General features: G+C 44.3%; 1 protein-coding gene across 1 annotated transcript; it reads left to right on the top strand.

Moving 5' to 3' along the window:
* Nucleotides 1-65,753: 65,753 nt before the first annotated feature.
* Nucleotides 65,754-133,537, top strand: PPP1R1B (protein phosphatase 1 regulatory inhibitor subunit 1B). Its single transcript, XM_061588902.1, has 9 exons — nucleotides 65,754-66,053; nucleotides 72,202-72,262; nucleotides 76,400-76,422; nucleotides 87,074-87,149; nucleotides 117,732-117,902; nucleotides 120,779-120,841; nucleotides 125,197-125,268; nucleotides 128,312-128,455; nucleotides 130,016-133,537. Exons 1-9 carry the CDS (start codon nucleotides 65,973-65,975, stop codon nucleotides 130,117-130,119), a joined length of 795 nt encoding a protein of 264 aa, XP_061444886.1. The 5' UTR covers nucleotides 65,754-65,972; the 3' UTR covers nucleotides 130,120-133,537.
* The last annotated feature ends 10,642 nt before the right edge of the window (nucleotides 133,538-144,179 follow it).

Genomic DNA, 144,179 nt, shown 5'->3' with positions numbered 1-144,179 from the left:
GAGTTAGAGTCCAACAGCATCTGGAAAGCCATGGGTTCCCCTTCCCTTGACTAGATGGGCCCTTGGTCAGACCCAGGAGGGCTCTTCTTAGACTCTGCACACAGGGGATGGGGGAAAATATCTGACAAAATCGAATCTGGTACCAGATCCCGACTGAATTCGATAGTTCGCTAACCCTTCAAAGCAGCACTGATCTCTTGCGGCAGGCTGTGGCTGTAATCGGCATGGATTTTGTGGCTGCGAATGCAATTTGCAATAATTTCCCCTCCCCCGAAATCCTCCCCCTATTTTACGTAATTTTTTTCGTAATTAAGATGTCATGTCAACCACAGGAATTCCATTTGTCAATTATATATTATGAAAAAAAAATATCGCAATATAATGCAAATGAAATTGGCTATATATGTCCTCAATGTTAATTGTCAAATTATCCTGCAATGTGATGTTTTTCAAACAAGATATCTCAGAGCATTCTGAATCTCTTGTGTGGGAAACATGATGATGAGACTGACCCACGCTACCCGCCTCGTCCCGCCCCACCCCTCTTTCGTTGCTGCTGTCCTGAGCTAACCAAGGGTTGTCTTGCTCTCGCTCTCTCTGTGATAAATGTGTGTGTGTGTGTGTCACTGTGTGACTAAAAAAACCCAAAAAACATGTGGAACACTGAACTGATCATTCATTCACAGCAGCTACCTAAAAATTACGCAATGTTTTTCTCCGCCGCCAAAAAACTACGTGGAATGCTGTCATTTACATAAGTATCTACAAAAACAATTGTGTAATTTTTGCAGTCCCCCCCCCAAAAAAACACATGCGGATTGAATCACCCAAAAACGCGTGCAGCAGATCAAATCGGCAAGCTCCAGAGAAAGCAGAAAGAAAAAAAGGACGGACCAGTAAAGAAACCACGGACTATCAAAATGCTTGGGGATCGGCACCATGCAGCGAACCCCATCCCTACCACACACCAAGGCCTTACCCATGTGCCCCAAGGCAAAAAGGATCCCTTCTATAGGTGGCAAAATGGTGGAACAGAGGCCAGGTTCTCAAGCGTTTGAAAATCCAGATCCTTAGTACGCTTCCAACAGAAGGATGAGGAGTGCACTCCCTATTTGCAGCAGTCAAGAGGACAGGAGGTTAAAGGCGGCCCTTGGCTGCCTGTTCCCCAGTTCAGATCTGGAACAGAGCCCCTGAACTGACTTTTGGGGACTGGAGGCTAAAGCACAGCAGGCAGAAGATAGTGCTTTTATTGACTAAGTCAAGGTGGTTGGGCTAACTAGGTTTCTGGTACTTATACCACGCTTGGCCAACCCAGAGGCTTCATACTGCCTGCCAGTAGCCAATGCATGTCCCTATTCCCATGTGTGCCTATTGAGAACAGATAGTTAAATGGGGTATATGCTTTTTGCAATAAAAAATAGAATTTGTAAGTATGGAAATAAGGCATATCTCTGAATGAATGAACTGGACTGCCTTCAAGTCGATCCTGACTTATGGCGACCCTATGAATAGGGTTTTCATGGTAAGCGGTATTCAGAGGGGGTTTACCATTGCCTCCCTCTGAGGCTAGTCCACCCCAGCTGTCCAGGACCTGCTCAGCTTGCCACAGCTGCACAAGCCCACCCCTTCCTTATCCGCAGCTGCCAGCTGGGGGGCAACTGGGCTCCTTGGGACTATGCAGCTTGCCCACAGCTGCACAGGTGGCAGGGCACGTAACCCCTGCGCCACTCCCTGTGGGTGTGATCTTTAGCTGGCCCTTTACACCCAGGAGACACGAACGGGGATTTGAACTCACAGACTCTGGACTCCTGGCCAGGCTCTCCTCTCCACTGTGCTATACCAGCTGTTAGGCATATCTCTGCTATATCTAATTTATTGTCATGCTACTAGCTACTGAGGCCCCACCTCTTGACTGCAGGAAATCCCACCACTGGTTTTGCAGATGCTGTTCACGCATTTTCAAGACTTTTCAACCTTAAGGGCTAGGGGCTTAGCCCTTTAAAACAAAACTGAAAATTAATATTCTCAGGGTGTTGCCTTCTGTGCCCCCTTCCAGTTTCCCACTCCTGAATGGCATGATTGCAATCAGAGAACACCAGAAATAATAGTAGCAGGCAGAGGATGGGATGGCTGTATGAGTGTGGAGACTTATTGCAATTACCACTGGGGGGTATACATACCATAGCCACCAGGTCAGCCTTCATGAACACTCAGTATCATATGGGTGTTAATACCAGGGGTGGATATAGCAGCAATTGCCTGCATATATGAGGACTGTTTCCTTACCACTGCCAGTAACAGAACTGTTAGCATGCAAAGCACTCTGGCGGTCTCATTCATCTGTTTATGGGATTTAAAATCAAAACCAAAACCATCCAAAGTTAAATTCTTTAAGTCGGCAGTTATTGCCAGCCTGCCAGTGGAGTAAACGTTAAGCATTCCCAAAGGAGGTACGGAAGAGGCAAATGAAAATGGGGTCCGGCACCTTTAAGGTGTCACTGCTACGATGATTCCAGGCCTGGGTTGGAAAACAGCTTGCGTTATCCCATTACACATAGCTTAGCTACGAAAGGGAAGCGTAATGCATGACAATAAGGTTGGATCTCAGCAAAGTTGGAGCCATGCCATCGGAAAGAAACACATGAATAAAAGGGAGCCTTTTTTCCAGCGGAAAAGGGTTGGTGGAGTTGGGGGGTGGGGAGTGGAGAGATTTTTGCAACATAGACAGCTTTGATCTAGCACATACACAAGTTTGCAGAGAGGGGAGGGTTGTGCAAAGCAAGTGCTCTTACAAAGTGTAAATCCACTTCTCCCTTCCTGGTACCACACACCTAACCCCTTTTCTTTTCTTCTAGCCGAGGCCTTTCTATCTGTCTCCCTGTGCGTGTCTCTCTCTCTCTCTTTCTCCCCTGCCTGCCGCGCGAGGCTGTTTAAAGTTCATTTGCACACCCCTTTCCAGTCCAGTTCACACCAACATCTGACAAGCCCAAGTTTCTCATTTTCAGAGTAATCACTCCACTGCGCTAATTGCACATGCAAATATGCAAATTCGTATTAATTAATTACTATACTAATTAGTTCTGTGGTATTTGCGAGTAATAAATCATTCGATGGGAGCGGGGAAGCTGGAGACTTGCCCCATTTACACTTCGCATAAAATTTTAATAGGCGCTTGGGCTGATCCAGGACAACGGCGGCATCTTAAAGGGACAGAGGCCTTCTTCAGGGGTGGGCACCACCGATATAGATTAGACATAGATATTTGTTGATTTGGTCTTTTTTTAAAAAAAAAAAAAGCTAGCAAAGGATTCTAGTGAAAGACACACAAATGACAGATGGGCCATGAGACAAGTTGTCGGTTTGCAACTGTCGGTAAGGCAGAAGGAGCTGAGCATGTTTAACCTGAAGGACAAGAATACAGCACCTCTCAAATACCACCTAAGAACTGCCATGCTAGATCAAATGAAGGGTCCATCTTCTAGCTCAACATATTTGAATGGAATGAAGTTTCATTCAGCTATCACGGCTCGTGTCCATGCACAGACCAATTCTCCTTTAAATTGTCTTCTTTTTAAAAGCTATCCCAGTTAGAAGTGAGTCCTCCTGCCCTAATGTTATCCCATCTGATACTTTTGGCATTAGAATGACCAGTGGCAACTCCCACTGCAGAGACTATCTAGACCAGGGATAGCCAATGTGGTTGCCCTCCAGATGCTCAGCCACGGCCAAGATGCTCAATATTCAGCAATAATGGGAGTTGAACAACATTAGGAGGGCACCACGATGGCTGCTTGTGGTCTTGACTCTGTGCTGTTGAGTCCTGCAAAACTTGGTCCACCTTTCTGTCTGTCCCATTTCCACCTGGCATGGCAGGGCAGGGCAAAGCCCTGAGTGACTCCAGTTACAAAGGCTGTTGTTACTACTGCTTCTGGGGGTGCCTAGAGAGTATCTTGCTGGCTGGTCCCTGTTCCTCTGTCTGGCTTACATCCATCTGGCCAGGGGTGGGTGTGCTTGACTGCTTCTAGCTACAAAGGCTGCAGCTGTTGAAGGTGCTTAGAATGCTTCTCATATGTTTAGGATGTTTTTAATGTGAATTTCTTTTTTTGTTAGCTTGCGAATGTGGCTTTAAAATACTATATGAAATGTGTTGATATAAATATTTATATAAAATAGTTTTCAAAAATTGTACCTATATATTGATGATTTATGACTGTTCTTGTGAGCAGCTTTGAGCATCATTTTGAAAAGTGTCATATAAATAAACTTGATGATAATATACCTTGGTGGTGGTGCCGTTGGTGATGACCTATGACAGGGCCTTTTCTCTGGTGGCTCCCTGTTTGTGGAATGCCCTCCCCAGTGAGGTGCCACTGTTTCCATCTTTATTGACTTTTAGGAGGAATTTGAAAACATTCTTGTTTATCCACACATTTAATGGCTGAAAGAAACTGTTCCTGGCAACCTGGAGATCACTAGATGGAAGAATGTTTTTTTTTATCTGCAACTGTTTTTAGAATATTTTAATTGCAGCTGTTTTTAGAATGTTCTAACTATTTTTAGAATGTTTTTAATTGTTTTTAGTATGCTTTTTATTGTGTTGTAAATGTGTTTGCCGCCATGGGTTCCTTTTCGAGGAAGGGTGAGATATAATATATATATTGCATATATATATACATATGTGGCTTGCTCCACAGAGATGCAAGGGTGGGACAATCCCCCTGTAATTCCATAAAGAATCACAACCAGTGATGACTTTAGATTTAGTGACAGAAGTATTGGCTGCATGTCACTCTTAATTCTGTGGTAGGCCATCATCACAACTATGGCAAGGAATTCCAGGAGACAAGAAAATGCACAAATGCATTGCATGAAGTGCTTCCTTTTCTTTGTCCTGAAACGACTAGCAAGCTGTTTCATTGGATGTCACACTCTCGTCTCACTGCCATCCTAGAGTCAAACTCAATGGCAGCCTAAGAATAGTTCTTATACTCTACTGTACTGTACTCTACCCTGCTAACAACAGTTGCTGATGTGCGTAAATCTGGATCAGGACTGTGGCATGTGGGAAGGTGGGAGTTAGCCCCTCCTTCCCTTGCTGTGGTCCTAACAAAGACAGAGCCTTCTCCCATGACTGAAATTTGCTTCCAGAGAGAAGCTTCCAATTACCTCCTTTTCTCACATCCACCAACTTCCATCCTGCTTCCAATTACCTCCTTTTCTCACATCCACCAACTTCCATCCTCTGCTAGCTGCTTTGGCAAATTCTACTGGAGGAGACCCACACATGTGTACACAAAGCACTTGGTGGTTGCCTAGCACCTATTGCATTCCATCCTCAGCCCAGGTGTTGTAGCAAAACTGTGGGGTTTCTCACCTAGTCACAATCACATCTGAAACCCCCGCCAGCTACTTTCCCCAGTTCAAGAGAGGACATGGAAGGAGAACTTGACAGTTGCTTAGCAGCCATTCATACTACCCCACAACATGGAAGTCATGGAGGCACTCTCCATGCCAGGGCTCAGGGAATACGGTCGACACCTTTCCCCACAGCTGCCAAGATCTTTAGCAGTTCCATTTCGGGGTGGGGGAGCCCACTGGTAGTTGCCTGGCAGCTTGTGCATTTGCCTTTTGCCTAACTTGAGGCCGCTGCCAGAGTGTGTTATTTCTGGGCGGGATTCACATACTGACCAGTCAAGGTTGCGCAATTTAAGCTGATGTGGCATTCTTGTGCAACAAACCTGCCCTCCCCCATTGGACTTTTTGCAATAAGAAAAGTGACAGGAAAATGCACTGGAAAGTGTGGGATAACAATTGCTTGACACAACATCATGCAATCTCCCTGTAAAGAAATCAGAATGAATCTGCTATATTAGAAAATTGTTTGTCTATTCGCTGTGTATTTGGACACCTTTTAAGACAGTGGTTCCCAAACTTTCCCCCCCAGGGACCACTTCAAAATTGCTGAGGATCCAGGTGGACCACTGGATGATTTTTCTGCCTGTGGTATCAAATGTGATGCTCTGTGCTAGATGCTGTGTGATTTTTAATTGCATTTTTAATTTCTTCTAGTATTTCTTGTATTTTGTATTCGATTGCACTACAGTTTGAATTCCATAGGCATGCCACAAACCACCTGAATGAAGCTCACAGACCACTTGTGGTCCACAGACCATAGTTTGGAAACCCCTGTCTTAAGACATTGTAACCAAATTTCACATGATAGTTCCGAAGATCAAGCAGCAGGTTTTTGACTATGTTTGGATACAATTGGACACCATTTCGCATCAGGATGGCAGACTGAACCTTTCAAAACTGCACTGAGTTGTTTCTTAGAATGACCGAGCAAAACTGACACCATGTAACCTCAGCACAAACTTTGATTTGCAAACAAATCAAGATGAATGCTCAATAAAGAGATAATGTGGAAGCAACCTCAGAAGCTGTAGTGGAATTGTGTATATGTTTTGGCTACTGACAATGCTCCTGCTGGGTTGGTTTGGCTTCTCTCAAGACTCATCTCGCCTCCCCATCTCTCTCTCTCTCTCTCTCTCTCTCTCTCTCTTGCACGCATGCACGCACACACGAACACACACACCACTCAGTCCAGCCCTGGAGCCCAGCAGCTGCTCATGCAACAATGACACAAGATTTAATTGTGAAAACCAAGGTCTCAACAGGCACTATGGATTTCTTTCTCATTATAAAATCTGATGTGAGAAATTAAGGTATGTATTCACTTTAAGTTGAAGATTCCACCGAGGCATTTCCTTTCAAAATTGAAGCAACTGGTCCTTATATATTTGCTGTTGTGTATGTCCATTTTTCCATTTCAGCATCTGATGATGTGGACTGTAGTCTATAAAAGCTCATGCAAAGGTCAAGTCTTTTTTAATAAATAAATAAACAGGTTTAGGCAAACAAAGATTTGAATGGCACAAGATGTAGAGGAAGGCTCCTAGGAGATGATGTGTCCTTGGTTGCATGATGGGAATTTCCTGAAAAGGCTGTGCCTGTACATCCAGTAAGTGTTAGCAGAATTAGCTCCCTAACTGCTGCTGGTGAAGAGTCTCATAAGAACATTCAGACCGCCTTCTGGACTGACCTACAGTCAGTTTAGCTCACCATTCTGTCTCTTCTTCACAGCAGTCGGCTGGATGAGTATAGATTTACACTGATGGGAAACCTGTGGCCATCTAGATATTTGTTTGACTCCAGCTTTCATCAGCCCAGTCAGCTTTGCCAAAGGTCAGGGATGCTGGGAGCTTTTATTTAATTATTTTATATATGAATTTACAAGCCACTTCCCAGCCAATGTTTCCAAAGCAGAGTGGTATAAATATATCAGAAAACAGAGTGCATAATAGAAATAAAACTATCTACAGCATTTTTTAAAAAACCAAATCTTAAAAATGTCAGATTACACAAATTCAGTATGCATGATAACATGGCTAAGTCACACCTCAGCGAAGGGCCTCTTTGAAAGCTACATTTACAGTAGCTGCCTGAAAAGCAAAAATACTAGGCACTTGTCTAATTTCAACAGGAACTGATTCTTGTTGAAGTTGTAGTCCAACAACATCGGAAGGGCCCTCATTCCTGCTATTAGAAGCTCACTAGCGGCTCACAGCCTTCCTCTGTTGGTTGTTACCACTGTCCAGAACTCTAGAGGAATTCTGCCTCTGAATAAGGTTCCACATACAGTAGTTGTTACAACTAGCAGCCATTGACCAGATTTCATTTCTTTGAATATACCAGACAAATGCAGTGGTCCTTGGGCTGCTGAACTATGGAGGCAGTCAGCAGAGGATGAGTTCAATAGAGCCAGTCCTCCTTCGGTCCTTGGATTCAGTGGTTTTCTGCAGTGCTCCTGCAAAACTGGGCATCTTGACTAGAGACTCTGTAGATGTTCAGATCTCTGCCACAAGGTGGCATCTGGTTAGACCTTCAGGATCCTGTTGGTCTTCTGAATTGCTTCTGTTATCTGTGCTAGCTTCTTGGTTAGCCCTAAGTAGTCTTCCTGCTACTTGAGTCATTGAGGTCATTCTCCATGTTCTTGGTAGGGGTGTGTGGGGAGGGCATGGGGAGGGGTTGGATCCGTTGCTTCTGTGCACTGATTGCTAGTTTGTTTCCAGGCCCAGTTCAAGGTACTCATGTTAGTGTTTCAAGTCCTAAACGACTTAGGTCCCAGATATCTGAGAGACCGCTTCCTTCCCTACTGACCCTCTCAGGTGTTGAGATGAGCAGAGGGAGCCCTTTTCATAGTTCCACCATCCTCGGAAGTTCAGGGGGTTGGCCCGGAAGAGGGCATTCTCTGTGGAATCCCCTACGCTGTGGAATTCCCTCCCCACTGAGGTGCATCTGGCAACTTCATGGTACAACTTTCGGTGAATGCTGAAGACGCATCTCTTTACCCTGGTCTTCAACACCTGAGATGTATATTTTTAGGATGCACTGTATTTTCTGTTATGTTATTTAGGTTGTTTTAAACTCTTTTTAATTATGTGCTTTAAAACGGTTGTAACCTGCGCTAGGACCTTTGGGTGAAGGGCAGATGATGATGATACTTTTACTTGTAGTTGTTGGAGGCTAAGGCTAACCATAATGGCTGTGTAGTGCATATTACTTTCAGTATCGGAGGTGGAGCACAAGTAGGAAAGCTGCCTGCAGGCTTCCCAGTGGCATGAGGCTGGCCGCTTCAAAAACAGGATACCAGCAGGGCTTTTCTTGCGTTCTTATGGACTGGAACACTTTAGTTTCTGCCTCATATGGTGAGAGTCAGCTGTACATAGCCCCTTGCTGCATTAGGCTCCTTATACATCCAACACATGAGACAATCTCACGTACCCAGTGATTGCACCAGCCATTAATCTTGGGTTTGTAACTTTGACTACTTGTACTGATGCTGCTACAATTTTGTATTTATTGCTTCAACTGATTTTTAGCACTGGCTGCCTTGGAGCTTGTGATAGTCCATTTTTCTACTACACAAGAAAAAGGCAGGTGTCCCACTACTGGGTATCCACAGGAGATTGTGGCTAGGCCTCAACTTTCCATGGTCTGAAGTTGTGGCGGTGACATATCGCCCCTTGCTTCCATCCCACTTTGGGGGATTCTGCAGGCTCTTAATTGTCCTAAGTGTGGATTAATTAACTAGCAATAAATACAAAGCCATGAATTATTGGTGGAGAGGGGCAGGGAAGCATAGGAGAGTTTAGGTTAATGCACATTTTGTAGTTAGAGACTGACCTCCAGGTGCCCATTATAAATGTCCAAATTTGTGGTTCTCCCCTGACATGTATAGTTGAATACATCAGAGCATTGAGGTGTCCTCTAGGACAGGGAGAGTCAACATGGCACCCTCCAGGCACTGCTGGACTCTAATCCCCCTCAGCCCCAGCCAGCATGGCCAACAGTAAGGGATGAATATTCCACGATGGTTACTCCTTCTCTAGGAGACGGCACTTATCTCAGCTGATACTCACATTCTGCATAGCAGCTGGACTTGCAGCATAGTATCTTGATTCCCAGGATCTTGATTCCCAAGGCTCTTGGAGCATATGCCGCCTCATCTGAAACAACTACTTTGGTTCCCAGTCTGTTTCTGAGCATAATCCAAAGTGCTGGTTTTACTTTTTAAAACCTTAAAAGGCTTGCAATGTTGGGACCTACAGCATCTCCTCCTGCTCCATGAACCTGCACAAGACATTAGAAGGCCCTCTCCCAAGTTCCCAATCAGCAGAGACGGCCTTTTCAGTTGTGGTGCCCCACATGGTGGCAAATATTTGCTTGCTCCATTACTCACTATCCAAAAACTTGTGTATGTCACATGAACAACATGATGATGGTATCTTCTGCTCAGGAGTCATTTCCATCAGGCTTTTTCTCTCTCTCAGCAACAGCCTTTCCATCAGGCTACAGCAAGGGAGAAAAGGGAAGCAGGACCACTCCATCGGCTCAGCTGAGACACAAGCCACCTTTGCCTGCTCCAAGGCACTTTGGGATCTTTTCCAGCTGAAGAGCAGGGTAAAAATTATTTAAATAAATAAATAAACAGAATGGCATATGTTAAGTCACGGCTTGGTATTGACTACATAATCACAGCACTGGGAGGGAGGAGAGAATAATTTAATTCAGGTTGCCAGTGTGATGTCTGCAGATGCCACTGTGCCCACCACTACCTCCTATGGTGCCTGTAAAAAGTCTCAGTAAATATCCCTTCAAAAACCTGCAATGCATGAGAGACTGTTTGCTCTTCCTGTTTGCACTGGCCCAGCATCTCATTTGACAGCCCTCTTCAACTTACTCATGCTTCATTGGATGCCACGATTGGTCACCCTCCTTCTCACCTGTTCTGAGTAGAAGAGAAGTACAGTACAACAAGCTTTTCTCTGTGAGTGAGTGCAGTGGTGACCGATGTAGGTGCCTTTTCCCCACTGGACTAATGTTGTGGTCCTCTTTTTCTGTTCGTTTAGATGTGGCAGCCATTATCTGTGATGCCATGGCCCCACGTCAGCCATTTTGCCAAAATTTTGTCAAACACTTTCTCAAAATTTCAGATCTGCCCACTGGCCCAAAAAGGTTGATGTCCCTTAACTTCATTTAATGCATGTAATTCATTTCTATGGAATAATGACACAGTTGTTGCGGGTATCTCTATGGAGGGTTGATTTGTGGAAGTAGGAGTGGGCACCCTGGCAATAGTAAAGCACAAACAACACGTGCAGAGACACTGAGTGTGATCAGGAATGCACCTTTAATTCCCAGTCTCCTCCCCTAGCAACCCAAGACTTACCCAGCCCAACCCAACTCAATCCACACCTCTTCCACACACACCCAATGTACTTCCCAGGAGGTAGGCGCACTTCAAGCCAAAAGAAGGTGTGGGCCACTCCTGTCAAGGGCACTATGCAGGATCTCCCTCTGCACGCAGAGGGTTCCCCAAGTCTTTCCACAAAGAAGGGCCCCTAACAGCGGAGAAAGGGGCAAGAAAGAACATACCTTTACACGCACCATATTCTCACCATATACAATCTGGAGAACTATGGGAAATGTAGTTCTAAACCCTGGAAATGCAGTTCAAAACCAACACCGCCTCCAAATAACCTGGGACAATTGTTTTGCAATAAAATGCCATTTCATCAAGGGGCAGCACTGATCTCCTAGACAATAGAAATAGATTTGCACTCTCCAAAATGGTACTCATTGCACCCAAACACAAACCTCACAAAAACAGAACCTCACCCCCTTTTCTTTTCTTTCTACACACGGGTGCATTTATAAATGATACCCCCCTGCAGTCTGAAATGGTATAACCTAAAATTCTACAAATTTATTCTCCAGGCCTGAGTTAGCTGAGGAGCTGTCTGAATAAACCCAATATATGCTATCTTGCTGGTTCTCAAAGTATCTCTGAACTGTGATTTGACAGATTTTAAATGCTTTTCTGATTCTTTGTATTATTTTATGTTCTCTCTTAAGCTTATCTGTATGATACCTGAGTATCCCAACATGTATCTGGTCCATTCACACATTACATTTTAGCTGTAGAGTTAAAAAATCTTTGGTGAGGAGTTTGTGCATCAACTCTTTGAGCAGCATACATGATGTTTCCCAGCCAGACCCTGCCCTTGTACATTGACCATCTTCAGATCTGTACCTGAGCTCATGTACTCTGAGAACACGGCAAGGGCTGGCCTTACCATTAGGCTGAGTGAAGGTGGCTGCTTCAAGGAGTGCCACTTTCGCCAGCCTGGTGCCTTCCCAGTGTTGCTGGACTACAGCTCCCACCAGCCCCAGCCAGCACGTGTTGTAGTCCAACATATGTTGAAGTGCTCCTCAGGCAGCAAAATGTATTGGGCCAGCCCTGCAATGGGACATCTGCTTTAGGGTGGCCACTTATGCATTGCCAAAAAAAGAGGAGATGCATGATCAAAAGAGAGGGTGCAGATTTGCATAAAAAAATCATATGCTAATTTAGATGCAAACTTAGAAATAATTATGATAATTTAAGTAGAGATTCAGTACCTCTCACTGTAGTGGGGATGGCTGTGAACAGGTGATCTGCTGAATCGGCTGCCCTGATGCTAAGTGTTGATGGGCAGCTTCAAGCCTTCCCCTCGCCCTCTCTTCTTTTATTGTTCAATTGGACTTGGACCAGACAGCCCTTCAAACAGAGGACTCTGAAGGAGTCACAGGACTGTGTAATGTAGGACATAAAGTACAGATTTTTTTTTAAATGGAGGAGCATTCAATCATGTGAATCTTCCCCCCCCGCCACAATCTGAAGTGGTACAGACCAGACATTGTTTGGCCACCTCAGTGAAAACTAGACCCATGGCCCAGTGAGGCTGTAAACCCATTGGGAATTTGTTCTTGGCGAGCCCCATTAAAATGAATGGGAACTGACAAGAGCACTGTGCATGCATTCAACTTCTGACATGGCAGGAAACCACCCTAAATGTGAAAGAACAATCGCACACTGAAAATTCAAACATCTTCAGTTAACAGCACTAGGGATGGAAGGATGTGTCAGCTTCAGTTCTCTGTTTCTCATTTTTCCAATCTTAAATTTGGTTTTCCAGGTTTCTGCACCAAATTGCGATTTTTTTTAAAAAATCCTCATGAAAATTCTTCAGCATCTTGGTGCACCTAATACACACACTTTTGCACACATTTTAGTGCACCTATTGTACACACTTTTGCACACAGTTTGGACTAATGTACACACTTTTGCCAGCAATTTCTCATAATGCATTTTTGTATGTTATTTTCATGAATATACTCATTTATACACATTTTCCTCTGATATATGCATTTTTTGTAAACATTGGTTGGTTGGAAACTGCATCACAAAATTTGGATAAGTGCAAATTTCAAAGGTTAATTGTGCTTCAGTTCTCATATTGTTCAGAAAGTGTGAATTTGATAAATTTGGCTTTAAATGCAACTGAGTCAAATTTCACCCCCATCCCTAATTGGCACTGGGTATATGTTGCCCAGGATTTATTCTGAGACCTGTTTTGCATGTTAACACTAAGCCATGGCTTAGCATTATGTGCACAAGCCTACAGCTTTTACATGTGTCCCCACCCCCTACAAGGAGGTGACCAGAAGCACCCACTTCCATTTTCCACTAACCCTACAGCAGTTTGTTGCTATGTCCTAAACGGGAATGGCAGTTAGTGCTAACTATGGTTTAGCTAAACAAGCCAGGTTAAAACTAATTAATTAGAAACTGTGGCTAGTTGAGAATGGAAACAAATGCTTCCAATCCCCTCCATAGTGAAGAAGAAGGGGGGCACCTACAAACTTGAGGTTTCTCATTACATGTGAACCAGCTCCTTGGCATCTCTCAAATATGGCTTTATTGCCAAACCTCAGTCCCAGAGGGTTATCTGACAACATAATAGGGAGTGCCTCTGAGCATGTGAAGTGTACCTTTTCTTGACCAATAAGGATCCACAACCAGCCCCTTGCTCATATGGAGTTGGAAGGAGAGTTCCAGAACAGAGAGGGTGTCTCTCTGGGACAATTTAGAGCCCAGCTCCTTCTTAACCACTTCTTATTTTGGAAATCAAGCACCACAGGCATTGTCTTTGTGAACAGCTTAAATGAATTTTTAAAAGCAAGAGGGGCCAGTCAAGGTCTGCCGCTTGCATTCCATCCCATCTCTCTGAAAAATCCTCCATTTTTGAAAGCAGGTGATTCGATTCTGGGGGAAGATGTTCTGCAACCATAACTAGAGGTGGGAGGGGGAGGGGAGTGAGAGAAAGCCACATGTGTGCCCAAGAAAGAAGCCTAGTTTTTAAAAAGGCAGCTCAATTAATCTGTTCCCATCCAAGCTCCCAGAGTGCCCTTCTTCTGAGCTAAGGGGTAGTGGAATTGGCAGCTGTTCGCTATTTATTAACCAGTCATGGTTAAATTGGTTTATAAATTAACAGATGTTTTAACTTTAGTCTTTCTTCGGGGACTGGAGGCTGCAAACTGGTTGGTGATTGTAAGTCAAGCATCAGGTTGGGACGGCAGGAGGAGAAGGCTGCAGGAAGGGGGGCAAGGGCTGCCCTGGCTCCTTTCCGCAAGCCCCAGCTCACCGGGAGAGCCGTCCACCGCCAGCAGGTCTGTGCTGTGGTGACTCTGCTCTGTGTAGACAGCCTGGACATGAATCATCATTAGCTTCTACCTTGCCTTTCACATCTTCATCAGCTGGCATGGCAGAGTGGGGGGAAAGAGTGCTTGGTTTGGTAACCGGGAGGTCCATGTCCAAATTTTTGCACAACCAGAAAGCTTCACCGCTGGTCTTGCATACTTTCAGGACACTTCCAGGTTGTCGTTATTTTTTCAGGTAGGATTCAATCACATACTGGCAAATTCAGACAACCGCAGAATGATAGTTGATTGGGAGGTGTCTTGTGCAACAAAGTTGCTTCCCCCAAAGACTGGACTTTCTGTGATAAGGAAAGAGATGGGAAAATGCACTGGAAAGTGTAGAATCACGCTTGCTTTGATGCAACATCATCTAACCGCCCCACAAACAAGTCAGAATGCATCAGTACAAGCAGTTGTGTAGTGGCAAATTCAGAAGTGCAGGGTCCCTTCATAATAATCACAGCCACACCGCCTTCACAGATTATTCAACTTCCTAAAATTGTAGAATAATCTGACCAGGTTTGGATACTGCTTTCTGCTTCTCTATCATTTTCACCATTTGACTTTCTCACTGACAGAGATATTGTCTGAATTACTTAATTCAGTGACTACAGGTTTATCTACTTGCTATGTGAGTCTTCTCAGTAGCTGACTTACCTCGTTTTATTCTGATTGGCTCCAATCAGCAGGAAAGGACAAGAAAGCACATTAGAAGATTCTTCTCAGTGACTAACACACTTGCCTTTCATGCAGATTGGCTGATAGGACGCTGGAGACATAGGGACCCTGCTAGGCCCCGACTCCCCAAAAAGTAAAGGGTCTAAGACCTCCCCGAGACCCCGGACGACTACACCCCTGAGTACAAGATCCCTTATTGGTTCCTGAACAGGCAAAGGATGTCAAGGATGGGAAGTACAGCCAGGTCTTGGCCGACAGCAATAGCAGAGTGGCAAATTCAGAAGTGCAGGATCCCTTCATGATAGTCACACCATGCCCTCTCTCAGCCATGCCCTTCACAGCCACACCCCCTTTCCTTTGCTCTCCATGTTGCCCCCAAGTCAACACTCCGCTACATCTCTAAGAGCCAATCAGCATGAATGGGGAGGCTGTGTTAGCTACTGTGAAGAGTCTTCTCAGTGTCTGACTCATCTCCTTCCACACTGGTTGACTTCCATCAGCAGAAAAGAACAAGAACTCAGTGGCTAACATGCTCCCATTTCATGATGATTGGCTCATACATAGGGACCTGGCTATGGCTCTGCTCCCCAAAATCTAAGGAGTCTATGACACACACACCCTGTGATCCCAGACAACAACACCCTTGGCCGACAGGCTGAACAAACTTCAGGAGAACCTGAAGACATTTAATTTCCTCACAAAGAAATCAGGATGAATGCTCAATAACCAGGGCATCTGGAACCACCCTAGATAGAGGTCAATTCTGTATTAGTCATGCCCAATGATGCTGTCAAGGTAGGGCTTTGGGGCAGATATCCATGGACCCACTCAGCAGAATGAGCAGGAGGGCCCTCAAAACACAGCAGGGCTGGGTTATCACATTTTGAAGTAAGGCTGCAATCCATACTTCTGAGCAGATAAGAATGCAGGAAGCTGCCTTATATGGAGTCAGATCACTGTATATCACCTTAGCTCCCAAGATCTATCTTGAGCCCTCCCTTGGCAGGACCCACCATTCTTTCTGGATTTTCCTCTGCAATTATGGTTCTGCAATGACTCCTCCAACCTAGTTCCTCTACCTGGCCCCACTCAGGAGGCCAGTGTTTTGGAAGTCAAGAATTATCATCAGATGTGAGTCTCCCTCTGCTGGCAAAATGCCACCTGGTCCTCCCCCCCAACACTAGCACCCCCTCAACATCTGTGCCCTTACCAGCAACAGCAGGCAGGTCACAGCAGGAGCTCTCCAATCTAGGCATTGTGCTTGCAGCTGCCCACCATGTTAAATTTCCCACAATGCACTAATGTAGCATCGCCCCAGAGCATTGTGGAAATTTAGAATGGTGAAAGGGTTACAGCCACTTGCCACTAGCTAAACCCAAATTTGGTGGGAGTATGGATGGGAGCCTAATCTCATAGCAGGGATCAGTACCAAGGGGTCCTGCTGGAGTGCTAAACCCCTGGCAGCTGACACAGGCCTGCTTCTCACCCTTACTCTCAGTATCTCCAGAAATGGCCAAATTTGGTATATTATCGGGTTGTATTCAATGCTAGTCTTACTCAGAATAGATCATTGAAATGAATGGACACCTTAGGTCCATTCATTTCAGTGGGTCTTCTCTGAGTACAACTGTGTTGATGACAACACATTGTCTATTTTTCTTTCATTTGTTCATCGATGCAATCACACACACGCACACTTCCTAGCACATTTCTGACTTAAACTGGGAGGTAAGCAGTGCCCAGTGGTCCCACATCCACCTTTACTCTGCACAGCACTCTGCCCTGAAACAAAAAATAGATTCTATTCCAAAGTAACCTGAGTTATCCAAAGAAAATCTGAATGCTGTAACTTGTACAAATTATGCCCATCAAGCTAATTGGCACAATGTGGCTTATTATTCACCATTTTGTCTGCTTTTCCAGGGCATAAAGAGGAGCAACGCTAGGCACATGGGACTTGATGACGCCTCGCCTCCTCGGTCACCAGAGATCTTGCTCTGCCACTTTTGAATTTTCCTTCCCTGCCTCCAGTTGGCTTTGGAGGTCTCACCAATCATGTACATTCTCCACATGCACGATTCACTGCCCCACTGACATTCCTTCTCCCCTTAGATAGAACCACTGAACACCCACATCTTGTCCCTGTCCCTAACCAGTATAAAACAGTGGGTAAAGTTCAACAAATGTCTGAATTGTCTGTCTGGTGAAAAAACCTCCTTCTAGCTCTGTAGGGGAGACTAGCACTTGAGAAGACATTGTGTGTGTGTTGATTCAGTGGCTCACAGGAAAACAAAGAACTTGTGGGTGTAGAGGAACTACAAAGAAAGTGTTGACAGGAGTGTTGTGATGTGGGTCCAGCAGTGGAGACTTGTGGCTCCGATGTCAGTGAGGCAGTGAATCCGCTCTGGGATTTAGTCCAAACTTTCAAGGAGCTGAAAGCACTTTGGACAGCTCCTTCAAAGTTCAGACTAAACCTTGGAGTGGATTCACTGCCCCATTGACATGGGAGCCAGCAGTTTCCACTGGGGTCCAGCCTAGTTAACACAGCATAGCATCTCAAGTGATACTATGCGAGTAACTGCTGAGCAACTTTCACTGAATATAATCTATATTTTAAAACACTGACTACTAAGCTTGTGTGTGGGGGGGGGTAATGCCTTTGGCAAGCCAATGATTGACTGGACTTCCCTTATAACACAGAAGAATGGGCCAGGTGCAAATGTAGGTGGCATCTTTAAGACCTCCAGTGCCTAGTTATTCTTCTTGTCTAAGGCACCAAAGTTTGAACTTCAGAGTGTGCCTTAGAAGAGACATCCAATACTCTTCTGCAACAACATACGGCAAAAGAAGGTCAGTCTCTCCCCTTTTCCCAAATGTTGGCTAGTTTTGGCCAACACCCCATTCCTCTTTTGTCTCAACTCTGTTGCCCTCCCCACCACACTTCATGATGCCTGACATAAATTCATTTTAGATCATAAGTTCCCTGCTGACCTATCTGCTCAGGCATCCTTGCTTCCAATAGCGATCAGCTAGATGTCTCATGGAAGGTTACAAGCAAAACCTGATGGCCCTTTCCCCAGTGACTGGTATTTGGAGGTATACTGCCTCTGAGCTTGGAGGTTCTAGCAGCCATGGAAGGATATCTCTCTGTAAAATTGTCTCATCCCTTTCTAAAGCCTTCTGTACTGCCTTCAACTCGATTCCGACTTATGGTGACCCTATGAATGGGGTTTTCATGAGGCCGAGAGGCAGTGTCTGGCCCAAGGTCACCCAGTGAGCTTCATGGCTGTGTGTGGATTGGAACCAAGTGGCAATCACCATTTCTTGTGGCAAGGAGTTCCACAAGCTTTTTATGAATGAAGAAGTGCCTTGTTTTGTATCCCATCATTAGTGCTGGCCCAAGACATTTTGGTGCCTGGAGTCTAAATGCCCCTTTCCTATTAGATCCAACACTTGAAAAAGTCTTGATGCACCATTCAGACAGCAATTGCTGACTTCATCTATGCCACCCAGGTGCCACCTGGGGGAGGTCACTTCATTTTGTGGTATAATGGTCTTTATCAGGGAAGTCTGGGTTCAAATCCCTGTCACAATGCTTACTAGGTGACCTTGGGCTAGTCAGTATGTCTGAGTCAAACCTACCTCACAGAGCTGTTGTGAGGATAAAAGGGGGTAACCATTTACACAGTTCTGAGCTCCTTAGATAAAAAAGGTGGGATGAAGAGATAATTAATTATAATTACTTTGTCTGTGGTGAACCTTCTCCATTTCTCCACGTTAGTGAGAGACAGTGAAAAACCTTTCTCTACCCCGTTTGTCCAAAGCATGCATACAGCCCTCCATATCACATCCTTCACAAGGCAATATTTTGCATGTCTATTCAGAAGTAAGCGCCACTAAATTCAGTAATGCTTACTCCTAGGTAAGTGTGCATAACAATGCTGGTTGCTTACTAGTTCCCTGTTCCTTATTTGCATGCTCAAAACACAACTCAGTCAGAAAATGTTTTTTTTTAAGTCCCTGAGCCCCAAAGCTTATTTATAAACTTTTTAAAGTTTTCTGACTGAGCTGCATTTCAGACTTTTGTGGAAATAAGGTGCTGGGAACTAGTCACCAACGTCAGAGTTGTATATGCATGCAGGGTTGCAGCCGGGCAGAACAGTTTGATGTGGACGGTGCGGAGGGAGATCCCATGGCAGAGCTACTGCCTGCAGCGCTAGGGCAAGAGGAGAGGGCAGTTACTTTCCCTTAAGATGATCAATGGCTTCTAGCCACAGTGGCGATGTTCGCCCACCAATGTCTGAGGCACTATGCCTAGTTGCAGGGAATCACAAGTGCAGAGAGTGTGGTTGTGCTCAGGTCCTGCTTATGGGCTTCCCGTGGCCGCTGTGAGAAGAGGATGCTGGGCTAGATGGGCCTTTGACCTGATCCAGCAGGGCTTTTCCTATTTTCTTATAGGTTGCCTTTTTTGACCTCCCACCACCACAGCTTTCTTTCTCTCCTCCCATTACAGTGAATGGGAGTACAGTACAGTAAACTACATCCAGTGGAGGCTGGTCCATTGGGGCTAGTGGGGCACTGCCCCATCAACCTCAGTCTGCCCTCAGCCAACTTCCACCTGCCTGCCTTCTCACTTGCATCCAGCCTAGGGGGTGGCACTGCCTGCCAGCTTCCTCCTCCTTACTCTCAGTCTTGCCCTTGTGGAACTCAGCAGGGAGGAGGATGGGGACAAAACTAGAATTAATTCATTTTGCCTGTCATTGGATCTGGCTCCACCTACTGTCGGCCTCACTGCCTTCCGCCCCACCAGTCCCAATGGGCACCAGCCACCACTGACTACACCAGCTCCAGAGCTGGCAGAATTGAGGGCTACTTTTGGGGAGCATGTTGGAGAAACAAGGGGGTCCTGCAGATGCTCAGCCACCCACAACACATCCCTGACATACCCTTCAGAATAGTCTGTCCCTCCACCCTGACCACCAGCAGAACACCACTGGTGGCACACCTATACCAGTGGACCTTTCAATGGCATGTTAGTGGAGGCCTCCAGCAACCTAAGTGCCATCCATCTCATAGACCTCCCTCTGTAGCAGCAAAACAGCACTTTCTCCCACACCCAGTGTCCCTTCAGCTGGCCTTGATCCAGTTTTTAATTCCTGATCATGTCTACGCAGAAGTAAGTCTAGTTAGCTCAATGGGTTTACTCCCAGGTAAGTAAGGTTAGGACTGCAGTCACTTTTTTTCTACACTAAAAAGCCCTGGACACTTTAACATTGCCTTATAGGGATTGTTCTCCAACCTCTTGATCAGGGATAGGCAATGTGTTGCCCTCCAGATGATGTGGACTCCCATTCCCTTCAGCCCCAGCAGGCATAGTTAATGGTCAGAGAGGATAAGAGATGTAATCCAGCAACATCCAGAGGGGCACCATGTTGGCTACTCTGTGACTGCACTTCTTTAGCACTGTTTGGATGGTCCCTTGCGTCTCAGTCTTCACTGACCCTCGCAGGGAGTTTCCCAAGGTGTTTTGCTCTGAACTAGTAAAGGTGAACTCACCTTGTTTAAGTAACTTCAAGGAAAAGATGAATGCTTTTGTGCCATTCTAAAGAAGACCAACCAGACACACACACAAATAAATAAATAAATCCAACAAATTTGGAACTGCTAGATCAGATTCCAGAGCGGCAGGGAGGTAAGTCAGCCTTAAAATGAGGCGGTCAACCTCTCAAGCTGGTAGAGTTGGCAGCAACAGAGAGAGATTTTTCAGTCTGCCTTTTGGAGCCTTTTTTTAGCAATTCCACACACACGCATACTCAAGTACTCGCTTTACATGCAATGCTGTTGAGGGATTTGTGAAATCGGCAGATGGGGTAAAAGCCCACTGGGGTGCCATTTAATCCATCCCCCTTGGCAAAGGCAGAAGCTTTTCCTTCCCGTGTCCCCAATTCCCACATTTAGATTCATCGGAACTGAAGCCAGAAGAGACCCTCTGGGACCAGTCAACCCAAACCTCAAGTTATGGTGCAGAGAAAGCCAAGAGGAAATGATTTGTTTGGGGTTTTGTTTTATGTTTTGTTTTGTTGGTTTTTTTTTTTTTTTAAATCACCATTCCTGTGCCAGGGCTGTTCCTCTTCTGTAATTCCATGAGTCCAGGATCCCGTGTGGAATTTGATGTCTGGAACAGATTTGGATTCCTGAAATGCTTGTTTTTCCTTTTTTAAAAAGAAACCAAGTTTCTAGCCCTTATATAGTTAGGCTTGATTTTTAAAAAATAATAAATTCTACCCTTTCCTAAAGATAAGAGGTAAAGAGTTTTAGAATGGAGCCAAAAGATTGCATGCCATTCTGTCAGGCCAACAAAATTGATTTGCATTATGCACATGGTGATTTTAATGGTCTGGGTTGGCCATCTCAGCTAGGAGCTGCAACTTGGCATGTCACTGCTATCCTGCCTTAAGGAGGTTTATGCTAATGTGTTGAAATGCACATTGACTTTGACTCTTTGAGGAACAATATAGACAACCTGATTGCTGCATGCACAGTGCAATCTTTGATGGGTTCTGAAGGAACTACAGCCAGTCATGTGGATAACCCTATACCAGCCACCGAAAGCCAGATCACAGTATTTCCAAAAGCTGTTTGAGCTCAGATTTTGGTGAGCCTCCAAAGGTCACAAAACAGGCAAGCAACAGGAAATATACAGTTAGCATCTGGCTAAGTCTCCAGAAGTCAGTTGGGGGCGTGTGTCTCCTTTTACATATGAAATGCTTGGTGCCCCCTATCTCTCTCTCTCTCTCTCTCTCCCTGCCCCCCCATGTTTCATACCTCCATCAATTTTAGGCCTAAATTAGTGCTCCTGACCCCATCACCCTCTTTGTTTGATCCCATCGGATCCCACCTCTTCCCCAGAAACCAGGAATCCTGGCTGACATCTTCTCCTGTCCTGAGTCAACCAACTAGTCCTGACCATCTTTCTTCCTGTCTGAGGAATAAAATCCAGACATCCAGTCTTGAATGGGAAAGGGACTTCCCCACAACCCACCTATCCTTCTGTTGCTTCAGACACCTCTTTGCCACCCCATTCACGAGTCAGGCCATGTGAATCCTGTTATTCGTATTGCCTTTGCAAAAGCCCATGTTTGGAACTCTATGTGAGAACAATGGATAGAGGAGAGTGATGCGGGGCAGAGAAAAAGCAGGTGGGAAAGGGGTTAAATGCCCCTCCCCTCCCTGCCACTTCGTTGATCCTGGCTGCCCCTTCATAAGCATCTTCTTTTCTTTTTCTTTTTCTTAATTTAATAAAGGGGTTGTTTGGGCAATGGTACCTAGATGTGCATTTAAGGTCTAGTTAGGCCCTCTAGAAACGAGCTGGTTCCTCTCAGGATCCTTGGCACACTGTAACTCTCAGGCTTTGTCTGAGGCTCCAGGCCTCCCTCGCCTCTCTCTTGTGTCTCTCTGCAGTAGGTTCCTTTCTCTGAGCTGTGCTGAAAAGAGAGAGCTGATTGTGCGGGGTGAAGGGAAGAGGTCAACGCCGCAGCTGACTCCATCTTGGGTTCTTGGCCGCTGTTCAAACCTGTCTGGCAGTGGCACAGGGGACTTGGCATATGGGTGGCAAAGCAGGTCGCTCCTGCAAGGAGGAGGAGGGCCTGGCGCCATTGCCCCGTGCCCACGACACGTGCCAGGTCTTTCCCTTGGCTCACGTCCCAGGTCCTGTCTGCCACTGATGGGCCCAGGATCGGCTGCAAGCAACCAGGGGCGAAATTGGGGGGGGGGAGCAGAGGGAAGAGAGCTGCAAAACACACAATTCAGCCATGCCAGACAGTTTCTGCGCGACAGCATTGTCATCAGGGTTTCATACGATAGTCCTTCAAGATCCATTTTTTAAGGTTCCAAAATGTTTAAGAGAACACTCAAAATGGCATGTGGTTCTGACATCATTATTTAACAAGCTTTCTTTAAAAAAACACAAAAAGCCCTGCAATACAAATTTCGACAGTTCAGATTAATGGAAAAATGACATTTTAAAAAATAAAATAAAATTGGATGCTTTGGAATTGGCTGCATGTTTCCAAAGAGCAATGACATTTTCCACAGTATTTCAGGCATTTGGAAACGACGCCCTGCAACGAGGGTTTAAAATGAAAGGAGGACAGCTTCAAAAACTGCAGTTTTGTTTGCAGTGGGGATTTTGGGTGACTTTGAAAAAAAGTAGCTGCACCATTTCCAAAGCAAAATGATATTTTATTGAAAATATTATACTCTACCTTTTACTTCTTAAAATGAGCTCTCAAAAAGCTCATTTAATGAGCTTTAATAAAAGAGAAAGAAAACCCTTGACAATAAAGCAAAAAATACACATCAGTACAAAAGGATATCATAAATGCATTGGGCTGGTGGGGATCGAGGAAGAACCCCATACATGACAGTAAAGCCAATCCAGCAAAGGAAAATTACACACAAAAAGCCCATATAAATAAAATTATAACAGACAGTTTTCTACCATTTCACAGTGAACTAGCATGAAGAGGTTCCCTTGGCAGAGAGTTCCGTAGGGAAGATGTTGACTTTACTGAACAGATACTCTCTTTTAGGCAGCTGACTAATTTCAAACAGTGGATGTATGCAGAGCAAAATGCTGGCAGTATTTCAATGCCTCCAAAAATATCATTTTTTTAAAAAACCCTTATTTTTGGATGTTTTGAAATAACTCAGACATTTTGATCAAAAGACAATATTTTGATGTCTTCCCATTGTTTTACTTTTTTTAGCAGTAATGTATCAATGAAGTCCACCCTTCTTTGCAATTAAAAAAACCCACAGACATCAAATTATACATAAGAGGTCAAATGGTGGGGGTTTTATACATCTGTTTCAAAAACATGCATTGACAGTATTTTGGAATGTCTCACGTTCTCCATGACTAGGACTCCTTAAAAAAAAAAGATGTTCCAGAAATAAAGGATTTCACATTTTCAGTGAGATTTTTTTGGAGATTTAGGTGTATTCATAAATGATGGCACTGATCCAGAGTTCTGCCTGATGACAAATATTGCCTGGTTTTTTTGGTGTACTTTTGAAAAGATATATACAGATGAATACAGCAATCTATGGGTTTAGGTAGGTGCTAATCCATATATATTTCCCCCTCACATAAATGTTCCTGTTACCCCAATTCCATGCATGGGAAAACTCTGTGTGTGTGTGTGTGTGTGTCCGTCCGTCCGTCCATCCGTCCGTCTGTTTGGACACTCGTGGAGATCATTGAATCAAGGTTTTTCTGATACACATTTCTGGTATAAAACATTTTTAAATCTGGTGAAACAAAACATTTTCCAAATGAGGCCATTTTCTACCTCTGGTCAGCAACTAGATTTCCTAGAGGGCCAATCTGAGGAGCGGTGAGCCCAGGACCAGCCCACCCAATAAGGCTACACAATGCAGGTGCCAGCCTCGATTTCCAGGGGTTTTAGGGCTAACGGGGGAAATTCCCGAAGCACAATTTTCCCTCTCCAGCCTCAGAGCCTTGGAAGAACAGGGACCTCTCAGGGGTGGGGACAATTATGTTCCCTGCACTTTCCTGATTGCAGCTCCTTGTCATTCTAGCAAAGGGGATGGATTGATAATATATTTTCACTAAAAACAGCCTTCAAATTGGGAGGTAGGGATCTGGGTAGGACAGCTCTTCAGCCTCCACATCCTGAAGTTTGCTGCTGTCATATTCTGTCTACCACACAGCTCATTTTCTTTATGTGTTTTTCTCCTCTAGGGTGCTGATTGGGAATCAGAGCAGGCAGCTCCCGTTGTGAGGCCAGATTTGGCCCAGGGCCTTCCAGTTACAGATAGCTAACCTATAACAAAAACACCCATTGGGCAGTGACTCCCCTTACATTCAATGGAACTTGCAATGATGTGACGTGTGGGTTTTAAATAGTTCTGTAATAAATATTTAATATTTATGTATATAATTTTTTTCTCAGTGCTCAAAGTGCTTCACATATGTTCCTAATCATTCTTACGCCAGTCCTGCAAGGCAGACCAGTATTATTTACAACAGGAGGAATTATTGTTACTATTACTATTATTACTATTAGTAACTATAGTTACTATTACTATTATTTCATGCCACTGCTAAACACATTATATAGTGCTGATGGAGTTTAGTAGTCAACAGCACAATCCTATACATATCTACTCAGGCGTAAGCCCCACTGAGTGCAATTGGACTTACTCCCAGGGGCATGTGGATAGGATTGTGTCCTAAGACCACAAGCACAAGTCTCCGGTTCTCAGTTATCTCACCCTAGCCATGAACCAAGGACATCTAGATTGTCATCTGTCTTCTTCCTAACCACTCATCCTATTCCAGTTTTGGACTATAAATATAAATACAATTATATTTTGGAACTTTGTATAACTTGAGAATCAGCCTCCTTTCAATTCTGCCCTGTGAAGAATAACTTGAAAGCTTGCCTATATTTATAGCGACAGATCTGGGTACTGGGAAAAAAAAGATTCTTCTTGATTCAGCAAATGCAAGCACCATTGTGGAGGGGAGGTAAATCTGCTGCAGAAGGTGTACAATAGCTCCTGGTAATGCGAAATATTAAAAACATCTATAAAGCAAAGGAGCTTAATGTACTAGAAGGAGATCATGCATAGCCAGAGTTTAAGCCCAATATATGGAAGGCAGTTCCAAGGCTGGCCCCTGGCCCCAAGTAAACCCCAACTAAATCCCTCTAGTTACTATACTAGGGATCAGCATCTAGAACACCTGTATCAAATCTCCCCCCACCAGATAACTTTTATTCCTCCACCCAATTACTAATATAGAGGCAAAAAAAGAGTGGAGGAAGATAACATGAGAACCATACTGGATGAGGTTAATGGACTAGAGTTAAGGTACTGGCAGCCCATCACCAACTAGAAAAAGCAGATGCCAACAAGTACACTCCCATCCCCATTCTTGTTGCAGGAGAGAGCCAGAGTCCCTTGCTGTCAGCTGGAAACTGCTTCTGTGTTTTTGCAAAACTGCTTGAACTGGTGTCTGTTTGCAGGTATTAAGTAAGGAAGTTATAGCGAAGGGTGCCTCTGATCTGAATACCAAGAACATTTAGAAGCTTTCAGATCCATCTGGAAGGATATTCTCTGCACTAATCTGAAAGGCTGAAGATAGCAGGCAGCCCTCACCCTACTAATTTACTTGCTAATCCTATTCATTGTAAAAATGGTTGAGTTCCCCTGTCCCCCTTCCCACCACATATACCTTAAAGCCAATGTGACATTCCTCATGGTGAATGATTGAGGCTGCAATCCTAATCTTGCTTTTCTGGGAGTAAGCCCCATTGAATTCAATGGGACTTGCTTCTAAACTGACATGATGTGGATTGTGCTGTAATTCCTTATAAAAAGGAGGATTACGTGCTAGTTATTCTGGAGTCGTTACTGGGGTGTACAAAGGGAATGGCCTTTAGTATGTGATTTCAAATGTTCGTTTTGCATATGTTTTCATCGTGCCCTTAACCCCAGAACTTCTTTCAGTGCCCTTAGGAATTGGGAATTAGGTTCAGATCTAGGCAAAGGAACGGTGCAGTGATGTTCTTAAACCCTGATATGAAAAGTCGAAATGGTACTCACATATATTATTCTTTTATGATACATGGGGTGAGGGGTTTACAGGCAGACAAATAAGAGGAAGCAGCTAGTCAGTGGGGTGGCTAGGGATGGATTTAGCAACCAGCGTCCAGGTCCTCAGAGCCCAGGGGCCCCCTCCAAAGGGCCACCCAGAGAGTGGCAGGTGGGGGCAGAACTGGCAAACAGGTTCAGAGTTAGCACCTAGGCCGGCATTGGCATGCAAGGAGGAGCCACTGAGGCTATTGCTTGCCATTGCATCATCCTTCCTTTATTCTTTTTTTTTTTGGTTTAATGTTATAGTCAGGTGGCGGCTGGCACAGCATGTTGTAATGTACACAGTTACAGATGCTCATTTTATTATTTTTTTAAAGAAAATATATTATCCTTTTCTACAACAAAATGATGCTTATTCCCAAGTACATGTGCTTTGCATCAGAATCTAGAATAGATGGGGCCATGATTTAAGTGAATTCAAAATGGGGGAGAAACCTTGCACATGCTCAGAGTATTTCTTTCCTTTGTTAACATCAGGCTTGGCAAACTGTTTTGTTATTGTTGTTGTTGCTCTAGCGCAGGGGTGGGGGACGTGTGGCCCTCCAGATGTTATTGGACTCCAGCTCCCATTGGCCAAAGCCAATATCATCAGGGATGATGGGAGTTGTAGTCCAACAACATCTGAAGAATGAGAGGTTCCCATCCCGTTCTAACATATCAGTGATATAAAGCAGTTGTGAAGCATGGAGTGGTAGGAGAGAAGAGAAGAGAAATGTTAATTGTGTGCTTTGCAAGTGAAGGTGTTAGGATTCTTTTTTGTTATGATACTCACTGCATGGAGTACTGGCACCTCTTTTTTGGCTGCCCACTGTAACCATGGAGTGCCGGCACCCGCAGCACTTTTATCAAGCTATGAGTACTACCTGCACCTCATTTTATTTTTTTACCAAAAATGCACCAATAATGATGATGCTGATTAAATGTATTATCTGCCCTTCACCAGCGGGTCCCAGGGCAGGTTACAATAATTTAAAATTCAGTATTAAAAACAGTTAAAACAAATTAAAATCACAGGAATAGAGTGGGTCTTGAAAATACACATTTCACATGAGTGTCTAAAGCCCCCCCCCTCCATAAGACCACTAAGCCCAGGGTCTAATTACCTAGCTGCACCATTGTACATAGCCCAGGTGTGGGGAAACTTTGACCCCCTTGATGTTGTTGGACTACAGTTCCCATCATCCTTGACCATCTATCACATTGGCAGGAGTGGTTGGGTGTTGGAGTCCAGCAACAGTTAGAGAGCCAGAGGTCCCGTCCCCCCACATAACTTAGCTCAAGATCCAGCTCACCACTGTGGCTAGCCAGATTTCTCCAGGAAGACCACAAGCAGAGAAAGAAATCAACAGCCCTCTCCTCTTGTTTGTCCCCTACTCATTGGCATTCAGAGGGTAAACACAGAGGTATCAGGGTGGGGGGAAGCCCATGACATTTTGGTGCCTGAAGCAAAGGACAAGATGGCACACACACCCTTCCCCATTCCACGTACAGAAACTGACGGGGTTGGCAGCTGAATCTTAGTTCAACCTTGGCCACGGGTCAGTATCCTCCACTGCATCTGAAGGAAGCAGGGTAGCTTAGGGGGTGCAAGGCAGGCTACATGCCACTTGCAGCGCTGTCCTCCAACACTTCATTGCCACTTCCTCCCCTGTCCTCCAGTGTCTGGTGCCTGAGGCAGCTGCCACACTCTGCCTAATGGTAGGGTTGGCCCTGTAAAGCTTTCAAGGCTTATAATCAGACAGAACTGTCCTTTGTGAATTTCCTGAACATCCTTTTATTATTTATTTATTTATTTATTTATTTATTATTTGTTGAATTTCTATACCGCCCGACTAGCATAGCTCTCTGGGCGGTGTACAACAGAAAAATATAAATATACACAATAAAATCCAATAAAATCCAATAACTACTAATGTTCCTATTAACATGAAGAAAATAAAAAATAAAAATCAATAGTCACAACTTTAATAGTCTGAATGCTCAGCAATTTTTGAATGAAATATTTAATTAAAGCACAAAGATTACATTTCTAGGTGTATTAAGAAAAAGGTTTAATATGGATTCAAATGATCACCTTACAAGGGAATTGTTTCACTTAAGAAAAATACTTTAATAACTTAATTTTCTAAAACATTCATCTAAAGCAGCCTAAGTCAGTGAGTATCAATGCATCCCATGGCAGTGAATTCTACAAGGGAATTAAATGATCCCTTTGGAGTCTGGTAGCTTCACATTGCCTCAAGGTAAGGTTGGCCCTGGGGGAAGCAAGGTGGGTACTGGGAGTCAGGCCTCCATTAGGAAGTGAGACATAAGCTGATGTAGGTTAAGGATGCTGGGAACTGTAGCTCTGTGAGGCATTCACTACAGTTCTCAGGATTCTTTGGGGGAAATAATGTGTTTTACATGTGCTTTAATACAGCTCACATCCTTGTCTTCTACAGATATGACTCTTAATATGGTGGCTGGATCATCACCCAAAGACCTTTAGATGCTCCAAGGTCCCACAGCCACTGAGGGTCTTTATCCAATTTCTCCGCTGGTCCTTTCCGACCCTTTCCCCCAAATCTAGTTTGGGGTCGAGTTAGAGTGCTCTTCCCCATAGCAGGCAAGGGAGGAGGGTGGGAGGAGAGGTAGAGGAAGGCATTGAGTTGAGTAAGGGTTCCAACCTTCCTCAGTCCCCTGGAGCTTGAAGCTGTAGGCAACCATCTCCAGGTGAGGATCTGGCAGTCCAAATCCAAAATCACTTCCACCTCTATGGTCCAGTACCCCAGTAACCCTGCCCCACAGGCACAATGATCACATCGTTCTATTCTGGATTAGTTGACATGCAGTGGCTAAAGAGCATTAATCCACATTAAGTGATCATAAACCTAAATATCCTATGAGCCGTGATCATGGATTTCAGGATAAATGAGTTCCACCGTGTGTTCTGTGAGGAGAGGAAAGGGGTGTCAAGCCACTCCGAGCAGCACTTGCAGTCTGACCGAAGGAGGTGATTGGGCTGAAGGTCAACTGGAAGCCATGACCTTTGGCTTGGAAGTCCTTACCCAAGAGAGAGAGAGAGAGAGAGAGAGTACAGATTGATTGATTGATTGAGTTAAAACATTTGTATACCGCTTAATCATTTGCTTTTCTAGAAACTCATTTGTCAAGGAAATGTTACTTGTGAGACTTCTATACCCAGTAAGTCATTACTTTCTACAGGACAGTTTCTCCTTGATGTCCCTAAAGTATCAGAAGCCCATTCCACAGTAACTCAGAGCAGGGCTTTCAGTGCGGCTGCCCCTCTTCTGTGGAACAGCATCCTTGTCAAGATACAACAGGCATCCACTATCGGTACTCTCCAGAAACAATTGAAGACCTCTTTGTTTTGATAAGCTAAAATGATGAAACTGAGGTTATCATACTTTGGACACATCATGAGAAGACAGGATTCAGTAGAAAAGACAATAATGCTGGGAAAAACAGAAGGGAGTAGAAAAAGAGGAAGGCCAAACAAGAGATGGATTGATCCCATAAAGGAAGCCGCAGACCTGAACTTACAAGATCTGAACAGGGTGGTTTATAACAGATGCTATTGAAGGTCGCTGATTCATAGGGTCGCCATAAGTCGTAATTGACTTGAAGGCATATAACATCAACAACAAAGCCTTTCCAGCTGGGTGAAAAGGTCTCTGCCTTTGGTGTTTATTCTGCGCTGTATTGTTTTTAAACTTTATTCTGTATTGTTTTTAAACTTATCTTTAGTTGGGGTTTTGGTATTCTTTTTAAAAGAATTTCTAGTTGTTTCTGGTATGATTGTAAGTCATCTTGAGAATCATATGGAAGGCGATTCATCAATCAATAAAATAAATAAAAATACTCTGCTTGTGCCCAGAAGAATTATGATGGTTTTATCACTCTGGCATGGAAAACAATTTCTGGTGATCCTAGCTTGAGCAGAAGAGTAGAAAAAGATCTTTATTCTGTTCTGGTCTGAATCCTCAGTGTGAAAAACTCGCCTGTCTTGCAGGAGAACTCAAAGACGGACCTTGATTGCCCAGCAAGGCTTGGCAGAGACCAGCAGGCTGCAATTTGCCAAATTCTGTCTAATCCAAACCTGTCTCCCATCCGCATCTCTCCCTGCCAAGGTCATTGATCTAATGCCCAGCTCTTAACTTGTGACATGGGGACTCTGCCAAGAGCCAGACGCTGGCATGGGTCTTGCCAACAACTCTGGCCAAGGAGTGACATCTGCTGGCAGTCTGTGGTATTGCAAGCTCCCAGGATCTCTGTGGGCAAGGTATATTTCAAGTGATGTGTTTTTCATATGATGTGGTTTCAGAAGATATCGTAAAGAGCTGGTGTAGTCTGCACCTCCTCCCATCTCCTATCCCAGTTAGCGGTCCACTTCCAGAGTATTTATTTTCCTCGTGGAAGTTAGTAGCACCTGAAGCAGGTATGACTTCCCTCCATTGTGTGAGATCCCTTGCAGAATATCATAAGAACAGCTCTGCTGGATCAGCACGAGCCCACCTGCATTATCCTGTTTCCAAGAGAAGGCAGCCAAATGGCCCTGTAAGCTTACAATCAGGTTATGAAGGTGATCTCTCCCTGAACTCTTATTGCTTGTCTCAAGTTTCCAGGTTCTGGTAGACAGAGATATACTGCATTTTTATATGCAGGTTCCATTTAGCTATCAGGGTAATAATAGCCATTGACAGAGGTATAAGAACATAAAAGAGCCTGCGGGATCAGGCCACTGGCCCATCTAGTCCAGCATCCTGTTCTCACAGTGGCCAACCCAGATGACCATTATGGGAAGCCTGCAAGCAGGTCTGGACTACAAGAGCACACTCCCTTCTGGTAGTTTCCAGCAACTGGTATTAAGAAGCCTACTACCTCTGGCCATGGAGGCATAGCATAGCCATAGTGGCTAGTAACCTCTGATAGCCTTATTCTCCATGAATTTGTCTAATCCTCTTTTAAAGCCCTCCAAGTTGGTGGCTATCACTGCCTCTTGTGGGAGCAGGTTCCACAGTTTAACTATGCACTGTGTGAAGAAGTGCTTTATTTTGTCTGTTCTGGATTTTCCAGCATTCAGCTTCATTGGACATCCATGAGTTCTAGTGTTATTCTCCATTAATTTGTCTAACGCCTTTGAAAAACCATCAGAGGTCATGGCTATCATCACACCTTGCATAGTGAGTTGTGTAAAATGATAAATTTTGGCAACTTTTCCTGCCCATGCTCTCTCTCTCTCTCTCTCTCTCTCTCCTCCTTGGCCATCATCAACCCACTCTCCTCTTCCAGCAAAACCACTTCTCCCTTGTTCTGAAGTGGGTCTAAAGATGCTGGATGCACTTCCTTTTGCGGAAGTTAAGCAGATCTGGACCTGGATCAGTTTCTGGATGGCAGATTGTTTTGTGACCCTCATGCAAAGTGGAGGCAGAGCTGCTGTAGTCAGTGGGGCTACAGAAGTCAGTCCCCAGCATCTCCATAGTGGCCTCCAGATGTTGTTGGACTCCAGCTCCCATCAGCGCCATCCAGCATGTTCAAACGGTCAGTGCAGCAACATCTGGAGGGCAACTACGCTGGCTACCCCTAGTGGAGACTGTACTGAGGTAGACAGACCAATGGTCTGGCTCTCTATAAGGCAGCTTCCTATGCTCTTATGAGGGCCTAGATGATTCCTGAGATGCATCAAAGCCCTGTACAAGCTCCAAAAATGGCATCCTTTTGGGCCTTGCCCTCTGCTTTTGCTTGTCTGGATAAGTCTTTGTAGAACCAACAGTACTTAAGTTTTTCACATCTGTATCTCTATGTTTAGTGGGGAAAGCATTGCACAAGAGATGCTCAGTGGTAGAGCATCTGCCTTGCATGCAGAAGGTGCCAAATTCAGTCTCCAGCATCTCTAGGTAGGACTGGGAGAGACTCCTGCTCGAAACCCTGAAGACTGCTGCCAGTCAGTGCCATCAGTACACAGCTAGATGGACCAATGGTCTGACAGTATATGGCAGCATCCTATGTTCCTTTGCATCCTAGGGCAGTCATCCAATTGAAGAAACGTCAGCTAATTAATGACTCTTAATGGATCGATCATATCTATTGTCATATTTGCAGATACTTCTGAAGGAGGAAAGGAAAACATTCCTTGTTTTTAGATCAGGTGTGGGGAACCCTGTGGCCCTCCAGATAGGGCTGGTGGGAATTGGAGCCCATCAACAGTTGGAAGGCCACAGGTTACCTGCCCCTATTTTAGATTATGCCTGTGACAGAGCAACATATTAGAAGAGGCATTTTATACCCATGTGTCTGTGTGTTTTTATAAATACTTGTGTTTAAAACCACTTTTTTTAAAAAAACAACAACACTTTGCTGCCCAAGGGAATAGGACTTATGTTTTAATTCATTTATCTAACTGATTTATTGACTGAACACTGCAGTTCTGTTGCTTTACCCAGGATCCAGACAAGACAATAGTAGCCCTGCCTTCGACAACATGGTGCCCTCCAGATGTTGTTGGTTTCCAACACCCATGAGCCCCAGCTAGTATGGCCAATAGTAATGGATGCTGGGACTTCAGGTTTGTTCTCTGATTCTGGCTTGATCTTCTGTCCTAACCTGAGTTTGATCCTTGAGCCTGTTTTCTGGATTGTACTTCAGTCCTGACTTGCCCTTTGGCTCTAGTCTCCAGCCTGTTCTTGGCTCTGCCTCCTGATTTGTCCTGTAGAGCTCACTCAGTGGAGGCTGGTGGCTCAGATGTCAGTGGAGCTGTGAATCTGCTCAGGGGTTTAGTCCTAACGTTCAAGGAGTTATCCAAGGTGCTGAAAGCTGAAAGCACTTTGGACAACTTCTTGGAAGTTCGGATTTCCACTGATCTCACTACTGGCTGATTCAGTGGTTTCCATGGCTCCTGGCTCTCAGCTCCTGACCCACCTCCATCAGTTGACCATGAACCTGTCTGGACTTTGAGAAGAATGATCCTGGGGACATCATTCCATTGACCCAATATAAATACCTGCCAAACCTGTCTGACCAGAGATCGCATCAGGATAGAAAATTATTGAATGTATCTGCCACAAGCAACACAGAATCTCACTGTCTTCAAGTCTCTGAAAACCTGCCTCCACATCAGAGACAGAGAATCTGTAGCCCTCCTGACATTGTTGAACTCCACTTCACATCAACCCAAAACAGTTTGGCCAATCATCAGGAATTATGGGAGCTGTAGTCCAGCAACATCTGGAGAGCCACAGGTTCCCCATGCCAGTTCTACATAGATCAGGGATGAGGAATCTCAGCCCATGGGGTCAGATGTGGCCCTCCAGGCCTCTCTATCTTGCTTTGAAGACTTTTCCCAGAGCATAACCCATGTGCAGCCACACACCCCTCCCCAGTGGTGTCTGGAGCCCATTGGGACTGGTGGGGCGGAAGGCAGGGAGGCCAACAGTAGGTGGATCCAGAGCCAATGACAGACAGAGACAGCTAATTCTGGTTTTGTCCCCACCCTCCTCCCTGATGAGTTCTACAAGGGCAACATTGAGACTAAGGCAGAGGAGGAAACTGACAGCCAGGGCCACCCCCTGGACAGGTTATATATAAGAAGGCAGGAAGGTGGGAACTAGCTGAGGACAGACTGAGGTTGGGGTGATAGTGCTCCGCTAGCCCCAGGGAACCAGCTTTCATTGCCTCTTTTCCCAATTACAGCCCTCACTGTCCCTGCTTTGCACTTTCCTCAGTTATTTTTTTACCTGGCTGAAAGGTGTCCCTGAATTCTAACAGTGGCTCCTGCTTGCCTGGAGAGGGACCTACTGTACAAAGGTAAATTCTCATTCATTGTTCTGCCCACTGTTGCCTTTGGCCTGACCTGCCACCGGCATATGGCGCCCCAGAACATGACCCAGAAGGGCATGCGGCCCTGAGGCTGGAAAAGTTTCCAAACCCCTGACAAAGATTGAGACTGAAATCCTATACCTACTTACCTGGGAGTAAGCCCCACTGAATTCTAAGGGACTGACTTCTGAGCAGAAATATAGAGGACTGCACTGCTGACTGCCGATTAGGGAACTTCTGTGAGTGCACAACTCGTTAAAACAAAGTGAAAGCTGAGAGCTCAGTCTTCAAAGAGGGAGTGATTTTTTTTACTTTAGAATCAGATGCCAACATGGAAAATTTTGCAAGTCTATAACTATTATGTCAGCTGTTTACCAAGTAGGAATGCACTGCAAACCAAAGTTTGGGAGTGATTCCAATTATGTACAACCAAAAGGCTTCAATCCATGTCAGAAAGGATGCAGCCAGCAGGGGGCAATAGCAGCCCAAATACTGTTTTATTCCCCTCCTCCCAGTCCTACACAAGACATTCTTCAATAAATACAGGGAGTTAAGAGACTGTCATTCCTGGATAAAGAGCAGTCCTTTGGCCACCTATATCTCATGGTCAGTCCACTTTTAATCCATTCCACCTCCCTCTCCTTTAGTAATACTGTTCGACCTCCTCTGCATCTGTAAGCCTGGTGTATAAAGGTATGTGAAGCTTGTACAGATGAGATGAAGCATTTTGTTGGGTGATCGCACTGCAGAAAATGAGGTCCTGTTATGATCTGGACCACAGCAATCCCATTGATAGCCTCAAGCCAGGATCGCTTGCCCAGGAGGTGTCCTGGATGCCTCACAACCCAAGAAACCTAGAGTTCTAAGGGGAATTTTCTCAAGACTCCTCCAACGTGGAAGTTGAGGAGCAACCAGTTCCCAAACCTGGAAGAGGCCGCTCAGGTTACTCCCTGTGTGCCACCAATAAAGATTAAATTCTTCTTCACATAGTCATAGTTAAACCGTGGAATTCGCTTCCACGAGATATGGAGGATAAGGCTATCAGTGGCTACTAAGCCGGATGGCTACGTTCTGCCTCCATGGTCGGAGCCAGTATGCTTCTGAATTCCAGTTGGTGGAAACCACAGGGGGAAGAGTGCTGTTGTACTCAGATCCGGCTTGTGGACTTCCCATAGGTATGTGGTTGGCTATTGTGAGAACAGGGTGCTGGACTACATGGGTCATCGGCCTGATCCAGCAGGGCTCTTGTAATGTTGTCCTGATCCAGCCGGCCTCTTCTGATGTTCTTATGTAATGATGGCCACCAACATGGACAGCTTTAAAAGGGAATTAGACACATTCATGAAGAATAAAGCTATGAATGGCTACCGGTTATGAGCAGGAGAGGGCTACTGTGCTCATGTCCTGCTTATGGGCTTCCCATAGGCATCGGAACATAGGAAGCTGCCTTATACTGAGTCAGATCATTGGTCCATCTAGCTTTGTATTGTCTACACTGACAGGCAGCAGCTCTCCAGGGCTTCAGAGAGGGGGCATTCCCAACCCTAATCAGAGATGCTGGGGATTGAACCTGGGACCTTCTGCATGCAAAGTAAATGCTACACCATTGGTTGGCTACTGTGAGAAGAGAATCCTGGACTGGATAGGTCTTTGGGCTGATCCAGTGGCATTCTTCATCTGGAGCAAGGCCCTGGAAGGGTGCCCAGAGACCTGGAGACCAGGCAATGTTAAACCATCCAGAGAGCTTTGGCTATGAGGCGGTATATAAATACAATAAATAAATAAACCATAGTCCAGGTATAAGCAGAGCTTGAATTGACTCATTTCCCACACAAAGCCTTTCCCTCTCTTAGAAGTCCCCACTGAAAAAGACACAGTGCACAATCCAAAGCAATTCAGTGACTCTGACATGCACTGCTACAGGTCCAAAGGCTGCCCATTTAAATTCCCTTGAGGGCAGGGACTCTGGCAGACGCCAGACCCTCCTTGGGATGATAAGAATGCAACTGTACTTTCAACCTGGTGGTTGTAGCCTCCATCTTCATGGGGAGCTTTCCCAGGTCACCCCGTGAAACCTCTGGCAACTGGGTGCCTCCCACTGAAGGTCATTCCCCTCCAGGTCATGCAAAGTACTCCATGGGCTCACAGCTTAGCCAGAACAGGAAACACCACACCACTTAGTTGCAAAAATGAGGGATGCCAGGGGCAAGGCTGCTGCAGGAACTGGTAGGCGCATTTTCCGGCCTGGAAGTCAGTAGTACAGGCTTCTTCTAGTCCCTGTTTTGCAGGTTAGGATTCAATTGTATGCTGTCAAATTTAGGTTGTGCAGTTGAAGTGGCATAAAGAAGATCCCAGGTTCAGTTCCGGGCATCTCCACGTAGGGCTGGGAGAGACCCCTCTCTGAAACCATAGAGACCCACTACCAGTCAGTGTAGATAGTACTAAGCACGAGGGACCAATAATCTGACTTGGCATAAGGCAGTGTCCTAAGTGGATTTGGCACCCTTGTCCTCTGGCATAACAAAGCCACATTAAAAAAAAACCCAGAACGATGACGACAAGAAAAACCCTTCCCAAAACCCTTTTTTAGTAAGAAAAGTGATGGGGAAATGCACTGCAAGTGTGGGTTACTGGCAATGCTGAGTGATGTCATATAACCTCAGTGCAAACAAATGAGAAAGAACGCTTAATAAACAGGTTGTCTGGAAGAGCACTTAAGTGTTGTAGCACTATAGTAGTATGATGTCATAGCACGATACCTTCCTTTCATTTTAAAAAAGGAGTTGGACAAGTGTTTTAGCCATCATTATACGACTGATTCGAACAATAAAATCACAAGGGTAATAGAGAATGTGTTCTGAGCTACAAATGGCCCCACCCTCATCAGCTATGCCACACCCACTGGTGTGGACAGAACATAAGAAGAGCTTGCTGGATCAGGCCAATGGCCCATCTGTTCCCACAGTGGCCACCCAGATGGCTATAGGAAGCCCACAAGCAGGACCTGAATGTAAGAGCACCCTCCCCTCCTGCAGTTTCCAGCAACTTGTATTCAGAGGTATACTGCCAGGAAGCAGACATAGGAAAGGCCCAATCCTCCTGATGGTGTGGGAAATCAATTGCATTCCTGCTTGTGGCTTACAACCGGAGAGCAACAACTGAGCAGTGCATGGAACTGCTCTTCTGGAAGCAGCTTTACCCTTCTCATGTGCAGGCACTTGACGCTGCTGTGGCACTTGGGTATGAACTATGTCACATGTCCCAGGAATATACTCCAGCTAAAATTAAGCTCTCAGCAAAAAACAAAGATTCATTAAAAATGTGAAACTGGCTAGATTTGCCACTTCAGAACTGAAACCAGCAGACCCCGGGGTTATGCTCTGCAATTCCTGTTCAGTTATTTGCCCTTAACAGCTGTTGCTTGCTTAGCCCATGTGATATAGCCACAAAGACCGAATCCCATACTAGGGTAAACAAAGTGTCAACTAGTAATTAATTAATGTTCCAAATGTCCTGGCATTACTTCTTTCTGCGTCAGCACTTGCCACAGATTAAAGTTTCCTATTGTAATGCGATAAAATTAATATATACTTAAAAAAAAAACACAAGCATATGTGTACAGCACAGTGTGTTAGCTCATTTTAATTCAGTGCTAGCTTAAGGTCTGTCAGTTTTGATGGATGTTGGAGGGGTGGAGAGTTCTAGTCTACGATATGGGAGGACGTAAAGGCAGGTGCTCGGAAACGCCAAGAGAGGTAGTGGCTGACCCTGTTCCTTGCCTCTTTCTGGTGACCCTCATGTATGGGACGAGAAGCAGAAGGCCTTTCCCCCCACCTCCAGCTTCCCCCTCCAAATTATGTATTGGACTGCAACCTGCTTACTTTGTCCAGTGCAACTTAAAGAGAACCGCTGAGAACCAAGCCACCCAATGAGTGGCTTGCCCTGCTGCCTCCCTCCCATTGGAGGTCCCTGTGGTTACTTGAAAGAAAAGCACTCTAAGTATTCAAATCAATACTGATTTATACACAAGAAAGTACCATGTGGCTGGAGTCCTCAGGATGTTCACCTGGAGGTCGCCTCCATTAGGATCAGTAGTGCATACATCAGGAGTTGGATGCAGCTTCACACACACACACACACACACTGCACTACTTTCTCAACCATTCAGTCCTATGAGGACACACTGTCAGAGACACAGTTGATGTAAAGGATATTGCACTCAGTTGATGTAAAGTTCTTGCACTCAGGTCCTGCTTGCGGGCTTCCCCCACGCACCTGGTTGGCCACTGTGAGAACAGGATGCCGGACTAGATGGGCCACTGGCCTGATCCAGCAGGCTCTTCTTATGTTCTTATATTCTGCCCCCAACAAACTTGTGCTCCACGCATAGAGGGTGATTGCTTCCCCTCCAGTAGCGGTTGGCACCCATTGGGACTGGCAGGGCAGAAGGCTGACAGCCCAACAGCAGGTGGTGCCAGAGCCAATGGCAGGCAGAGCCAACCAACTCTAGTTTTGTCCCCGCCCTCCTCCCTGCCAAGTTCTACAAGGGACAACACTGAGACTAAGGAGGAGGAAGGGGGTAGTCAGGGCCACCCCACCCCCGGAGGAGCGGGTGTAAGTAAGAAGGCAGGCAGGTGGGGACTGGCTAAGGGCAGAGTGAGGTTGCTGGGGCAGAGCCCCCTTTGCCCTGATGAAGCAGCCTCCATGCTCCCTTCCCCATCAGTAACAGGATGACTTTGATGTGCGGGCCTCCAATGCAGTCCCCTCCCTGCATCAGGGAGCACTGAACCACACCAGAAACAAGAGTATGGCCAAGGGGCACAAAGACATCTCTTTATATCTCAAGAGGCCTGAAGGCAAAGATTTGACAGATTATTCCCAGTCAATAGGTGAACGTCAGCCTTTCTCTCCTCAGCAGTTCCTGGGCCACACACACCTCTTCTCTGTGCCTCTTCTCTCGTCTCCTTTCCCTTTCAAGCACCATCCTGGACCATCGTCTCTTTCAGCCCTCCTCTCCTAACTCCCCCCAGCTTTCCTTGGGCTGCCGACTCCTCCTTCTATCCTTCTTCCGGAGTTTCTTCTGCTTGCCCTGCCCTGCAGCAACTCATCCAAATGCAGAGACTGCTCTGGGGTGTGTGTTTCTTTCTGACCATGAGCCTTGCAAGAGAAAATGATGGCAGTTGTAGCCAGCATCATTTCCTTGCAAGACTGGGCAGCTTTTAGCTTTCTCCTGTTCTCATGGTTGCTCTTTTGACAGGCTTCATTCTCACTGAGGTGGTAAACCTGCACTTGGGCTGTACCACCTCAAGCTGCAGGTGTGGAAATTGCATGGTGATGATGATGATAAACCAACACATATAAAACTAGCTTATGAGGTAGAAGGCTAGGCTAGAACCGTTTCCCCTTACATGCTGGTTTTCTGTATGGAGGTGGTAGACTTAATCACATGGGGTTCTAGCCAAGCTTAGGTTCCAGGTGTTTGGGTTCTGTCAAAACAAGCAGAACAAAGTGAGATTTATTTTCCAGAAGGCAAAGCAAGACAAGGCAAGGTTCATGTTCTAAGTGGCACCCTGCACAGCTCTGTGTGGAGCTCAGGCTGGAGATTCATAAGATTAGGTTCAAATGTTGCGTCAGCAATAGACAACCCCAGACTGGGACCTAAGCAGAGCTTCAGCACAATCTAGGTGGTTAGCTCTGCCTCCACTGGGTTCTGTCAAAACAAGCAGAACAAGGTGAGATTTATTTTCCAGAAGGCAAGGCAAGGCAAAGTTCATGTTCTAAGTGGCACCCTGGACAGCTCTGTGTGGAGCTCAGGCTGGAAATTCAAAAGATTAGGCTCAAATGTTGTGTCAGCAATAGACAACCCCAGACTGGAACCTAAGCAGAGCTTCAGCACAGTCTGGGTGGTTAGCTCTGCCTCCACTGGAAGAAACCTCTTCCAGTTAAAAGAGCATTACCTGCCTCAGCAGTCACTGGTGCTGATGGCATGAGGAAAACTGTGGCTCCACTGTGGCATCACGGCTAGAGTCCTCAGATTCAGAGGGTAGCAGCACTCAGAAGGTGGCAGCATGACCTACGTAGGCCAGGAGATGGTAACAAGATGATGCAGAGGGGCTTCTGGGAAAGTGGGGTTGTCTGGGGTCAGCATTGAGAACAATACCCCTTACCACTCTGGCATTCCTCTGAGTCAATGGCCTCATGTCCTGAACTTGGGAAGCATGGCCCTGGGACCATGACAAGAGAGAAATTTTGGGTATGGAGGATTCTGTCATGTGAGCTCCCACCTGCAGCCTGAAGTGTTATTACCCAGATACAGGTTAAATATCTCAGTGCAAACTAGGCCCTAGAAGATTGTCATTTCTGACCATTGACCATACTGGCTGGGGTTGATGGGAGTTGGAGTCCAACAACTTCTGCAGGGCCACAGGTTTCCCACCCTTGGTTTAAGGATTGTATAACTTCAGTGATGAAAGTGGTGTGCTTTTACAGAATGGGAGCCAGTACAGATCTCTTACCAGGCTCCCCACAAGAACGTGTAGCTCTTTGAATCTAGCGCCAAGGTATTTTGGTGCTCCATGTGACTGTCCTGTGCAATCATTGAGTCGTGTGTCCTGGGTACCCTTGTAGTCTACACACAGAATACTGGGGTGCTGCTTTTAGATTGCACACAGAGATTGCTCCCCCCAGCATTCAGTGCATGGGATCTTGGTGCACATCCACTGGCATCCTAATGATATTGCTGTGTCCATATGACTATTTGGATTGCTTAGTGTTTCTGGGTCAGCCCTCCCTGCTTGCAGCTGAGTCGTGGGATCATCACTGCCTAGTTTACAGCCTGGGGGCATGTTTGGATCCCTATGGGACAAAATAGTGTTTTTTTAACTTTCTGCCTTCAGGAAATCCTTTCCCTGTTAATTTGTGTGCTGAGGAACCCCTAAGCGAATATCATGGACCTGCCCCCCAATAAGTAGTAGTAGAGGTTTTTGTGTAGGTTTTAGGACAAGAGCGAGCTGAGTTTACATGGTCTTCTCCTTTTTTGGAAGAAAAAAACCCTAGAATCCTCATAGTTGACCATTATGTTTTAAATTTACAAAGCAAGCATGCAAATGCCCCAGATCTCTTACCAGTTGAGTGATAACTAATCTGATTAATTATGCATCTTTGCTTAAGAACATAAGAAGTGACATGCTGGATCAGACCAAAATCCTCTTAGCACATAATTTTTTGCAAGAATTGCAGCAGCCATCAAGTACTGCAGGGAAGTACCAAAGCTCAGTGGTACAGCATATGCTTTGCATGCAGAAAGTTCCACATTCAATCTCCGGCATCTCCAGGAAGGTATAGAAAAAAATCCCCTGGAGAGCTGCTGCCAGATAGTGTAGACAATACTGAAGTAAATGGACCAGTGGTTTGACTCATTATAAAGCAGTTTCCTATGTTCCTGTGGGAAACCTGTGGCCCTCCAGATGTTGCTGGACTACAACTCCCATCATTCCTGACCATTGGCTATGCTGACTGGGGTTCATGGGAGTTGAAGTCTAACAACATCTGGAGGGCGACAGGTTCTCCATCCCTCCCTGTACTAGGTGGTGAACTGGAAATTGGCCATGGGTCTAGCAAGGGGCCACAATCTACTACTTTCTGCTCATCTCAGCTTTAGTGTACATAGCTCATGAAGGGCACTGGCCAGACCTATTGGACCTCACTGTCACACTGCATGAATTAACAGTGCACGCTAAAACACAGCCAACACTCTTCTGGAGCTTAGCTGCACGTTGGTTAGGATGATTGTTAATGGAGGACAAGCTGAGTTTCAAGGAAGGTGATCTGCCATGACTGATCATCTCATTGAGGAGCCCCTGATAAGCTTCTGAGGGGCACTCTGACTGACCAGAATAGAGTCTGAGCATTAGTGCATTATTGAGATATTACTTTCCCTATGCCTCGCAGGCTTTTGTGCAACCCTACAGCTGGTCTGTGTGCAGGAACTTTTTCTGCATGCAAATTGCGTTTCCTGGGTTGGAGTGCTTGTGTCCCTCACTTCAATTATCTCCCCTTCCCTGCCACCAAAGTTGATGACTATTCTGTAAGAAAAAGAGACACATTATGTTCTATCAAAACGACCCAAAGTCATAAAATATAATGTAATTCTTCGAGGAGGGTGAGGCTGTAAGTGGTAATTATCACAAATGTTCTTCTATTTTTATGCTAACACTCTTCTCTCTCTCTCTCTCTCTCTCTCTGTAACTGAAATTGCCGCTGCGGCAAAATGCAGCTTTTTCTACCATCTACAAAAAAGGGGGGCCTGTTTAGCTGCCCTTGCATCCACAAGACAAGGGACAGTGGGAACCATAATGAGATGAACTGGCAGAAACAGAATGCAGTAAACATTTCTGAAAGTGATGATATGAGAAAGGGGTCTACATGGAAGGGGTCCATCTCTGTATAGCAGGGGCAGTCAATATGATGCCTTCCAGATGTTGGACACCAACTCCCATATTGGCTATTGGCTACCATTGTTATTATTGTTATTGTTAAAATTCTATCCTGCCCTTCCTCCCAGAAGGAGCCCAGCCCAAGGTGGCAGACAAGGGACAGAACACTAAAATGTCTTAAAACATCTCAAAAACAAATATCTTAAAAATAAAACCATCTTAAAAATATCTTTTAATTAAAAAAAAAATCTTAAAAAGCAATTCCAGCACTTTTGCAGACTGGGATAAAGTCTGTACTGAAAAGGCTTGTTGACAGAAGAAAGTCTTCAGTAGGTGCAGAAAAGATAATAGAAATGGCTCCTGTCTAATATTTAAGGGGAGGGAATTCCACAGGGTAGGTGCCACTACACTAAAAGTTCGCTTTCCATGTTATGCAGAATGGATCTCCTGATAAGATGGTATCTGCAGGAGGCCTTCACCTGCAGAGTGCAGTTATCATCTGGGTATATAAGGGATAAGATGATCTTTCAGATATCCTGGTCTTGGTCCTAAGCTGTATAGGGTTTTGTACATCAAAACCAGAACCTTGAACTTGGCCTGGCACTTAATGGGCAGCCTGTGCAATTATTTCAGCAGCGAGGTAACATGTTGGTGATATCCTGTCCCAGTGAGCAATTGCATCACTGCATTTTGCACCACCTGCAGCTTCTGGACCAACCGCAAGGGTAGCCCCACACAGAACCCATTACAGTAATCCAGCCTGGAGGTTACCAGTGCATGGACAACAGTGGTCAAGCTATCCTGATCCAGCAATGCCTGCAGCAGGTAAAAAGTACTCCTAATGTTGCTGGTATGGACTTGCCAGTTCTGCCACTTTGCAATTTCATGTTCTAATTATTCCTAAGCAACATGGTGGCTGCCTCATTTGGTGGATGCTGGGGGGGAGGGCACCTCTGGCTCCCGAGTCCCTCTCCCAACAATGCTCCTCCTGAGCCCCTCTAGCCATTCTCATCCTCCTGAGCAGGCACTTCAGTAATGGGAAGCCTTGCCTGTTGCTATCCTGGACTAGCTGGCTGGCTGGGCTAGTTGTTGTCATGGCCTGAGTCTCAAGCTCAGAGTTAAAGGAGGATGACCTGGCCAGGTCCAGGGCTGGTATACCAATATCTGAGGAACTGGACTGGGCTCCTTTTACTGGTTCTTTATATTGCACCTGAGGCTAGTTGCCGGAGTCTTTGGAACTTGAGGAGGACCTTGCCAATGCCTCCCATTGAGCCCATGTCATCTGAAGAGCCATGTACTTCTTGCTCCACCGCTCCTGGCCAATGGTGCAGGGAGGGCTCTGGGCAAGAGGCCACAGAAAGGAGAAGTGCTCAGGTTCAGGTTAGGGCTTTGGCCCTTTAAGGATTCACACTCTTCAGGCAGGGGGGCGGAGCTTGAGGTGGAGGGAGGGGCTCAAAAAGCTTCAGCTGACATCCAGCACAAGTTGTTTGCTTGGAGCTTTCCATGGTGCTGGCCTGCCTTGCCCCATTGGGTACTGACTAAGGATAGAAAACAAAGATGCTGCTGCTAACTTACATAACAGCCCTGTTCTTCCATTGAAGATCACTGTCAGTGTCTCCCCCTCCCTCTCCCACGCTATTACGCACCACGGAGGGCTCTTTTCTGCATGCTGTATTCATCATGTACCCTATAGGGGAAAAGCCTGCTCACTTAAAAGCAAAATGGAGATGGTTCCTCTAGTTATGTTGCTAGAAAAACATAACCATCCTTTAATAATTCAAAATTAACCTTCCCACTTGCACCGTGTAATGTGTGTGGCTGTGGGCTACACAGTGCCTTGGTGTTCATGCACATGCATTGACACCCATGAGTCCTAGAGTTCAGGTGTAGAGACAAGGCCAATTGGATGTTGAAAGTGCTACTGGAAAAAATCCATCTCTAATGTCTGCTGAGCCCCCTATGTCACCCTTCAGCAATCTCATCACAACCCCCTGGCAGACCTAACGGAGGTGGCAGCAGCACAGTGATCTGCAGCAGGCACCTAAAAGATGCCAGTTATTTTATACTTCCCACAATGTCCTGATGTAGCATCACTCTGTGGCATTGTACAACATTTTAAATGGTGGGCAAATCACAGCTGCCCAACATGCAAGGTAAAAACCAAGTGAGGGGCAATGGGTGGCTGAACGGGCCCAATCTGGCACAGGAATCAGTACCAGTGGGACCTTGACACCTGCCCAAGAATGCCAGGTGCTGATGCAGGGCCTATGCAAACTTCTAAAGCAGTCTTCCCCAACCTGGTGCCTTCTAGATTTTTGGGGACTGCAATTCCCATCAGCCTCTGTCAGCATAGCCAATGGTTAGGAACGATGGAAGTTGTACTCCAAAATATCTGGAAGGCAGCAGGTTGGAAAAGGAGGCTTGGAGAGAAGGAGACTGTCAGCTCTACACTGCGTCAGCAGTGCCGGTGGGGGGCTGGAAATTCCTGGGTGGTTGGCAGGGAAGCAAAGTCCTTAGCCGTCAGTCTGGTCATAAATCTGCCAGGTCTAGGAGGAGGGGAGCTGATAAGGGCCAGGCTTGTCCGAAGCATACTTGCCAAGTCAGGAGTCCAGAAGTGAGGTCAGTAGAGGTCCGGGATCAAGTGCCAAGGGATCAGTCCGAAAGAGGGTGCCAGGAAACTAGGAACACACAAGCCACGCCTGACATTGCAGTCAGCAACAAGCTGCAGCCAAGGTGTGCCTTATAAAGAGCAAGGTTGACAGCAGGTGTGTCCTCAGCGTTTGGGCCTCAAGGAGACAGGCCTGCCTCTCTTCTGCCTGACCTTCTGCTGTTTACGTTCTGCAGGTGAGGGGGGAGTATCCTGTTCACTGTCTGTGTCTGGCTGCAGGGACTCTGCTGTATCTGGGGTGCTCTGCAGCTGAGGGGGAGAAAGAGCTGGATTCTCAGGAGGCTCCTCCATGTCTCCTTCTGAGTCTGCTGCTCCTGGGTCTGCTGCTGTTACTCCCGAGTCATCCTCATCTGAGGAGTCCTCTGACGGGGCCATGACAGAGACTGACCCTTCAAAACGACAACTTAAGCGCACATATGTGCACACTGGCATTTTAAAAAAGATGTATCCCTAAAATACATCTTCACTCCCTGGTAAATTAAAAAAAATGGCATGTATGATTGCAGAAAGATGCTTGCGTTGTGTGTGATGAGAGTGTAGTCAAAAGAATTCAGGAGAAGGAAGTCAAATGACCAGGGGGTTGGTATGATTTGAAAGGAGTAGAGGGAGGTTAATAAACCCTAAAAGTAGGTTGTGACATCTCAACTGAAGAATCTGAGCAGATCATGTTGAGGGAAACTGTCGTGATTGTATATACTCAGAGTCCCCATTTTGGGCATGGGGAAGAGGTGGTAGGAGATCGTGCAGCATACTTGTCAGGCAGAAAATCCTGTCAAAGCAAAAGTGGGGGAGTAATCTCCGTGGAGAAGTTTTTCTGCAGTTTTGAAAACCAAGGAAATATTATCTAACAGTACTTAAACACACACACGTGCATGCACATGCACCACTTGTTGCTATAGCAACTGTGTGGCCTCCTCTGTCTCCACCGTGCAAGCAGCATCTCATGTAATCGCTTCATTCAAAGTAGGGAAAGTTTTTCTTCCCCCCCCTCTCTCCCCTCAACTGTGGCCAATTTCTACCCACTACTTTTCCAGAGATTTCAACCCTACTCTTTCCAAATTTCCATGTCCATGATTCCCTCTACCCTTGACATTTTATCTTCAGTCCTATAGCTCTAGCTGCTTCACTGATATTTCCCTCCAAATGGCTCACTAACATCTCCAGCTGAAAATGGCAACATTTCAGAAATCCCACCAACCAAGAACCTGCAGGGCTTGAAGCTGCTGGGACTTGGCCTAGCAAGCTCCATATGACTGAGCGTAGGCCTCAACGTCCTTTTCAGCTGTTAACCTTACCCAGGCTATATCAAGGTTCATTATTTGATTTGGCTTTTGATTTTCATTGGAAAATAGTGCTGCTTCTCATGATCTTCCATGTGGAGCTTGCCATTGTACTGTGCTGAAGATGTTCTTGCCACTGACTGTGGTACCTACTAACGCCAACCAGTACAGTAGTAGGGTTGCCAGGTTCAGGGCCTGAGACTGATCCTGTATCTTTAGGAGAAGAGAAAGTCAGCCAAGTGCAGGTGTTCTTGCAACGCTGTAATGAGAAAAACCACAAGGTAGAATTCTCCCTTCCTCCTGCACAACTTTTAAAGATACAAAAGACCTCTTGGTTGCCAGGCCCGGCCTCCAAGAGGTCTTCTGTATCTTTAAAAGTTGTGCAGGGGGAAGGGAGAATCCCACTTTGTGGTTTTTCCCATTACAGCGTTGCAAGAACACCTGCACTTGGCTGACTTTCTCTTCTCCTAAAGATACAGGATCAGTCTCAGGCCAGGAACCCGGCAACCCTATACAGTAGTGATGGGAGCATCCATGGTTGTTCTTCATGTGTCTGCTCCATTCACTTATAATGCAGGAGAAGGGTCCAAAACATCTGAAGGACACCAGGTTGGTGAAGATTGGCTGAATTTTTACAATAGGTGTAGGCTGATGAGGGGAGCTGGTCCCTCCCCCTCCTGTCATGCCTCCTTGCCTTCTATCGCTTCAGACAGAAGTGAGCCAAAGGCTGTGGAGAAAAATGCCTGAAGCGAAGCAGGACAAGGTGATAAGGTATGGGCAGAGTTCAGCAACCCACACACATCCTGGTGAGGTTCTTTTGTTGTAAACATTAAATCCACTCCTGCTCTCTCCATGAACAGGGCAGATGTGTGAATAAACGAATGTGGCTGCCACGCCACACATTGACTTTGGCCCTCAGAGAGGTCTAGTTTTCACTGAAGTTCTCATCTGAGATGACTATACCACTTCACACTGCTGGTGGCACCTCACATGATGGAATGCTTGTCCACTCCACACACACACACACACACACTGATTCCTATGCATGGGAGCGGTGTTGTTTTATGTAACTTGTCTAGAGGTTTTGATGATGAAGAAGTATACAAATCCTGTTAAATAAATAAAATAAATAAATTTCCCAATGCATTAATGTACACGCACACTAGGGCTAGCAACTTCTGGTTTAAAAGATGCTGGTAGCTGGGTAGTGCCAGAGGTGGAACTTGGGATGGGGTGCTTGGCCCGGTGGGCTCCTGAGAGAGCAGAGCTAATCGGCAAAGCTACCCATGTGCTCCTGTGACTGGTGCTGACAGATCCAGTGGACTGAGCATGGGCTCAGAGTCAGGAGTGACTGAAGGCCAAAAGAGCTGTAGAGGGAACAAAGGGAGTCATGTTAGTCTTGGTGCCGCAGAAACAACAAAGCAGCACCTTAAAGACTGACACATTCATTAAGATGCAATCTTTCATGGACTAAATTCACACTTCATCGGATAAAGTGGACTCCAGTCTTTGCTGTTGTTGTTTCTATACAGGGAAGTGGGTGAAAGAGCAACCCTCACTGCTCAGTTGGCAGAGCACATGCTTTGCATCCAGGTGCTTCCGGATTCAGCTTCCAGCACCTCCCTTTAAGAGAAAGGTGGGGTATCTTTTTGTGGGGTTGAGGGCCACATTCCCTTTAGGGCAGCCTTTCCCAACCAGTGGGCCACCAGATGTTGTTGGACCACAACTCCCATCAGCCTCAGCCAGCATTGCCAATGGTCAGGAAAGATGGGAGTTGCGGTCCAACAACATCTGGTGGCCCGCTAGCTGGGAAAGGCTGCTCTAGGGAAACCAGCAGGGTGCACATGCCAGCAGCAAGCAGGGCCAGAGCTAAAAGAGGGTGAGGCCACCCCTTCTCTCTCTCTCTCTCTCTCTCTCTCTCTCTCTCTCTCTCTCTCTCTCTCTATCTATCTATCTATCTCATTTCTGTTACCCCTTTCTCTCTCCCCCTGCTTTCCTTCTCACCTACCAGGGGAGGAACAAATTAGTCTTGCCAGAGGTCTGAACTGACCATTTGAAGAGGGCTTTTGGAATTAAGCCCAGGGCCACATGCGTCTGAAAGAGTGCAGGTTGTCCGCCCCTGATTTAAAACGAGAGGGTAGGTAAGGGGACGGCGGGAAAGACCTCTACTTGAGACACTGTAGAGTTGCTGCCAGTCACAGCAGCCAATACTGGGCCAGATGGACCAATAATAGCCTCACATAAGGTGGCTTGACATTTTTAAGCAGCTACTGCACACCTCTCCCCTCTTGGCTCAACAGAACTTGGAAGGCAGCTAGGGAAAAAGCACATGTGCATGTGCGATGATGTTCTGGGGCTAAGTTCAGCAATCTGGGTCCTTAGTATGCATGCATGAGCAACTCAGTTCAAACATGCACACTAAGTGAAAATGCTGCTGCTTGCCTCCACCACCGTTCCTGAATTCCATTTCTTTTCAAAAAAAAATCTGGCAAGTGACTTAGAGACCAAGGAGCTGTCTGGGCTGCCCCTACCCCATCCCAGTCAGCCAGCAAGCCTAATCTCAGCTCACATTTCTGTTTCCCCATGATAACCTGGTGGACTTAGTGTTGCTCATATTTAAGAGACACCCACTGTATCAGCCAGCCCTATGGAAGAACAGCCAGCGAGCTTCACAGAGCCTCAAAATGGCTCTTCTTATTCTGCAAAGACTTTAGCATTTTTGAAGATGCTGCCTTCACACTTTCAAGCTTCTCTCCAAAGCTGTGAGAATTGTATAACCGGGCAGGTATAATTGGCAGGCTTTTTTCTCTTCCGCCTCCACTTCTGTACAACATGCAGGCAGAGTCTGCAACTCCAGAGGGCCCTGGGTGACTCATGGCTCACTGTGATGGCAAGATCTGCTATGCCCACCTGCACCACGCTCTCTGGACCACAACGGATAGAAAGCTCTTTTGTTTGCTGCCCTGTGGAAATCTGAAATCCTCAGACAAATAGGCTAAAGAAAGAGCAGCAGCATTTAATGGGATGTTTACTAGTCAGGATCAAGAGACATTTTAAAATCTTAGATGATGGTGATCTCTAGTACATCTTAGAGCTGGGGTGGGGAACCTGTGGCCCTCTAGACATTGTTGGACTCCAACTCAAGCCAGCATGGGCAATGGCCACAAATGGTCGGAACTGTAGTCCAGCTAGAGTAGAAATGTGAAGGCCTGGGAAAAAAACTGGATTGGGAGGGGAGGGAAACAGGTTTTTCCCAGGGTTTTTCCAATTTTTCAGAAAAAAATGGGAAAATTGGGTGATTTTTTTTTATTTTTTCCTGTTGTTTTCTGGTATTCACATTGCCAATCTAGAGGGCTGCAGGTTCTTTACCTCTGTCTTAGAGGCTCTGTGCTTTTGGACACTTACAAGACAGGCAGGGTATCAACTTGTACAGCTTCCCATCCATCTTTACACACCTAGGTGGAAGGCATGCTGGATCTCCCTGTCACATAGCTATTAAAAGTGTACAAGAGCCCCATCAGTCAGGCCAGCCCAAGACATTTTGTTGCCTAAAGTGGAAGCAGCAAATGGTGGTCCACCTACCCAAGTCAAAATTCATAGCACCCAAGGGTAGCCAAATTATTTTGGCAAGCTGAGGCAGAAAATCCCTCTCACCCTAGCAGTAAAAATATGAGAATTATACATTAATAAACTACCAATTTTCTGCCCTTTCATGACACCCCAAATCAGGTGCTGGAGGTGGCCACCTCATTCTGTCCAATGGTAGAGCTGGCCTAGCAAAAAAGAAGCAACCCTAGAGATAGGATGTGCAGGATTGCTGAAGCCCTAGACTGGCCAGAAAATGGTGCTTGAGAGTGCACCTGAGAGTGAATCCATTAAAGCAGGTGTGGGGAACCTTTGGCCCTCCAGATGTTGCTGAACTACAACTCCTATAATCCCATGCTTGCTGGGGCTGATGGGAGTTGTAGTTCAGCAACATCTGAAGGGCCAAAGGTTCCTTGCACCTGCATTAAAGCCAGAATTCTTTTTTTTTAATGGAAACTCTTGTAGTTTATCAAGGTCCTAATTAATCATTTTATACAACTGTGCATGTTAGAAAAGCTCAACAGCCACTTTTCCTTTGGAAATATAGCTTTGGAAGGGGGGATTTGGAGAGGAGAAAAAATAGGCACAGGGCTGCTTCACTCTTATGCTCTATGGGCCTTGCTCCCAGTTAACCATGCATAGGATTGCTGCCTCAATGATACAAGTATCTAAGTCAGGCGTGGAGAAAACTTGTGGGGGCCCCTCAGATGTTGCTGGAGTATAGTTCCCATCACTCCTGCTGACCATTGGCCATACTGGCTGGAGCGAATTTATTTATAATTGCATTTATACTGTGCCTTTCCTCCAAGGTGCTCAAGGTGGCATACATGTTTCTCCCCCTCTCCATTTTATCCTCACAACAACCCTGTAAGGTAGGTTAGGCCGAGAGGCAGTGACTGGCGCAAGGTCACCAAGTGACCTTCATGGCTGAGTGAGGATCTGAACCCTGGACTCCCAGGTCATCATCCAACACTCTAACTCAGCCTTTCCCAACCAGTGTGCCTCCAAATGTTGTTGGACCACAACTTCCATCAGCCTCAGCCAATGGCTGAGGCTGATGGGAGTTGTGGTCCAACAACATCTGGAGGCACACTGGTTGGGAAAGGCTGCTCTAACTAGTTTGCCAACAACATCTGGAAAGCCACATGGGGCAGGGCCATAGTTCAGTGGTAGCGCATCTGCTTTGCATGCAGGAGATCCCAGGTTCAATCCCCGGCATCTCCAGGCAGGGCTGGGAGAGACTCCCTGTCTGAAACTCTGGTGAGCACTGACAGTCAGTGTTGATGACAATACTGAGCTAAATGGGGCGATGGTCGGACTCAATATAAGGCACAAGATTCAGAGGAGAGCAACAAGGATGATCAGGAGACTAGAAAGAAAGCCCTGTGAGGAGAGACTGAAAGAACTGGGTGTGTTTAGCCTTGAGAAGACTGAGGGGAGATATGATAGCACTCTTCAAGTACTTGGAAGGTTGTCAAACAGAGGAGGGTCAGGACCTCTCCTCGATCATCCCAGACTGCAGGACACAGAATAATGGGCTCAAGGTACATGAAGCCAGATTTTGACTAAACATCAGGAAAAACTTCTTAACAGAGCATTACAACAATGGAGCCAATGACCTAGGGAGGTGGTGGACTCTTCAACACTCCAACACTCTCCAAGAGGCAGCTGGACAGCCACCTGTATGCTTTAACATAGATTCCTGCACTGAGCAGCAGTTTGGACTCAATGGCCTTATAGGTCCCTTCCAACTCTATGATTCTATGATTCTTATATTTTAAGAGCCAGTATGGTGTAGTGGTTAGAGTGTCAGACCTGGGAGATCAGTGTTCAAATTCCCAGCCATGAAGCCCACTGATGACCTTGTACCAGTAACAGTCTCTTAACCTAATCTACCTCACAGGGTTGTTGTGAGGGTAAAACAGAGATATGGGGAAAGCAGGTATGCCACCTTCAGCTCCTTGGAGAAAAGGTAGGCTATAAATGTAATAATAAATAAAAATGAATGTTACCCATTCTTGATTTCCATGTTCTTAAAGTAACAGAATCCAGCCTTTCTGGATGCAGAATCTTAAAAAAAAAATAGCACCTGAATGTATACAAAGCTCTGATAATAAGGAATACATGGATTATACAGTGTCTCACACCTCACACACACTCCAGGTGGCCCTGTTTTTCTGGCATTTCTGGCATGATTGTCCCTGTTCTGCCTTTCAGGGAAATTTTGGAGTTGTCCTTTTGTTAGTGCCCAAACACATGTTGTAGAGCAGGGATGGTGATCCTGTAGCCCTCCAAACAGTAGGTTCAGGACCTTGGACAGCTCCTTGAAAGTTTGGACTAAGCTCCAGAGCGGATTCCACTGCCCCACTGACATGGAGCCACCAGCCACCACCACCTCCAAATTTTGTTCTACTATAATCCCCATAATCTCTTACTATTGGCTATACTGGCTAAGCTGATGGGAACTGGAGCCTGGCAACATCTCAAGGGCCACAGGTTCCACACTCCTATTGTAGAGGTCTTCAGGTTTCAGGTCCGTCCCTCAAAGTTGGAGGAAGCGGATTACCTGGATCCATTTCAATTAGGCTTCAGGCCTGGACATGGGACAGAAATGGCCTTGGTCACCTTGGTGGATGATATGAGCAGGGCGCTGGATAGGGGCGAACGCACCTTCCTTGTCCTCCTGGATCTCTCAGCGGCTTTTGATACCGTTGACCACGGTATCCTTCTGGACCGTTTGGAGAGGTTAGGTATAAGGGGCACTGTATTGCAATGGTTCCGTTCCTTCCTCTCTGGTAGGTACCAGAGAGTGGCATTGGAGGATGAGATTTTGGATCTTTGGCCTCTCACTTGTGGGGTGCCACAGGGTTCTATCCTCTCCCTGATGCTGTTCAACATCTATATAAAGCCGCTGGGGGCTATCATCAGAGGATTTGGGCTGCAGTGTCACCAGTACGCGGATGACACACAGCTCTACCTCTCATTCAAGTCCTCACCGAGTTAGCTGTAGAAACCCTGTCCAAGTGCCTGGAGTCGGTGAGTGGCTGGATGGGAAGGAATAAGCTGAGGCTGAACCCTGACAAAAGCGAGGTACTGTTCGTGGGAGACAAGGGAAGGTTGGGGGATGTTGACCTGGTGCTCAATGGGGTACAATTGCCCCTGAAAGACCAGGTCTGCAGCCTGGGGGTCATTCTCGACTCCCAGCTGTCCATGGAGGCTCAGGTCTCAGCTGTGAGCTGGGCGGCGCTGTATCAACTCCATCTGATACAGAAGCTGCACTCCTACCTTCCCAACCATCTGCTCCCATTGGTGGTACATGCCCTTGTCTCCTCTCGCCTAGACTACTGTAATGCGCTCTACGTGGGGTTACCCTTGAAAATGGTCTGGAAGCTGCAACTGGTACAGAATACGGCGGCTCGCCTGATTAAAGGCAGCCGCCGGTGAGATCACATCACTCCAGTGCTGAAGGAGTTGCACTGGTTGCCAGTTATTTTCCGGGCCCAATTCAAGGTGTTGGTTTTGACCTTTAAAACCCTATACTGTCTCGGTCCAGTTTATCTGAAAGAGTGCCTCCAGCTTCATCAAGGATGCTGCGCAATAAGATCAGCCTCAAAAGGACTCCTCTCTATCCCACCAGTTAAAACAGCTAGACTGGTGAGGACTAGGGAGAGGGCTTTTTCTATTGTAGCTTCCACTCTGTGGAATTCCCTCCCAAACAATCTCCGTCATGCCCCCGCTATGATGAGCTTCCGCCGGGCCTTGCAGACCTGGCTCTTCAGACAGGCTTTTGGGGTGGGTTAGGTTTATTACTACCGTTGAGATTTTAATGTTTTGATGTATTTGTATGTTTTTATTCTGTACATCGCCCACAGTGGCTGGACAACCAGCCAGATGGGCAACTAACCAATCAAATAAATAAATAAATAAATAAATAAATAAATAAATAAATAAATAAATAAATAAATGAAGTTTCAGATATTTTGGACTCCAACACCCATCAGCCCCAGACAATATGGCCAATCATCAGGAACAGTGGGAGGTGTAGTCCAACAACATCTGGAGGGCAACTGTATCCCCAGAAAGGGGAAGACTACTCTAGGCTACGTGTACCAGAGATTAGGGGACCGGGAAGAGCTGTAACTCAGTGGCAGAAGGTCCCAGTTTCAATCCCTTGAGTCTCCAGGTAGAGCTGGCAAAGACACCTGTCTGAAACCCTGGAGACCCTCTTCAGATACTGTCTTGTTCCCATTTAATGCAGGAACAATCTTCCTCATGCTTGCAGCACTATCCTGAGCACACCTACTGAGAAGGAAGTCCCCCTGACTTCATTAAGAACATCACAGTGAGAAGCACCAGCACCAAGGGCTACCACGATTGGGCGCTTGCTGAGGGCCCATAGTCCATTCAAGAGACCAGTGACAAGATCCTTCTGGAGCGCTCCTCCTCTTCACCATTGCAACCTGCTTGTTCCCTTGCCTCATGCTCTGGCAAGCAGTCATCAGCAGTGGTGAAAAGGAGTGGTAGTAGCTGCAGCAGTGGCTGGTGCCCATTGCAGGGAGCCCAAATGGTAGGTGGAGCCAGAGCCAACGGCAGGCGGAGGCAACTAATTCAGGTTTTGTCCCCATCCTCTTCCCTGCAGAGTTCTACAAGGGGCAACAATGAGACGAAGCGGGAGGAGGAAGCTGACAGCCGGGGCCACTCCCTGGACTGGCTGTAAGTAGTAAGGAAGGCATCTGTGGGCTGGCTGAGGGCAGACTGAGGTTGGCGGGGCAGTGCCCCATTTGCCCAAATAGACCAGCCTTCCTTGAGTAGCTGCGGTGCTCTGCTTGCTCCAGCAAGAGCAAGCAGATGCTACCAGTGATGGGGCGGAGCAGCAGCTGGCAACAACGGCAGGGAGCGGGTAAGCTCACTGAGAGAGGGGGGCTCATTGAGGGTGTCTTGCCCAAGGCACCCTCCCCCCTCCCTGCAAAATCTGCAGCCTGCACTCTCATTAAGGGATCTGCAGGTCTATTTTTCCCATTTGTCCAGCAGAGCCAGAGGGTAGCATAATTATAACCCAGAGAAGACTACAGCCTGGAATCCTCTCTGGTTTGCCCACATCCCTCTAAAAATATATAAAGAGAACAGACAGTTTTGCTCCCACACACAAAACTTTTTTTTTTTTGTCAACAATCCAGGTATACAGAAAACTGAGTGGAGCTTCTGGCTGGACGTTCTGTCAGGGTAAATATTTTTCTTCTTGCTAGAATGGCTGGAAGCCAGCCACAGAGGCAGTTGAGTTGCCTTGAATATCCCACAGTTTCAGCTGCTGAGGACTTTCGTCCCTGCCTGCTGAGCCAGGCTAAACGTTTTGCAATGAATCGTCCCTGCCAAATGACAGGATTTTGTTGGTGACCCAGGAACCTCTTGGAAAGAAACAGAGATCTCAGAACCTATCTGAAGTTTTCCTTCTACAAACCAACTTACACTCTTTGATAGAAAACATGCAAAGACGGGGGCAACATTAACCTCCTTTTCACCAGAGTACTGGCGGGGACTGCCCCAACTAGAATATGGGTTGTCAGCATGAGTTTGGACCCCTGCACAGTTTCTGCTGAAAAGATTTGGTTGGGTTTTGATTGCCATACCTAGCAGTGGAAAAGGATATTTCCCCAGATCATTAGATTAGCCGCCTTTTCCTGTAGAAGTGATAATAATGTTATGAACTCCCCAACTGCTGGTTTTCTTCTCCTTCTCAAAGTAGACTTCGTCGAAAAGGTTGCCTGCCCCTCACCCAACCAACTGGTGTTAACCCAGGGATGAGGAAACTGTAGCCTTCTGTATCAAGCATGAGGAGCCCTCTAGACGTTGCTGAACTTAAGTTCCCATCAGTCCCAGCAAGCATGGCTAATGGCCAGAGATTATGGGTTTTGTAGTTTAGCAATATCTGGAGAGCCAAATGTTCCCCACGCCTATTCAAGATGTTGATGGACTACAGCTCCCATCTTCCATTGCCCTTAGCCATGCTGACCAGGGCTATTGGGAGCTGAAGTACAGCAACATCTAGAGGGCCACATGGTCCTCATCCCTATCACTTCCATATCTCACCTGCATTGCAGATCAGCCCCTGGTGTCTTCCTCCTTTTCACATCTCTACACAACTAATACAGGACATGATCCAGCCAAAGCTAAACTCTCTTGAGCACTATTAATGTCATCAAGTGAGAGATGCAGCATGATCCTGTGCAAGTTTACTCAGAAGAAAGCCCACTGAGTTCAACAGGATTAAAACCAACATGCACTTAACAGCCCCACTGAAATCTCCTTCCATTTACTTGCTGAAGTCCACCAGGAATGGAAGGATCTGTCAGTTTCAGCTCTTTCAATTTCTCATTCTTCTAATCTTAAATTCAGTTCTCCACATTTCTGCAACAGTTTGCAACTTTTTAAAATAAAAAAATCCTCATGAAAATTCCTTAGCATTTTAGTGTGAATTTCTCCTAATAAACATATTTTATGCAGTTTTGAGTAACATACACATTTTTGCAAGCACGTCTCCTATTATAATGCATTTTTGTATGTGATTTTCAATAACATAATTCATGCACATTTCTCCCCAATATATGCATTTTTGTAAACATTGTTTCACTGGAGAACTGCATTGCAAAATTCAGATAAGTGTGAATTTTGAAGGAGGACTATTTCAGTTCTCATATTCTTTTGGAAAGTGCAGAGCTGATAGATTTGGTTTGAAATATGAGCTGAATCAAATTTCTCCCCCATCCCTAAAAGCCACCAGGGCTGTCACAAACGTGTTCACTGAAAAAATGTCCTAAAAGTTCAGCAAGAGAAACCTAACAAAACACGTGCCCTAAACTGTCTAGTTTCAAACATGATATTTAAAGCAAGGAGTGACTGGGGCAGTGCGACCCAGATATTTTTTTTTCCCCTTTTAGTGGATTGTGGAGAGCACAATGGGATTCTTGCAATATTTCCTTTATTTGCAAATGCACAAACAGAACAAAGGGAAGCAGCAGCACACTCTAACCAAGCAACAGATCCGCTGCCCTGCATTAGATCCACAGAGAAAGTCCTGCACCCTTAGGGTGCTTTTTAACCTCCAGCTAACTCTTACTCTTCTCTGTCTGCCTGGAATGTTGCACATTCCTTCTTTTTTCTCTTCATGGACACTTACCCCCTCCCCTCTTAACATAAGGGGTGGGGTCCCCTCCAATGATTCTATGAAGCTCTAGGAACATAGGAAACTGCCTTGTACTGGCCATTTTTGCTTGTCACATTAAGCCATAGTTAAATTTAATTGCGATTTCACGTGAATGAGCAGCATGTTGGTGCCCACTGCTGAAATCATAGGCACTTTGCTCCTCAACCGCACCTGCTGAGAAATAAGCCATAGTCTGGCTTGTCATGTCATTTGAACTCAGGCTTATATCTCTCCCCAAACAGACCACAAGTGAAAGCCAAGGTTTTGTCCCTGGCTTACTGCTCATGATTTGTTTAGAGGAGACAAATCATGAGCCCAGGTCCAGCATCATGACAAACCAGACCATGGCATGTTCCCCACAGTGCAGCTGGAGCAGGTGAGGAGCACAGCACCCACAATTTCGGCAGCATGCACTAGAATGCTGCTTGCGCCCAGTAAACCATAGCATACTTTAACTATGGTTTAATGCATGGTTCTTCAACCCTGGGTCCTCGGATGCTGCTGGACTACAACTCCCATCAGCCCCAGCCAGCTTACCCAATGGCCAAGGCTGAGGGAGTTGTAGTCCAACAACATCTGGGGACCCAAGGTTGAAGAACAGTGGCTTAATGTGATGTGATGTGTAAACCAGATCACTGATACAGACCCCTGGTCCATTTAGCTCAGTATTGTCTCTGCACTGATTGGCAACAGCTCTCCAGCGTCTGTTTCCCAGCCCTACCTGGAGATGCTGGGGATTGAGCCTAGGACCTTTTGCATGCAAAGAATGTTCTTTTACTACTGGTACAGCCCTTTCTCCTAAAACTCAGCTCCCATAGAGCAGCATCAGCTGACCATCTTGGCCTAGGAGCAAGCAACCACCTTGACAAAAGAAGGTTCACAAGTGGTCCTAACAATACTATTCTACCAAGCTGGTTATAATGAACCTTACAAAACAATTATCACGTTGACAAGGAACAGCAATGGATGATACATACTTAGTTCTTATTTTCCCAGCTGCCACCACAAAAAGCATTGTCTTAAAAGTCACATTTTTATCCAAATCAGAGAATAGATAACATATCTTGTCACAATCTGTTAACTCAAGTGACACTACTGAAACAGGATTTTTTTTTCTGGGATCACCATATAAAGGATGTTACGTTCTCAACTACCCTTTCGTTATATATACACTGTCATGGGGCTATCAGGATTTAACCAGACCTCACCCAAATATGCTGATGACATTGTCCAGAAGCCTAACTGACCACAGTCCTATGTGTTGTCTACTCAAAATATAATTGAGTTTAATGGGGCTTATTCCTAGGTAGGTATGTTTAAGATTGCAGCCTGAATCTAATCACATCCACACCATACATTTAAAGCACTGTTATACCACTTTAATTTGCTCCAGCAGGCAGTTCTTAGGGCGTTTGGGTTTCTCATTTTCCCATTTTCTTTCTGTAAACTAAACCAATACAAAAACAGAGATGGAAGGAGTCTTAGAGGTCATCTAGTTCAACCTCCATCTCAGTACAGGTTCTAGTATGCAAGTTGCTGCTGCTGCATCACTGCCAAATGGCTGTCCAGCCTCTATTTAAATACCTCTAGTAAAGGAGAGCTGAGCACCTTCCGAGGAAGTCTGTTTCACTGTCAAACAGCTCTTACCAATGTTTCATTGAAATCTGCTCTCTTGCAAAGAAGGTATGTATTGCTTTGATAGAACACATGCAGCTGGCTTTGTACTATTTCAAAAGGAGGTGTGGGGAACCTTTGGCCTTCCAGATGTTGCTGAACTACAACTCCCATCATCCCTGGCCATTAGCCATGCCTGCTGGGGCTGATAGGAGTTATAGTTCAGCAACATCTGGTGGGCCAAAGGTTCTTCACCCCTGCTCTAAAGGATCATCAGCATCCAAGCCCCATCCTTTTGACCCATATAGAATTTGAGCACTAATCTTATCCATAGATATTGATTGAGGAGGTCATCAAGTTTCCTATTCTGATCCGAACAGACATTCATTCTATGCTGACTGGGAAGTAGCATCTTTCATGACTAATGTGTCCTCTTTCCAGGGCAGAGCATTAGATCCCTAAATATTTGAAACTGTAGACTTGTTTTGTTTGAATACCATCCATGACCCATTCATACTGCTTTTGCTTCCTGTTGAAATCAGTGGGTCTTCAGAGCACTATACTTTGGCTATAAGCTCTCTGGGGCAGGGACTTTTCTGTGTTTTGTGCAGCAGCAGGCACACTGTTTGCACACTCACAAAAAGCTAAATAACAGTAGGCAATGGGATGTTCAGGTAACTCCTCCAAGCATCAATAAAATTTGCAAAGGGAAATGTTCTTACACCTCTGTCATCCTAGGGGATGTTGTTGCCCTGGCTTCTCAGGTCCCCATTGCCAACATCAAGTGTTTTTTCTGTTGGGTCTTGACCAATTCCTGGGGTTTATTTGATTCCATCAGAGGCCTCCAGAATAAATACCAAGGCCAAACAGGGAATGATGTGGTTGTTGGGTTAAAAGAGGCCACCTGGATTAAACTGGAGCCTGCAAGCTCACTAAGCTTGTTTATGGAAGTGACTTCTGAAGGCAATGTTTTCTAGTTTGCTCTGCACATCTTCCTTGCTGAAGTCAACACCATGTCCTGAAATGATTGCGTGATGTAAGCCATTTTAGAGAACACCACTGTTTAACCGAATCCTTTGGCTCCAGTAAGAGTGCAAGGTACTGTACAGAACAAAATGTACTGGCTGCAATCCTATGCACATTTACTAAGCCCCCTTTAACTTAATGGAGCTTATCACTGAGTAAATGTGCGCAGGATTGTGTTGGCAGTCTCTGCCCCCAAAGGATGTAGAACTGAAATACAAAGGAGAAGGGGGTGATGAAAGAGTATGAAAGACAGAAAAGATGGCCCAAGGGAGAGCATTTTGATTGCAGTCAAGGCCATGCGTATTCTGCAATCACATCACACAGACACCAAATTTGATACTGAACACAGAATTCAGCATCCTAACAATCTTAAGTGTTTCATCTTTAGGTTAGATTGAATCTTGCTTACTGATCTAAACTTTGTGACACTGTATAATTGCAGGAGTATTTTGCAACATGTTATTGACAGAATAACAGAGCGTTAGTGCTGGGTTTATTCTTTATTAATTGTTCTGTGATGCTTCTCCAAAGCTACCACATTATTGCTGTCCTAAGGGGCTACAGTGCAATAAAAGCAGGACAAAAAAAACCCCATCAGAACATGTGTGACATTCAAAATTATGGAATTTCAGCCGGACATTATAGGGTATGCACCGACTGATTGGAAAGGAAGCAGTATGACCACTCCCAAACTTTTGCAGGCAAAAACAAAATTGAAAGCAGGACTGCTTGCGACTTCCCCGATAGCATCATGGGCACAAACAATCATGAATGCACAATACAAAGGACACCTTGAGGAATCCTTAGTCTGTTTAAGGTTTCACTGGCTGTTTTTGGTATGCTGTACACTACCCTGAAATCTGATGTGCTGAAGGGCAGTGGAAAAATGACTTAAACAACAAAATAAATAAGATTCCTATATAGTAGGTTGTGGAAGTGACATCACAGAACCCAGAGCAGGCTTTTCGGTCAGTGATAAAGCTCCGGTAAGTTTCATAGTTCTGTATCTCTCTGACACATAGCGGAAGCAGAATAAATGAGTAAATCACAATGACTGGGAGCCTTCATTCCAGAAATTGTATTGCAATTTATTTTGCATCTTTCCTCCCCCACTTGAAAATGGGTGGAGAGGTTAAGCGGATGTTTGAACTTCAGACAAAGACTTGCTATAATTCAAGTTTTGTTGTGAAAGTCAGGAAGGGCTATGTTCCAGGGAGATATCACGTTACAGTGTCTTTCACATCTTTCCTGGATGCTTTGCAAATGGGGCTCTTTGGAGGAGTGTCTCTCGAGCTGGTTTTCAAACAGGAAATGTAGAATTATATCCTAAACATGCACACGCCAGCATTCATGTCCATGCTGCTAATTGTCAGTGCAATCCTATCCATGTCTATTCAGAAGTAAGCCCCATTGAGTTTAATGAAACTTACACTCCGGTGCATGTTTGAACCCATTTACCTCATGCCCATTTACCTGGGACTAAGCTCCATCAAACACAAGGGGACTTATGCCTGAATAGATGCATATAGGATTGCTATATGTGTGTATATGGTCATCTCCAGACGGTCAGTATTTTCTGAGAGGGGTTCAAGCACATACTGGAAATTTAGGTTTGCACAATTAAAGTGGATTAAAGTGCTTCTGTCATCCTGGTGCAACAAATCACCTTGATCTCTGGCCAGATCAGTCTCTTGCATGTAAATGACCAACACAAGGTAGCATCAGGCTGAGGGTAGGGATGCATGAATCTGTCAATTTTGGTTTCTCTCTCATTTTCTAATTTTCAGTTCCATTCACATTTCCACATCAGTTTGTGGTGGGGGTTTTTAAGTCCTCATGAAAATGCATCATATTCTTGTAAGCAATTTGCCTAATAGACACATTGTTGCAAACCAATTTTCCCTAATATAATGCATTTTAATGTTATTTTTCACCAATATATGCATTTCAATGCACACTGTGCCTTAGTATATGTGTTTTTCTATGCAGTATTTGGCTGGAGAACTGCACTGCAAAATTTGGAGAAGGGCAAATTTCAAAGGATGGCTATGTTTCAAATCACAGATTGTTTCAGAAAGTGGGAATTAGGTGTGGGGGGTTCAACTTTAAATGTGAACTGAATCAAATTTCTCTCCCATCCCCAACTGCAGGCTGCTCAAGCTATTTCTCTGCAATAGGCAAAAATTGACCTTGCACACTCCCCCACCCGCATCTTATTGTGGGGGAGGGAGCGGGGGGTAGCAATTGTGTTCTCTTCTTGATAAAGACAGAAGCAGCCTTTCCCCTATATACACAGAGCAGGGGAAGAAAATCATGGGAGGATACAATATGCCTGACTCTGCCACTCCCCATGTCTCAGACTGTTGTCTCATGGGATAAGTAGAGGGCAATTGCTTCTTCCCCTGCAGAGCTTGGAAAATTTACTTTTTTGAACTACAACTCCCATCAGCCCCAGCCAGCATGGCCACTGGATTGGGCTGATGGGAGTTGTAGTTCAAAAAAGTAACTTTTCCAAGCTCTGCCTCTAGGACAGGAGACAATTGACCTCTGGATATTGGTGGACTCCCATCAGTCCAGCCTGCAAGAGATGGTGGGAACTGTAGTTCAACAACATGGAGAGTGTCCATCCCTGCCTTGTGCTTTACCAATTAACATAAAAGCTGTTGAATTCTGCTCCTCCCAGAACTAAGCACACTTTCAGACTTGTTGTTTTCAGGTGGGATTCGATCACATACCAGGAAATTCAGGCTGCACAATTAAAGTTGATTTGGCTCTCTTGTACAACAAACCTGCTTCCCTAAAAGATAGGGCTTTTTGTGATTAAGGAAAAGTGATCGGAAAACACACTGGAAAGTGTGGGATAACGCTTGATGCAATGTTGTCTAGCCTCCCCACAAACCAGGAAGAATACTCATGAAATAGATCATCTGGGAGCAGCCTTAGTTTGCTAGGACTCCAGAGCTTCACACCCCAAGACCCTCAAATCAAATTAAATGAGACATTTTTTAAAAATCATGATTGGATCTCCCCACATTTTTTTTTATTTATTTTTTTTAGGCATCTACATACTGTTTCTCTGGAAGGCAAATAGCCTCAGGGGAGGAGAGCAATTTAGATCAGGATATTAGTGTGGAGTGAAAACACTCCCTCCCTCAGTGCCACTCCACCAATCCAATTTGTCCTCACAGCTGATTTGACCTTTTTTAAAAAAAGAGAGGGATCCGGTGGAGCCTGGCATAGTAAGATGGAGCCTTGTGGCAACGGGTAGAGGCAGGAGATGGCATCCAGGTAGATCATAGTGCAGAGACAGGTTATGCCAAAGGACTCGGGGTGGAGCCTGATAGCCACAAGAGTAGAGCAGATCAAGTATCCTTGCTTCTGTTCCCCCACCCTGAGATGTTACGTCCTCCTTGAGTCCCTGAGAAGAAAGCTAAAATCCTGGGATTTCAGATCAAACCCTGTGAGGTGGCAACTCCACTCAGGTCAGATGCCTGTCCTGTCTATTGTGACAGCCACATGGGGAATATCTCCTACAACAGAGTGTTTGGAAAGCCTTGAGCGTCCTAATTTGTTTGCACAAAGATTATATGGAGGTTAAGCTATGTCCGGTCTTTACTGAGTGTTCATCCTGATTTGTTTGCACAAGGTATACGTGGAGGTTAGGCTGTGTCCGGTCTTTATTGCGCATTTGTTCTGATTTGTCTGCAGGGAGGTTATATGATGACAAGCATTTGTCCTGCATTCATCCTGACTTGCTTGCAAGGCATTTAACATCTTCCCATTAATCATTCATTCGTCTCTCACTTTTGTTAGCATGTTTACCTGTCAATTTCCTAACTACAAAAAAAAAAGTGGATTTGTTGCACTAGGGTGACTTAAGTCCACTTTAATTGTGCAAAGCCAAATTTCCACTATGCTCTTAAATCCCTCCTGCAAAATACTGACAGTCTGGAGGTGACCACAGATGTTGCCATGCAATTCAGATAGCAGAGCAATGAGCATGGAATATGGCAAGCTGAGGAAAGAGAATTAACCACAATGGAGGCATCAGAAATTACATATGATGGTGGCTAGATGCAAAAGAGGAAAGGGTTCTTGCACCTTGGATAACTGTGCAGAAGAGTGCACATCAGCTAATGGAGCATTGCCTCATGAGCTGCACCTCCTGAAACTCCCTCTTCCACACAAGCATTAAAGGTGCAGGAGCCCAATTCTCTTTTTCACCTGGCCACCCTATTAGAAAGTCCCCTATATAAATGCATCTTATCCAGTTCTGGCTTAACCATAGTAAGATGTTTTGCTCCTAACTGTTCCCAGTTACACTTCTGATCATTTTTTAAAATCATGCCTCCTGATTGCCAGCCTAATGTTGTTAATGGCCATGAAATCTTACACACCCACAGCTTTGGGGCTTTATTTCTATAGAGAGAATTGAGCGGGGACTCACGTCTGCTTGGAAGTGATGTCCTTGAACCCGGATGTCCATAACTCTTACTCTCAGATTTGTTTATAATTTATTTTTTATTACATTTTATATCCCACTTTTCTTCCAAGGAACTCAAGGTGGCGTACAAACATGTTTCTTCCCTTTCCAATTTTATCCTCACAACAACCCTGTGAGGTAGGCTAGGCTGAGAGATAATTATTGGCCCAAGGTCACACAGTGAGCTTCATGACTGAATGGAGATTTGAACCCTGGTCTCCCAGGTCCCAGTCCAACACTCTAACCACTATACCACACTGCCTGTCAGATGTTTGGAGGCTGGTTGCAATTACCTAGTGATGAGGGTAAGGTTTCTGAACAAGTAGCTGGGGTGTCACAAGTGTTTTGCAGTATGTCTATCAGCTCTGTAAGCAAAAGTTTGCTTTTTAAAAATGACTTTTGTTTAAAAAGACTGTAGAGGGAAGAGGTGGGGCAAGAGTACGCCCCAGTGCAAAAGACTCTGCTGGAGTGCTGGGCTAGGCCCGGGTAGATCAGGATTCAAATCCCTACTCAGCCATGAAGCTCACTGGATGACCTTGGGCCAGTCACTGCCCCTTAGCCTAACCTACCTTACAGGGTTGTTGCAAAAATAAAATGGGGAGAAGAACCATGTATGGTTGAGCTGTTTGTAGGATATGAAAGGTGGAATATAAATGTAATAAATAAATAAATAAAATGTCCCTGGGTAAAGCATCCTGCCCATGTTCAGAGGCACTCTCTTTCTTCCTCATTATTTCAAAGACTTTTCAATAGTCATTCTTGGCTGTTCATTTCAGTATGTCCTGGGGCTGAGACTTAAACCTACATACGAGAAAAAGAAAGGGAAGGGCATGTTCTGGGGCTGATGAATGAAGCCTCCCTGAGAAAGCCACCTTTGACTGATTTTTTTTGGGGGGGGTCACCTCCAGAGCTCTGCTAATTCACCAAAAGGGTTAAAGGCAGGCAGTTGGTGTCTTTTGTCTGGCATCCTTTTAATGGGCACCCAGCCGAGGGCTTGTTAGGAGGCAGAGTCCTGATGCCCACCTGCCTTGGGAGAAGAGGATTAAATAATTCAGATTGTCGCTGGAGAGGGGCCAGGCATCCCGCCCTTTCTCTCTCCCACCCCCTTCCACCTCCTCTCTTCTTTGCCTCCTCCTGCCCTCCCATCTCTACCTACACAGTTCCCTCATGCAGCAGGAATGAGTGAGCTCAGCCACCCTCAGTTGCCTTTTGCAGAGAGGGAAGTTGGTACCGGGCACCTCTGCTGGTGAGAGGGTCCCATATCTCCCGGGAAGGTTGATCCAGAGGGGCTGGCAACAGACCAAGAGTCCTAGAGTGAGGGTCTTTCTTGGCGTGGAGTGGAGGCACGGACTCTACAATGGACCCCAAGGAGAGGAAGAAAATCCAGTTTTCTGTTCCTGCTCCCCCCAGCCAGCTGGATCCCAGGGCAGTGGAAATGGTAAGGGGGAAGAGTTAGGCTTGGGGGGAGCTTAGGGCTCGGAGGCAAGGAGCTGGTTAAGTGTGAGCTGGCATTGATTTGTTGGAGTCTCTCCTATGAAATCTTTTAGCTTGTCATGCAAATAAGCACATCGGATCTGTTGCATGTTTTTTAAACACACACAGAAATACTGTACAGGAACTTCAATATTTTTAAAAAAACAATATAGGGAAGTAAGGCTTGATGAAATCAATGGGACATATTTCCAAGTCCTCCGGTTAAGTCCGTATATTCAGTGTCCGTATAATGTGTCTTTTGCACTATGCACATAGAATGTGTGTGATTCATGCTCTTTTATATTGTGGTTTTTTAATGTTATTGTTTAAAATGTGTTTGTGTTTGTTTCATTGTCATTTTAACTTTTTGCAAGCCATCCTAGGGACCTGTTGAAGAGTGGGGTACAAATCAAATGAATAAGAAAAATTAATACTTGAGACACTGGGTATTTACACAGACTTGCATGTAAATAACACCTGTGAACGCACATCAAAATGCATTAATGAACCTAGAGAGGAAAATACTTTAATTCATTTGAAATGCACTTTATTTCCTTCTTCCATAGGTACACATACACATGCAGATGTGCATTGTTTACTTTAGCACATTCACATCAGAATCCAAGCATATTTGTAAGAGGAGGCACTTTCTCACAGATGAACACATCTCTGGACACACTTAAGTATACATATTCCTGCATACCCAATTTTCAAAAGTCTGCCTGTGTCTAAACTTTATTTTCATACTTTTCTTTTTACTCCTATAAGCAAATTCTCGCATCAGTTGCAAATTTTCACAGTTGCCTATGTGCTTTCTGTAGTTCCACACTTAAACTATGAAAGGACAGACATTCACACTAGGTGCAGAAATCAACACTTTTAAAATCTTAACTTTTGTGTTTTTGATCAACCATGGGTTCTAGTCCTTATACCTTTAGCAACTTCAAAGTGGAAGTGTGAGGGTGGTTTTTGTTGAAATCTCTGAAATTACGGTTCCTAAGCAGGACCTCCAGGGATCAGGGGGTGAGGCTACAGTGCTCTGCTCTTTGCATCTCCTCAAGCCTAGCAGAAGAGAATGTGTGATACAAAAAAGCACACGTGTATGTTTGCAGATTTGCCTACTAAAACTGTGTGTTTGTGTGTGTGTGTAAATAATTAATTACACACATACCTAGTATATAGCCCTGGCTGGGAATTCTCTGTGAGTGGCCTTGAGTAAATAAGACTATGCTCTATCATCTCTGTTCATCATCCATAAAATGTAAATACTACCAGCCTATCACTTAAGTTTGTGCATGTAATTATATGCATGTCCTCACCTATGCATGCATATGTGACATAAGATTCATAGTGTAACTTGCACACTAAAAGTCCTACAGAAATTATTATAATTTTTAGGAGCATGATCAAATTAAAAAGATACCCTTTCAAGTATAAGAGTTAAGCATGTGTTTAAAGTTTCCCAGCAAAACCAATGGAAATTAACTGAATAGGTGACTATCAACACTATCTACTGAACATTCTCTCTCTCTCTCTCTCTCTCTCACACACACACACACACACACACACACAGGCTAGAACAGAGGAAGGGATTGTTAAATCTTGGTACAAATTCTGGAGGTGTAACAGCAGCCAAAGCAACAAAAGGTCTTGTGACACCTTTTAAGACTAATAAATTTATGGTGGCGTAAGTGGGAAATGGGTTATAGGTGATCTTGTCAGACGCACAAAGGGTTATCCTCAGCTGTCTCATAGATGCATACATTACAGGAGTAGAGAGGCAGGGATTGTAAAGAGTGAGACCAAAAAGCCATGAAATATTTCTTGCATTTCAGACATTTCATACCTCTTGCACTTCAGATGTTTCACACCTCTTACATTTCACGGTCTTTTGTTCCCACTGTTTACATTTCCCCCACCCTGTCATAGTTGTACTTATGTGAGTGTATAGGGCTTTAAGGTATCACAAAACACTTTGTTTTAGATCTCACAAATTTTAGCTTGTATTCATTCCGCATGCTTGACAATCCTTAGGTCACTGATCCTTAAACACAATCCTATGAAGCAGGTCCTTGATGTTTCCACTTTAACAGCTGGGAAAGATGAGAGTGAATAGTGAGATAATGGGGTGAGTCAGGGATCTTTGATTCTAGGCCTCCCAGTAGCTTCTAAGGCTGTGAACACACTAGTCACCAGAGTAAAACATTTCCATTAGCCACACTGGAGGGGGAACGGGTTGATCTGCCGATCAGTTGCAAAATCTCTTTGAAGCTGAATTTTAAAAAACGGGCTCAAGCTGCTCTCACCAGGTTGTATGGTAAAAAGGGGTGGGGTTTGACTAGTGTCATGTGTCCCGTTTTCAGAAGAGAGAAGTGGAGACCCATTGGAACTGGCAGAACAGCAGGTGTGTTTCTACTCTGCCCAACAGTGTCAGCACCACAGTTTTCAAAGTGGTAGGGGAGGAGAAAGCCATAAGGGGGAACACAGGCACATAGGATCCTGTCTTATACTGAATCAAACCATTGGCCCATCTGGCTCAATACTGACTGGCAGCGACTGTCCAGGGCTTCAGGTAGAAACTCTTTCCTAGCCCTACCTGGAGTTGCCAGGGATTGGACCAGGGACCTTCTGCATGCCCAGCAGATGTTCTACCACTGAGCTACGGGGGCAGGATAGAAGACAAGGGTGGCCAAATGCAAAAGAGGGCAGGGTTTGTTAGCAGTTGTGTAGAAAGAAGAGGTGATTTCAGCAAGTGCAGCTCCTCTTGCTAGCAACATACTAGGTTGTCAATGGCTATTAGCCATGATAGTAGACAGTGGTCAGAGAGGCACCACACCTCAAAATACCAGGTGTGGGCGCTCAACTGCAGGAGAGGGCTTTTGCATGTATGTCTTGCTTGTAAGCTTTTCCAGAGGCATCCGATTGGCTAATGTGAGGAACAGATGTTGGACTAGATAGGCCTTTGATGCGATCCAGCAGGACTCATGTTTGACATCTCCTCCTCCCTGCCCCCTTCCAAGAGGTCAACTCTGTTTCCATGTAAGAAAGAACTTACAGCCATTTTACACTCCGTGCAGCAGGTGAGTTTGCCTGCTAGTCCATTGCATGCATTTGGATGGATCAATATAAGGAAACACATACAGATAAGGACTTGCAGATGTGTGATGGGTGCACACCAGGGAGCTGTAAGTCACATTGGCTCCTAGAAAGTGCCTACTGTATGCGCATGACACAGGTCTACTCTTCAAACATCACACATGTTCATGGAGCCACACAGAACAGACACCTAGCAAACTTGTCTCACTGTGAAATATGAATTGATCCTTCTGAAAAAAGCATAGGCTAGGGCTCTAGCAAACTACCAGAGGAAGATGGCATGAGTGCAAAGCAGGCACAACCTTGATATTCAGATCTGAAACTCAAACTGTGTTTTAAATTATTTCAACGTTATTGGATGTTTGAAGGTCCTGCTACTGCCACTGACATATGTGACACTGTGCAGAGCTTGGAAGTAACTAGTTACAAGTAACGAATTACTTGTAATTTATTACTTTTTTGAGTAACGAGTGGGTAACTTCATTACATTTTGCTGGTAATAGAACAAGTAGTAACTTCATTACTTTTGAGGAGTAATTGCAATGTTTCCAGCATTACTTTTGTGCATTACTTGGGGGATAGCAGGGGAAGTCTTCTGCTCACCTGAATTGTGAATAAAAATCATGTGCTTCAAATTGGGCTTCTGTGCAGCGTTGTTCTTCCTTCATGCGCTATGGGTCCTTAGGAGGAGGTGGAGAGCGAGATGGTATGGAGAAAACAATTGTTTAAAAATTGACAGGAGTGGAAGGAGAAAACAGCTGGAGGCAATATATATATACAAAAAATATGTGTGTTGAGGTATCATCATTGCTGGGGGTGGGGTGAGGGGATGTGAGATTCTGTTATGCCATTCTGTTAATCTTATGGATAAAAAAAAATATTCTACTACCCTCTCTGTGTGTGTGCTTATTTTTAATGTTGTTTTAGGCTACTTAGATGTGCAGCAGCCAAGGCCGGCACCTTGTAGGCAATTTTTTTTAAAGTAACAAATGTAATTGTAGCAATTACTTTTGAGTAAAAGTAATCAGTTACTTTCAGAGCAATTGTAATTGTAACGGTAATTACTACTTTTTGGGGCCATGTAACTGTAATTTATTACTTTTTTAAAGTAATCTTCCAAGCTCTGACACCGTGCATAAGTATTCCCTTCAAAGATCAGACCAAAGGTCCACCGACTCCAGCCAAATGGATGCCTCTGGAAAGCTCACAGGCTGGACATGAACAAACAGATATCCTCTCCCCCTACACACACATACGTTGGTCTCCAGCACCTGACATTCAGAGGTGTATTGTTACTGAACTAGGAGGATCAATAAGTTATCACGGCTGATCGTAACTGATAGATCTACCCTCTGTGCTCAGAAAATTAGTATGCTAGGGAGAAGGGTTCATCATGGTGTTCCTCCCACTCCATGGAGAAATATTCAAACATGTAATTTCCCACCTGCACCTGGGGAAAATATTACCACTTTGGGGAGGGGCTGTTGCTCAGTGGTAGAGCACATGTGTTGCATACCAATGGTCCCAGGTTCAAACCCTGCCATCTCCAGGTAAAAGGATCAGGTGATGTCAAAAGACCTGTATGTGAGACTCAGAAGAGCCGCTGCCTGTCAGTGTAGACAATACTGGGCTAGGCAGACAAACAACCTGACCTTGGTACAAGATAGCTAAGCTTCTGATGTTCCGCTCCGTTCTGCTGTGTACTGTTTGCGGGGGAGAAAAAGCAGCTCCTGTGATGTCAGGCCCAAGACATTTAGGTTTCTAATATTATTGCCATCCATGGAAATGACACTATAAAGTTACTCTATAAACATAAGCAGAGAAAAGGTAGGTACCTGCTCCAAGACATTTACAACTGAATTTTCCATAATGAGTGGTGGGAGACATCAGAAGCAAAGAAGGGAGATGCAAAGGTAGGAGAGGGAGAAGACTGGCCCAGAGCTTGGGGGGATTTTTAGGGCCCTCCAGACTGGTGGCTTGTTGGCTGGTTGGTTGGTTGGTTTTTTGCAGATGTATTCTGCAACATGTTCGTTACACAATAATGGTGCATTAGTGGTGGATTTATAGTGGGCCATCCACCCATCGTTCCACTTTATTTGGTGTTCTGCAACACTTCCCTAATGCTATCATATTACTGCTATTTGGTGGGGCTATTGCACTACAAAACTGGGACTAAATAAAAAAATCCCCACAACATTTGTGGTATGAAAGGTTATGGGATTTCAGCAAGAAGTTACAGAATATGCACTGACTGGAAATAAAGCAGTATGATAGCCCCAAAACCTTTGCATGTGCAAACAGTTTTAAAAGGAGGATCACGTATGATTGCCCCGATAGCATAATGAGCACAAATCATCATGAATGCACAATAAAAAGGACACGTGGAGGGATCCTTATATTGCCCTAGGCAAATTAAATTCCCTCTGACTCTTTTCTGCCCCAGTTATTCTGCTGAGCAGCATAACAATAACACATTAAATTATGAAGAGTTGACCTGGCTGCTTTTTCCTCATTCGTGTCTGTTTATTCTTTATTGCCTCCCCTCTGGACAGCCAATAGAGATCCAGCAGGCACCCATTCATGTCCCTGGCATGCAGGGGATGTCCCTGAGCCAACTAAGCTGCCTCCTCCAGAGATGCAGGCAGAGGCTCTCTTTCCAAGACATTTATTGCCTAGTTTGCCTGTATGGTTGGGTTGGCTCTGGAAGGGAGGAACCGGGGAAGCAAGCCAAAAGCAGTACCCTAATTGTGCACACAAGGCTAAAGCATCATGGAGCACTGGTGCAATTGGTTCCCAGTGGTCATCCCCAAATCCAGAAATGTTGCACCAGATGCAGCTCCCAAACATGCTAGAAGGCTTATCCCACAGAGAAGACCTTGCAGTAGTTTGGTTTTGTGAATGTATACAGGCAAAATTGGCAGGGAACCTCAGCCCAAAAAATTATGCATTGTCCGTTTTTTTCTCCTTCATCTCCCTCTGTGAAATTCAACAGACCTTCCATATGATTTCTATTCTAGATCCGCCGGCGAAGACCAACACCAGCATTGCTGTTCCAGCTGTCAGAAACTTCATCCCCTGGTAAGCCTTGATTTTTCTTTGAAGGCCAGGGGAAAGGGGCAGAGAAGAAAATGGAGGGATTCTTGGTCATCCTTAATCTGTGGGATGTTGGACTTTGCAGGCTTTTAGTCTCATCCAACAGGTCTCTTCTTATATTCTTATGTTTACCATATCCCAAGTAAAGATGGCAGTATATGAACATGTATGAATATACCAAGTTGGCTTATACCAAGTCAGAATGTTACCCCATCTAGGTCAAGGCTGCAGAACCTTTGGCCTCTACCAGAAGATGCCGGACTACAACTCCCATCAGCCCCAGCAAACATAATCCTCAGGGATGATGGGAGTTATAGTACAGCAACATCTGGAGGGCCAAAGGATCCCCACCCCTGATCTAGGCCAAAGATGGGAACCTGTAGCCCTTCAGATGTCACTGGACAACAACTGCCATCACCCCTGAGCATTGGCCCTGCTGGATGGGGCTAATGGGAATTGGAGCCAAATAACATGTGGAGGGCCATAGGTTCCTCATCCGTAATCTAGACCAATATTCTCTACTCTGCCTAGCAGTGCCTCTCACCTAGGTCACAGGCAAGGGTACTTGAGGTACTTCAACTGGAGATGCTTGGGGCTATTGGCATGGGTTAGACAGGAAAGCAGATAATAAAAACAACCCTCCAGATGTTGCTGAACCTCAACTTCCATCATCGCTGGCAGGCATGGCCAATGGCCAGGGATGATGGAAGTATTATTATTTTATTTATTTATTAGATTTATATTCTGCCCTAACTCCCAGTAGGAGCCCAGGGCAGTAGTAGTTCAGCAATATCTGGAAAACCAAAGGTTCCCTATGCCCGCTATATGACAAGTACCTTGGTTTGCTCAGAAAATCAAATCATTTTTTCTTGTGGAAAAAAAATAAGATTTAAAAAATCTTCTTGTGATAAACTAGATACCTGTTCTGGATTTACAAGTTATCCCCCCCCCTTGTGTTGGATAAGATGTATATAGAACATTTCAAAATGCTCCAAATGTCTGTAACAGTGCTGTGCTGGGATTGTTATATTTGATTGGTTTTATGTTATGTTTTGTAACAGTTTTTATTTGTTTAAACTGTATGTGAGCCAGAGAACTCTGGTTATGGACCAGCTCAGAAATATAATAAAGTAAATAAGCAATCCCTTACCAAGAAAAAAACACCTCTATAAGGTTGACTGGTTATAATATAATCTCCATGTTGCAGATGGAGTAGAAGTCTGAAGCTGAGAGTTTTACGGTTTAGGTAAATAGGGAGCTGTCTTATGCAAAGTCAGACCATTGGTCCATCTACGCCAGCCTTCGGCAGCTTGGTGTCCTCCAGATGTTTTGGACAACAACTTCCTTCAGGTTGGCGAAGACTAATCTACACTGATTGTCAGTGGCTCCAGGGTCTCAGACAGGGATCTTTTCCAGCTCTATCTGAAGATGCCAAAGACTGAACCTGGTACCTTCTATATGCAAAGCATGTGTTCTAGAGAGTTTGTGACTGGGATGATCTGGAGACTGCCCAGCTTGTAATCTTAGCTGCAACATTACACTGGCCTTTAAAAATGATTGATGTATAAACCTTTACTAAACAACTAAAAGATTCAGAAATAAAAATGCAAACTAAAAACAGAAGAGAAAAATACCTTTTTTCCACACGGAGAGCAGAGCCAATTAACCAGCTGCCTCCCCGCTGCCTGTAACAAGCCTAATTTCTCCTTCTTAACAAGTTGCATTGCAGCAAAGCTCATCGCTGGAGCTTGTTTCATGCTCAAGGTTTACTCTAAGTCTAACTAGTAAATTATTTTCCAGAGTATCTCCTATTAATGGTGAACTACCAGCCCTTGGTAGTTCCTTCTCCAGACAATAGGCCTCCTTGTTTCACAGGGAGAGGCATGGCATAGATGACAGAATCCACCTATTCCTCAGGCTGATTCCCTTCCAAGGAACATTCCATAACACATCTTCCAGCTCTGTTTATGTGGCAAGGAAACGTGGATGACTAGCTTTATTGCTTAATTTCAGCTGAAATGTGCTTGTGGTTGACTATGTTTCAAACCTTAGAGTAGGGCCCTGCAAATGCAGTTTCTCATATCACACATTGGGTGTCAACACAATGGCTTAATTTCTGAAATGAGACCTTGGTGCTTCCAGATAAAGGGGCTTTACATTTCAAACAGTTGCTATGTGTTTGTGGCTGACACTTTAGTTTCCATACCTTCCATTTGGATATTCGTTGCTCTTCAGGCATTTGCCATCCACAGTAGTGGGCAGAGCTTGACAGAGTGTATCTGGGCTGTGTTGTAGGTGGCCATGGGTCCAAAAAGGTTGGCAAACCCTCGTTAATTCATCCCCAGAAGTCTTACTCTGGAAGTTCTAATTACTGTGGCTACTCAGTGGTGATAAAAAGGAGCTTATGAGACACAGGAATCTTATATCAAGCCAGACCATTGGTTTAACTAACTCAATATTGTCTACACTAACTGGCAATTAGCCCTCTAGTTTCAGACAGGAATATTTCCCAGTAGTAGCGACAGATGCGAGTGATTGAACCTGGGTCCTTCTGTATACAAAGCATGTGCTCTACCACTGAGCTATGGCCCAATGCACAGAGATGCCTTCTGCAGAGCTCAGGCAATTATGCGAGGTTTTAATCTCTTGGGATTCCACTTTCCTGAACCACATATTTAATTGTGGAGGCTTTTCTATCAACGGAGGATCAGAACAGCTAATAACCGTAAAAGATACAAAAATTATTTTAAAAAGTAAAGATCATTTTCAGAAAACAAGACAGTTTAGAAACACACACATACATCCTTGCTTATCCCTGACTAATTGTCATTTTTAAAAGCCAAAAGGTCTGACAGAGGCCAGGAGGGTGGCCCTTGGGTTTGGGTTCACGACAGGAGGATGAGTTCCAGAGTTCCATCTTTCTGAGTTCTCTCTTTCTTTCTCCACACTCAGCTGATCTAAAACAGAGGTGGGGGACTTGTGGCCCTTCAGATGTTGTTGGACTGCAACTCCCATCATTCCTGGCAATTGGCCATACTGGCTGAGGGACTGTTGGGAGATGGTGTTCAACAACAGCTGGGCAGCCAGACATTCCCCCACTCCTGGTATAAAATAACATGGTGGGAACAGGGAAAAGTGCCCAGATGCAGAAGAGGACAGGGCTTTTGCACCTTTAGTAGCTGTGTAGTCAAGAGAATTTCAGCAGGCAGCGTTGGAAGCCCTAGCGCTGTTCATCTTGGAAATCAAGTACTCCCCCTGTTCCCAGTTGCTGCCATGGGTCTCATTTTCAGAGAAAGAAAGGTCTGTGTATTCCATCGGGGGTGTGGCTTCCCCATCCAAAAAAGTCACCGTTACAAAACAGTTCTTGCTTACATTATTGACTTGTGCCTACCAATAGTTCCATTCATCAGTGGACCTCATGAAGCTTCAACATGGAGACAGCTGCTCCCACGCTATGAATAATAGATTTAACCAGGTTATTACTACTGAATAGGAGGTAAACCTTCCTGCCTGGTTTAGAAATTCAAGGAGCTGAATAGGTACTCCTTGAACACAACTGCAGACAATTCCATGCAGCAAGCCGCTTATGTGTGCGGCTCACTGTGCTGTTTGGGGTGGTTTTAAAGTATGCCTGAACTCCCATTTTTTATTGTTTGCATAGGCATCGTTGAAATCAACCAAACACAGGGAGCCAGCCACACAAACAGATTGCCATGCCGAGCTGCCTCCGCACAGTTGTTTCAAGTGGCCACCCGCCCAGCTGCTTGTATGCATGAATTGGAACTTGGTGCCACCGACACAAATTTGTGCAAGTCTCCTGTGTGCATGAAATGAATCCTTTCAACCTCTCCAGGGTCCGCCTCGACTTCTTGTCCTAACCTTTTTGGATTCCAAATCCCATCAGCCACAGCCAGAATAGCTAATAATAACGGATGGTGGGAGCTGTAATCCAGGAACATCTGGAGGGCATCAGGCAGAGAAGGCTGTCTTAGAATGTGGGGAAGTATTTGAAAAATAAGGGGCATTTTGCAGTTCTACAAGGCAGGTTCTTCATACTCCTCTTTTTATACTGACAATGTTCCATTTTCTTGTTTCCTATATTTGTTTGCCTGCTCACTACAGAAGATGAAGCTTCTCCATACCAGGTCAGTATTGCTGGTTATAATCAGGGCTGGAGGAGAGGGGAGGGGACAACTGGGTGGAATAGGCTATTTCTGTACTGTTGACTTAAACCGGTTTAATAGTAATTTCTTCTCCCCAGAGAATCCTGGGGATGCTGGTTTGTTTGTTACATTTATATCCCACCTTTCTTCCATCGTGGAACACAGGATTCCTAGGTGATCTCCCATTCAGTTACTGACCAGGCCCAAACCTGCTTTGCTTCAGCACTGTGTCTGCCTCGTGTGCCTTCAGAGCATGCCCTGAGATACTGTAATTCTGTAAGTGGGGAAGCAGGATCTCTATTAAAGAATTCTCAACACCCTAACCAAACTATAATTCCCAGGATTCTTTGGGGAAAGTCACAATAGTTAAACTGGCATGATGGATGTGCCCTAAGAATGCACTAAGATGCATATGTTGGAGGCTGACGGTACACATATTTTCTTTTATCTAAGTGTGCTGGGGTTTTTTTTATAATGTTTTCATGAAGGAACCTTTTCTGCATTAACACATATCCAGACAAATCTTTGACATGCTCATAGACTGAGCACATACTCTGTTCACTTGGGCATCATGCTAGCCAAACCTGACTGGCCTCACCATTGCTTTATGAGAACCAAGAACGTAACCTAGAATGTTACTATCCTTAATTTGTACATTGCATAGGCATGATTGCTGCCAGGCCAGCTTTTTTCAGGGAGGCTTGCTCCTCATCGTTGATCTCATTGAGAATATAACAATAGGATTCTGAAGAACCCTAATTTTTCCCAGAACACACTCTGAAAAACACTGATGTATAGTTTTGAGAAATATCAGGGCCGACGTCAGTGGTCAGCCAGGTTGGGCCCTGGTTGAGGGCCCCTGAGAGGCCCCTCCTTGAGTGGGACAGTGAAGTTCCTGCTCAGTGAACCGCAGCAGTGTTGGGCATATCAGCTTCAGGTTGCAGGACCCCCACCCTGTGATACAGGTGGCATGGGGCTTAAATAAGCCTGCTGCCTCACCTACCTGTCGCATCAGCACTAACATCCCGCACGCTGTGCATGCAAGTCTGCCATCACCCAAGATGGCGGCAGGGGTATCCCTAACAGGTTGATGCCTCCACCACCATCTTCAGTGTTGGCAGGCGTTTGCACAGATGCCCCACAGGTAAGTAGGGTGGGTGGGTTTATTTAAGCCCTACACCACCTGTATCGAGCGGGGGTGTTTGGCCTTATGGCAATGCAGGCCAAGGGCAGGCTGGTGCTGCCCTGGGAAATATGTTACACACTGCCAAAAACTGTGCATTTTTACTATGCACATGTATGTGTTGGCTGAGGAAGGGGAATGCTTCTGAATATGTTAGGGTGCTTACTACTCCTCACTGCTGAGTCATTACAGCCAGCTCCTCATAAATGTGTAGGAGAGAGCAGATCTGGATATGGAAGAGTCGTTTCCTTACTCAGGGGTGTAGCTGTCCGGGGTCTCAGACACCTTACTTTTTTCAGAGCAGAATCCCAGCTGCGCTCCTATATCTCCAGTGTCCTACAAGCCAATTAGCATGAAAGGGGAGTGTGTTAGCCACTGTGAAGAATTTCTAACATGCGTCTTTGTCCTTTCCTGCTGATTGGAGCCAACCAGAGTGAAAGGAGGTGAGTCAGCCACTGAGAAGACTCTACTCAGTAGCTAACACTCTCACTTTTCATGCTGATTGGCTCCTAGGGATGTTGTGGGCGAAGGCTCATGTGGGAAGGATTGAGGAATGTGGAGATGATGACAGAGAGCAAGTGAGAGAGTGAGGGGGCGTGGCTGTGAGGGGTGTGTGGCATGATTATCATGAAGGACCCCTGCACTTCTGAGTTTGTCACTATACTACTGTCCTTACTACTTCTCTTAACAAAAGTGTAGAACATTTTAAGATGATCTGTTTAATATGGCAATCAAAGCTCAAGCTTTTATGCAATCAGTGAGTGATATCCAATTGCCTTCTCTCTGGGAAGTAGTTCTACTTGAGGAATATTGCATTAAACTCTCTGGTTGCATGTCAAGGACACCTATTGGATAGTTGTTGTGACAGCACTGATGGTGAGCATCTTAGCTCCCTGTCCCATGCACTAGCTGAATACCAGCACTTAGCCTACAAAGAGGAAACTCCCAGAGGAGCTGAAACTAATCAGCCCAGGAATTCTCAAACTTTGTGCCAGGGCACGCTAGTAAGCTATGAGAGGTAAAAATCAATTAAATAATTCAAGGCTCCTATGAGCCCAAAGTACTCAGATACAGTGGAGGCTGCCCACTATGTTTCTGTAGAAGTCCCTGCTCTGGAGTTGCCACTTTCCATCAACTTTTGCTGTAAACCACCCAGAGAGCTTCGGCTATGGGGCAGTATATAAATGTAATAAATAAATAAATAGGCTATTCTTCTTCATCTCAGCGATAGGCATGATTGCATGTTCCAGTAATTTTTGTTATACAGTAGATGTGAAAGTATAATTATCTGCCCTCAGAGATGGCTGCCCATTGCATCTCTCTGCATAAGTCCCTACTCTGGGGCTGCCTCCTTCTATCAGCCTTTGCTGGCTGGCTAATTCTCTCTAATCTCTGCAACAGAGCATTCAGTCACTTCCGGTAAAGAGTCTTATCAGAATTATCCACCCTCCAAGCAGGCTGCACATAACTTACTGCTGTGGACTTGCCCTCTTCCAATCTAGAGGCATGCTCAGAATGGCAGTTAATTGAGAAACCAGGGCTGGTGTCAACACCTGGTATCCTCAGGCAGCTACCTGGGCCCCAGGGCCCTGGCAGGGTCCACTAGTGATGTCTGTTGTGGACTCCCTTATTTTATTTTATTTTATTTTATTTTATTTTATTGGCCTGGTATTCTGAACAGCACCAGGTGGCTGGATCTAGCCACCTTTCTCACAATGCCCTAACCTAGCGTCACTCTGAAGCATTGTAAGAATTAAAAGGGTGGCTAGATCCACCTGCCCAGCCTTTCTTGGAGCACTGCAACTACAGCTAAGTAAAGTCCCCAGGGCCCACTGACAGGAAAGGAGCCCACTGGAAGATATTTTGCCCAGGGCCCTCACAAGCTGAAACCAGTTCTGTCAGACGCAGGCAAGAACTAAGCCTTTTGGAATTTAAGAGTGAGGTCTCCCTCCAATTTTAATTCAGAAAAGAGTGGATTCATTACAACAAGGCAGAGTGAAGAAACTCCTTGTCAATCTCTCTATCTCTCTTTCTCAGACTTTGCCTTGAGTCCAGCCCTTATGGAGGGGCTTTGGGCATTTCCAGATTGTCACTATTTTGGGGTGAGATTCAATTACATCCTGGCAATTCAGGTTACACAATTAAAGCTGATTCAGTGCTCTTGTGTAACAAACCAACACACACACCCCGGACTTTTTGGAATAAGGAAAGTAACAGTAAAATGCACTAGAAAGTGTGGGACAACATTTGCCTGAAGCAAGATCATCTAATGTCCCTGCAAACCAATCAGAATGAATGTTCAGTAAATAGCCAATGTTGTCTAACCTCCCCACAAAGTTTGTGCAAACAAATCAGGATGAATGCTCAATAAAGCAGGTCATCTGTATGTAGCCATTATCTAAAATATTTTAACACAGGAAGAGAGAACAGCAGCAAGGTCAATCCCTTGCCTCACAGCAAAGCTACCCTGTCCCATGCTTTTAACAGCATCCTGACACTGAAATTTAACATGTGACACTTTCCCTGTCACTTATCTCCACACTCAGAAAAGCTTCACCTTCTAAATTTCTGTGTGTCAAGCAGCTGCGAAAGACGAGGGCCAATGGGAAAAAAAAGAGGCAATCACCACCAACATCCCACTCTCACTATCTGTGTGACTTGTCACTTTATTGCCTTTGAACTGAGACATGCAGGACTCAGAGTTCTAAAATCGGGTGTAGAGGGGCACAGTTTGAACAAAACGTGTGAATAATCCTGCGCTGGGGTGGAGGAGTGGATCATGTTGTGGCTGATTTTGAGAAGCAGAGGTAGATCTAAGGTGCTGGGACTTCCTTTTCTCAACTTTTGGGAATCCTTCAAACTCCCTCATTCATTCAGTAACAGTAAGGGAAAGAGGGAGGGACGGAGGGAGCATCAAGGGCAGTGGATTACAACAACAGTGTAGCTTTGCATCTCTTCACTGGATGCCCTTTGCCTGCACATTGCAGTCTGTAGTTCTGCTGTGCAAGGAGACCTTGGAATTTACTCAAACAAACAAAAAATGTCCATTGGAAAATCTGGCTTGCAAGCTTCCCTCCCCCTCCCCTGCTGCCGTCACCCCACAAAGCCTGTGGAGCAAATTTATTTCTGCTTCGTTTTTTCCATCACTTCCCCTAGATCTTCAATCACATTAAATTCCTCTTTAATAGGCAACAAAGTACTATTCTGGAATGGGATCCTGGGGCAGCAAGTCAGGAGCCAGAAGCTTATGCGTTTGACAAGACTGGCTGCTTTTCAAACTCGCCCCGTGACTTGTCTGTTGTTTTATCAGATTATCCCTTTAATCGCTGAGCGTGCTTGACTCCCTGCCCCCATTCCCCATTTGGCAGCTTATTTTTTAAAAAGGTAAAGCCTTTGACAGAGGTCAGATGGAATGCATAACTTTTTCACCCGTTTCCCAACCCCAAAATGAGGGAACCACATGGCACATTTTCCAAAATGTGATAGGATTTTTTATCCAGTGAACAAAAAGCAAATAATTGTGCTGGCTTCCAAACAAGAATGGGATAGTTAGTCAAAAGCTCACTTATATAGCAGTCAACCACTTAAAAAAATATTTACTGCAATTCATCCTCTGCCTTTTAGCAAATTTGTCAAGTAATTTATTTGTTAAATTTAAAATTTATTGCCAAAATCTATATATTTTCATATTGCTTTCCTTAAAAGCTCCTGAAATATTTGAGAAACTGAAAGAAGTGTGAGAACTCACCATTTAATGCAGGGAAGGCCATCTTTTTTCTTTTCTTAAATCTTCATTCTGTCTTACAGTAACACCACAAGAACCAAAATAACCTCAAAAATTAAAGTGTGAACATAATTCTCAGCCTTGCCTTTTAAAATTTTCCATCCCCAATTAAACAACTAACACTTCAGTTGTTTAATTTTTGATTAAAGATTGCAGTCTTACTAATGTGGACATTTTTTTTTTAGTTCAGTTTAAGAAACCCTCTTTAACTCCTTAAATACTCTCCCTTCTCTGTGAACAGGAGTTGGGTGAGGAAGTGGGTCAGTGAAAGAGGGGGAAATAGATGAAGGCAGGAGTTGGTGTCTGAATGGTGCACAAGGCTTGGCCCCAGTGGAGGAGGCTTTTGAGGCTCAGCCTCAGGCTTGCACCAGCACTGATGTGGAAGGAAATAGATACAGTGTGGCACAATGGTTAGAGTGTTGGACTACGACCTGAGAGACCAGGGTTCAAATCCCCACGCAGCCATGAAGCTTACTGGGTGACCCTGGGGCAGTCACTGTCTCTCAGCCTCAGAGGAAGGCAATGGTAAACCACCTCTGAATACTGCCATGAAAACCCTATTCATAGGGTTGCCATAAGTCGGAATTGACTTGAAGGCAGTACATTTACATTTTTCAAAGACTGTCATTCATATGAATATTTCTTGTGGTAGACAAAGGCATTTGCCTTTCCCAGGATGCCTTTGTCCACTACAAGGTAGTTATCCCCATCTCTTTCTTTTCCTTGAGGTAAATGAGTATCCTTGCTGTCCATTAAGTGCCACTGCTTTGGGTCATCTGCACACTGGTCTCATACAGGCAGGTGATTCAAAGACCAGTGTGCCAAATGTTCTTCTTTAAACATTTTCATGGTGAAAGACATGCCTTCAGGGGGACTGAAATGTTCTCACATTCCAAGAAAATGCCTTACCATTAAAAAACTTTAGGGTTTGTTTGTTTTTTGAGCCACTGATTCATAGGGTCACCATAAGTCGTAATCAACTTGAAAGCACATAACAACAACAGCATAACATAGATTAAATATAATTATTTAAATAGCAAAATTACAAAAATCATGATTGCATTACAAACTCCAAAAGAGAACATTATACGATGCCTAGAATTAATTCCTGATGCGTTTTAAAAGCTGCAGCACAAAATTTAGCTACATTAAGAGAAGTAGCTGCATTTTGATTGGCGAGCAGTAAAAGAATATAGCATGCATCCGACTGAACAGAAGAAGTTTGATTCTTTAAAAGTTCATAGATCACAGAAGAAAAGGCAATACAAAAGAACATGGGCTACTGATTTGACCTCTCCCAGAATCACAGGGACACTTAGGCTGTGAACACACTAGTCGCCTACAGTAAAGCATGTCTATTAGCCGCACCTAGAGGGGGAAACAAATTGATCTGCCTATCAGTTGCGAAATCTCTTTGAAGCTGAATAAAAAAAAACACTTAAACTGCTCCCACCTGGTTTTACAGTGAGTGTATCTCTACCCTTACATTCACAATAGGTGGATATTTTGGTATCTTCTCTCCAAAACTGCTGAGGAAAGGACATTTAGGTGTGCCAGTATTAAGGCTTTGCGATGCTTTTGCACTGAGAAGACATTAAGATTGCTGGTTTATTTGGCTGGAGTGCTCTGTCAATTAAGGTTTAATTGGAGGTTGAGCCTAGATTGTATTGGCATTCAACATCTACAGTGTGTTATCTGAGAATCACTCTGGCCATTACATATCCCCCCAAAATCAGGTAATCCAAGGAGACAGCATTTGAAATGCAATAAGGCACTTGAAGGATAGCCCTCAATAGACTGAACTGCTTCCAAAGAAGTAAAACTGAAGTGGGGTCCAAGTTGTGTGCCACACAAAAGGTGGATAAGTGATTTAGCCTCAAACAGGTTTATTGTAGCCGATATGTAATGCCCTCCTCTGGTATGAAAAAAAGTTTAGTATGACAGAGACACTTCTCTGGGCTATCTGAGCAGCATGTTCTGTATGTGCCTTCCACTGCCATTAGCTTGAGAAACAACCACCAGATATTTAAAGATTTTCATCTGTTCAATCTTGTGACCATTTGTGGACCATCTATGTGACCTTGGTCTTTTAGCAAAAAACATGAGCTTTGTTTTCTAATAATTTATCTGCAAATGTTCATCATGGCAGTATTGACCAAGAACTCGCAAAGCTCGTTTCAAAGTTATAAGCAACTGGGACAAAAGTACAGCATCATCAAGATATAGTGGCAAGTGAAAGGCACTTGTCAGCTAGCCTAGGGGGATGGATGTTAGGACGGTTGAAGGCTGTAACCTAATGAGTTTATGTAAAAGTTAAACAACAATGGAGCAAGTATACAGCCTTGCTTTACTCCTTTAGATGTTGGAACAGTGCTGGAAAGGAGACCCTTCAGATTACACCTGATTTTAATTGGTATGTTCATGCAGCTTGTACTTAAGGAGTAACAAGTGGCGATCAGCCGTAAAAGCCTCAAGTTTATGCCAAAGTTTATCTCTAGAAAGGGAATCAAAAGTAGATTTGAGATCAACAAAGGCTGCAGACAGAGACATTTTGGGTCTGCTGGTATATTTCTCTGCCGAATGCTGCAAGATTAGCAGAGCTTGGAAAAGTTATTTTTAAAACTACAACTCCCATCAGCCCCAGCCAGCATGGCTACTGGATTGGACTGATGGGAGTTGTAGTTCAAAAAAGTAACTTTTCCAAGCTCTGAAGATTAGTGCCTGATCCATAGTGGATCAGCCTGCTCTAAAGCCAACCTGTTCATTAGCCAAAAAGTGTTCATGTTCTATTCAAGCTTGAAGTTTCCAGTAAAGATGTCTGGGATAAAGCTTGCTGATTATGGTCAATAGACTGATTGGGTGGTAATTTCCTGGATTGAAAATGGGAATTATAACGGCCATTCCCCAATCAGGGGAAATTTAAGCATTTTGATCTATGGAAGTAAAGAGGTTTGCCAAAACTGGTTCCCACCAATTGATGCTTCTATTAACTCTGGAGGGATTTAATCACAACCTGAGGCCTTGCCTGGTTTTAGTTGATTTACCAGGTTGATTACCTCAAAAATTGAGACGGGGGCTATTCAGGTAAGAATCAGGAAATACATTCCAGCCAAATAGTAGGTATCTCCTCTTCTGCGTACAATGTGCAAAGATAATCTCCCTAGGACCCAGGAGGAATATGACAATCCAGATGAAATGAGCCACAACTAGAAGAAACTACCATGAGGTGCCAAAAGGAGACCATATCCTTGGGACCTAACTACGTGGATGAGCTGTTCCCACACTGCTCTTTGTGTGTTCTTCTTTTTCACCTTAAGCAGGGTTTCGTACTGTTTTTTATAAAGGCTTAGATCGCCCAATGGTGTTGTTGAAGAATTTTCCTTATATGATCTAAATTCTGCAATAAAGGCTTTTTTTAGCAGTGATACACTCACGGTTGAATCAGCCCTTAGATCTGAATTTGTTGGTCCATAATTTCCCTGAGTTTTTTGCTGTTAGGGAATCCTTTAACTCTGTGATCAGTGTATCATAGTGGTCTAAAATTCTGTGGTGCAGGCCCACTGTAAGAATAGAAGAGCAAATCATGTAAAAATGGTCAGTATTTAGCAGCTCTGTGATGGTCAACCAGTGAGTTTCATGGCTGGAGTGGGGATTTGAACCCTGGCCTAGTCTAACCACTACACCCCACACTGTTTGTCTGTCTGTCTCATTCTCTCCCCCACCCCCATGCTTTAAAAGGCTTCTTTCTCCATCATTCCAGCCAATCAGGAATAATGTTGTGAATGTGATGATGTCACAGCAGCATCGTGTGGTGCATTGTCCTCTTTCATGCTATGAGGGAAATGCATTCCCATTGCTGAGGCACCAAGGCCAACACTCTACCTGGCCATACTGTGCCGCAGTAAAACCACTACAATGCTGGAAGAGACAGTGTGTCAGCCTGGTTGTCTTGGCAACAGGGATGCATTCCCTCCTCCCACCTACCCCAATAAATGTTCACAAACGTATCATTTCACACTCCCCTCTTTTTCCACCCAATCCATCCAATCACTGAAAGGTGGCTCTTTTTTTGCAGGAGTATATGAAAAATACTGCCTGCCTCCATTTGGCTCAGCACTGCTTTCCGATCTATTGCAATTTTACTTCTGCACGACATGTACTGTAGCACATCCCCAGTCTTTTAGGAAAAGCTTTGAGGCTGCTAAGAGCATTTAGCAATCCAGGGCCAAAACAAGCATCACTAAACAAAAGAAAGACATATTTAGGAAAACCGAGCCTAATTTCAGACATTGCAAAGGAAACCTAAAAATAGCATTCTCCCCTCTCTCTTTGTTTTATTGGGACACAGAGCAGCTTTGGATGGAGGCAGGATGCTGTAGTGAGTGAACTTCTGATCCTATGAAAGTTCTCTTGGGAAGTCTCAGGGATGGGTTTTTCTTACCTTCATTTAACCAATTACCACATTTGGCATCAGAAAGGAAATTTCACCAGTGTCAGATCAGGACACCTTTGTGTCTTTCCAAATAAAGCCCCCCTTTTTTTCTAAGCAGGGACTCATGATGTTGTCCATCAGTGCTGCACTAGTGTTAGACAAAACTAGTTAGATTCTTGTCCCTTGGAATGGAAGGGGATGAAAGTTGCAAAGTGGAATAGCTGGAGAGGGAGTTAATTTTCTAGGAGTTGTGCTGGAAAGGGTGATTGGACAGCCTCTGAAGAAAAGAAAATGGGGGCGGAGCAGAAGGACTCCTAGAAATCGTCTTGATTCAGAATATATTGGTAGGCAGATGGTCACAGCCACCATTTATAAAGAGCTTGTGACATGATACTGAACGCTTCTTTTAGCTGAATCATTGATCAAATTTTATGGACTAAGGGTGCTTTCAGACAGGTATTTATTATGGGATCAATGCTCGTGTATGTAAGTTTTATGCAGTGACCACATGACATTGTTGGCATCAAAATGCCAAGCCATATTGCCCCTCTCATTTAATTTGTTTTACCCATCTAATATGTTTGTGTTTTTTTTAAAAAAAAATATTGTGAATTACCTGTTTGCAATATCTCAACACCTGTTTGCAAATTAAGTCCCTGCCTGGAACCTCCTAGTGTGCAACTATTTTTGATATTTATAAAATAAGTATTCAGAAAAATCCTGCAGATTTTCCCTAGAACTCTTAGAAGAGTTTTCCTTTATGCCTTTCTCTCTCTCCCAGATTATGGCTGCTGTGACATATTATCTAAAAACATGGCATGCTTTTCCCCCATCAAAATTATCATTTTAGTCATCTGCAGATGTATATAGATTTAACTGATGAATTAATCAATTACAGTGTACATGATGAATTGACGGCAGTTTCTTTAATCAGGTTATAGCCCCGTTTAGAACCTCACAAGTTTCAGAAGCAGCTTCCAGGGACATTTTGCTGGGAGCAGCTGTTGAAAACAAAATGTGAAAAGTCAAGCTTAAGCACATATGCAAACCCATGGGCACCTGCAACAGAGCACCCTGGATCAAAGCCAATATCTTAATTTAACAAATGGTTATAATTTGATTTCCTCCCTCCCCCCATACTTCAAGTCACACTCCCCACTCTTAACTCCTCTGGGAAATCTTTGGAGAATTGTTGTGCTTTGAACTGTTGACTCTGTTTTCTGTCTTCTTCCAGAGAGCTTTGGGTGAAGGCTACCACCTTAAAAACAAAAGAAATGCCCCCTGTGTCTACACCCCACCTTCTCTTAAAGGTAAGGTGGCTTTGAATTGTTTGTTACTTGTGTAGTTAAAGTATTAATGCAAAAGTGCAGCTAGATTTCCCACCTCGCCATTGCAATAATTGGTATGCTGAGCTTTGCAGATGGTTATGAGATTGTTAACAGAGTTTTAGCAGTGTTTTCTGAGAATTTCTTTTTGTAATGTTTTTGAGATGAACACACAGCCTAAATTGAAGATGACTGAGAGCTATAAACTTGATTGTTGGTGTTGCTAGGCTTTCTTGTACTGCATAATATACAGATTTTTTTATTTAATATATAGGGGTGTTTTTTTCATTATCAAAGATGTTTGAAGTACATGACCCATATATCTTTCCTTCCCCCTTCAAAGTATTAATTTCATATGACGCCAGTATTTTATTTAAGCTAGACAATGAGTTGTGAGTGCTCTCAGTGTCAGGTATGCATGGATATATTCATTTGGAAAGTATCTTGGTGGCAGTTGCGTACATAGAGTGGATTTCCTGGTAGGGCGTGGAAGCGAGATTGGAAATGATTGAGGAGAAAATGGGAGGTGTAAAAGGGGTTGCTTCCAAGCAGACTTTAGCCCCAGGCCGGTGCTTTTCATTTTTGTGACCTCCATTAAGCATTACATTGAAGGGAGACACAGAACTGTGGTACCCAGTTAAAAGGCAGCTAAAAAAATTATGTTTCTGTAAAAGGATCACATCGTAGTGGTCTGATTCTGCATAACTGGCTTATGGTTATGATGGGGAGTGCAATAGTTAGCCGAATGAACAGAAGACAATAGTAACTGATTTTGTTATTTCTTTATTTAGTCCATTTATATACCCTTATATTTAAATAAAATTCTAAGCGGTGTACAACAAGTCAAAATATCTTAAAACAACTACAAAAAACAATCAATAAAATACAGTTAACTGAACAAAACATCCTCTTTAGTATCAACGTAATATAAACATTGCATATAAAATTAAGTACAAGAAATATAAGAAAAAATCATAATATACATAATAGACTGAACAGAATATTCCCTAAGTTTCAAGGAAAAACAAAGAAAACAAACTTACTTTTAAACATAACAGATTAAACAAATCAGATTTCTTAATCACAGCATAATAAAAGCAAAACAATTAATATAGCTGGCCCCCATTAGAACAGAATTTTGTCTGGCACAGAGTGATAAGCGGCGGTAACACAGCCGAAGCTCTGCTCATGGCCAGAGTTCGATTCCAACGGAAGGAGGAAGTCGAATCTCCAGTAAAAGGGGTCGAGGTCCACTCAGCCTTCCATCCATCCGTGGTTGGTACGGCATATGCTGGGGGGTAAAGAAAGGCCGGGGAAGGAACTGGCAATCCCACCCCATATATACGGTCTGCCTAGTAAACATCGCAAGACATCACCCTAAGAGTCGGAAACGACTCGCACTATAAGTGCGGGGACACCTTTACCTTTTACGACTGGGAAAAGAAAAAAATCATTTAGTTTACTCAAGCACACCCTTACAAGATCAGCACATTCATATTTAAACATATCAACATTCTAAACCTTGTTCTAATCTTGTTACAAGATATAGCAAGTTTCTAGTATGGCTGTTGAAAGAACCTTGCAAATATGCTGGAAATCTATGATTCTCCTTAACTGCTCCTTTAAAGGTAGCAGGTGAAACTTTTCCCTACCATCTCTCTCTACAGCAGTGTGTGTGGAGGTGGAATACTCCAACTATCTGTGTGTTTGGTTGCTGTTCAGAATAACCCCAGTGACAGCGTCACAGATTCAAGCTCCACAGAATCTAGACTTTCTTCATGCCCTTTTCTTACACTCCTGTCCCTTTATGTCATTCTATTCCTGCATGCATATTCTGCGTGCATTGAAGGACTAACTATTCCAGTAGAGATCAAACCAAAGGCCCACCTAGTCCAGCATTCTGTCCCCACAGTGGCCAACAAGATGCCTGTGGGAAGCCCATAAGGACGACACCAACACAACAGCCCTCACCCACTGAGCATCATCCCCAGCAACTGGTGCTCAGGTGCTGCATGGCTCCGTTACTGGAGGCAACATATAGCCATCATGACTGGAAGCCATCGATAGCCTTATCCTCTATGAATGTGTCTAATTCTCTTTTCAAGCCTTCCACGTTGGTGGCCATCACTGTATCTTGTGGGATCAAATTCCACAGCTGCGTGCAGAAGGGCTTCCTTTTGTCTATCCTGAATTGCCTGCCATTTGGGTTCATTGGTTCTGGAATTATGAAAGAGAGAGAAAAACTTCTCTCCACTTTCTCCATAATTTTTACGCATCTCTGTCTTTTTACCTAAGCCAAAAAGCCCCAAACCTTTCTTCATAGGGGAGTTGCTCCAATCCCTTAATTATTTTGGTTGCCCTTTCCTACATTCATAATTACCCAGAAAACGTTAACCACAGATGCCACCATCTTTACAACCTGTTTTTCTTCTCACCCCCTTGCTGCTGTTCCTCCCCTCCCTCCCCCCCCCCCACCGGCTGCCTGAGGAAACAGACTCCTCTTGCACTTAATTTGGATATGTTGGGTGCTCCCTCTTCCCACTCTATGCTTTTATTTTTATATTTTTCATAAAGAGTTGGCAACTCAATCTGTTTCAAAGCTAACCATTTGGCAGGAGCAAAGCTGACCTCAGGGGCACAGAGAAAAGTGCTGGGGAGGGAATGAGTATGCGTGGGTGTGTGCATCCATGAACCAAACTTTGCACTACTTAGCATCGACTTTATTCATTTTAGACAAACAGAACCAAGATTCCTGGGAAATGGGGTGACTCATAGCAGTGTGTGTATATATAAAACAGAGGTGGGGAACCTGATTTGTCCAGTGGGCCAGATTCTTATCTCCCCTATCCCTCATGGGCCAATATGAAAGGTGGGCAGAGTCACCCACCTGTCAATCACCTGATGTCATGATGATGTACGGGGATGATTGTCGGGATTTCTAAGCACCATGAGGGCTTGCAATGAGCACTGCTGATAAGCAGGGCTGAAGTCACCACTGATAGCTGATGGGTGGTGACTTGAAGCCTGCTTTCTTCAGAGATCCTCTGTGTGATCAGCTTCCCCATGGGGAGCTTGGTTGCGCAGTCAATCCAGCCATGTCTCCTCCTGCCCCACACTTAACGTCACATATGATGTCAGGCATGGGGCAGATGGGTGTGGTTTGTCAAAAACAGTCGGGCCAAAGTGGGATTGGTGCTGGGCCTGATTTGGCCCTCAGATGGAAGGTTTCCCTTCCCAATATAAAATATGCTTCCTTGCGTTCCTCTTTAAGCCATGCAACTTTTAAAAGCTCCAACTAGAACATCTAAAGGTTTTGTTGCTTTTTTTTAAAGTCACAATTCAACGACAAACTGTTCAAAGCAAGATTTTAGGATTGTAAAGTTTTTAATTATTTGAAAGACAATTTATAGGCCACCCTATAACAAAAGTTTTCTGGGTAGGTTACAGAGATTAAAATTACAATAGAACAAAATGCAGATGTGATAAAATCACAAATCACTTTGAAACAGAGGAAACATTTGCAGCAACAAATAACTTTCTTTAGTCAAGAGAGAGAATGCTGGGGATTGCGAACTATATATAATTAATGACATATAGGGGCTGAGCCAAAGTGTCCTTAATTTGAGATTAATTCATAATGCTGAGCTGGCGTCCTTTACATGGGTGTTTGTTAAATATGCCTAGAGCAATATGTATTGCAAAATCTGACAGGGTCCCTTGGGGTAGGCATTGGTACTGAAAAAATCGCTAATAATTAATTTTAATGGCAAATTATCACTATCAGGTTTGTCCTCCACACGAAAGAGGTTTTGAATAGACTGAAAAGGATGAAGATTGTAATCAATTTGACTCCCTTCCATATTGGATGCAAAAGTAAATGACCCTTCCTGGCTACTTCCATTATAAATGTTCAACTGATGTCCGTAGGCCAAATTAATCAGAAGGTTTCCTGCCCTTTAATCAGCAAGACCCTTGATTTCCTCAGGGAAATACTTAAATTGAAAGCATTGCATACGTCTCCCTCGGCAGAGCATATTCTTGAGTTACTTAAAAACCTCCCACCAAGTATGGATCAGAATGCTGAAGATAAACTTTGGCTTGCCTTGAGTAATACTTGGCTGCCTTTGGAAGGAAATAAACATGTGCCTTCCCTTTTGAATCCTCTGAGAAGAGAACTTAAGGATTCTGGTTTGCAGTTGCGTTTAACATAGCTGCAGTCAAATCAGACTCTGTTGAAGCTAGCAACAAGGTATCCACTAAGCAAGGCTTCACTTTGCTGTTGCCTTCCAAAGCATGTTCCAGATCACAGTGATACCCCCTAGAGAAAGCTGACGAGGGTCACAAACTCTGGTTTCTTGAAAGCAGAATAATGGGCATTTCCAGAGGCATTCCAGAAATTCCTTTTCTATATATTTGTGTGCATGCACGTGCACCAGTGTGCCACTGCAGTTCCTTCCAAGATCTGGTCCCACTCCACTGGAAGTGTCTGTGGGTAGAAACACACTCTCTGTTACTGTAAGACCTGGTGGGAGCACCTTGAGTGAGTATTGTTTTAAATTAAACTCCAAAGAGATTTCACAACTGATCGGGCAGATCAACCTGTTCCCCCTCCAGGTGTGGCTAATGGAAAAGCTTTGATCTGGCAACTAGTGTGGTTATAGCCTTAGTTTAAATGATGTTTAAACACGACGTTTGTCAGTGCTGACATCTTTGCAGAAGTGCTGACATCTATGCACTGGCTTCTTACCAGTGACTTTAGATTCTCATTCTGTCCGCTTTCAATAGGCAGGTCTTAGTCTTCCCCTCACAAAACTAAATCTTTCTTTTTAACTTTGACATGTTGCTAGGTAGAAATGAAAGACAAACATGCCAAAATGTGTATGCATGCATACACACACACACACACACACAAGCTCATTCCCATTTTTCAGTTTTAGCACTCATGTCAGCAGCAATAGCATCCTCTTTTCCTCCCAGCAACAAATGGGAGTAACTTCCCAAACGGAGGTTGGAAGCGCCAAGGCAGTTGGAGACCAATGTGTTTGACAACAAAGCCCTATTTAAAGACCTTTCCTTGCTGCTGTGTGCGTTTCCCACAATCTGCTGTTTGTGTCATGAGCGCTGCCAATAACTGGAACATTTCCTGCAGAACGCAGCCTATACGGAGGAGGGAATTTCAGGAGAAAGGGAATGGCAACAGCAGGATTCTCAGCCCTGTCCTAGCTCATGGGAACTGTGACACCACTTTAGGGTGGTGCTGGGAAGGGCAGGGAGGAAAGAACAGGTACTCTTGAACAAGGCACAGGTTAAGATGTGATTACTGAATCCACTTTAGGTTTTAAAGATAAATTAAAGCTGGAAAAGGTGAACAACTGAAATGAGGAATGGCAAACGTATACAGGTAGAAATTAAAAGAGCTTTGCTTCCTGGTGAGATCAGACATACACTGGCCTTTTCTCTCTGCAGGGTGGGAGACCTGTTAGGAAGGTCTGCCCCTACGGATTAACATATCCTGTTGGTTTTCAGGGGGTTCTGGGGAGTTTTCTGGTTGGCATGGCCAGATCTTCTGTTGAAGCCCTGGAATACAGAGATGACCTGGGCAGTTGACACCATTGCTCCCAAGCATCTTCTTCCAATTGGCAGAGCTCAGAAAGCTCTGTGGTATACCTGGAACTAAGAGCAATGAAGTGGGAAGGAGATACCTTGAGTACAGGTGCAGGAAAACTCCCAGCGAATGTAATCAAACACTGATATGTGCTCACTTTCAAGCCTATTCAATGTGGTGAAAGCAGCAAAGGAAACTTCCTTCTCTGCCTCCATTGCATCCTCAGCTTGCTGTCCTGTTTAGTGTAGCTAAGGGCTTCCTCCTAGCACAGCAAAGGAAGGAAGTGACAGGCACATTTCACTAGAAAAGACAATAATGCTGGGAAAAACAGAAGGGTGTAGAAAAAGAGGAAGGCCAAACAAGAGATGGGTTGATTCCATAAAGGAAGCCACAGACCTGAACTTACAAGATCTGAACAGGGTGGTTCATGACAGATGCTCTTGGAGGTCACTGATTCATAGGGTCGCCATAAGTCGTAATCGACTTGAAGGCACATAACAACAACAACAAGGACTAACATACTGGCCCTAGGGAGGTGGGAGAGCCACCTAAAGCCTGCTGTGTTTGCTAAGCATTTTGAGGATAAAATTGCTTCCATCTGCTGGGATTTGGACTCTTATTGTTGATGCTGATGATCCTGGTGAGGTGTCTGGTGCACTTTCTTGTCCAATGTTTTTGGGTGAGTTACAGTTGATGTAGCCTGAGGATGTGGACAAGGTAATTGGTCGGGTTCGTGCAACCACTTGTGTCTTGCACCCTTGCCCCTCATGGCTTATAAAATCTGTGATAGCTGGATGAGCCACAGAGATAATTAAGGCTTCGCTTCAAGAAGGAGTGGTCCCAGGCTGAAGGAGGTAGTAGTAGACCATTCCTGGAAAAAATCTTCCAAGACAACTACAACTACAAGAACAAGCCAAGGATAAACCTGGTAAGCCTTGGTTTATTCTTAGTTTGTTCTTGTGGTTTGTTTGAGAAAAACAAACCATGAATGCTGCTTTGTATGTAAGCCGGCACTCTGGTTTGCTTCCTCCTAGCACAGCAAAGGAAGGAAGTGACAGGCACAATTTGAGCAGCGTGCACTATTACACTCATTCTCGAGAAGCCATGGTTTGTTTAACTCTGGCTTACAGCTATGTGCAAACCAGGCCAGCGGCTGGCCCAAAGTGAGCTTCATGTCTGAGCCAGGCTTTGAACTTAGAACCTAAAGAAGTATAGAATTCCCTGGGGCAGCCTATCAGGAACAATTGCTGGTGCAGAGGAGCTCACTTTTGTTCAGTGCAATTTTTAAATACATGCCTCAATTATGCCGATCACCACAGGTCAAAGGTGAACTTAATATCACTGGCGCAAACCTGCTACTGCTCCAAACATTTCTGGTGTTCTGTGAAGGGGTAATATATGTGACTAGGCTAATGGATGGACTAGAACTGGCGGCTGGAGATGAGCAGGTTTTAGAGCACATGCCCTGGTGCTGGAAATGTGCTGTCTCTCAAAGTACTGTAATGTGAGAACCCGCCCTTTACGGATGCATGCAACAATAGAGGCCGCAATCTTCCTGTTCCTGGCAGCAATTCTCACTGTCACTTGCCATACAAAGTGCTGCACTCATCCACTTCCCATCAGCCTTTGCTCTCATCATCACTCCCCCACGCCTATTGTTCACACCTGTCTTTCTGTAATTCTTTTTTTCTCCTAGAACTATTTGATCTTCTGAGGGGGAGTTGGCACTTTGCCTTCCCACACATGCCTAAAGCTTTTACATTGTTTCATGGCTGCTGCTTTTAGAGGTGCACTCTCTCTCTCTCTGTCTCTCTCTCTCTCTGTGTGTTGTATGTAACACCTAGAAATAGTGAGGGAGAATACTGAGGCCATAGAAGTAATGAGCTGTAGTTGTGGTCACAACTAGAATTTTCTGCTCTCCATTGATTCGACAGGGATGTATCAATGTAAGATGAGACAAAATTGGAAGGGGGTGTAGAGAGATCTGCAGCTTTCTTTCTTTTTTATTATTAAGATGTTTATAATAACCATGTAAAAGGATAACAAACAACAATAAAGACCACAGACATGAGGTTTCAGTGTTACATTTCCACTAGGAGGGGGATACAAGGTGGGAGCAAGGAGATACCAGTGTGCAGTCAAAGGGACCCCCACCAAGGATCTTATCGGAGAAATCCTTTCCACAACTGTCTCTAGGTTACAGGTGGTCTAGTGCTCCCAGCCAAATAATTCACAAATGTGAAGAAAGAGAACTATATTTCTTCGAAGGAGCCTGGTTTGGGATGACCCCTAGCTTGTTGAACCGATTGTGTCAGCTTCTCAGAAAGAGCCAGGGACCAGACACAGGCATACCAGTTACTCAGCGTAAAGTCTGAGGATGTTTTCCAACCCCCCGCAATCGTCTGCTGCACTGCCACAAGCAGCAGAGAAATAAGGTCCATATGTATTAATTTGCTTCCCGACTGTACAGAGAGAAGCGCCAAAGCCGGTGATTTGGAAACTGTCTGGTTAGTAATTTCTGAGATGTAATCAAACACCAAATCCCAAAAACCTGCTACATGGTGACATTGCCACCACATATGGAAAAGGGATCCCCTTAGCAAACAACTCCAACAATTGGGAGACATGGTTGGATTCATATAACTTAGACGAGCAGGTGTCACGTGCCACCGATGAATCACCTTAAGTGCAGCTTCCTTTACTGCAGCCGAGATAGTTTTGAAGGGGAGATTGGTCCAAATAGATTTCCATGCTGCATCAGGTATAGACTTTCCTATATCTCCCTCCCATGCCAGTTTAAGCCCTTCCAAATCCTTAAAAGAGATGGAAATTAACATATTACAGAAAAGAGAAATGATGTCCCTAGGCCTGTTTGGTTGTTGAATACATTCATTTTCAAATGGCGTCAGGACTCTGTTAAGCCTGTCTCATTCTTGGAGCCTGCTTCCAAAGCTACGAAGCTGGGCGGCATGCAACCAAGAACAACCAGTTGCAGGGAAAGAAGCTAACAGACGTTCTTGAGACACAGGCAAACCATTTTGGAACAGGTCCTTTGACCGTAGGACTCCTCCCCTCTCCCAACTTTTGAATTGGGCATATCGACCAGGCCTGGCATACTCTGGATGGTCCAGAACAGGAAAGAGAGGTGAGGGAGAAGGAGCTAAGTGTTTTCGCCTTCTCTTCCAAACTTTTAAAGTGCAACTCAAAAAAGGATTATTGAGGGAGTCCAAATTAGGCTTAGACAGAGTGCCACATGGGAGCACCTGAAGTCTGGGCGAGGCCCCATCATATTCCATGGATGTCCAGTACACAGATTTTGCCCTGTGCAAAATTGGGATTAACTGCCTCCCAGTAAAGCCTCAGATTTGGGATTCCCAGGCCCCTCCCTTTGACACTTTATACATAACTTTGCCCCCCAAACGTGCCTTTTTTCCCATGTGACAGAAACCTACCATAAACCATTGCCATTGCTGCAGAAAAGATGAGGGACTGTCCATTGGTAGAGCCTGAAAGAGATGCAGCAACCTTGGAAGGATCATCATTTTAACTGCAGCAATGTGCCCCAGCCAAGATAAATGAAGTATTCACCAGGATTTGATAGTATGCTTGATGTTCAAAATAAGAGGCTTATAGTTTCGTCTTTGCAGCTACACCAGATCTTGGGTGATGTGGGCACCCAAATACTTGAAGTATGCTCCTTGCAAGAAAAGATTGGCGAGGGTTACTAACTGAGTCTTTCCCCCTTTGAGATGTTTAAACACAATAGCTGGGATTTAGAGTAATTAACCTCCATTCCTGCCACTTGTTGGAAGATATAAAGCTTCGTTTGAAGTTCCAGAATGCCTTCATGTGGGTTAGATAAAAAGATCAGAGTGTCATTGGCAAAGAGGCTTATGACATATTCCTCATCCCCCACCTGCACCCCGCTAATCATTGGGTTGACTCTAATTTTGTCAGCTAGTATCTTAATGGCTAACACAAAGAGGAGAGGCAAAAGAGGGCAACCCTGTTTCATTCCCCTCCTCAGTGCAATAGCCAATGAATCCACTGCATTCACCCGGACCATTACTTCTGCAGAGGAATAAGGTTGTTATTGACAAAGAAAAGGCAGAAGTGTTCAATTCCTACTTTGACTCAGTCTTCTCCCAAAAAAGGGTCTATGACCCTCCTGGGAAACACGAAGTAGAAGGGGCAGGATTGGAGCTTGAGATTGATAGACAAACGGTCAAGGAATATCTAATAACTTTGAACGAGTTCAAATCAGCAGGGCCCGATAAACTGCATCCTAGAGTATTGAAGGAACTGGCTGAAGAACTCTCAGAACCGCTGTCTATTATCTTTGCGAAATCATGGAGGACTGGTGAACTGCCGGATGACTGGAGGAGAGCTAACGTTGTCCCTATCTTCAAAAAGGGCAAAAAGGAGGAACCGGGGAACTACAGACCAGTCAGCCTAACATCAATCCCGGGGAAAACTCTGGAACAGATTATAAAGCAGTCAATCTGTTACCACCTTGAAAACAATGCAGTGATTACTAGGAGCCAACATGGATTTATCAAGAACAAATCCTGCCAAACTAATCTTATCTCGTTTTTTGATCGGGTAACCTCCCTTGTAGACTGTGGGAATGCTGTGGACATAATATATCTCGACTTCAGCAAAGCTTTTGACAAAAGGCCCCATGATATTCTGATTAGCAAGCTAGCTAAATGTGGGCTGGATGGAACAACTATCAGGTGGATCCACAATTGGCTCCAGAATCATACTCAAAGAGTGCTTATTAATGGTTCCTTCTCAAACTGGGCGGAAGTAATGAGTGGGGTACCACAGGGCTCGGTCCTGGGCCCAGTGCTCTTCAACATTTTAATTAATGACTTGGATGAGGAGGTACAGAGGATGCTTATCAAATTTGCAGATGATACAAAATTGGGGGGCACAGCTAATACTGTGGAAGACAGAAACCAAATTCAAAGGGACCTTGATAGGCTGGAGCATTGGGCTGAAAAAAGCAGAATGAAATTCAACAGGAATAAATGCAAAGTTCTACACTTAGGAAAAAGTAACCAAATGTACAGTTATAAGATGGGGGATACTTGGCTCAGCAATACGACATGTGAGAAGGATCTTGGAATTGTTGTTGATCACTAGCTCCTTATGAGCCAAGAGTGTGATGGCTGCAAAAAAGGGAAATGCTATATTTGGCTGCATTAACAGAAGTATAGTTTCCAAATCATGGAAAGTATTAGTTCCCCTCTATTCAGTACTGGTTAGGCCTCATCTTGAATATTGCGTCCAGGTCTGGTCTCCGCACTTCAAGAACGATGCAGCCAAACTGGAACAGGTTCAGAGGAGGGCAACAAGGATGATCAGGGGACTGGAAACCAAGCTCTTCAAGTACATGAAAGGTTGTCACACAGAGGAGGGCTGAGATCTCTTCTCGATCGTCCCAAAGTGCAGGACACGGAATAATGGGCTCAAGTTGCAGGAAGCCAGATTTTGACTGAACATCAGGAAAAACTTCCTAACTGTTAGAGCCATACAACAATGGAACCAATTACCTAGAGAGGTGGTGTGCTGTCCGACATTGGAGGCATTCAAGAGGCAGCTGGACAGCCATTTGTCAGAAATGCTTTGATTTGGATTCCTGCATTGAGCAGGTGGTTGGACTTGATGTTCTTATAGGCCCCTTCCAACTCTACTATTCTATGACTCTATCATTCTATGTTTAACCAGATTTAAGAACCCATGTCCAAACTGCAACTTTTCTAGAAGGGTGAGAAGAAAAGGCCATTCAAGGGAGTCAAAGGTCTTAAGTATATCCAGAGATAGCAAAGCAGCTGGAAAGCCAGTGGTATGTGCACTATGAATAACCCTCCTAATGGAGTCCTCACTATAGCGACCCGGCATGAAGCCAGCCTGATTCTTATTAATATAGCTACTAATGAAATGATTTAATATCTTAGCATAATTGATGTTAAGATTTTTACATCTTGGTTGACTAAGTAAATTGGGCGGTATGGAGAGGTGTCAGTCAAGCCCTTGTGTGGCGTTGGGATCACTGTAATACGTGATTGTTTCCAGGACGCAGAGATCCCCTCACTCATCAAGACAGCATTAAAGAGTTCCAACATTTTTGGGACTAGAGAATCTGCAAATGTTTTGTAGACCTCCGCAGGGAGCCCATCTAGCCCTGGGGATTTGCCAGGCTTCAGGTCTTTAATAACAGCATGGATAGGTCAGTTGAGGTAGTCTCTGTGAGTGTCAGACAGAGGGGATATAAATCCGAGAGATAAGCCGTAATTTTTGCAGGATCCAGAATGCACAAGGAGTAGAGTCGTGCAAAGAAGGAGGCAAAAGTTGAACAATTTCCCCCTGAATCTGCTACTATGGTGCAGCCTTCATCCTTCACTCTAGCCACCACATTTCACATATTCTTTTTATGGACCGCCCTTGCAAGGAGTTGTGAATTTTTGTTGCCAAATTCATAACGCCTCCTGACATAAGCCAGTTGCTGCATAACTTCAACCTCAAGTGTCTGGAGTTCAGCGCGTTTGCCCTGCAACAATCAAAGTTACTCTAACACTCCCTGTGCTTTTATGCTTCTGTTCCAGCCTTTAAATACCAGCAAGAACAGAGAATGTATCCAGTTCTCTAGCCTTCCTATACACTGCAAACTCACCAATACATTGCCCCCTAAAAACTGCTTTCATGAAATCTCAGACTGTGGTCTGCGCGACATCGGGAGTAGAGTTGGTGAGAAAGTATTCCTTAATATTTTCTTTCAATCTGTCCACCATCACCATGTCACGCAGCAACTGTAGAGATATGCGCCAGGAATTAGAGCGTGCTGGCAGACCCATGAGATCTAGATTTAGTGACACAGGGGATGGTTTGACACAGTAATATCCCCAATATTAGAGTCACAAGCCTTCTGGGCAAGAGCATCTGTAACTAGGAGGAGATCTAACCAAAAATATGGTTTAATTCTTCCAGAGTAAAAAGAATAGACTCGAGTCAATGGGTGTTGCTGTCGCCAAATATATTTCAGCCCCACCTCTCTGTGAAGGAGCAGAACCATCTCTGAGCCAGAAGGTGCTCTCCCTCCCCCTCCACTCCTGTCCAGCCGACCATCTAGCACTACATTAAGATCACCCCCCACGATGATCTGCCCTTTTTAAAACTTTGCCAGGGTATTCAAAAAATGGGAAAGAGTTCTTGGGCAGAAGTTGGGCCATATACTGAGCAGATAGTTAGCAGGGTCTCCCCAAAGTACCATTCACCAATACAAAGCTCCCTCTTATCATCCACCATCGTATCCATAACAAAGGGACAGTATTGTGCAAAAATAACTGCCACTCCCCTCAACTTAGAATTTCCTGCTGCTAAAAATTGCTCACTCAGCCACGATCCCCAAAGAACAGATTTGCCCCCCTTTTTATGATGAGTCTCTTGTAAAGAAGGATATCAGGCTTCAGTTTCTTTATCATGGACTCTACCCTGGCCCTCTTAATCACAGATTATTACCTTAAGTGAGGAGCTAGCCATGGGTGTCCATAATTAGGATAGCCAGATGAAAAGCTCTGCTAAAAGTTGAAAGCACTCCCCCATGTCTCTTCCTCCCTGTAATGTTATGAAACCTCCAGAGAGAAAAAAATACAAACATTAACCCATAAAACAAACAAACTGTTAACTATCATACAAAATCCTCCAGGGGGGAACCCGTGTCCTGGGTTCCCATGCCAAAGGAAAATACTCCCATGCACCCCAGGGAGGACTAGAAGAGGGGCATGAATATATGTGATAGTAAGTCCACCAAAATCATTCCCCTCCCTGGAACCTTGGGTTAAGCCCGCAAAGGCTAATATAATGGGGCAGAAATCAGTCAGAAAAGCTCTGTCCTTGTTTTTGAAGCATACAAGAGAGCTTGAGCTGCGACAGAGCACCCTATAGAAAACATAGACTGTCCCTCAACTCATATGAAACTGACATGCATATAACGGGCTACAGAAGACTGAAAAGACAGCACCAAATACTTATTCACTTCTTTTTCTTCTGCTTTCCTGTACCTGATTCACCTGATGGGTTCTGCTGCTCCTTCTCTTCTTCACTTTCCACTCTCTCTGATCCCGGTAAGGCTAACTTCAGCTCGGATAAGATCTCCAGCGCCTGAGCTTTTGAAGTTGCTGACCAAAGATGGCCATCATGGCGGACAATCAGTTGAAAGGGAAATCCCCACCAATAGGGGATTCCCGCCTTGCAAAATGCTTCAGTAACAGGTAGAAGTGCCTTTAGTCTCCTCAACATTTCCTGATTCAAGTCCTGGAAGACTCGAACTGGTTGACCATGGCAACTGAGATTATTTGACCCACTAAGCATTTTGTAAAGTTTGTCCTTTAGAGGAAAGCGATAGAAGCGAACAATATCACCTTTGGGGAGGTTGCTGTCAGAGGGACCTGCTCCCAGGGCACCCTCTCTCCCCTGCCACTCCACAGGTCAAGCATGCAGTCAATCTCCCACAGGCCATAGTTACTTTTAATTAAAAAAAAATGCAAGGAGACCATGACACATGGCTGCCATATAACATCTAGTTTGGCCCTAGCAGCATTCCTCAGGTTGTTGGTGAAGGGGTCAAAGTCCCTAGCAGACTCCACCTGCTATGATTCCATCCCTCTTGGAATGTGCAGTAGTTACAGATGATTCTTCCATCAAAAGCGGTTTAGAAAGCCAGGCCTGGATGGCTGCCAGAATCAGAGCAGTCCTACCAGCCTCCCCAGTGCATAAATGATACCTGGACTACTATTAAGTGGATTCTGTGCATCAGTGAACATGGCACTGTACAGAGTACAAGAGGACTCGTCTTGCTTATGCTCTACAATTTGACAGAGAAGGGGGGGAAGTGGAGTTGGGAACTGGGAAAGAATATGCAGTTTTGGTTACGTATGCTTGCTGGGGGTTGGTTACAAGCTTAGTTTCAGTAGGCCTTGGGGATTTATACCAATAATCTTTGGGATTCACAGGATGCTTCTAGGCAACCTGTTTATTGAGCATTCATCCTGATTTGTTTGTAGGGAGGCTAGATGACAACGTTGACTATTTAATGAGCATTCATCATAATTTGTTTGTGGGTAGGTTAGATGATGTTGCATCAAAAGAAGTGTTATCTTACACTTTCCAGTACATTTTCCCATCACTTTCTTATCAACAAAAAATCCACCAAACAAACCCCCCTGAACTTCTGGGGAACTGGGTTTGTTGCCCAAGACCTCTTAATCAATTGTAATTGCAATTCCTGAATTGCTAGTGTGTGTGATTAAATCCCACCCAAAAATAGCAAGCAACAGTCTGGAAGCACCCAAAGCCAATCCCAAGTAGAATTTTAAAGAAGGGGAAAATCAAATTTTGCTTCTGAAATTTGGCTATTATGGATACTTTTAGACAAACTAAAACTCTTAATGCTTTATTTTAAGGCCTTTGGGTAGGCTGGCCAAACACAAAAGAGGACAAGGCTTCTGCACCTTTAAAGCTTCTGCAAGGGCTTCTTGCAGAAGAGGGAATTTCAAGCACGACAAGCAACCAGTCGTGAAATTCTCCATTTCTGCACAACTAGCAAAGGTGCAAGAGCCCATGACCCTCTTTGCATCTGGCCACCCTACTTTGCATGTGCATATTTTGGATCTTCTGCCTAGCCTTGGTCGCCCCTATCCTCAAAAGCACAGTCATCTGTGAGATTACCCCTTTTTTCCTTTTCCTTTTTCGCAGTTTTTGCAGATGACTTTAGTGAAGGGAAGAATCTGGCCTTTGTAGTCTTCACACTCTCTGCCCTTTGTCCCCAGCTAATGCAAACATGAGCGACTCTAAGTCCTCCCTACTATGCCCAAATCTGGAATGTTGACATGAAGCAAGCCCCAAGAGCCCAATCTTCTAAACATGATCTGGCCAGATAAACAGGTCTCTTTTAAACCAAAAGACACGAGCAACCTCAAAAATGCCAGGACAGCAGGCAAATTTCTACATTATCAGGGTTAATAAACTATTGGGCTAAGCATCCCCCCTTTTCGGTGGAAATGTTGCTCTACAAACAGGCCTCTCCTTCACAAGATCAAAGCTGACGCCACCCCTCTCCCTTCACTTGCAACTCAGAAATCAGACTCACTGTGTTCAGTGTGGCTTATTTGCTGGCGAATATGCCTAGGATTGTAACTAGGAAGTGTTTCATTGATGCTAATGAGGCTTTTAGAATAATCAAACTGCATCAAATTTGGCACAACTCTCTGCAAAGTCCACTGCTGTTATTACTCTCCCTCCATCCCTGCCCATTGACTGCTGTGGGCTGTATTTACTTTGTGAGAATGAAAAACGGTTGACATGCTGACATTTTTGGTGTATCCGTTATTCACTGGGTTAAAATCCACAGGTATTGGGGAAGGGCTGCAGGTCAGTGACAGGGCATCCGCATTGCATGCAGAAGGACTCAGGTTCGGGGCCCAGCATCTCCAGGCAAGGCTGGAAAAAGATTCCTTTCCGATACCCTGGGGAGCTGCTGCCTGTCAGGATAAACAATATCGCGCTACATGGACCAATGGTCTGACTCAGGATAAGGCTAAACCAATCAGCACTACAGGTGACAAGAGGCAAAGGCGGACAAGGCCCTCAACCCTTTGTTGGTGCACAGAACCAGGAGGTTCAAGAAGGTCACGCTTTTCAAACCCCTACACGAAAAAATGCAACCTGCTGAAATGCCTTCTTCTATACCCCTTCTTAAAAGTGTGGGGTTTTTTCCTCTCCTATAGTCATCTGCATGTTTATTTTTATTTATTTGGAATATTTATAAACCAGTACCAGGAGTGTAGCGAGGCAATTTTCATTGGGTAGGCAGAGACAAAAATGGGGGAGGGCAGAAGGGTTGGGATATCGGTCACTACAAAAGAGGTTTCTGAGGGGGAAAAGATTTCTTGGGTAATGACAAAAATAAACCTCAATTTATGCATTTTAATTAGGAACTATGATTTGTGAAGTTTACAAAAAAGCAAATCAAATTAAAATACAGCCTTTTCCATATGCGAAATAGTTATGTAAACTAAATAACAGTGACTAGGAAGTGAATGTATAGTGTGCAAGTCATCCTACCATAATTATCTGAACTGTTAATAATAAAGTCTATTGCACCTTCATATCTCTGCAAACTTGCAGAGGAACTGTTCACGTGAAATTCCTTCGAACATGTCACTTTCAAAAGCCAAGATTACGAAGTTTGCTGCCTGAAGACTGCAGAAGAAGCCAATGTGGCTTCACAAAAAGCTTAGAGATGACCTGAAAACAAAAAAGGACACGTATAGGAAGTAGAAGGAAGGCCAGACCACAAAAGAAGAGTACAGACACAGGTAGCATGGAATTGCAGGGACGGCGTCAGGGAGACTAAAGCTGAGAATGAGCTGAGGTTACTGAGAGATGCTAAAAGCAACAAAAAAGTTTTCTTCAAATACATCCATAGTAAAATACAGAGAAAAGAAATGGTGGTACAGCTACTCAACGATGGCAAAATGATAACAGATGACAAGAAAAGGCAGAAGTGCTCAACTCCTACTTTGGCTCAGTCTTCTTCCAAAACATGGTCTATGACCCTCCTGGCAAATGTGAAGTTGAAGGGGCAGGATTGCAGTTTAAGATTGATAGACAAATGGTCAAGGAATACCTAATCACTTTGAATGAGCTGAAATCTGCAGGGCCCAATGAACTGCATCCTAGAGTACTGAAGGCACTGGCTAAAGAACTGTCTATTATCTTTGCAAAATCGTGGAGGATGGGCAAAGTGCCGGATGACTGGAGGAGGGCTAATGTTGTCCCTATCTTCAAAAAGGGCAAAAAGGAAGAACCCGGAAACTACAGACCATTCAGCCTGACATCAATCCCTGGGAAAATTCTGGAGCAGATTATAAAACGGTCAGTCTGTAAGAACCTTGAAAACAATGCAGTGATTACCAGAAGCCAACATGGATTTATCAATAACAAATCCTGCCAGACTAATGTTATTTCATTTTTTGATTGGGTAACCTCCCTCGTAGACTGTGGGAACGCTATGGACATAAAATATCTTGACTCCAGCAAAGCTTTTGATAAAGTGCCCCATGATATTCTGATTAGAAAGCCAGCTAAATGTGGGCTGGATGGAACAACTATCAGGTGGATCCACAGTTGGCTACAGAATTGTACTCAAAGAGTGCTTATCAATGGTTTCTTCTCAAACTGAGGGGTGGTAATGAGCAGGGTACCGCAGGGCTCGGTCCTGGGCTCAATACTCTTCAACATTTTAATTAATGACTTGGATGAAGAGGTACAGGGAATGCTTTTCAAATTTGCAGATGATACAAAATTGGGAGGGATAGCTAATACCCTGGAGGACAGAAACAAAATTCAAAGTGATCTTGGAGCACTGTTCTTCAAGCTTGGGTCCCCAGATGTTGTTGGACTACAACTCCCATCATCCCCAGACAGCATGTTCAATGGTTAGGGATGATGCAAGATGTAGTCCATTGACATCTGGGGACCCAAGGTTGAAGAACACTGGGCTAGAGTATTGGGCTGAAAACAACAGAATATAATTTAACAGGGTAAGTGCAAAGTTCTACACCTAGGAAAAAGAAACCAAATGCACAGTTATAAGAGGGGGGATACTTGGCTCAGCATAACTACATGCGGGAAGGATCTTGGAATTGTTGTTGATCACAAGCTGAATATGAGCCAACAGTGCAATGTGGCTGCAAAAAAGGCTATTTTAGGCTGCATTAACAGAAGTATAGTCTCCAAATCATGTGAAGTACTAGTTCCCCTCTATTCAGCACTGGTTAGGCCTCATCTTGAGCACTGCATCCAGTTCTGGGCACCCCACTTTAAGAAGGATGCAGTCTGCAGACAAATTGGAACAGGTTCAGGATGATCAGGAGACTGGAGCAAAGCCCTATGAGGAGAGAGTGAAAGGACTGGGCATGCTTAGAGAAGACTGAGGAGAGATATGATAGCATTCTTCAAGTACTTGAAAGGTTGCAACACAGAGGAGAGTCAGGATCTCTTCTCGATCGTACCAGACTGCAGGACACAGAGTAATGGGCTCAACTTACAGGAAACCAGATTTCGACTGGACGTTAGGAAAAACTTCCTGTTAGAGCAATATGACAATGGAACCAATTACTTAGGGAGGTGGTGGACTCTCAAATACTGGAGGCATTAAAGAGGCAGCTGGACAGCCACCTGTCGGGTATGCTTTAATTTAGGATTCCTGCATTTGGACTCAATGACCTTACAGACCTTATGAGACCCTTTCAACTCTACTATTCTGATTCTATTCAGTTTGTTTTTCTCTGATGAAGCATTGAACTACAGAAAGGCCCTGGGCCGGCCAGCTAACACTGCTTCTGATGGCTCCACCAGCAAATCTCACACACTCTATTTCGGTAGTACATAAGTTTGCATGAGAAAAGTTAAATAAGGTGCATTATTATTTTTCAACTTTTTTAACAAACTAAGGAAGAAATGCTCTCCACACCACACCATACCACACCCACAATATTACAGCTCCCCGTTGCCTGGGCTAAGTTAGTTAGGCTTCCTGGGCCTTGGAGAGCCAGCTCACTCACCTCTCTACTTCTTCCCAGGTCCTGCCCTAGACTAGGCTAGGCTGCTGCACAGGCTAGGCCCAAAGCCTAGGCACACTCACCAGATACATAACACCCACCACCTCCAGAGGCTGGCTGAGCGTTACAGGGGAGGGGGAGATGCTCTGCAGTGCATAACAATACTGTCCTTCCCACCTTATTCTTCCTCCAATTGCAAACCTTTAGGTTTGCCAATTCTCTCCCCCATCCATCAAGACTTATGTTCACTTCATTCACACTTTTAACTCCTGTATTTACTGTGTTTGCATTCCCTTGGTAACATTGCTCTGCCCCTCTCTTTGTATTTCTAAAAGCTCAACTGAAAATTTAAGTTACTGCAATGCTAGCTATTTCGGGACTGAAGGAAAATTTCATTTGGGGGGCAGAATTATCATTTGGGGGGGCAATGCCCTCATTTGTCCCCCCCCTCATTGTTACACCCCTGCATTAAACCATAGTGGTGTACTATAACAATACAAATGCAACAAATGAAAACAGCTGGAACAGTTTTTCAAAGAGAAATCCGATATTGCCTGCAAACAGGGATGTTGGAGAATTCATTCTGGAACGGCAATGGAAATTGCTGCAGTTTGCATGTCTGTCCGTCAGGAACAGGCATTGATACGGATTGAAATTAATCACTTAATTATTTGTGTAATTAATTATATTAGTTTCTGCCATAGCGCATAGCAAGACAAGGGTTTTAGCAGAACTATAGCTGAATGGGAACAGTACTGATTGTGACAAACATAGGACAGAAATCGCTGCCTCCTTATATCCCTACCCGTGTCAACTCATTCTTCTAGGAAAGCCTGTAGAAAGAGAAACGTTTCAGCATCTGATAAGATGTGTACAGTGTCCGAGGCTGTCAAACTTCAATGGGCAGCATGTTCCACAAAGCAGGTGCCTGCACTGAAAGACTTCGTCTGAGCCACCACAGAATGAACCTGTGGCACATGCAGCACCACAAGGAGAGCCACCCTCCCTCCTCATAGATGAGTGCAGTGAACAGACAGATATGTAGGTGGTAAGGAGATATTTCAAATAACCTGGCCTCAAGCTGTTTAGGGCTTTATATACCAACAGTAAAATCTTAAATTTGGCCCAGTCGCATATTGGCAGCCAGTACAGTTTCCTTAGCACTGGCATTCTGTGTTGACAGACACAAGCATATGCTCCACTCATCATCAGTAATTAGGTGGGCCTCCTTATGCTTCAGTTAGGGTGGTCACTTATAGATCTCTAAAAATAGAGGAAATGCATCACCCCCAAAAAGGGACAAAAGTCTCAGATTGGCATAAAATGTTCATATGCAAATTTATATGTATAGATGCAAATTTAGAAATAAGTACTCTAATTTAAATAGAAATACAGTACATCTCACCATACTGGGAAAGAATTAGACCCGGTGACCTGTTGGTCTGCTGAGGCTGCTGTTCAGGTGCTAACTGTTGATGGACAATTTCATGGTCCTTCTGCTGTGCCTTTTTAGGGTTCTTTAAACTGATAGGAAAGCCTTTGATTGTGTAGATCATGAAAAACTATGGAATGCTTTAAAAGAAATGGGGGGACACAGCATCTGATTGTCCTGATGCGCAACCTATACTCTGGATGAGAGACTACTGTAAGGACAGAATATGGAGAAAGCAATTGGTTCCCCATTGGAAAGGGTGTGAGACGGGTATATTTTATCATCCTATTTGTTTAATCTACACGCAGAACATATATGGAAAGCAGGATTGAACCAAGATGAAGGAGGTGTGAAAACTGGAGGGAGAATTATCAATAATTTAAGATATGCAGACGATACCATACTACTAGCAGAAACCAGTAATGATTTGAAAGTTAAAGAGGAAAGCACAAAAGCAGGATTACAGCTGAACGTCAAAAAGACTAAAGTAATGACAACAGAAGATTTATGGAACTTTAAAGTTGACAATGAGGACATTGAACTTGTCAAAGATTATCATTCATTAACCAAAATGGAGACAATAGTCAAGAAATTAGAAGAAGGCTAGAACTGGGGGAGGGGGCAGCTATGAGAGAACTAGAAAAGATCCTCAAATGCAAAGTTGTATTACTGAACACTAAAGTCAGGATCATTCAGACCATGGTATTCCCGATCTCTATGTATGGATGTGAAAGTTGGACAGTGAAAAAAGTGGATAAGAGAAAAATTAACTCATTTGAAATGTGGTGTTAGAGAAGAGCTATGCGCATACCATGGACTGTTAAAAAGACAAATAATTGGGTGTCAGAACAAATTAAACCAGAACTGTCACTAGAAGCTAAAATGATGAAACTGAGGTGATCATACTTTGGACATATAATGAGAAGACATGATTCACTAGAAAAGACAATAATGCTGGGAAAAACAGAAGGGAGTAGAAAAAGAGGAAGACCAAACAAGAGATGGATTGTTTCCATAAAGGAAGCCACAGACCTGAACTTACAATATCTGAACAGGGTGGTTTATAACAGATGCTATTGGAGGTCGCTAATTTGTAAGGTCGCCATAAGTCGTAATAGACTTGAAGGCACATAACAACAACAAAACTGAACTTGGAGCAGATAGCAAATAGAGGACTGCCCTCTGTAAATTAGGGCACACAGCCACCCTAACTCCACTATACATACAAGCTTCTGATTTCAGTGTTCCCCCCTCTCACTCAATTAAACCTTAGCTGATGAATGATGAAGTCTAAAGTATGTTTGACCTTTGCTAAACAAACAGAGCAGCACTTGTATAAAGGAACCCAAAGCAAGGTGTGTTTGCAAAATGGGTATTAAGAGAATGAAGCTGACACTACCAAATAAAAATGCTTTTCTCAACAAGGAAGAGATTGACTCTCCCTTGTGGTAATTTTTCTTCCCCAAACAAAGTGAATCACATTCCTTACTGAGGACTAGATCCATGCCAAGTTTATTGAACAAGGAAACTATTTTTTCCCTTTGCACAAACTCTTCTATAGGACTGGATACTAGTTCAGGCAGTATGAGAAAATATCCCCTCTAACTGTACTTTCTCAAAGCACTTAATCTCTTGTTTTTAAATAAGCTTCCAGTAATATTCTTTTTATCCCATCAACTGAGGGTTCATCTGTCAAATGTTAAATTTTTATTGTGGGTAGTTTTTAAAATAACTCTCTGATTGTAAAAAGTCTTTTACATTTTTTTAAAGCTTGATCAGACTTTTCAGCTGTTGGCATGGTCATCCAATGTTTTGGGACATTCTAATTGCTCAAGGTGAAGGTATCAGTTATAGAATGTTTATAAACAGTGTGGTATGTCTGCAAGAACTCAGACATCCTTTTGGATGGGGAAAAGCATTACAGCGCCTAGGGTCAGTAAGTTGAATACTTTTGGCAGGGGGTTGAGGGGTGGGGTTGGGAAGAGACTAGGGTTGCCATATTCCAGTTCAACAAATCCAGGCAGGTTAATTTGCATATTATGTAAAGTATTTTCATATTATGCAAATTATTTGCATTTGCATATTATGCAAATATTTGCATATTAATATTTGGATTGTCCAGTTGTTTTTTGTGCCAAGGAATTACCACCAAAAACTGGGGAAAGATGTGAGAAATCTTTTTTTTAAAAGCAACATTTTTAGCCTTAAATGCCTAGACTCTAGTTTCCAACACTATGGAGTATTTATTGATTGATTAAGAGAATTTATATCCTGCCCTTTTGCTGTTAAAAACAGAGCTCAGCACAGCTTACAAATATAATAAAAAAAAGAATAAAAATACACAATCAATATAAAAACATAATAAAAACACAAAATAGCAACAAACATAAAGTAAGTCAGGGCAGCAGTACGGTTAACCATATACGATATATTTCAAAGATGTGGTGGGTGGAGAAAAACAAGAAGCCAAAATGTTAGGAAAAGGAGTCTTTCACACAACATGCTCAGTTGTAAATACTGTTGCAGCAAGCTTTACAAGTTCCTCCAGTATTCCACTGGTGCAGGCACTCAGACATTCAAAGTATCTGTATGTTTCTTAGGTTTTATAAAAGCAGAGCTTTGCTTAACTCAAAATTTCTTCTCCCTTTGATCAACCACATCTACACAGGTTCCACCTCCATACTCAAAATGAAACTGGGCCTGGAAGTGTGCAACAACCCCACACATACCTTGCTAATTAGATTACCAATGCCAGGATGTCTGTGTTATCGACTACTCTCCTGCTCCCCCCCCCCGGGCATCATGAAAGACCCAGTCCTGGGCTCAGAAAGAAAATAAATATCTGGTCCTCTTCAAAGTATTGATAAGCCTCTTGTTTTAATTGAAATAATAATTATAAATTCTTGTTCTTATCACTAATGGGAGTTAATTATCTTGCATATGCTGCTGTTGCTTCTATGGCTGTAACGGAGTGAGGTTAAAGATAAGTGAAATGCAAATAGGAAAAAAACAACACAAAAGGCAGTAACACTTTCCTAAATGTAATACCATACCAACCACAACAAGATTCCTATGAGTAAGGCAGAAAACTAAGCATCTCACAACCAGTCAGGATTCCTAACCAAAAACCAAAAATACGATAAATGAAGAAATATTTATATAAAAGCATGACTATCAAATATATTTATTATTTACACAAACTGTAAAGATATTTATAGTGCAATCCTAGGTTTATTTATTCAGAAGCAAGTCCCAGCGTATTCAGTGGGGCTTACTCAAACAGGGACAGAAATGCAACTTCAAGTGATAAGCAACTTCATTCACACAACCCAAAATTCCGAATCATGCCACTTTACACTGTTTTGCAACTGTTTATACTTGTTTTTATGGTTATTGGATTTTAAATGGCTTTATTTCTTGTTGTGAGCTGCCTTGGTTTCCAACCCTACCTCACAGGGGTGTTGGAAAGACTCCATACACGCACACGCACACACTGCAGATGTATAAATACATATAGCCCATATAATAGTTTATTGTCAAACCAGTTGGTCATTGCAGAAAAATCAGTATTAGTTTTTTAAAAATCAGTATTACTTTCCTACAGAATAAAAACTGTAATACCTAAGTAAGCCCTGCCTACTTGCTTTAAAATAGGACTGGAGGGCACAAACACAATTCTTTTTTACATTCACTCCAAAGTCCCATTGATTTTCAGCACATTCATAACCATGTCTGCTCAAAAGTAAGTCCTATCGAATTCAATGGGATTTACTCTGGGCATATGGGATTAGCATTGCTTTTACAAAAAGCAAGTATTGGGAAGGTTTTCAAAACACTGCCCAAGATCTGACTCCTGCACACAAGAGGAAAAAAAACCTGAAATGTATATACTTACCCAATTTATGAGATTTTCAGATAAACAGGGGGTGAAACCACCATTTTGTTTTCTAGACACTGCCTAAGGGCAATGAAACTGAAACACAATCCCTGATTGGCTGCAATCCTGAACGGGCAGGGTTAAACCTACGAAGTGCTATACAGTACTGTTTAAAGAAAGATTTAACAGTGGGGGGGGGCAGCTGACGTTTTTATGTATATCCCGAGAACCAGACCACCTAGAAACTTAATTTTTTTTTTATTAAAGCTGAGAATCCGGGCCACCTAAAGGGCTAGCCGGTCGCTGGGTGGCATGCATAGAATCCAGGTAAAACCCAGCTAACCGGCCAATATGGCAACCCTAGAAGAGACCAGGCTATTAATGAGATTGTCTGTTTTTTTTGTTTTTTAGCAGACTTGCTGCTGCGCAAGATGCAGCAGTGGTTTCTCGTGCTCCTCTCCTCCACCAGTCCCATTGTCCCACGCTTTGTTTTGCTCTGCTCTGCTCCCCTCCAGCCAGTTTAAGCAACCAGGCCTCTTCTGTTGCCCAAAAGCTGGAGGGGAAGGTAGGCAACAGGACTAGGAGGGAGGGATGGAACAACATGGGACTAGCCTCTTGTGGAGGTCTGAACTTGTAAAACAAAACAAAACAAAACAAAAAACAGGCAGGGTCTCAGGGTTGTCACCTGGTGCCCCTATATGGGGCTGGAAAACTCAATGGAAAGGCAGCCAGACAAGTAGGGGAGCAAAAGAACAAGGAACCTAATAAAGGATGGCTGGGGAAAGGGGGGTTAGAGTAGGCAGCTGGCTGAGAAACAGGAGCCTGAGGGGAGGAAAGTTAGAAGAGCCAGAGGCCTGACAAGGCCGAGGGACAATGAAAATGTGGGCTTGAGGGAGAGGGCAAATTCACACAAAGTTTAGGGACCAGAGAGTCAGTTTACTGTTGTTCTGTGGTGGCACCAACAAGGCCTCACCTGCCAATTGTAGGGTCCAAGATGGTTGATACTGGGGAAGGTGTTCTTTTAGATACTTGGGTCTCAAGCCATTTAGGGCATTATATGCTAGTACTAATACCTTGAATGGAGCCCAGTAGCTCCCTGGCAGCCAGTGTAGTGCTGTCAGGACCGGTGACGCACAATCTCACTTACCAGCCTAGCAGCCACATTCTGCACTGCCTGCAGCCTCTGGATCATCTTCAGGGGCAGTCCCACATACAGTCCATTATAATAGTCCAGACAGAGAGTCACCAGAGCATGGACAACTGAAGCCAGGCTATCCTGATCCAGGAATGGATATAGCTGGCAAATTAGCCTCAGCTAGGCATAAGTGCTCCTAGCTACAAAAAGTTGCTTTTGCTGGAAGAAAATCCTCAGGAGGAGTTGTAGACAGCAGGAAAACAAAGGAGAGAAGAGCACAGTGAAGGCAAGAGGAGGAGAGGAATGAAATGATCCTGCAGGGTCTTGAATCTGGATGGGCTGAGTGTTGCCAGAGGAAGCAGTGAGGGGAACAAGGAGGTAGGAAAGAGAATGTCACTACGGGCTAGGAAAAAGAAGGTGGATGAGGGAGGATAGGGAGGAGGACCGAATTTCACATGTTGATAGGGCTACGCCTAATATTCTCCAGTTTCAATATTTGGACTAAAAGTTGAAATTTTGGGGGCAAGGGTGGGAAGTAATGTTTCTGAAAAATGCTATGATATTCCTCTTTGGTGTAATCGTTTTCTTGAGCTGCATCTGCACTGATACCTGAAGTAGGCAAATGAATGACACCAGCCAGTCAGGGATCATGCAGTGAATGAGATGATGTCATGATGCCGTGTAACTAATAAGTTATGACTATGTTGTGACATCATGGAGGGAAAATAAAATGAATTGAGAGAGGGAAAGAAAGAGAGGGTGAAGTAAAGGAGCAGGTGAACATATTCAGAAGCAATGCCAAACAATTGTCCAAAAATGAGGGTAACGTTTTGATGCTGCAGAAAATATGATTGAAACACATAGCGTAATTTTAACACAACCTTACATATTGATTCCAAATAACTAGCCAGATCCTTGGGGCTATGTCTCCAGTTTTTGCCTGAGATCTATAAAGAGGAATTCAAGTATGCAATAGTGGTAGCCACCAAGGAACAGAAGTTGGGGTGAGAGAGAGAAAGAACTCTGCAGAAAGTATCATAGTGATATCAAGAAATGAGAAGTACGGAAGGAAGTTTCTCTGTGTCTCCGTCCTTGATAAATTGCTTTGCCTAGCCTCAAGGTCTTGTACTTGGGCCTTGAAACCAATGCAATAGTTGGGAAATAGGAACTCTGCCAAATGCCACTGACAAACCACAGAGATTGAGCTGCAGAATAGGGGGGCTGAGCAGAAGGATGTTGAGAGACTGAGCAGGAGCACTGGAGAATTTTGAGGTTCCCTTTCTCTAGTTGCTGAAGAAAGTGGCATTGTCTGAAGTGCACCCATATGCAGTTAAGAAAGGAGTTAGGAGATGAACATTGCACAGGCAAGATTGGGAGAAATGCCTCTGGGCAGAGATCCGCAGAGGTCTTGCTTATCCAGCCTCTGCTCTCCCCAGGGCTGACTCCAGCTTTCTGGGATCCTTGTTCCCTTGCTTTCCTCCTCAAACCACATTGCTCTTCCCTCCTGCCCCCACGCATTTACAGTGAAACAGATCTTGACAGATATGGCAACCCCCAACTTTCAAAAGAAAAACAATACAATAATTTGAACTTTTGAAATGATGAGTGCCATGTCTTCACCACTGAATGGATACCCCACTCCCACACATCTGAAATTAACCCTTGGGTCTCTCTACTATAATCTCATTTCATATTTCCTTTTTTTGGAGATAAAAACGTAAAACCTTTGTACAAAGTACGTAAATAAATAGTATTTGATATTATAGCAACATCCCTAAGCTGGCTGGGGCCAGTGAGGGCCCCCTTTGAGCCCCTGGGCCCTTGGCCAGTGCCCCACTTGGCCCATTGCAGGAGCTGGGCCAAATTCTCCCCCTCCCCCCACCAATTACATTAATTTATCAATTCACTCAATTTGTATCCTACTTTTGACCCACATGTCTCCCCAAATTGCTAACACACACATACACACACACATCCAATTCAACATTAAAACATCAATAAACCTGTCAAGTCAAAAACAGGACATGACACAATCCCTGCAGCCTGCATCATTTCTTGAAGGTCATAAAATCAGCTTCTGATCCAAAAAAGCAAGCAAGGTGTCCCCAATAAGTTCTGTTTTCAGTGTCAATAAGGTAACAGCCAGAAGTTAGCAAGCACTTTCCCAAATGACCATCATTCCATCACAAAGGTTTGCCATTTTATGTTGTAGAAGTCTTGACGAAGAGCTGGGGGGTGGGGGTCATTTTCTCCTAATTTTTAAAAAGCATGCTGATATTCTTGCCTCATTAGTACTTGAGAATGTGCACACTGCTCACTCAAGGTAACCCAGTAAGCTTAAGCTTTATCTTGAAGGTTTTTTTTATCATTCCTTCTATTTCTAATGTTGAAGCAGTGAGTGTTTTTGCCTATGTAACCAAAACAGTAGCACAGAAACACAAAACATACAGTATTATATTTTGATGTTGCTTTGTTTTTGTTGCTTGTTGTTTTGATTTTTGATTCTGTTATATTTACTGTATTTATATATCTTGCTTGTTTTATCTTTTATGTACACCGCCCAGAGAGCCTTTTTGGCTTAGGGCGGTATATAAATAAAATAAAATAAAATAAATAAATAAAATAGGGGGCAAAAAACCATCAAGATAAAACTCTAAAAACAGCCCAGTGATGAGAGGGCACAGAATGCTGATTGACTGGTGGTGGGGAACAGTAGTGTAGTGGCAAATTCAAAAGTGCAGGGTCCCTTTGTGATAGTCATGCCACGCCCCCTCAGTCACGCCCAGAGCTTGGAAAAGTTACTTTTTTGAACTACAACTCCCATCAGCCCCAGCCAGCATGGCCACTGGATTGGGCTGATGGGAGTTGTAGTTCAAAAAAGTAACTTTTCCAAGCTCTGGCCACGCCCCCTTGCTTGCTTGCTCTCTGGGTTGATCTCCACGCTACTCAGTCCTTCTCCCACAACAGAAGACCTCCCTAGAAGCCAATCAGCAAGAAAGAGCACAGCGCCCTATCAAACTTACCAGGCCATGCTCAACTAGCAATTTGAGAAGACAGTCCTGTGCTCTTGTGCTCATGATCTTCCCTCAGCTGACACCTTCCAGGCAGCAACTCCTTGTGAGGGCTTGGAAGCAAGGGGCTAGGGCAGAACAGCTGATATTCACTTCAATCCTTGATAGAGGGGAGTTCTTCCGCTTTCAGGAAGCCATTATTGACCCATCCCAAAGGTATGATGTAAGGTTTGGTGGCCACCTCAGGCAGCAGACTTTGTGTGATGTTCATTTAAGGACGGCTGATGAGAGAGAGGTGCTTTCGACGGGCCTTGAAGACTTGGCTCTTCAACCAGGCTGGGGAGGGGGTTTAGGTTGTTAGATTGCAGTTCTAGGAGTGGTTTTAATTGTTTATTTATTTATTTGTTTCATTTATAGACCACCCATAGCGAGTGGCTCTCTGGGCGGTGTACAAAAAGGTTAAAATACAAAATATCAACAATAAAATCAGACAACAAACAATAAACACAAGCAGCAACTAAAGAAAAAAAAATAAAAAATTTAAATTATAACATAAACGCTTAAAATGCCTGGGAGCATAGCCAGGTCTTAACCTGGCACTGAAAAGATAGAAGCGTAGGCGCCAGGCGTACTTCTTCGGGGAGGCTGTTCCACAGTTCGGGGGCCACTACAGAAAAGGCCCTAGATCGAGTAACTGTCCTCCGGGCTTCTCGATGGGTTGGTACCCGGAGGAGGGCCTTAGATGCTGAGCGAAGTGACCGGGTAGGTTCACAGCGGGAGAGGCGTTCCACAAGATATTGCGGTCCCACGCCGTGTAAGGCTTTATAGGTCAAAACCAGCACCTTGAATCTGGCTCGGAAACAAATAGGTAGCCAGTGCAAACGGGCCAGAACAGGTGTTATATGTGCTGACCGGCTGGTCCTCGTCAGCAGTCTGGCTGCTGCGTTTTGCACTAGCTGAAGCTTCCGAACTGTCTTCAAGGGCAGCCCTACGTAGAGCGCATTACAGTAATCCAGCCTAGAAGTTACCAGAGCATGAACAACTGAGGCAAGGTCATGTTTGTTTCTGTCTTTATGGAATGTATTCGTCTTTTATTGTATGTCACCCAGAGTGGCAGGATAACCCCTGCCAGATGGGCATCTAATAAATTTAATAATAATAATAATTTGATTCACAGGCAACCGATCTACCAGGAAATACTCCTGCACATGCCCCATTGAAATAAACAGGAGCTGCACAACAGCTCTAATCCCCTTTTATTGTGGCAGTGAGTTCATCTAACAAATGTAAAAAACAGTGATCCATTTTCACATGTGCCTTTTTGAAGTTCCAGATTAAGTGCTCTTTAATCGACACCCTTTTTTACCAAAAAAAAAAAAGTCAAAGGAATGAGGATGCACAATTGTTCCAGTTGTATCCACTGACAATAGGACAAGCAGCATGGGTTTAACTTGGAATTAGGAACTTGTGGCCCTCCAGATGTTAACCCATCAACTCTAACTGTTGGCCAGGCTGACTGAGGCTGATAGGAACTAGAGTCCAACAACATCTGGACAGCCACAGATTCCCCATTCCTGACCTGTTGAAATACAGAGTTCAGTGAAACTTTTCAACCACCAAATATGCTAGCATTTTAAAAAATAATAATAATAAAGTAGAGATTGAAGTTAAATGGTGGGACATAATAGTCACTATAAGACAAGGAGCTCTAAACTTTAGAATCTAAAGGTTTAAAGGTTTGGGGGCTTTTTCTAGACACCATCCACATATACCTAAACCTTTCCCTACCACTATGAGGACTAGAAGTATTAAAAATACCCGATTTTAAAATCCTGTATCTCTCTGAGCACTTCTGAGCATCTCTCTCAATCCATGGCAGCTGTGCAGCGCCTAGCACAAAGTCATTTCGAATCCAACAGTTCTTGGATGGATGAAGACTATGCTGAAGATGTTGAGGAGGATGAAGAAGATGAAGATGAGGAGGAGGAGGAAGAAGCTCAGGATTCAGATGACACTGTGAGGGAGATGCCCGGCCTGTGTAAAGCAGGAGGTAAGCAATGATAATAGCAAATAGACAAAAGAGAGAGGGAAGGAGGGTGTGATGCCAGCAGGGGGCAGCTGAGAATACTCACCTTGAGCTTGGCATTGCAAAGACTGGCGGCTTTTATATGGCTCTTGCAGCTTATTAAATTGTTTTAACATCATCATGTTGGTTTATTTGTTAACCAATCTAGCACCATTTCTACCTGCAGAATATTATCTTTATGCTGTCATTGCACTTTGGTCAATATGGTATGAAGGGAGGGGCAGGGGCAGGCAGGCACGCAGACTGTTCTGTGTTTTTGTAACTGTATGCACAGAAACCTAGTAATAAAATCCATGGTCCACAGTGCCTAGAGTTATTTCCACTACAGGAGTCCACACCACAACTGGGGGAAAAAATATGCTGGAGTGTTTTCTAGGAATTGCAGCATTTTGGAGATTTTTGTTTTGTTTTGTATGTTGCTGCCTTGATTCAAAGTACTGCAGTAATCTGAAACCACAAGAGAGAAAAAGATATGTATAGACTATGTATGTCCATAAAATATACATAAAACATTCCTGCTGGGTCAGAGTGAAGGTCTGTCGAGCTTAGCCAGTCCAACATCCTGTTTCAAGCCAGGTGCTTCCTGGAAGCCCAAAAGCAGAGTATGGAAGGCCAGCTAATAATATTTCAGTTTCCAAGCCTAAAATAGAATAATAATCCCCACTATCTGCTCGTGCGGCTCTTGGAAACAGGAAGCAGCCCAGATTTCATGTGCAACAAACATTGATATAAATGCTGCCTGGGATGTAGGCAGGGATAAGCTGACCACCCCAGCCTCCATGTCTCCTTCCTTCCTTTCCTTCTTAAAAGCAAATTTCATACCTTCATGGTTGCAGCAGGTATGCGCACGCACGCACACACTGCAATATGTAGGGAAAATCTACTGGAAGCTCAAACTTCCATCTCCCTAGACTCCTGTCCCATTCCCAGCTGGCCAATTTGTAATCCAGTCACCTTACCCTCTAGCTTTATGGTTGCAAACTTGGAGACATCCCCATGACCTCCCCTCCCATCATTTCTGTACCTTCCTTCCAGCCCACTCCTTATCAAGCATTTCCCAGTAAATTAAAACTTAAGTTTTACCTGCAGAATTAAGTATGCAGAGATAAGCAGCTCAGACCTGAAAATATACATAGTTCCCAATACATCTGAAATTAGTCATCGCAGCCCTAGTCATGGCTCATATGTTTCCATTGCTTTCAACAGGACTTCACCATGACTCATTTTAACTGGATTGGGGCCATCTTCTGCAAAATGTGTTTGAAATTCATTACTTGCGTTTCTAACTTGGATTTAGTTGAACTGGGCTGCAAGCATTCCGTCTCTTCCCAAATCTAAATTCTGCCTTTGATTCTTTCTTCACAAAATGCATAGTTTTGCCATTCACTGCCATATCATTTAGTGTCTGTCTCCATTGTAGGTTGTTTTTACAAAGACAAGACAGATTCACAGAGCGCAGGTCTGTTAGCCATGGAAAACCAAATAGAGCCTCCAGGATTTGAAGCAGCATACCTCTGCTGGATGCTGGGGGCAAACAACCAAGGATGGCCATCGGTTCTATAGCCTACATTTGAGTTCTCAGAGACATCTGGCTGTCTGCTGCTGGAGACAGAATGCTCGAATAAAAGAACCCTTGGTCTGATTCAGCAAAGCAGTTATGTTCTTAATCAGAAACAGCAAAGAGTCTTGTGTCACCTTAAAGACTTAACAAATTTGTTATAGCATAAACTTGCTTATTCCATTATCAATTTATCAGTCTTTATGGCGCCACAGGACTTTTTGTTGTTTTTACTGCAACAGTCTAAACATGGCTGTTACTCTGGAAGTTCTTAACCCAGTTATAATGCAATTATAATGGCATTTATTTAAAAAGTTTTTTAAAGTTTTTGATGGCAACCCTAATAATTTCACTGAATTATTGTTTCAAACATTCTTTCGCTCAACACTGAAAATCAAACGATAATTCCCTGGTTTTGGCTCCCCTCCCCTTTTCAAGCCTTTATTGACAGAAATAATTCTTTCCCCCCAACTTCTCCCCTCTTTTTTTCATGCATATGCTTCAGCCTGGGGTGTTCTGGGGAGGGGTGGCTGATTCCTTGGGGTCAAGTAGTTCTCAAGCAGGTGGGCTGTTTCCATGGAGATGCTCTTCTATTTAAAGGGCTTTCTCCCGCTGTTAGCCACGGATCCCACTCACTGGGGGTGCACTGCATGCACTGAATACATTTCCCTTCATTTAGCACCTCTGCTGTCAGGGAGGAACCTGTAAACATTCCCCCCTCCCAACACAAACACACACATGCACACGCGCGTGCACACACACACACTCCTTACCCCACTATGGGGAAGCTGCCAGTCTCCTAGGAAACCAGCTTCCTCAGCAGGAAGGAGCCGTGAGATGAGAGAGGTGGCATCTATACAAGGCATTCTTCTCTCCCCCGCCTCCAGTCCCTTCTGTCCACATATTCACTTTTTCTTGCCGTATCAGAGCAAAGGTCTGGAATTTGGGAATGGTTGCTAGGTGTCCGTTATTGTAAAAACAGACTTCTGTGGATTTCACATAATCACAAAATGTAGCAGCATGGAGCTTCTTTCAAATGGCAGAGGGGAGGGGGGAGAAGGACTATGCCAATTTGATATGTGAATGTGGCTGGGATTCATAGGATCCTATTTGAAGGTTTGTGATCACACACTGACTCTCAGTCTGTACAACCATAGGGACTGGAAACTTGGTTTCTTTTATTTAAAAAAAATGCTGTCATGCTGCAACATTTTAATGTAGCATCAGCAATGTGCAGGGCACTAGATTTCAGGATTTCATATTTCTTCCTTATATATTACAGTATCCCAGGGGCAGAAACAGTCGGGCCCAGCGTCCAAGGCAGCATTGCTAAGGCAATGCACTGGTAAGAAAACAGCTTCTTCTCATGCCAGATCTGTGTCATAGTGATGTGTCCTTTAGTTATATAGTTGGAGCAAATAGCTTTATAGCTGTCCAAGGGCAAAGGACGATTGTCTCCTGTGTGCTTTATACTTGTGCAAAAGAAAGGTTTCCAGCTTTTTCAGCATTTCTCACCCTTGCATGATACTAGCTCTTGTACACAATTGTGAAAGTTATTGGAGCCCTGCCCACCTTTGCCTCTGGTCACCTTAATCAGAGCTCTAGTTGCATAGTTAGCAACTAAGGAATGCCATTCTCTGGGGGAAATTCAGAAGGATTTGCTTCATGCATTTTAAGACCAGGAGCAACAATTTGAATAGGCAAGTTGTCTGTAGTAGTCTATGTAATGTTAAGGCTGTAAAAAACTAATCTAGGAGGAAGAAGGCAAGGCTGGTGTGGAATAGCCAGTATGGTGTCAAATATTTTTACTGAAAAAGACTAAAAGCATACTTGATTCAACTCTCTGCCACAAAGCAGGCTGTTCCACTGACCATCTCCTGCATAGAATCACTTTGTTCAATCTAGTTGAGCTGGTCAACGTGCCATCAGAGAGCAGGTAAATTGCAGAAGGGGGCCTACAAAGCAATGGCTCGAGCAAGAGAGCAGACCACATATGTTGCAGGGGAAGAGAGAGGAAAGGAGTTCAAACTTTTTGCTTGTTAGGAAACTTGCTGTTGCTCTTAAGGAAGGGACTGAACTCCAGAGCCCATGGATGTGCTCACCAATGAGATCAGCACTTAAAGTATTTTATTTTTGGCTGAAATTCAGAGGCATATGTGATCCATAAGTAACTCAGCAATTGTAAGATTTGTGTGGGGAAGAAGAGGGGACATTTCTTGAGTATTAGTCCTGAGTTGACAGTGACAGGAGGAGCCCATGAAGGGCTCATCCAGATGACTGTAAAATGTGTGACATGATCGCTTTGTGTTTTCATTATTTTTTGGTTGTCCATATGACGCTGTGCGCTTTTGCGCATTTTTGTGCGGTTAAATCCGCTCCTGCAATACCGCAAATCATGCAATTTGCTTTTTTAAACCGGGAATCATCCACTGTACCTTCAGGCGCTCGGATGCAATCCCACAGACTTTACAGCTGTGGGCATTTGATGGGCAGTTCTTGGGCGGTTCCCCATATCCCTTCCCTCATTCTCAGCCAATCATGTATTTCCACTGTTGCGCATGTGCACGAATGTCCGGGGAAAGCCCAGGAAAAAGGAACCTATCAGAGCAATGGTGTGGTGTTGGGGGCCCCCCCTGCAACTTCTACTGCACAGATGCAAAAAAGCGCATTTGCACAGAAGCAGCAACAGCGGTTAATTTTTAGCCAGCCTGCAAACTGGGCAGCCGCTCAGGGTGAGATCTGCAATTGTGGTTGTTTGTAAACTTTTTCAAGGGAGAAAATATTTATCTTTGCCTAACCTCCACCTCCCACCCCTCACCCCCCCCCGCATCAAATGCCCTTCTTGAACATATTGGTCTTTGCTTCCAGGCATCCAGAGTCAAGGGAGAGGAGGGGAGAAGACAAATAAAGGCTTTCCTCTTGGATTACAGACACTCAGGCACCCTTAGTCAATTTCGCTTTCCTTCCTGCAAGACTCTTTGAGTTTTGTCAATTTCAACCACAGCCTGCAGGTTCTCCACAGCCCAGCTGAGCTGAAAAGCATACAGTCGCTTTTGCGAAATATGGCAAATACAAGCAAAAACCCCACAGGAATTATTGGCATATAAGTGGTTTGCTAGAGCATCTCAGCCACCCGCAACCATAGAGACTGGTGGTCTACCTTCCTAGACATGACACATCGTTACTTGCTGTTCTGGAGAAATAAGTGGAATTGCAATCATGTGTCTCTCCAGAAACGTTAATATGCATAAAGGTAGAAAAGCATACAATCGGTTTTGCGAAATATCGCGAATACAAACAAACAAAAATACAGGAATTATAGGCATATAAGTGGTTTGCATGTTTCTTTTATCAGAGGGAACACCGCAAAGCCTGTGCTGGTCGCTTCAGCGCAGATTGACACAGCAGCACGCGGGGCTGTTTGCCCGCATTCCCTGCCCGAGCCAAGAGCAGCCACCCGTGGGGGGGCTGTTTGCTTCCCTCAGGGGCAGCATTCCTGCTGCAGAGCCGCATAACGGTCCGGGGCTGAACCCTGCAGTGAATGAGCCCAAGGGTTATGGGGGGATTCACCCAGCGATTACAAGCGCTGATCCCTTGCACTGCCCACAATCCCCCTGGATGGTCAGGGGCATCTGGAGACACACACCCCAGCCGGTGCTGCTCCAGAGTGGTGAGCGACAAGGAACTCCATTACAGCCACTACTACCAAACCATCAGGAAATTCAGACTTTCGCGCTTGTACATTCAAGCGCATGCGCCTTGTTGTGCTTTGTTGCAAAGGGGGAGAGGAGCATACATCATATTTTTGCGGACCAATTGGCTGATAGGGGGGAGTGTTATGGGCGGAGCTGGGAAAAAGCGAGAAGAAGTACAGGTCCTCTCGCTGCGTGTGTGGGCGCAAAAAAAAGCGGGTTTTTTATTGGGAAAGAGAGAACAAACAGGCAAAGTGAGGACTGTCAGATGATGAACTGGATATGGAAAACGTGGATTATCCCGCTCCATTTGGATGAGGCCTTAGAGTGGCAGGGGAGAATGTTGATGAGCTGAGCTGCTCAGTCAGCAGATATATCTATCCCTAGACTATACTACTTCAGATTGCAGTTCAGGAGTTGTGTGTTTGAATGCTCTGCCATACAACTGCAAACCCACATAGAAAACTACAACATCTGGTTAGAATCCTTCTCTTTGACGTGCTTTAAAAAAAAAAAATATGCAGGAGTGGTACAGTCCAGCTAGAGCTGTACTATGTGATCATGTAGCTTGACTCTGAGTTAAAAATTTCTTCTGATTTTCACCTTAGCTATAAGCACTTTGATGGATTGATTGATTCTTTCCATGCCTGTATTGCATTCACTGGGATTTCGACACAGGATGTGGGTGTGACATTTTAATTTACTTCTGTTCTCTTTAGCTCTTGAGCATTTGTTTTTTCCCCCTCCAATGTCACTGAATAATCTGTGCACATATTCTTTGTTGTTTTGATACTTACATCCTGCTCTGCCTTAGAAAGCACAAAACGGCCTGCATGGTGCCCCTTGTGGTCTCTTATCACAGCACCAACCAAGTCTGCCCATCCTAGCTTCCACAATACTACAACATCAAGTGCTCCCAGACTGTTCATTGGCCCATCTATACACACCACCTTCCCAGTGTTCAGTGTGCATTTCACAACACTGACTGTTGCTCAGGGTACTTGTAGATGCTGCAAAAAAAAACCTTGCATGCATAAGGAGCATGGATCTCAAAACAAACATCTGTCTGGAAGCACCTTTAGAGAAGATTGTGCCACTGTAAAACTAACTGAATCACAAAGGTGAAACAGTCTCTTTGTCTTTTTGCATTTACAGACTGTGGTTTGTTAAGGGTATTGGGAATTGTAGTTCTGTGAGAGGTAAACTACAGTTCCCAGGATTCTTTGGGGGAAGCCACATGCTTTAAATGTATGGTGCGCACATAGCTTAATGCTGTTAGGGATTGGAAGGTTCTGTCAATTTTGGTTCTCTCACTTTCTCATTTTTTGAATCTCAAATTCAGTTCTCCAGGTTTCTGCAGCAATTTTCAATTTTTATTTAAATTCTTATTAAAATTCTTCAGCATTTTAATGGAAATTTCTCCTTATAAACAGAATTCTGTATCCAGTTTTGACATATACACATTTTTGCAAGCAATTTCTCCTAATATAAGGCATTTTTGTAGGTTATTTTCACTAATATATTCATATTTATGCACACTTTACCCTACTGGTTGGAGAACTGCATCACAAAATTTAGATAAGTGTGAATTTTGAAGGCTGGCTGTGCTTTAGTTCCCATGTTGTTTCAGAAAATGCAAATTTGATAGATTCGGCTTTGAATGTGAACTGAATCAAATTTCTCCCCCATTCCGAGGTGCTATCCTTCTTGAATTCAGCTTCATGTGATGGCTGGATGGCTCCAGATATAATCCAGGACACAAGAAAAAGCCCCCATCATGTTTAATCTGATTCTGACCACACAGTGACATGGTTTTCTAGTTCCCTTTGGACTAGCAAAAAAGGGCACATGGGCAAAGGGCACAAAATACAAGCTGCTTTGTTTATCCTTCCCCTCCCCCCTCCAATCAGACACACACAATGGGGACATTTGTGGAGGGAAAACATGCCTTCATTTTTCTCTTTCTCTCCTTTTTCCTCCTCCATCTCCATCATGGCTCACTGAGAAGTCTTGGAAAACAAGCCCAAAGAATCTGAGCATCCTGTCTATCCAGCTCTCTCCAAATCACAGAAACGAAAAGGTAAATGTGGGTGCAACAATGTAGGACTTCAGAGGGACTGATCACTTAGGCAGGGATCTAGGGGATGATGGGTGCCAATATGGCAAAGGCAAAAGTCTTTCAGGCAGTTGAAGGTGGCATGATAGCAACATTGTTGTGCATGGGGTGTACATATATTTCTCCCATCCCTCTTTTGTTTCTCTAGTCAGAGGTTTTGTGTAGGTTTCTGACGGTCTGGAAGAACTTTTGAAATCTGTGAACAGAGATGATGGTAGGCAACTATCTATCTCTCATACCACAGTCAGCTCTCTGTAGAAACTATTGTCTGTCTCCAGCCATTGTCTCCATGGAAACAGAATTGGGGGCAGATCGGTACATATTCTTTGAGTACAAAATGGGACTCACAGTAAATGTTGCAGCACATCCCTTGCCCAGAATAGCTCTTTTGTACAGGAACATTGTACCACTCTTGCAGAATCCTGAAACCTTCCTCCACTGTGCCATATGGTGGCCAAGGGCTCAAGATCAGAGATGGCTGCAAGCCCTGAACATCAGTGTTTCATTGCTACATAGTTGGGGCAGGAGACTTTTTTAACCTCCTATATCCCCCAGATGCTAATGCTCCCTTCTAAGATACTATAAGCTTTTAGAGCAGGGGTGGAGAATCTTGGGCTGGATCAGGCCTGCCAAGCCATTTGAAGTGGCCTGTTCTGGTCTTCAGAGAACAGTCTCTGAAGAACAGATAGAGCTATTGTCCTCATTGCAGCACTGGGCTGGGCAGAGAGGTTGAAGTATCTCCACCCAGCCCAGTGCTGTGAAGCAGGGAACCTTCTCTAATTAGCCAGAGTTCTAAATTGCTTTCATGCATAAAGAAGGCTCCCAACTGCAAACATTATCCAGAACACAAGGACTACAAAGGAACAGCGTGACTTTTGGGGCAGGGCTAAACATGTGGCCCTGAGCTCCCTGTTCAACATTCTTGCATGTCCTCTACATGTGAGTAATGCGTGAGGAGGGCTACAGGCTGCCTGACTTCCTTTAAATCCCCCTTTTTCCTCCAAAGGGGAGAAGTGAGGGCTACACATAACACATATATGTATAAAAGATAACACCATATGGATGTTGTAGAATGTAATTGTTTTACCATTTGTTATCAACTGTTCAAAATGTACTTTAGCAGCTGCACTGTGTGAAATGCCAGACTGTCGTGCATAAGTATTTGTGCACATGTGCTTACCAATGTGTGCACTACAGAAAAGGTATAACTTCCAGAGATCCCGAGGAAGAAGCTGAACCCTGAAGAGATCAGTGTTAGCAACTCTGACTCACACTATGAAAACTTTAATCAGGCATCCAACACAGGCAAAATGAGGGACAAAATAGGGACAGACAGTGGTAGGTACCAGAGATAGGTGCCAGAAAATAGCGACTGTCCCAGGTAACTAGGAACTATTGGACTATATAAAATGTTACCGTTGGTGAGGTCCCTATAACAGCAACAGAAAATTGGTTAAAGCAGTTAATCTGAGGATACAGCATGCAACTAGGCCAAAGACTGTATTATGTAGCCGCAAGAATGCTTGACCAGTTAAGGCAGCTGATGTCTTCCATTCTATCATTACATAGCCTGAAAACAATTCTGTTCATCAAGATCTGGCCTGTCAGCAGCAACTTACCTTGCATGAAACGCTCAGGGCTGTTTCAGGAGTCTCCCTTTCACGGTGAAAATCTGTTGTATAAAACTAAAATTACAAGGTTTCAAAATTTCCGTTTTAATCATTCATTTAACTAAGGGCAAGTTATTCAAAACATGCTCGTTGCCAGACTGTGGCTTCCCAGTGCAGCTGTGCTTCACAGAAGAAAACTGGCCATCGCCAAATAGGCTGCTGCTGTGGAAAATGGTGGGTGGGAGAAGGGGAGCTGCTGTGGTTGGTTTTTGTGCATGAAGTGCTGCAAGCATGAGTTTGGATGTGCTTGTGTGTGGAGTGCTGCTGCTGCTGTGTGTCTGTCTGTTAGAAAGAAAGGGAAGTTGCCATCACTTAATTTGATTTGCAGTCTGACGCTTTTCCCATTAGTGATTTGTTCTGCACCTCTTTTGAATCTGTGATGACAACAGTGGACTACATTGCAAGGTTGTTGCAAGCCATTCTGTCTCAGCTTTAGTCCCCTCCCCTCCTTTTCAGGCAATGTGGTGATAACAACAATGGACTGCATTTTAGGAATGGTACAGTTTTTGAACCACTGAACAAACCTATTATCTTCATAGTTCAATGCTTGAACAACTGTACTAGGCTAGAAATGTAGCCCATTATTGCAAAAGAAGATAATGTTGAGATAATTATAAAAATGGCCTACTGGTATAAATATCACTAAGATAATATATGTGAAGTTCTTTCAACATCTTAAAGTGCAATATAATTGTTATGTATTATAGAGCCCCCCACTACACCCCCACCGCTTTGTTTATTGAAAACATTCTCTGTATTCTATTAATACAGAGAATGTTCTTTTCAATAAACAAAGAATTTCTAGAGCAAAAAACCTTTCAATTTAAGTGTTTAAGACAATTATCTGATTGTCTGCTAACCCTATATCTAAAAAGGATGTAAATATTAAGTTGAGGTACCTGCGCTGATGTATTTACCATACATATGGTGTAGAAATTGAAGCTGATGTATTAACTTTCAATTTCCAATGCTTTTTCTGTGATGCATGAGTGAATTTTTAAGTGCCTTAACTTCTCTTAAACCAAGGGGATGTTTGATCTCAGAATTGGCTCACAGTGAGGTGTGAATATTCTCTTCTGATCTCTCTGCTATCTATGGCCACGAGCTCAGCTCCCAAGGCAAGATGGGACTGAACAACATGGAGGAACCTCTCCAGGGATGCAGTTGAGAGAAGAATCATCCTCTTTGTTCTTCTGGCCATTTTTTGACCACAATCACTGGCGTGTGCCTCTCAGATGGATTGCCATGTGGTGATGCAGGCCTGCTCTAAAGGATGCATGCAGGCCCAAAGATGTTTGTCACTTCTTGTTTGTCACTGTAAAGTTTGGTCTTGTCAGGTGGGCAGAAAGTGTCCTTTGCTGGATCTGTACAGGAAGTACTCACTGAATTGGAGAAACCAGAAGATGCTGAAGGAGAAGCCCAGGACCAGCAGAACAAGGATACAGAGGTGGAACTGGAACAGGGAGACCCACCACTAACAGGTAATGTACCTAGATGGAAGAGCTCGGTCTCTATCAGAGGTGGTTGCTAAGCAACACAGTGCTAGGCCTATTCCTTGGGGTTTTTTATCATATTAATTGTGTGTTTGCCTCACAATAACTCCGTAAAGCTGCTCCCTATTATTTTTTGACTGATAGCAAAATTAAAGCTGAAAAAAGGAGTGATCTATGGCTGAGCTGGGTCTTACAGCCAGGGAACTCAAGAACTGAGTCCAGCTGTGTGTAGCCCTTGGACCATATTGACCACAGGGGCAAGAGTGCTCTTCTACAGAACTATTTAAAGTTTAAAAAGCTTTCGTCACTCCACAGTGCAAGGAATAAATGATAATACTGTGTCACTACCATCTCTCAAACTGTGTCCAGTTCAAGCATTTTCTATCGTTCAGACTGTGGTATGTGGGATTATCTTATGTGATGTAGATTGGCTGAAAAAGTCATCCAGTGAGCTTCACATCAGAGGAGTGATCTGAATCCAGATCTCTCTGGTCCAAGCCCAGCACTATATCCATTATACCACACTGGCTCTGATTTAAAAACATGGCTGGGAAATGAATGATTTATTTATAAAGAAGAGTATTTATCTCCTACATCTGGGCTCTAAAGAGCTCCCCCCAAAGCAACAGAAATAGCTTCCACATCCCCAGCTTCCTCTATATAACTAAAAAGTTGTCTTAGTTGACCCATCTAGAATTATCTGCTTTTCAAGCATCTTGGTGTAGTACATCTAATTTGCTCCTGCTCTCTCTCTCTCTCTCTCTCTCTCTCTCTCTCTCTCTGTTTTGTGAAACAATGTGGTCTGGATGATGTGGATTAATATTTGAGATGAGAGTGAGGGAGACAAAGAATAAACCTGCCATTTGGGTTGCGAATTGTATATTATGACTAGGGATGTTAGAGAATTCCAATGGGAACAGGAGCGGAAATTGCTGATGGTCACTTTTTTATCCCATGTCCAGAACAGAAATCAATCCGGCGAATATGACCCATATTCACTGTTGTTTTTAGTCTGCAAACATGTAATGATATGTAACTGATGACATTTTTCCACCACAGTTGCATTGTGTTTCCTCTGTATTCTCAAATAATCTAATTAATCATGTGAAATTTCACCATAGTGGACAAGGAGATGAACAGTGTGGTTTTTGTCAGAAACTAAACTGCAGCAGAACAGAAGCAGCACTGCATGGGACAAACACAGGGCAGAATGGAAATCAATGCCTTCTTAATTCCCTAATTATGACAACCATCTCATTCCTCCCTGTCTAGAATTCCATGAGGGCAGCTTACATATTTAAGCAGTTTCAAACCAATTTTGACTGTCATGCTTATCCAAAAAGGAACCCTGGGAACGGTAGCCCTATGGAAAAGGAAATAAGTTCTTACGTGGAAATGTCCACATCTTCACAAACAATAGTTGCCATTATTCACTGGGAGGAAACAGTTATATTTAAACTGGTTTGAAACAGGTTTAATTTTGGGGGTGCCAATGCTCTAAAAGCAAGATAAATTTTTCTAAATTGTATTTTTCCTCTCCTTCTGTAGATCGTGTCATGGAACTGAGTCACTCCAGTTGGGAAGAGAGATCTCCCTGTGCTGTTACCATGGAAAACCGTTCCTCCCCACCCTCTATCCACACCACCACCTAGCGCAAGCGGTGAAGGGTAGAATTGGGAGCTGTCCTGTTGAAGGAAAACTCTCATTTTTCACCAAGACGGATTGGGTTATTTCCTTTTAACAACTATCTTCTATTTTATCCTCTTTTCTGTTCCAAATTCGTCTTTCATTTGGCAGTGTTTGATTTGTGTTCAGTGAATTATTTAGTACAAAGAAAAAGGAGGGGGAGGCACAGTAGCTAGCGACTAGTGTCGAAACCTCCAAGTTCAGAAGCAGGATATCTCTCTCTCATGGCCATATGCTGGGTACAAGTGGCAGAGGATGGCTGTCTCTATTGTGCCTTGCTTGTGAGTTTCCTGGGGAGGTGCGCTTAAGAGTGGTAGTTGTCTAAAGTGCAGTGCTGGGCTGCTCATTTGGCGTAATCCAGCATGGCACTTATGACGTTTTTCATCCATTCTGAACTAATATTCTAAAAGTGTGGTTTATGAGATCAGTGACAACATACAGGTAGCTGGCCTGAAGACATTGTCATTAGATTTCTGGAAATCATGTTTGAAAATGCACAAACAACCCAGTAACTGGCAATTGAATTCAGACCGATAAACTAGAGAGGAGATCTGCAATTGGCCCGCTTGTAACCTCTCTCTCCTGCACCCCTCTCCCAATGTTCCAGTAATCTCTCTGAAAGCTACAAATTGAGATCCAATCAATTTGTATAGTTAAAACTGCTCTGTTTCTATGCCCTTAGACCCACTTCACCACACTCGTCCCCCTGTGTATTGGACAATGCCTTTCCATGTGCATCTCTGCTCTATTAAAGCTTTGTAAATAAATAAAATGTTTAAAGAGTGTTTTATGGAGGGGGAATGGAAACCAGCCTGAGCTCTTCCTTACTGCATCGGCCAAGAACTCAAGAAGGAAAGGTTTCCATAACTGCAGAACCTACTGTATAAATTTTTGCAAATTAACCATGAGTCCATGAACCATGATGCATTGACAATAGGACAGGATTTGGGAGGTGCAAATCCTAGTCCGTGATAATTCCCCATTGGTGGACTAGCATTCTCCCAATCTGCATTTCCATTAAAACATTAACTCCAGCTGCCGAAAGGCAGACCCACCAAATCTGTTCCTAAATGTTCAAGCTTGGGCTTTTGTGATTTTCTACAGGAAGGAAATTCAGTGGCTGCTTAATGTTTGGGGTGCCTCCAGGCTGTCACTATTTTGTAGGAGAGATTCAAACTCATAGTGGAAATTTAGGTTTGCATAGTTAAAGTGGATTAAAGGGCTCTGTCACCGTAGCATAACAAATCCACTTTTGTGCAGTTTTGAAAATTGACAGGAAGTGCATTGAAAAGTGTGGGATGAATGAATGAATGAAGGGAAGACATGCAAACACCCCACAAGTAAATCGGGATGAATGCTCAATAAAGACCAGATATTATTTAACCTCTGTGTAAGCTTTGTTCGAGCATATCAGGAGGAATGCTGAATAAACAGGCCATCCAGAGAGGCCCTTGATCAGCACCAATTCATAGGGTTGGTCTCCCTCTGCAGTCTGCCTAAGAGATCCTTTTACACATATATAGCCAAGTTTTAGATTGAAAGGGTGAGGTAAGAAATGGTGGCTGCCTGCACACTCTTCCAGTGATACCTGTAATGTATTAAAGTTGTACCTAAGCTTGCGGCTTGCTTGTATCTGTCTGGTACAATCATGCTTATTTTATTTGAGAACTAGATTTCATAAACTCTGCTAGCATGAACTGGCTGAAATTCTGAGCACTTTAATATTTTCAAAATGAGGTGATATGAAATGTGTACAAACATTTGTCTCCTGAAATGTAAAAATGGGCTGCCTTGTAGGGAAATTTATATTTTGAAGTTAATATTTCAAAAATGTCTGTAGCAGAGCATGGCATCAAACCCTATGTATGCAGCTTGCTTATCTGACTTGCACCGAAGCATACTATGAATCACTTGTTCATCCCTCCTCAAACAGGCATCCTTGTTTTCTTCCGTTAAATGATTGACAATGTAGAACTGTCTGTCGATTGGATGTCTGGTTGATTCCCCCCAATCCACCGCTTCACTCCTCCCTGACTCTGCTCTCAGTACGCAGGAAAAGTCTGCTCTCTTCAGAGGGGCACCTTTGTGTTAGTATGGAAACTGGTTTTTCATGCCAGCTCCCAGCTGAGACCATGTATATAGCAAAGAGGCATTGTTGTTGCCAGAGAGCCACTTGCAAGCAGTCATTTAGCCTTCTGCAAGGAAGTGAGTAAAGCCAGCTGGGTCTTGGCATCCACCCCACTTGAGGAGACAAGGACTGTTTTCATGTCGCCTTAACTGCTTCAATCTTGCCTTCTCTTAATCAAGCTTAGTCTGTTTCTTGATCCTTTCCAGGGGAGCTGTTCAGAGCATGTAGCAGCTTGTTCTCATTTGGCTAGCACATGGTGTGATGGGATAAGGTGGCAAGGGCCTGATGGTGGAATGTTGTCCAAATCTTGGAGTATTTTTCATTCTCCAAGGCCTCAGAGTCATAGGCTGTTTACAAGTACATGACACACACACCCCCAAGAATCCTGGGAACTGTAGTTTATCCCTTAGAGAGCTACAGTTCCCATCACTGTTAACAAACTACAGTTCCCACGGCTCTTTGGGAGATGTCATGTGCTCTAAATGTATGGTGCGTATGCAGCCATAGATAGAGGGTAGACTAATGTGTTTCACCTTGCCCAAAAAAGGAGTCCATGCTGCAAGGGATGGGTGTGAGTGGGAGGGGAGAGAAATTATAGTTAACCAGGATACAAAACCAATATATAAATGTAGCATAGATATGCCCAGGGTGCTGCATTTTCTCCTCCTTCAAACAATGGGAAGTTCAGAGCAGCTTTAGTAATGTCAATATTTGGAAGAGTGTGAACCCTGAAGATTCTGAGTCTTTGGAACTTTCCTGACCTTGTGCTTTTCTTGCAACAATAGATGTGTGGATATTAGCAAATCCTTGAGCAGTCCCCATGTGACTATTGTCCGGCAACTACTTCTGTTGTGTCAGGATTGAATCAAGTGCTCCGGTAGGTACTCAAAACTGCTAAATCAAGTTACTGCAACATTGCGATCCTGTCCCAGTCAGCAAGCCCACTGCATTTGTGAGTGCTACATGGACTGTGGTTATCCCATGTGTTATAGAGACCAGCAGCTCAACTGCTCCCTACCTCTGTCCCATTTGTGTTCAACTTCTGTCCCATTTGGATATCAGATATGGTCTGAAGGTACATGAGGTTACCAGCTGGTTGAAACTAAGCAGGTTTGGGTCTGGTCAGTGACTGGATGGATGACCACCTGGGAACCACATGTACGCCACCTTGGGTTCCATGATGGAAGAACGATGGGATGTATGAGAAAATGAATAAAATTTATGGATAACTTGAAAATAAACTTTTTTTCCAATTACATTTTAAAATAATATCTTTGTTTATACAATTTTAAAAAATGATCCTTAACATCACACCCTCCCTGGAACATTCTCCCCTGCAAAGCCTTAAGCCCAGGAGTGAGAGGCCCAGGGGTGAAATGCAACCCTCCCAAGTCTCCCTGTCTGGCCCTCGGGATTCTAACTATGCTGTGTCCTCTCTCCCTAGGACGTGCCCCTCACCAGCCCTGCTTGGCAGGCCCCTCAAGTTCTTTTGCCTGGCTGGAATGTGTCCTTGAACTGTGATCATGCCTCTTGCTTGCCTGGATGGTGAGATGGAGGAGGGGTGTAGAAACCCCTGACTTCTGTATCGCTGGAATGTAGCCTACTGTACAAAATCAGGAGCCCCACCCACTTTTGCCTCTGGCCTCACCCACCCTTAGCAGGCAGCCAGATTGCCCTTGGGCTTAAAAAGATTTCTCACCCCTGCCAGCCTTACCCTGACATTCAACAGAAAGAAATGGGGTGAAAGAAAGGAAGGGGAAAGGTACAGATGAGGCAAGCGATATACAGAAGTATAGTCCAAAGAGCTCCAGGAACTCTGAGCAAATGCTACTGAATTCAATGCAAACATCAAATCTCTTAAATCCCAGTGTGCTCTTGAATTAAAAACTGCTACCCAGTTCTAAAGGTTGTTTGGTGACCACAGCAGCCCTTAAGACCCACAATCTACGACATGATGAAATCAATCAGCCATGTTAGATACCCAAGGATTGAAGTGACTCAGGTGAGGATGGAAAATCTCAGAGTTGAATCAAGAGCAAAATAAATTTCCTGTGCCACCTCCGATCAAAATGCATCATTTATGAGCCTGAACTGTAAACAAAAGTGGTTTTTATGATTTTATCACTCAAAGCAAACAAAATTCCCCACAGGATTGTTGGCTGTCTCCAGAGCCCAGCAATCTCTGTGGCAAGGTAACCTCCTTTGTAAGAGAAGCCAGAAAAATCCCACTGTTGGCCTGAGTACACACCATACGGTGCTGGGAATAGTCACTCTGTGAGGGATAAACTACAATTCCCAGGATTTTTTGGGACAAGTCGTGCTTTAAACGTGTGTATGCTGCCTTTGTGCTGAACTGGAAGAAGCACAAAGGCCTTGCTTAGTGGTTTTAGGCATTTCCAGATAGTTAAAAAACTTCCTTTGTAAAACTCTTTTATTTGTCAGTTTAAAGGTCAATAAGAAGGAAGCAGAAATAAGAAACAGTTGGAGCACCACAGCAGAATCGGTTCTGCTCTTAGAATGGGAAGAGCTCCAAGCATGCTAGCCTACCTCCCTTTCTCATGCTGGTATAGAGTTACCAGGACTCCGGTTTTCGGCCAGAGTCTCCGGTTTTTGGGGGGCCTTCCGGCTCTCCGGCTAGCACCCCTTAATCTCCGGACTCTCAGCTTCAATTTTTAAAAAAATTAAGTTTCTAGGTGGTCTGGTTCCTGAGATATACACCAAAATGTCAGCCACCCCCGCGACTATTTAATCTATTTAACTGATACGACGCTGAAGTTGGTTCCTAGTTCCTAATTTGCTTGAAAGTTCAAAACACTAAAAAAGAAGAGTTGACAACTACAGCAACTTCAAACCAAACTTAACATGTCTCTGAACCCCAAAATATATGTTGGGGTACCCTGAACCCCAAAATATATGTTGGGGTATCACTGTGATCGGGGGACTCTCCCCGTCAAGAATAACAATACATTTATGCACTCAAAATCATCAAGCTTCTGATATTATCATAAATACATAATGATGTCATAAAATCATAAAAAATAAGTAACTGGGGGTGCCCACCCCAAACTCTGCTCTGGGACAGGACAAATCATATACCCCAGGAAAGGGGAGGGTGTCCTCTACGAGATGCCACTGCATCCCGCCTGGCCCAGAGCTTCTGCTGGGCGCAGGGCACAGAGGAGGGCATCTATGCAAAATCAAAGCAAACCAAAACATACAGGAAAAAATAAGTAACTAGGGGTGCCCACCCCAAAATCTGCTCTGGGCCAGGACAAATCATATACCCCAGGAAAGAGGAGGGTGTCCTCTATGAGTTGCCACTGCATCCTGCCTGGCCTAGAGCTTCTGCTGGGTGCAGGGCACAGAGGAGGACATCTATGCAAAATCAAAATGGACAAAAACACGTAGAAAAAATAAGTAACTGGGGGTGCCCACCCCAAAATCTGCTCTGGGCCAGGACAAAAATGCACCCCATGAAAGGGGAGGGTGTCCTCTATGAGATGCCATTGCGTCCCACCTGGCCCAGAGCTTCTGCTGGGCGCAGGGGAAGGATGAGAGCATCTACGCAGACAGAAAGGGCAGAGAATCTTCTTACTCTTACTCATTTCTCAGACCTCTTTCTGAACTGAAGGGTCAAATCTGTAAAGAAGTTTGGAGCAGCCACATTAAAAGATAAGGGCAGGGCATTCCAGGCAGGGGGTTGCCAACCCTGCTTGGATATGGATGTCTTTGCAGAGGATCCCTAGTCAAGCTTTACCAACAGCACAATCCAAACTATATCTACTCAGAAGTAAGTGTTGAGTTCTATGGGGGTTCCCTTAGTACGTGTGTTTAGAATTGCAGCCTTCAGGGGCATCCATCTTTACTCCCAAATGCTCCCATCTAACATCTCCATAACACTAGGCTCCTTTCTTCCTACAGTGACCTTCTGGTGACTGGCCTGGCCTGAAGGCACTTAAACCTTTCTTGCCAAAAGCAAGTAGACTAGATTAAATGTTCCCTACCCAGGCTCCATCTTTTAGCTAAGATGTCTAGCTTAATTTCCAGTCAGAATTTTTTTTAATTGTATGCTCCAAGCAACTGTGATTGATGCTTAATGTATCATGCTTAATGACATCACTCGGGCCCGCCCCATGACATCACTTGGGCCCGCCCCTAAAATATCAGGTTTTGGGATGCTTCTGACCTGGCAACCCTATGCTGGTAGGTTAAGTATATAAATAAACACCACAGCCCAAATGTCTGAGGGGCCTGTTCTGAATATCTGAGCCATAAAATATAATGCTGGTTTGCAAGCAGGTAAAATAATAAAATTCAATTATCAGCTATAAAGTTGCTGCTTATCTATAAACCCTATAGCAAACAGATCAATATTTGGCTCCTCCTTCCTTAGCAGTCATCTTGTTGTTTTTTCATATAATTTATTAGCAAACCAACATAGTAAACAGTATATCAGTATGTACAGTAAAGGTTCAAAACTGGTTTAAAATAACATTCAGTATCATTAAATATAAACTGGTTCAAAAATATATTCATTTTTATATATTATAATGGCAAAATTCTGGTTATGTACATTTTCTATCCACCTGAATGATATTCCCCTTAACTGCCATCTATTAGCAGTCATTCCACCGGGCTGCAGCAGAGGCAGAGATGGGACAGTGGGGCTTGCTCTATTGCCTCAACCGAAGGACCAGCTGCTATTTGGCTACTCCATCAGGTCTGGCTCTCCCATAGACAAGGGTGAGCCCCTTGCCTCAACCACTCATCAGGAGGGGTGATGGATCTGCTGTTCTCCAGCCCATCTGCTGCTACCTACATCTGCCAGGCTTCTCAACACCGCCATTTTGCTTGCTTGCTGCCTTTGGCCTGTTTGACCTCCCCCCGCATCTATATCATCTGCTGGGGGAGTGTCCGCTGCTTAGGAGGACTCCTAGGCCACACTCTTACAGGCCTTTTCAAATTGCTCATGCCTCACTTTTAGTTATCTATCTATCTATAAATATTTGCGTACCCCTATTTCATTTTAAGGAGAGCCAGTGTGGTGTAGTGGTTAAGGTGTTGGCCTGCAACCTGGGAGACCAGGGTTCAAATCCCCACATAGCCATGAAGCTCACTGGGTGATCTTGGGCCAGTCACTGCCTCTCAGCCTCATGAAAACCCTAGTCATAGGGTTGCCATAAGTCGGAATTGACTTGAAGGCAGTACATTTACATTTTTATTTCATTTTAACAAATATTAACGTGGTTCACAACAAATAAAAACTGTACAGTAAATTTTTTTTAAAAGAAATACAGTAAAAACAAAGTTAACTGCTGCAAAAAGACATTTTCTTTATTGCCTGCATAAGCCTGGTAGAACAGAAAGGTTTTCAGCAGCCATTTAAGGTTAAAACAGAAGGCGCCTGCTGAATCTCTGTTGGCAGAGCATTCCACAGAACTAGACTGATAACACTGAAGGATCAATTTAATGTTGAAGTTAAACGCGCTTTGCCAACTCGGGACAACCAACGCTGCATTTGCAGATGATCTCAGTAACTGACCTGGTATATAAGGGTTCAAGCAGTCCCTCAGATACCACAGACCTAAGTTGTTGAGGGCTTTGTAAATTAATACAAGTTCCATGAACCTGGATCAGTAGTAGACGGGCAGCCAGTGCAGATGTTTTAAGAGTGGTGTCACGTTTTATTTTATTTATTTATAAATAATTTATTTATTATTTGATTTATATCCCGCCCTTCCTCCCAGCAGCACATGTTGTCTGCCATGTGCCCCCATCAGCTTTCAAACCAGGCCCAAGGGCTGCCCCTCAAAGAACACATTGCAGTCATCCAGCCTTGAGGTTACTACAGTGATCAGGCTGTCCCCATCAAGGAACGGCCATAGCTGACCAGCCAGACAAAACCGGTAAAAGGTACTCCTACATGAGCCTCTAGTGACAAAGATTAATCCAGGAGTAGCCCTAAGCTATGGACCTGGTCCTTCAGAGGGAGTGTGACCCCATCCAGAATGGGTAACTTGCCTATCTCCCAAACATGGGAACCATCTACTGAAAGGGCCACCATCTTCCCAAGATTCAAGCACAGTTTATTGGCCCTTATCCACTCCACTACAGCATTCAGACACCAATCTAGAACATTCACAGCCTTTCCTGATTCAAATGTTATGGAGAAATAGAGCTGTGTGTCATCAGCATACTGATGACACCTTGCTCCAAAACTCCTGATGACTGCTCCCAGCGCTTCCATATAGATATTAAATAGCACTGGGGAGAGAATAGTACCCTGTGGAACCCCACAGCACAAATACCAGGGGCCCAAGGAACACTCACCCAGTGCTACTATCTGGGTGCAGCCCTGAAAGTAAGAGCAGAACCACCGTAATATGATGGCTCAGATACCTATCCCATTGAGTCAGTCAAGGCCACTAAGACATCAAGCAGAAGTAACAGGGTTGCACTCCCCCTGTCTCTCCCACAATAAAGTATCAGGGTGACCAGGGCTGATTCTGTTACAAAACCAGGTCTGAATCCAGATTGTAATGGATCTAGATAATCAGTCTCATCCAGGAACACCTGCAGTTGCTCTACAACGACCTTTGCCAAGAAAGGGGTGCTGGTGACTGGTCTATATATGTTACATTCCATTGGGTCCAGAGTGGGCTTTTTAAGAAGTAGATGCACCACTGCCACTATGAGTGCAGTGGGCATCACACAAAGATGCGTTTACCACACCTGTGAACCCATTCAGTCACCCCACCCTGGCTAGCTTTAATAAACCAGAATGAACAAGGTTCTAATCAGCAGGTAATCGGGCACATCACGGCAAGCATCCTGTCCACATCATCAGGCTGCATTAACCAGAATTGATCCCACAACACTGGGTTTGACATTTATCCTCAAATTTTTTAGCCAGCTGGTTACAGCTGGAAATTGTGTGTTCTAGAGGTCTGCCCACCTGGTCAGGAGTGATCAACTACCAGACCACACAAAACAAGTCAGCTAGGAGGCTCCTTGAGAACACACTGGAGGCAGCAAAGTAGAATCTCTTTGCTGCCCCCACTGCCATGTAGTAGGCCCGATTATGAGCCTAAACGTGTGCTTGGTCAGCTCTGGAGCAAGATTTATGCCACTTACGCTCTAGCCCTTGCCCAGTCTGATGGCCCTCAGAAGCGATTGTGTCAATGGACCTATGGGTCTCACCATTCCACAGGGAGACTAGGGCCTCAGTAGGATCACCTGCTCTCTCCACCAGAAAATCCCACAGAGCAGTCAGGAATCTATCATACTCCACCAGTCTCCAGGGGTGGACTATCCTAACTGGTCCTCTACCCTTGGAGGAGAGAATTGTCACTGCAAGACCAAACCTCACCAGGATGTGGTCTGACCATGACAATGGGATAATAATCATCCCACCAATTTCCAGACCGCTACCCTCCCCAGATGGAGCAAAGATTAGATCAAGTGTATGCCCTATTTTGTGTGTTGGACTGATGACCATTTAAGATAGGCCCATAGTTGCAATGAAGGTCATGAACTCCCAAGCCGGACGTGAGGTGGCCTCAGCTTGGATGTTGAAGTCATCCCAAACCACCATTCTGGGTTCCTCCAGATAACCCCAGCTTGCTTGGTCAGGGAAGCTGTTGAGCGACAGAGTGGCAGTACACCAACAGCATCCCCAATCTGTCTCTTTGGCCCAACACCAGATGCAGCCTCTTCAGTCCTGCTTCAAGACAGAGGATTTTCCCAGTGATAGGGAGTGAACTCCTATGGACTACAGCAACACTTCCCCATCCCCCACCCCTCCAGCCTGGGCTGATGTCGCACTGAGTACCCAGGTGACAGTTTTCCTCAGAGCAAGACACTGTGGGCGAGGTGACTCTAGGGTGCCTTTTAAACTTTCCTGGTTTACTACTGTTAATTTTTTAAAATAATATTTGCGGTTGTTGTGGCAAATAGTTTAAAGCTTTGTAGTAGTACATGGTCAAACTTTATTCTCTGAGCTCACCTCACCCACAGTGCCTCACTTTGAAGGATGCTTCCTCAAAGTGAAGTATGGGCAATCTGGAGCGGCCTGCAAGTATTCTAGACTGTAGCTAGAGGCTACAGAAGACAACATGAATTTGAAGGGGGGGGATAAGCCAGAGGCAAGCAAACAAAACAGTGTGGAGCCAGATGGCCCAGAAGTCCTTGTGCTACCACCAATAACTCAGCAGCAAACACTAATTAGAAAAGGAGGCAGTAGCAGAAATCAGTGCACTGGAGATGGCAGCAACAACAACAGGTCCACTTGCCTCCTGTGATACAATTTATTGATCCAGCACTGTCCTTCTCTCTTCCTAAACAATCTCCATTCCATCTAGTCATTATAAAGTCATATAACTTGAGTTTGCTTTTTCTGTTTCTCTCCCCCCCCTTCCCTTTTGTACCATATCCTACACCACAAGCCTGCATGCGGCACTCCTTGCTTTTAATCTTTGTACAGCACTTTTATTTTTGGTGTTTTATAAATGATACATAGCAATTAAAGTCAGCTTGTTTTTTCTGGCAAGCAATGTACCTAAAAGGAATAATAACCCCATAATGAATCTTACTTTCACTGCAACAAGACCTTTTATGTACTGCTTGTATCCGATCCAATACGTGCAATCCTTGTACAGAAACCTGTGCAGATTAGGTGTGCAAAGGCAACTGCATGAACATTGCAAATCAGTAGCCTACTACTGTGTCTGGAATACCTCTCAGTAAGACTAAACCCACAGGGATTCCCAAGCATTCCAAGTTCACACACTGAATGCAGTTCATCTCCCAGAATGGGTGTGCAAGTATGTGCAAATACTGCAGTTCGCTCTCTATGTGCAACGGAGGGTATTCCTGAGGAAACAGATGATTGCCATCTGACCAACCTAACACCAGCCCAATCAGGCTGTTTTATTTTTAAAACTCAACTTCACTACTAAGTGGGCCAATGTAATTACTTGATGAAATGCTATACGAGTGAGCTTCTCCTGTTCTGTGTTTTTCTTGGTTACAATTGCAGCCTTCTAAGTACATTGCCTGGTAAGAATTAACATGTTTATGATAGCCAATCCTACACGTTTAGCTGGAGGTCCCACTGTGTCCAATGGAACTTACTCATTTCTAAGTATGTTTAGGATTGCCTTAAGTAAATTAAATAATAAATAAATAAGTACACATTGAAAACACAGGCAACATTTTTATTTGCCTCATTTTACCTTCCGTGCCTACCACCAGCACTGTAGCGAATCTCTGACTGATATAAGCCACTTCAAGAGCAGATTAAAAATAAATTATAAAAATGAAATACTATCCTACCAGCTTAAGGGGGTCCTAGGGCATGTCATTTGTATACTGAAGAGTTCTTTCTGGCTTTGGATGTTCCAGAACTCAGTGGCTTTTCTGCTGAAAATATTTTTAAATGAAAGTGTCAAGTTGCAACTGATCGTTCAGACTTTGTTGATTTTTTTAAACTTCTGAACCTACAAAGGTGGGGACTATTAAAACTAAAATAGAAACACTATACGTTTCACATAGCCTTGCCTCTTAATAGTATACAGCAGCAATAGGGAACTTGGGCCCCTCCAGAAATTATGGGACTCCAGCTCCTATCAGCCACAGCAATCATGGCCAATGGTCAAGGATTATGGAAGTTGTAGTTCTACCAGAGCTTGGAAAAGTTACTTTTTTGAACTACAACTCCCATCAGCGCAATCCAGTGGCCATGCTAGCTGGGGCTAATGGGAGTTGTATTATTATTATTAAAAATATTTATACCCCGCCCTTTCTCAAAAGACTCAGGGCGGCTTACAATTAAACATAATTAGACTAAAAAACCATCAAAACAAGAATCAAAACAAGAATACAATTAAACAGTTAAAAGTACATTAAATCCTAAATAGATTAAAAAATGATAAACATTATTAATTAAAAGCCCGTCTAAACAAAACAGTCTTCAACTGGGTACGAAAAGGTGATAACGAGGGAGCCGTACGAACCTCATTGGGGAGACAGTTCCATAATCTAGGGGCAGCCACTGAGAAGGCCCTATGCTGTGTCTGCGCAAGAAAAACTTGCGAAGAAGATGGAATAGAGAGAAGAGTCTCACCAGATGATCTCAAAGGCCGACCAGGTTCATAAGGGGAGATACGATCTAACAGATAGCCTGGACCTAAGCCGTATAGGGCTTTATAGGTCAAAACCAGCACTTTGAATTGTGCCCGGAAACAAATTGGCAGCCAGTGGAGCTGGTACAGTAGAGGGGTTGTACATTCTCTAAGTCCAGCACCAGTTAACATTCTGGCTGCTGCTCTTTGTACCAATTTAAGTTTCTGAGCAGTCTTCAAGGGCAGCCCCACGTAGAGCGTGTTACAGTAGTCTAATCGGGATGTAACTAGTGCATGTGTCACCATAGTCAAGTCTGACAAATCAAGGAACGGGCACATCTGGCGTATCAATCTTAATTGAGCAAAAGCACTCCCTGCTACAGCAGAGGCCTGTGCCTCCAGGCTCAAAGCCGAGTTCAGGAGTACTCCCAAGCTGCGGACCTGTGATTTCATGGGGAGTGTAACCCCGTCCAGCACAAGTTGGATCCCTATTCCCCGATCTGCCCTCCGACTGACAAGGAGCACCTCTGTCTTGTCAGGATTTAATTTCAGCCAGTTCATCCTCATCCAGTCCACCACTGATACCAGGCATCGATTCAGAGTCTGGACGGCTTCCTTGGTTTCATTAGGTGGAAAAGAGAAGTAGAGTTAGGTGTCATCTGCATATTGGTGGCACCGAACCCCAAAACTCCGGATAATCTCTCCCAGCGGTTTCATATAAATATTAAACAACATGGGAGACAAAACTGAACCTTGAGGGACCCCATAGGTCAATGGCCAAGGAGTCGAACAGGCATCCCCCATGACCACCTTCTGGGTTCGCCCCTCTAGAAAGGACCGGAGCCACTGGAACACCATGCCTCCAAGTCCCATCCCAGCAAGGCGGCCCAACAAGATACCATGGTCGATGGTATCGAAAGCAGCTGAGAGATCCAGTAAAACTAACAGGGACACACTCCCCCTGTCCAGTTCCATGCATAGGTCATCCACCAAGGCGACCAAAGCCGTCTCGGTCCCATGACTGGGCCTGAAACCAGATTGGAATGGATCTAAATAGTCCGTTTCATCCAAAAACCTCTGGAGTTGGGTAGCCACCACCCGCTCTATTATCTTGCCCAAAAAAGGGATATTGGAGACTGGGCGATAGTTAACTAACAATGCAGGGTCCAGGGAGGGTTTTTTCAGTAAAGGTCTTATTACTGCCTCCTTTAAACAGGGCGGAATTCTTCCCTGAAACAAGGAGGCATTAATCACCTCCATGGCCCAATCAACCAGCCCCCCCCTGGCATTTTTTATAAGCCAGGAAGGGCAAGGATCCAATATGCAGGTGGTAGGACGCACCCCTCCAAGGATTTTGTCCACATCCTCGGGTTGGACAGGCTGAAAGGGATCCATTCTAATCAAACAAGCAGGAGCCATAGCTACATCCCCAGAGACTATATTAATTTTGGTGTCTACGTCAGAACGAATCTGGGCAACTTTCTCTGTGAAATGCCGCGCATTTGTAGTTCAAAAAAAAAAAAAGTAACTTTTCCAAACTCTTGAGTTCTACAGTGCTCCATTCCTTGTATAGTCATAATACATATCTTCTCTCTCTACTACGAAATTGTGGGGATGGACACACAGGGCAGCAATTAATTTCTCTCGCCCCCATCCTACCCACAGGTCTCTTCTTTCCATATAATAATCCACCAAGATCGAGGTAAGTTCCCCCTTTTCAGTTAATTGATTTTTCTCACAGATAGCTGCTTTACACACGCAGGCACTTCCTACATTC

Source organism: Rhineura floridana, chromosome 11 (genome assembly GCF_030035675.1).
Source record: "Rhineura floridana isolate rRhiFlo1 chromosome 11, rRhiFlo1.hap2, whole genome shotgun sequence".
NCBI classification, from domain to species: domain Eukaryota; kingdom Metazoa; phylum Chordata; class Lepidosauria; order Squamata; family Rhineuridae; genus Rhineura; species Rhineura floridana.
The sequence above is the reverse complement of the archived record's forward strand: the minus strand, read 5'-3'. Positions and strand labels throughout refer to the sequence as shown.

Excerpts from the sequence above, each read along its gene's own strand:
- PPP1R1B (XM_061588902.1), top strand. The coding sequence starts at position 65,973 with ATGGACCCCAAGGAGAGGAAGAAAATCCAGTTTTCTGTTCCTGCTCCC. Across the intron at positions 72,263-76,399 it reads GTCAGAAACTTCATCCCCTG|AAGATGAAGCTTCTCCATAC; the intron begins GTAAGCCTTGAT and ends TGCTCACTACAG. Across the intron at positions 125,269-128,311 it reads CAAATCACAGAAACGAAAAG|GTGGGCAGAAAGTGTCCTTT; the intron begins GTAAATGTGGGT and ends TGGTCTTGTCAG.